General features: G+C 47.0%; 1 long non-coding RNA gene across 2 annotated transcripts; it reads right to left on the reverse strand.

Annotated features, from left to right (window-relative positions):
* Positions 1–35,399: 35,399 nt before the first annotated feature.
* Positions 35,400–110,279, reverse strand: LOC139271695 (uncharacterized). 2 transcript variants are annotated; one of them, XR_011594879.1, is made up of 3 exons: positions 110,207–110,279; positions 109,079–109,145; positions 35,400–35,461 (listed from the first exon to the last, which is right to left on the reverse strand). It is a non-coding gene; the product is annotated as an uncharacterized lncRNA (long non-coding RNA). The 2 variants fall into 2 exon arrangements; XR_011594880.1 differs by lacking the exon at positions 35,400–35,461 and adding an exon at positions 79,944–80,018.
* Between the last annotated feature and the right edge of the window lie 12,120 nt (positions 110,280–122,399).

The raw sequence follows: 122,399 nt of genomic DNA on the forward strand, positions 1-122,399 counted from the left end.
GTTGATGGTAGATTTGTAGTCCCCACAGATTCGTATGGATCCATCAGGCTTCATGACTGGGATGATGGGACTTGCCCAGTCGCTAAATTCCACAGGTGATATAATGCCTTCCCGCAAAAGCCTGTCTAGTTCGTGTTTAATCTTTTCCCTCATCACATAGGGTACAGCTCTGGCCTTGTGATGGACCGGTCTAGCATCCTGTGTGATGTAGATTTTGACTTTGGCCCCTTTGAAAGTGCCCACACCTGGCTGAAAGAGATGTTCAAATCGCTTTATAACTGTTGAGCAGGAGGTCCGTTCCTCTAATGACATGGCATGGACATCATCCCATTTCCAGTTTAGTTTTGCCAGCCAGCTTCTCCCCAGCAGTGCTGGGGGGTCTCCGGGGACAATCCACAGGGGAAGTCGGTTCACTGTCCCTTTGTGTGTGACAGAGAGCATGGCGCTGCCGAGGACTGGTACGATTTCTTTGGTATAGGTCCTTAGTTTGGTGTCGACCCTTGTGAGTTTTGGTCTGTCTCTTTTATGCAGCCACAGTTGTTCAAATTGTTGAGCGCCCATGAGAGATTGACTCGCTCCCGTATCCAGCTCCATGTTGACAGGTATCCCGTTGAGTAGGACCCTCATCATTATAGGAGGCGTCCTGCTGTAGGAGCAGCAGCCATTGATCGTGTTGACCCGCTGTACATCGGTGTCCAGGGTACTGTCCCCACCGTCTTCTGGTCCCTTTCCGACCCATCCGATTCGTATACCAGCCGAGCTGCCGTTTTTTTGCACATGCGGGCCAAATGCCCTGTATATTCACAGTTCCTGCAAACTGCCTGCTGAAATCGACATCCCCTTGATGAGTGCGCACCCCCACACCTCCAGCACAGATTGCTTCTATTGTTCCCAAAGAATGAGCTGCGTCTGGCTGATCTCTCTTGAGCTTCTCTCAGTTTGCAGTTGATTGCTCGCATTGTGGGTTGATGAGGTGTGAACGGCCATTCCTGTGGCCCTTGATGGTTTCTGGCGCCACTGCCTGCTGTCGAGAACCTGTTCTCCCGGTTTTGTCTGTGTGTGGGGGTAGCAGCTTGTTTAATGCTGTGAACTTCTTGTTCCGATATTTCGTTAGTTGTCATACCTGAATTGTAAATCAACCTCGTTTCTTCTTCCCCTACCAAGAATGTCTGTGCAACCAGTGCTGCTGCCTCTAAGGTCAGGTTCTTGGTCTCTATGAGCTTTCGGAATATGCCTGCATGGCCTATTCCTTCAATGAAAAAGTCTCTCAGCATTTCTCTCCTCAGTTCATCGGAGAACTCACATAAACTAACCAACCTCCGAAGTTCCGCCACGAAGTCGGGTATGCTCTGGCCCACACAGCGTCTGTAGTTGTAGAACCTGTGTCTGGCCATGTGTAGGCTGCTCGCTGGCTTCAGGTGGTCTCTTACCAGTGTGCTCAATTCTTCAAATGACTTGCTTGTTGGTTTCTCGGGTGCCAGCAGATTCTTCATTAAAGCGTATGTTTTTGAGCCACAGCTGGTCAAGAGATGGGCTATTCTCTCGTCTGCCTTATCATCGCCTAACCAGTCTTTGGTTACAAAGCTTTGCTGGAGCCTTTCTATAAAGTCCTCCCAATTGTCTCCAGCATTGTACTTTTCATCTGATCCGTTGTTCGCCGTTCTGTGGATTCTGTAATCCCGTAACTCGTCGCCACTGTAAAGTCCTGTCCCCTCAGTACAGATTCACACGAGGCATATAGTGAAGTCAAGGGCACTCTGGACCTGCACCTTTATTTCACAGCTCTGGAATGCTGCACTTGCCTGAGACCTGTCCTTATATACCTGTCTCTTGCAAGTGCACCCCTGGTGGTAAGGTATGCTGGTGGTTACAGGTCATATCTTATTTCAGTCATGTATAGCATGTTAGGATACAGTTATATATAATAATGTAAGATACATGACAGACTGGATTGGTCGTCACCAAAATCCAGGTTGCTGTTTGGAGCATGGGCAGGTACAGCAGGAGAGGCGACAAGCAGCAGAGGAGCGCCAAGATCAGGGCAAAGGAGTGGCGAGAAATTGTAGAGCGACGTGATCAGAGCCCAGGAGAGGCGTGAGTTCAGGGCCCAGAACAGGCGAGGGCCTAGGGGCAGCATGGGCCAGCCCACACTGCAATATGTGTGCACATTCGGTCCGTGCAGCAGAGCTGGTCTCCCGTCGTCTTGGGTAATTCTTGCCACTGGACCAAAACCTAGCTCTGTCAAGCCGTGTTGTAGTAGGTGTGCAACAGCCATCACATGTTAACAAAATCCACACACAGGCATCATCCACCCTTCAATATGTAGTTCGGGACTGGAATATTGAAACGTATGTGAACTAACTCATCCCTTTTTGGTGTGGAAGCAAGTCATCTTCAATACGAGGGATCGCCTAAGAGAGAGATTCTAAAGATTAATGCTGAGTGGTGTAATATTGTACCGTTTAATATTATATCGTTTAATATTGCACAGTTTAATATTGTACAATTTAATATTACGCAGTTTAATATTGCATAATTGAAACAAGGCCTGTAACCTCATGTACATATATTGCACAGCTTTGGCAAAAGGTGCAACAGGCACAAGATTGCACTGCTGAAACAGCAGCTAAATGTGCTGTATTGCAGTTTAAACATGCATCATCATAGACAGTCCCTCGGAATCGAGGAAGACTTGTTTCCAATCCTGAAGTGAGTTCTTTGGTGGCTGAACAGTCCGATACGAGAGCCACAGACTCTGTCACAGGTGGGACAGACAGGCGTTGAGGGAAGGGGTGGGTGGGACTAGTTTGCCACACGCTCTTTCCGCTGCCTGCGCTTGACCTCTGCATGCTCTCGGCGTTGAGACTCGAAGTGCTCAGCGCCCTCCCGGATGCACTTTCTCCACTTCGGGCGGTCTTTGGCCAGGGTCTCCCAGGTGTCAGTGGTGATGTCGCACTTTATTAGGGAAGCTTTGAGGCTGTCCTTGTAATGTTTCCGCTGCCCACCTTTGGCTCGTTGGCAGTGAAGGAGCTCCGCATAGAGCACTTGCTTTGGGAGTCTCGTGTCTGGCATGTGAACTATGTGACCTGCCCAGCGAAGCTGATCAAGTGTGGTCAGTGTTACAATACTGGGGATTTTAGCCTGGACGAGGACACTGATGTTGGTGCACCTGTCCTCCCAGAGGATTTGCAGGGATCTTGTGGAGGATTCGTTGGTGATATATCTCCAGTGACTTGAGGTGTCTTCTATACATCGTCCATGCCTCTGAGCCATACAGGGGGGCGGGTATTACTACAGCCCTGTAGACCATGAGCTTGATGGTAGATTTGAGGGCCTGGTCTTCGAACACTCTTTTCCTCAGGTGGCCAAAGGCTGCACTGGCGCACTGGTGATGTTGAATCTCTGCATCAATGTCTGCTTTTGTTGACAAGAGGCTCCCGAGGTACGGGAAATGGTCCACGTTGTCGAGGGCCGCACCATGGATCTTGATGATTGGGGGACAGTGCTGTGCGGCGAGGACAGGTTGGTGGAGGACCTTTGTCTTACGTATGTTTAGCGTAAGGCCCATGCTTTCATATGTCTCAGTAAATACATCGACTATATCCTGGAGTTCAGCCTCAGAATGTGCACAGACGCAGGCGTTGTCCGCGTACTGTAGCTCAACGACAGAGGTTGGGGTGATCTTGGACCTGGCCTGGAGGCGGCGTAGGTTAAACAGCTTCCCACTGGTTCTGTAGTTTAGTTCCATTCCAGCGGGGATCTTGTTGACTGTGAGGTGGAGCATGGCAGCGAGGAAGATTGAGAAGAGAGTTAGAACGATGACGCAGCCCTGTTTCACCCTGGTCTGGACATGGATTGGGTCTGTAATGGATCCGTTGGTAAGGTTCACGGCCTGCATGTCGTCATGGAGCAAGCAAAGGATGTTGACAAACTTTTGGGGGCATCCGAAACGCAGGAGGACGCTCCATAGACCCTCACGGTTGACAGTGTCAAAGGCCTTTGTAAGGTTGAAGAAGGCCATGTATATTTTTCCTGCAGCTGTCGCGCTGCAAAAATCATGTCCATTGTGCCCCGTAGAGGATGAAATCCGCACTGTGACTCCGGGAGGAGCTCCTCGGCCACAGGGAGAAGGCGGTTGAGGAGGACTCTAGCGACAACTTTCCCAGTGGCTGATAGCAGGGAGATTCTCCTGTAGTTGCCGCAGTCGGACTTGTCCCCCTTTTTTAAAGATGGTCACAATCACTGCATCTCTGAGATCTCCTGGCATGCTCTCCTCCCTCCAGATGAGAGAGATGAGATCATGTATCCGCACCAACAGCGCCTCTCCGCCATACTTTAGCGCCTCAGTAGGGATTCCATCCGCTTCCGTAGCCTTGTTGCTCTTGAGCTGTTTTATGGCTTTGCCTACCTCGTGCAACGTTGGAGTTTCACTGAGGTGGTAGCAGGTCGCATGCTGCGGGATGGAGTCGAGAACACTCAAGTCAAAGGCAGAGTCTCGATTGAGGAGATCTTCGAAATGCTCCTTCCAGCAGGCCCTGACTGCCTCGGTGTCCTTGATGAGTGTTTCCTCATTCTTGCCCAGCAGTGGGGTGGGGCCTTGGGTGTTTGGACCATAGGTGGCCTTGACTGCGATGAAGAATACTTGCACATCATGGCTGTAGGCCAGCTGTTGTATCTCCTGTGCTTTCTCCATCCACCACCTATTCTTTAGGTCTCGAGTCTTTTGTTGGACCTCAGCCTTGAGCAGTCTGTAATGCTGCCTTGCTGCTCTCAAGTTGAGTTGTTGTTTAAGGCTCAGAAATGCCCTGTGCTTGCGATCTATTAGCTCTTGGATCTCCAGCTCAAGAGCACAACATGCTGAAGAAGGAACACATACATTTGATTTAACAAACAGGGTAACAACTATCAAAATTTAGCCAGCTGTTGCAGTTATGACAAACTGTCCCTTAAAGAACTTGAATCTGTGCCCATTTAGGTTGGATATTGGGCATCAAACTGCTTACGTTACTAAACTGCATGACTCTCATTGTTTATAAGGATAAAGCCAACATGGGCATGTTGATGTCAATTGTAGCACGGAGGCATGAGATGATGTCACCAGAATAATGCAGAAATACTTGGGTGGTGGGACTTGCAGCAACAAATATCAAGACAATTTTATCTATACTTGTCATAGGTCTTGAATCATAGAGGATAATGAATAAGTCTGTTACAAGGCAGTAATCTAATCTTGGTAGTTTCAATGTCATCACTCATGGTTTATAAGTACCATTTTAACCCTTGGTTTGGGTTTGTGCCTCTGTAATTTGATTACAGATATCTACTATAATGTCATCATCATCATAGGCAGTCCCTCGGAATCAAGGAAGACTCTCTTCCACTTGTTGGCTGAACAGTCCAATACGAGAGCTACAGACTCTGTCACAGGTGGGACAGATAGTCGTTGAGGAAAGGGGTGGGTGGGACTGGTTTGCCGCACGCTCTTTCCGCTGTCTGCGCTTGATTTCTGCATGCTCTCGGCGTTGAGACTCGAGGTGCTCAGCGCCCTCTCGGATGCACTTCCTCCACTTAGGGTGGTCTTGGGCCAGGGACTCCCAGGTGCCAGTGGGGATGTTGCACTTTATCAGGGAGGCTTTGAGGGTGTCCTTGTAGTATTTCCGCTGCCCACCTTTGGCTCATTTGCCATGAAGGAGCTCCAAGTAGAGCACTTGCTTTGGGAGTCTCGTGTCTGGCGGGCGGATTATGTGGCCTGCCCAGTGGAGCTGATCGAGTGTGGTCAGTGCTTCAGTGCTGGGGATGTTAGCCTGAGTGAGGACTCTGATGTTGGTGCGTCTGTCCTCCCAGGGGATTTGTAGGATCTTGGAGACATCATTGGTGATATTTCTCCAACAACTTGAGGTGTCTACTCTACATGGTCCATGTCTCTGAGCCATACAGGAGGGCGGGTATTACTACAGTCCTGTAGACCATGAGCTTGGTGGCAGTTTTGAGGGCCTGGTCTTCAAACACTCTTTTCCTCAGGCGACCGAAGGCTGCACTGGCGCACTGGAGGCGGTGTTGGATCTCGTCGTCGATGCCTGCTCTTGTTGATAGGAGGCTCCCGAGATATGGGAAGTGGTCCACGGTGTCCAGGGCCACGCCATGGATCTTGATGACTGGGGGACAGTGCTGTGCAGTGAGGACAGGCTGGTGAAGGACCTTTGTCTTACGGATGTTTATACATTATAATGTACAATATATATGTCAGCCATTTAAAAAAAAAACATTTTTCAACAATTACTTTAGCAACAGCCTGATTGTTTGATGTAGACGTGTTATCAGCTTTATACATATGAACCTAAGAGATTATGTTGGATCATATGAACTGATCTATAGCCATTTTGCACACAATTTATTACAAGATAATTCACCCCTTGAATGCGATGAAGAATCCTTGCATATCATGGCTTTCGGCCATTTGTTGTATCTCCTGTGCTTTCTCCAGCCACCACCTGTTCTTTAGGTCACGGGTTTTTTGTTGGACTTCAGCCTTGAGCCGTCTGTAATGTTGCTTTGCTGCTCCCGGGTTGGGTTGTTGCTTGAGGCTCTGAAATGCTCTGCGCTTGCGATCTATTAGTTCTTGGATCTCCTGATCATTCTCATGAAACCAGTCCTGGTGTTTTCTGGTTGAGTGACCAAGTGTCTCTTCACAGGAACTGGTTATAGAGGCTTGGAGGGCAGACCAAGCATGCACAACATAAACAAACCCCACAAAAGCAATGACTAACTGAGAACAGCACATCATCTTCCTTTAGCTTGACCGATTCACCATCCTCCTAGGAGCAGTGTTACAAGGGTCAGTATAATATTGAGGAAGAGGGAAGTAGAAACGCCCATGTTGTTTATTAATCAAGTTTGTAGCTGATGTAAATATGCTGTTTATATTGAGCATTGTTCATTTATCTGTTTAATGTTCAATACATTTGCTTTCTAGTCTGATCCGTAGTCTTATAGGCCTAGAAATTCGTGACCGCCACAAAAGCCACCAGTGCCACCATGGCTGAGTGTTAACGGCCGCTGAAAATGGTGTTGCTGGCAGGACCAGAAAACTGATGCTGGGGATTAATTAACATTAGCCCAGCGCTTAACTCACCAGGCAACACTGTCCTGGTACCACTGGTCCTGGCAGCAGGCCTCAATGTAGCGAGGCTGAAGTGGCATTGCAGGCGATGGGGGGTGGGGTGGGTAGGGATTGGGGAGCTCAAGGATCGGCAGGCAAGCGAAGGATAGGGGCCTGCCACTGGAGGATCATGGCCGGACTCATCATCAGCAATGGGGGGGAGGCGTTTCAGGAAGGTCTGGGGGATGATCGGAGGTCTCGTGAGGGGGTTTCTGATCGTGGAGGTTGGGTTAGGCAGAGACCCTGTATCCAGAAGATAGGTATAAAGCCACTTAACTCCTGGATGTAGCAGTCCCAGACTCTGTTTAACTGATGGGTTTCACGAATTGTGGGAGACCCATCCACAGACAGTTAAAAACAAAATGGAGGGGAAAAAGAAGCTTCCATCTTCATTACAAATTTAAATTGAGGTGACGCCCCGTGGGAGCGGTTTCGTTGCCCTTCCCGCCTCCAGAAAAACCGGAAGTGGACGGGTTGGAGGCATCAGGTCGGGATTCACATTTTTAAAAACTTACCTGCCCACCCCCAGCCCCCCATCCCCGCTACAAACCCACCTGTTATTTTAATGGGTAATTCCGGCCAAAGAGTCAGTTCGCTTTCCAATTGGCTGCAGGAAGGCGGGACGCCACGAGAATACGTTGGGTGACCAATGGGGAAGTGTGTGGGTGGGGCAATTGGAGGGAGGAGGTCATGTGATGAAACCTCCAGGAAAACATCCAGCCAGAATTGGCAACCCTGTTTGATGAGACAACTGTGATCTGTTAGAGCCAAATTCTGGGAGTTTGCACATATATATATCCATGGAAACCATAAACTAGTGGCCTAGGTTACAACTCTCAGTGAGCACAGCCCACACAGCGCTGTCAGCCTCTGTGGAAGGAAATCTTATTGCAACACTCCAAATTACAGCAGCAGCAAATCGAAATATTTCTTGAAATGTCAAAACACCAACAGCTACTTAGAAATCTACCTAAAAGCTTGACTCACGGAGATGTTGTCACCACTTTTGGGCTCGGCTCCTCTAACAGAAAGGCCGCAATAGCCTCCTCCCAGAATTCTGCCAGAAACATGTCAAACATTTTAAATGGGTCAGTTTGGTCATTTCAAAGGTAAAAGGTCTGAGCTGCAAACTCACAAACGAATACTTGACACGGTCACACTGCATTTCTGCAAGCATTAACATATTTTGTTATTTTGGGCCCAAGTTTCGAGCCGCGCCTAGAACGGCGCAGTCCCGACCTGGACGCCCGTTTTTTGCGCCATAAAGTGCGCCTAAAAAAACCCTCCAGATTCTCCAACCTCCCTGCAGGTCCTCTGGTCCTCGGCGCAGCGCAGCAGGAGCTGTAGGGGGCGGAGCCAGGTCCCTGCGCTGAAAACAGTGCCGGGACCTCTGCACATGCACGGTACAGTGGGCACGCAAGTGCAGTAGCTCCAGGCGCCGAACTGTGTGGGAGGGGCCCGAAGCACGCAGCCCCTAGCCCTGGTCGAATGGCCTCACTGGGGCTGCGTGAATAAAGCTCTTCCCACGGCTAGCTCCTGCTTCCTCCCGACCCGACCCGACTCGACTCCCGCTTCCCACCTCCGGACCGGACCCAACACCGACCCGACTCCCGCTTCCCCCTCCCCCGCCCCCGGACCGGACCCGACCCAACTCCCCGGATTGGACCCGACCCGACTCCCGCTCCCGCCTCCGGACCGGACCCAACACAGACCCGACTCCCGCTTCCCCGCCCTCCCCCCCCCCCCCGCCCCCGGACCCGACCCGACCCGACCCCCCGGACTAGACCGGACCCGACTCCCGCTCCCGCCTCCGGACCGGACCCGACACCGACCCGACTCCCGCTTCCCCGCCTCCCCCCCCCCCCTCCCCCGCCCCCGGACTGGATCCGACCTGACCTCCCTCCCCCCGACCTGACCTCCCTCTCCCTCCCTCCCCCCGACCCGAACCGACCTCCCTCCCACCACCCCCCCCGACCCGCGCTCCCCCCGACCCGACCCAATGCCACCTACCTGTAAATCTGGTGCTGGGGACGGGCCCTGCCCGAAGTCTCGGGCCCGGCCCGTTCAGCCTCCCTCCCCCTTCTCCTTCCCCCCCCCCAATCTCCTTCCCTCCCCCACCCCAATCTCCTTTCCCCCCCCCATCTCCATCTCCCCCATCTCCTTTCCCCCCATCCCCCCATCTCCTTTCACCCCCATCTCCTTTCCCCCCCTTCTCTCCCCCTCCCCTCTCTCTTCCTTCTCCCCCCCTCCCCCTTCTCCCCCCTTCTCCCCCCCTCCTCCCCCTTCTCCCCCATCCCTCCCCCTTCTTCCCCATCCCTCCCCCTTCATTTTTTGTCGGCCAACTCTGGATCGGCTCAACATAGCGTGCCGGGCTGTTGGCCCAGCTGCACACTGCCGTGGTGGGCCAGTGCAGAGTGCACAGGGCCCTCCTCTTTAATCGAAGGGGAAGGGCATCCATGTAGCGCTGATTTCCTCACCCCAGTAGCACCCCGGTTACCACCTCCAAAGAAAGTGGAGGGCCGGTGTTTGAGCAACGCTTCCTTTCAGGGGCGGTAAGAGCACTTCCGCGTCAGGGTCAGGACTTACACTCTGGGTGCTAGATGTCCCAGTCCCAGAAGGTTACCACCCCCAATCGGAGTACAGGGCAATTTCATCCCCAAGGAAAACCTTTCCAATTTCCTAAAGCAGTCAAGCAAGCTCCAGGGGACAATGGTAGGCCAAAACCTATTAATGTAACCAACTAGCAAATTTTTTGCTTTTGTATTAGTGTTTAATTCGATGCCATTTCTCTCCCAGGAATGCCCACCTTGAAGAAGTTCTGTTCTCTCCAATGGGATTTCCATTTGTCTCTTTTACCTTGCTACATCTCTAACTTTTTCCAATTCTGATGAAAGGTCATTGACCTGAAACGTTAACTCTGTTTCTTTCTCTGCACATGATGCCCGACCAGCTGAGTATTTCCAGCATGTTCTGTTTTTTTTTTCAGATTTCCAGCTCTCTATAACTAAAAGTATCATCTTCTCTTCGGAAATTTCCAAGGTAAGAGTAAAAAGTATTTTTTGTGGGACCAAGAGCACTCTCTATGTCTCACAATAAAGATTTGACTGGTGCCTCGCCGTATCCAGCGAGATTATTTGGCCAGGTGAGTAGTCTGTGTTCAAGTGGTGCATGATATTAAATAGGTGTCAGGTATTGTCATCCAATTAGTGGCTCCATAAAAAAAACATTTGGACAGTAAAGAACGAGAACTAACTGCACCCAATCTGGTGGCCAGGATCTTGGTTGGTATTTTACAGTTGGTAATGAGTAAGGATATGGGCCTTATGGAAGTGGAAAGTGGCATAAATACTGTGACAATAAGAGCAGGTCAGAGGTTGGGTATTCTGCAGTGAGTGTCTCACCTCCTGACTCCCAAAAGCCTTTCATAAGAACATAAGAAATAGGAGCAGGAGTAGGTCATTTGGCCCATCAAGCCTGCTCCGCCATTCAATAAGATCATGGCTGATCTGATCATGGACTCAGCTCTACTTCCCTGCCTGCTCCCCATAACGCTTCACTCCCTTATTGCTCAAAAATCTGTCTATCTCCACCTTAAATATATTCAATGACCCAGCCTCCACAGCTTTGTGGGGCAGAGAATTCCATAGATTTACAAGCCTCTGAGAGAAGAAATTCCTCCTCATCTCAGTTTTAAATGGACGGCCCCTTATTCTGAGACTATGTCCCCTCATTTTAGTTTCCCCTATGAGTGGAAATATCCTCTCTGCATCCACCTTGTCAAGCCCCCTCATTATCTTATATGTTTTGATAACATCAACTCTCATTCTTCTGAACTCCAATGCCCAACCTACTCAACCTATCTTCATAAGTCAACCCCCTCATCTCCGGAATCAACCTAGTGAACTTTCTCTGAACAGCCTCCAATGCAAGTATATCCTTCCTTCAATAAGGAGACCAAATACGGACGCAGTACTCTAGGTGTGGCCTCACCAATACCCTGTACAGTTGTAGCAGGACTTCTCTGCTTTTATACTTTATCCCCCTGGCAATAAAGGCCAACATTCCATTTGCCTTCCTAATTAATTGCTGTACCTGCATACTAACTTTTTGTGTTTCATGCACAAGGACCACCAGGTCCCTCTGTACTGCAGCACTTTGTACATCTACAAGGCACAAGACAGAACTGTGATGAAATACTCACCACTTGCCTGGAAGAGTGCAGCTCCGACAACACTCAAGACGCTCAACACCATCCAGGACAAAGCAGCCCGCTTGATTGGCACCCCATCTACCACCTTCAACATTTATTCCTTTTACCACTGGCGCACTGCGGCTGCAGTGTGTACTATCTATAAGATGCACTGCAGCAACTCGGCAAGGCTTCTTCAGCAGCACCTCCCAAACCCGCGATCTCTACCTCCTAGCAGGACAAGGGCAGCAGGCGCATGGGAGCACCATCACCTGCAAGATCCCCTCCAAGTTGCACACCATCCTTATTTGGAAGTATATCGCTGTTCCTTCATAGTCGCTGCGTCAAAGTCCTGGAACTCCCTCACTAACAGCACTGTGGGAGCACCTTCACTACACGGACTGCAGAGGTTCAAGAAAGCGGCTCACTACCACCTTCTCAAGGGCAATTAGGGACGGGCAATAAATGCTGGCCTTGTCAGCGACACCCACATCCCATGAACGAATAAAAGAAAAAGAAAGCAGTCTGATTACTGGATAGGATGTGGGTTTTCAAGCTCAGCTGTGGATTGACCAGGGCATCATAGGATAAACTTTGTGAGACTCCACGCCAATAGTAGGACCTCACAAAACTGATTCTCACACAGGTCAGAACTGGTTAATTGGATGGTTTAGAGCCTGGACATGCGGGCAGATAATTTCAAGTTCAGCATTTTAAGCATTAGACTGCTGCATTGTATGTTCTGTGGCCCGCTATGAGCATTGTCCATGTTACGTCCATAATAAACTAATGTGACTGAGTACTGTAGACGTGAGTAAGTGTGACCTTAGTCTCTTTATTCTAACTCCAGAGTGTTGGTACAGCATGGGGGACCTGCTTATATACAGTGTTCCCAAGGGATGCTGGGATCCCTTGGGACTCCAACAGATACGCCCTCTGGTGGCGGTAGGATGCTGGTTACACAGTGTTGCATACATAACATCACTCCCTCCCAAAGTCAATAGTACACTTATTTACAGGGTGAGACAATCTGGGGCTTTTCGCTCCCTAGTCGATCGTCTCGTTACAAATGCAGGTGCAGGTGAGTTGGTTGGGCCTTCGCTGGGCTGTTGTGCAGCTGGCCTTGCTGGGCTGCTGGGGATGATGAGATCAGCTTCGTGGTCAACCGTGATGTCGGTTGCCACTTGTGTGTGTGTCGGAGGGTCGAAGTTGGTAGTGTCCTCTTCAGGTTGCTCGTGGCTGTCTGTGAATCACAGTTTGGTCTGGTCCAAATGCTTTCTGCAAGTTAGTCCATTTGCAAGTTTGACCGGAAACACCCTAGTCCCTTCTTTGGCTATGACGGTGCCATCAAGCCATTTGGGACCATGTCCATGGTTGAGTACAAATACTTCAATATCGCGTGATAAATTTGCGCAATCATGGTACATGCTTTGTTGATGCCGCCTGCCCTCGACGGGATCATGGAGATCAGGGTGGACGAGAGAAAGCCTTGTTTTGAGAGCCCTTTTCATAAGCAGCTCGGCTGGGGGAACCCTGGTGAGTGAGTGGGGTCTGGTGCGGTAGCTGAGCAGGACTTGGGACAGGAGGGTCTGCAGGGAGCCTTCCGACATGCATTTCAAGCTTTGCTTGATGGTTTGGACTGCCCGTTCTGCCTGGCCATTGGATGCGGGCTTGAATGGGGCAGATGTGACGTGCTTGATCCCATTGCGGATCACGAATTCCTTGAATTCAGCACTGGTGAAGCACGGCCCGTTGTCGCTAACAAGGATATCAGGCAGGCTGTGCGTGGCAAACATGGCTCATAGGTTTTCGATGGTGGTAGTGGACGTGCTTACAGACATTATTACACACTCAATCCACTTTGAATAAGCATCCACAACAACCAAGAGCATTTTGCCTAGAAACGGACCAGCGAAGTCAATGTGGACCTGAGACCACAGTTTGAAGGGTCATGACCACAAACTTAGCAGTGCCTCTCTGGTTACATTGCTCAGTTGAGAGCAAGTGTTGCATTGGCGCACGCAAGACTCCAGATCTGAGTCGATACCGGGCCACCACACATGGGATCTGGCTATAGCTTTCATCATTACTATGCCCAAAAAAGTCTCTTAGCATTTGCTCCAGGAATCCATCAAATTCGCAATGTCCTGCAAGGCGCCTTAGTTCGGTGTCGTAGTTCGCCACTTCCTGGCCTTCAGACTGTTGACATGTTTAAAATCGATATCTTGCCATCAGAACGCTCTCCTTCGGATTTAGGTACTCCCGGACCAGCATACACAGTTCTTCATAGGATTTGGTTGTTGGTTTCACCGGAGCTAGAATATTCTTCATGAGGCTTTAGGTTGTTGTCCCGCAGATGGTGAGGAGGATCGCCCTTCATTTGGCAGCGCTCTCATTCCCTTCCAGCTCATTGGCCACGAAGTATTGTTCGAGTCGCTCCATGAAGGCCTCCCAATCGTCCCCTTCTGAGAATTTCTCCAGGATACCAGTTCTCTGCATTTTTGCGTGATGGTTCGTTATCTCATCGCCAGTTGTTACATCCATAATAAAGAAATGTGATTGAGTACTGTAGATGTGAGTAAGTGTGACCTTAGTCTCTTTATTCTAACTCTAGAGTGTTGGTACTGCATGGGAGGCCTGCTTATATACAGTGCTCCCAAGGGATGCTGGGATCAAATGGGACGCCAACAGATACACCCTCTGGTGGCGGTAGAATGCTGGTTACATAGGGTTGCACACATAACAGTCCACAAATAGGAGGGGTTATCCCAGTTGAACGCGGAGGTCCCCTCCCCTCAGTGAAACCCCAGGCATTGGTACTACCCTTTTCTTCCCCACACCACTGTGCTCCCAAATCCTATGGAGGTGGTTTCCCTGGGGTACATCTCCCTATTTCCGCATGTACAACTCAATTAACATTTTCTCTTTAATTTTGCATTTCCTCTCTCCCCTTCCCATCCTGGTTTCTAGATCCTAATTTACTTCCTGGAGGGTTATCCTGTTTGGGTCTCCGAGGGACTCTTCCCTGATGATGGCAGCACAGCATGCCTGGCAGGAGGTGACAGCAAAACCCAGGTTAGAGAGGAGGTAACATATGACCATAAGAACACTAGAATTTGGAGCAGGAGTAGCTCATTAGGCCTCTCGAGCCTGCTCTGCTATTTAAAAAACATCATGGCTGATCTGATCTTGGGCTCAGCTCCACTTCCCTGCCCGCTCCCCATAACCCTTCACTCCCTTATCGATCAGAAATCTGTCTATCTCCAACTTAAGTACGTTCAATGACGCAGCCTTCACAGTTCTCTAGGGAAAACAATTCCATAGACCTACGACTCTTTGAGAGAAGAAATTACTCCTCATGTCAGTTCTAATCAAGTTCTGGGTTCCCCCCACGAGTGGAAACATCCTCTCTGCATCTACCTTGTCGAGCCCACTCAGTATCTTATATGTTTCAATAAGATCACCTTTCATTCTTCTAAACTCCAATGAGTACAGGCCCAACTTACTCATCCGTTCTTCATAAGTCAACCTCCTCATCTCCAGAATCATTCCAGTGAACCTTTTCTGAACTGCCTCCAAAGCAAGTATCCTTCCTTAAATAAGGAGACCAAAATTTCACGCAGTACTCTAGGTGCGGCCTCACCAATACCCGATACAATTGTAGCAGGTCTTCTCTGCTTTTATACTCTATCCCCCTTGCAATAAAGGCCAAAATTCCATTTGCCGTCTTGATTACTTGCTGTACCTGCATACTAACTTTTTTTGTTTCATGCACAGACCCCCAGGTCCTTCTGTACTGCAGCACTTTCTCTCCATTTAAATAATAATTTGCTTTTTTATTTTTCCTTACAAAATGGATAACCTCACACTTTCCCACATTATACTTCATCTATCAAATGTTCCCCCCACCCCCACTCACTCACTTAGCTTGTCTATATCCTTTTGCAGATTTGTTGTATCCTCCTCATAACTTGCTTTCCCACCCATCTTTGTATCATCAGCAAACTTGGCTACATTACACTCAGTCCCTTCATCCAAGTCATTAATCTAGATTGTAAATAGTTGAGGACCCACCACCGATCCCTGCGGCACCCTACTAGTTACCGTTTGCCAACCAGAAAATGACCCATTTATCCCGACTCTCTTTTTTCTGTGCGTTGGCAATGCATTATCCATGATAATATATTACTGCCAATCCTTTGAGCTCTTAGCTTGTGCAGTAACCTTTTTAAAGAATCATAGATGGTTATAGCACGGAAGGAGGCCATTTTGGCCCATTGTGTCCGTGCCAGCCACCAAGAGGCTATCCAGTCTAATCCCACTTTCCAGCTCTAGGCCCGTAACCCAGCAGGTTAAGGCACTTCAAGTGCACATCCAAGTCCTTTTTAAATGTGGTGAGGGTTTCTGCCTCTACCACCCTTTCAGGCAGTGAGTTCCAGACCCCCACAACCCTTTGCGTGAAGAAATTTCCCCTCAAATCCACTCTAAACCTTCTATCAATTACTTTAAATTTATGCTTCCTGGTAGTGGACCCCTCCTGCTAAGGGAAATAGGCCCTTTCTATCCACTATCTCGGCCCCTCATAATTGTATACACCTCAATGAGGTCTCCCCTCAGCCTCCTCTGTTCCAAGGAAAACAAACCCAGCATATCCAAACTGTCCTCATAGCGAAGATTCCCCACTCACAGCAACATCCTCATAAATCTACTCTGTACCCTCTCCAGTGCAATCACATAATTACTGTAATGCGGTGACCAGAACTGCACACAGTACTCTAGCTGTGGCCTAACCAGTGTTTTATACAATTCAAGCATTAAACCGCCCCCCCCACTCTTGTATTCTATGCCTCAGCTAATAAAGGCAAGCATTCCGTATGCCTTCTTAACTGTCATGTATGTACATGCTGTTTGTAGCCACCAGATGGTGTCATTGTTGGAGGCCACTGAGCAGCACACACATGGTGCTGCTCTGGTATAAAAGGCCAGCCATTTTGTGAGTCAGGCACTTTGGGCCATAATAAAGCAGAGTCAAGGTTGTACTTTGTTCAGTTAAACCGTACTCATATTGCATAAATAACATTTGGCGACGAGAATACAAGAACCTTTGTTTGCAAAATGAGCACGATTGGATTTTTAGAGCGATTTGTGGAGGGAGAAGATTGGGAAGACTTTATGAGCTATTTGAACCAGTACTTCGTGGCCAACAAAATGAAGGGGCCAACAAAATGAATCCGCTGATACCTCTCTAAAATCCAGGGAATTTTGGTGGATTACAACCAAAGCATCCACTATCTCTGTAGCCACTTCTTTTAAGACCCTAGGATGCAAGCCATCAAGTCCCGTGACCTTGACTGTCACCGCCAGTGCATTCCCTCTGCTACAGCTTAGCACAGGTGACAGATCTGCAGCTGGTACCGGTGCCGACCTGGAACCTTCAGAGGCAGTTGTCTTCAGGCATTGCCAGACAGGTGGGCCTGAGTTTGTAGATACAGTTGGAAGCAAATGGCAGGTGTGACCTCTGCAGCACTGGAGAGTGCTGATCTCCCCACTCTGTTGGTCGGAGGATAAACCAAGAAATAGAAACATAGAAACATAGAAAATAGGTGCAGGAGTAGGTCATTCGGCCCTTCGAGCCTGCACCGCCATTCAATAAGATCATGACTGATCATTCCTTCAGTACCCCTTTCCTGCATTCTCTCCATACCCCTTGATCCCCTTACCGTAAGGGCCATATCTAACTCCCTCTTGAATATATCCAATGAACTGGCATCAACAACTCTCTACGATAGGGAATTCCACAGGTCAACAACTCTCTGAGTGAAGAAGTTTCTCCTCATCTCATTCCTAAATGGCCTACCCCTTATCCTATCTCCTTGTTTTGGACTTCCCCAACATCGGGTACATTCCTCCCGCATCTAACCTGTCCAGTCCTGTCAGAATCTTATATGTTTCTATGAGATCCCTTTTCATCCTTCTAAACGCCAGTGAATAAAGGCCCAGTTGATCCAGTCTCTCCTCATATGACAGCCCAGCCATCCCGGGAATCAGTCTGGTGAACCTTCGCTGCACTCCCTCAATAGCAAGAACGTCCTTCCTCAGACTAGGAGACCAAAACTGAACACAATATTCCAGGTGAGGCCTCACTAAGGTCCTGTACAACTGCAGTAAGACCGCCCTGCTCCTATATTCAAATCCCCTAGCTATGAAGGCCAACATACCATTTGCCTTCTTTACCGCCTGCTGTACCTGCATGACCACTTTCAGTGACTGATGAAGATGACACCCAGGTCTCGTTGCACCTCCCCTTTTTCTAGTCTGCCGCCATTCAGATAATATTCTGCCTTCGTGTTTTTGCCCCCAAAATGGATAACCTCACATTTATCCACATTATACTGCATCTGCCATGTATTTGCCCACTCACCTAATCTGTCCAAGTCACCCTGCAGCCTCTTAGTGTCCTCCTCACAGCTCACACCGCCACCCAGTTTAGTGTCATCTGCAAACTTGGAGATATTGCACTCTATTCCTTCATCCAAATCGTTAATGTATATTGTAAAGAGCTGGGGTCCCAGCACTGAGCCCTGCGGCACCCCACTAGTAACTGCCTGCCATTCTGAAAAGAACCCGTTTATCCCGATTCTCTGCTTCCTGTCTGCCAACCAGTTCTCTATCCATGTCAGTACATTACCCCCAATACCATGCGCTTTGATTTTGTACACCAATCTCTTGTGTGGGACCTTGTCAAAAGCCTTTTGAAAGTCCAAATACACCACATCCACTGGTTCTCCCTTGTCCACTCTACTAGTTACATCCTCAAAAAATTCCAGAAGATTCGTCAAGCATGATTTCCCTTTCATAAATCCATACTGACTCGATCCAATCCTGTCACTGCTTTCCAAATGGGCTGCTATTTCATCCTTAATGATTGATTCCAACATTTTCCCCACTACTGATGTTAGGCTAACCAGTCTATAATTACCTGCTTTCTCTCTCCCTCCTTTTAAAAAAAGTGGCGTTACATTAGCTACCCTCCAGTCCATAGGAACTGATCCAGAGTCGATAGATTGTTGGAAAATGATCACCAAAGCATCCATTATTTCTAGGGCCACTTCCTTAAGTACTCTGGGATGCAGACTATCAGGACCCGGGGATTTATCGGCCTTTAATCCCATCAATTTCCCTAACGCAATTTCCCGCCTAATAAGGATATCTTTCAGTTCCTCATTCTCACGAGACCCACTGTCCCCAAGTACATTCGGAAGGTTATTTGTATCTTCCTTTGTGAAGACGGAACCGAAGTATTGGTTCAATTGGTTTGCCATTTCTTTGTTCCCCATTATAGATTCACCTGAATCCGACTGCAAGGGACCTACGTTTCTCTTTACTAATCTTTTTCTCTTCACATATTTATAGAAGCTTTTGCAATCAGTTTTTATGTTCCCTGCAAGCTTCCTCTCGTACTCTATTTTCCCCTTCTTAATTAAACTCTTAGTCCTCCTCTGTGAATTCTAAATTTCTCCCAGTCCTCAGGTTTGTTGCTTTTTCTAGCCAATTTATAAGCCTCTTCCTTGGTTTTAACACTATCCTTAATTTCCCCTGTTAGCCACGGTTGAGCCACCTTCCCCGTTTTATTTTTACTCTAGACAGGGATGTACAATTGCTGATGTTCATCCATGTGATCTTTAAATGTTTGCCATTGCTTATCCACCGTCAACCCTTTAAGTATCCTCTGCCAGTCTATTCCAGCCAATTCACACCTCATACCGTCGAAGTTACCTTTCCTTAAGTTCAGGACCCTAGTTTCCGAATTAACTTTGTCACTCTCCATCTTAATAAGGAATTCTACCATATTATGGTCACTTTTCCCCAAAGGGCATCGCACAACAAGATTGCTAATTAGTCCCTTCTCATTACACATCACCCAGTCTAGGATGACCAGCTCCCTGGTTGGTTCCTCGACATATTGGTCTAGAAAAATAGTGAGGGCTTGTAAAAAGGGAACAGCAATAATCATGGGTGATTTTAATCTCTATATTCATTGAACAAATCAAATTGGTCTGGGTAGCCTTGAGGAAGAGTTCATAGAGTGCATAAGGGATGGGTTCCTTGAGCGGTATGTAACGGAACTAACCAGGGGGCAGGATATCTTAGATCTGATCCTGTCTAATGTGACAGGATTAATAAACAATCTCCTAGTAAAGGATCTCCTTGGAATGAGTTGACCATAGCATGGATGAATTTCAAATTCAGATGGAGGGCGAGAAAGTTGGATATCAAACCAGCGTACTAAGCTTAAATAAAGGAGACTACAAAGGTATGAGGGCAGAGTTGGCTAAAGCGGACTGGGAAAATAGATTAAAGTGTAGGACAGTTGATGAACTGTGGCGTACATTTAAGGAGATATTTCATAACTCTCAAGAAAAATATATTCCAGTGAGGAGGAAAGGGTGTAAGAGAAAAGATAGCCATCCGTGACTAACTGAAGAAATAAAGGATGGTATCCAATTAAAAACAAGTAGCTAAAACTAGTGGGAGGACAGAAGATTGGGAAGCTTTTAAAAACCAGCAAAGAATGACTAATAAAATGATTAAGCAAGGGAAGATAGACTATGAAAGTAAACTAGCACGAAATATAAAAACAGATAGCAAGTGTTTGTACAGGTATATAAAAAGGAAAAGGGTGGCTAAAGTAAATGTTGGTCCCTTAGAGGACAAGACCATGGAATTAGTAATGGGGAACATGGAGATGGCAGAAACTCTGAATAAATATTTTGTATCAGTCTTTACGGTAGAGGACACAAAAAATATCCCAATAGTGGATAGTCAAGGGGCTATCGGGGGGGAGGAACTTACCACAATCACTAAGGAGGTGGTACTCAGCAAGATAATGGGACTAAAGGCGGATAAATCCCCTGGACCAGATGGTTTGCATCGTCAGGTCTTAAGAGAAGTAGCGGCAGGAATAGTGGATGCATTGGTTGTAATTTGCCAAAATTCCCTGGATTCTGGGGAGGTCCCAGCAGATTGGAAAACTACAAATGTAACACCCCTATTTAAAAAAGGAGGCAGACAAAAAGCAGATAACTATTGACCAGTTAGCCTAACATCTGTTTTGCTTTCTGCAAATTTGTCCATTTGTCTAGTTTGACTACCATTGCCCACCACGGGGGGTGGAAATGGCGCAGCCTGCAAACTTGTTGATGGTGGCTCAGCCCACAGACTTGTTGATAGTCATGGAAGCGTTTGAAAATGATAAATCACCTGTCACGGCCCGCCAGATTAGGACTTGGACCAGCCAAGATCCTCTGCTGTCCCTAGTAAAAAAAACTGTGTACTGCATGGGAGCTGGGCCAGCAACCCCGTTGAAATGCAAGAGCTAATCAAGCTGTTCCAGCAGCGAAAGGACGAACTGTCCATTCAGGCAGACTGCCTGTTGTGGAGTAACCGCGTAGTGCTACCAAAAAAGGACAGGGAGACGTTCATCTCGGATCTCCACAGCACACACCCGGGTATAGTAATGATGAAAGCGATAGCCAGATCCCACATGTGGTGGCCCTGTATCGACTCTGACTTAGAGTCCTGTGTATGGCAATGCAGCGTATGTGCTCAGTTGAGCAATGCGTCCAGAGAGGCACCACTAAGTTTGTGGTCCTGGCCCTCCAGACCATGGTCGAGGATCCATGTCGACTATGCGGGCCCGTTTCTCGGCACAATGTTCCTGGTGGTGTTGGATGCTTTTTCAAAATTACTTGAATGTGAAATAGTGTCGGGAAGCACCGCCACCGCCACCATTGAAAGCCTGAGGGCCATGTTTTCCACCCACGGCCTGACTCACATACTGGTCAGTGACAACGGGCCATGTTTCACCAGTGCTGAATTTAAAGAATTCATGAGCCGCAGTGGGATCAAATATGTCACCTCGGCCCCGTTTAAACCAGCCTCCAATGGGCAGGCAGAGCGGGCAGTACAAACAATCACACAGAGCCTTAAACGAGTCACAGAAGGCTCACTCCAAACCCGCCTGTCCCGAGTACTGCTCAGCTACCGCACGAGACCCCAGGGGTGCTTCCGGCTGAGCTACTCATGAAAAGGACATTTAAAACTAGACTCTTGCTGGTTCACCACAACCTGCATGATCAGGTAGAGAGCAGGCGGCAGCAACAAAATGTAAACGATGGTCGCACCACTGTGTCATGGGAAATTGATCTGAATGACCCTGTGTATGTGCTAAACTATGGACATGGTTCCAAGTGGATCGCGGGCACGGTGATAGCTAAAGAAGGGAATAGGGTGTTTGTAGTCAAACTAGACAATGGACAAATTTGCAGAAAGCACCTGGACCAAACGAGGCTGCGGTTCACAGACTGCCCTGAACAACCCACAGCAGACACCACCTTTTTCGAGCCCACAACACACACCCAAAGGATCAACGACACCACCCCGGACCAGGAAATCAAACCCATGACGCCCAACAGCCCAGCAAGGCCAGGCTCACCCAGCAGCCCTGCAGGGCCAACAACACGCCAGCCCAGCGAGGGCACAGCCAGCACACCAGAACAGACATTTGTACCGAGGCGGTCCACCAGGGAAAGAAAGGCTCCCGACCGCCTCACCTTGTAAATAGTTTTCACTTTGACTTTGGGGGGGTGGGGGGGGGGGAGTGATGTGTATCTGTAAAGCATGCACTACCATGTTCATCCAGCAGGGAGCTCATACCCTGAAGTCCCAAGGGATCATAAGAACATAAGAATTAGGAACAGGAGTAAGCCATCTAGCCCCTCGAGCCTGCTCTGCCATTCAACAAGATCATGGCTGATCTGGCCGTGGACTCAGCTCCACTTACCCGCCCGCTCCCCATAACCCTTAATTCCCTTATTGGTTAAAAATCTATCTATCTGTGATTTGAATACATTCAATGAGCTAGCCTCAACTGCTTCCTTGGGCTGAGAATTCCACAGATTCACAACCCTCTGGGAGAAAAAATTTCTTCTCAACTCGGTTTTAAATTGGCTCCCCCGTATTTTGAGGCTGTGCCCCCTAGTTCTAGTCTCCCCGACCAGTGGAAACAACCTCTCTGCCTCTATCTTGTCTATCCCCTTCATTATTTTAAATGTTTCTATAAGATCGCCCCTCATCCTTCTGAACTCCAACGAGTAAAGACCCAGTCTACTCAATCTATCATCAGAAGGTAACCCCCTCATCTCCGGAATCAGCTTAGTGAATCGTCTCTGTACCCCCGCCAAAGCTAGTATATCCTTCCTTAAGTAAGGTGACCAAAACTGCACGCAGTACTCCAGGTGTGGCCTCACCAATACTCTATACAGTTGCAGCAGGACCTCCCTGCTTTTGTACTCCATCCTTCTCGCAATGAAGGCCAACATTCCATTCGCCTTCCTGATTACCTGCTGCACCTGCAAACTAACTTTTTGGGATTCATGCACAAGAGTTTCATGCACAAGAACCCCCAGGTCCTTCTGCACCGCAGCACGTTGTAATTTCTCCCCATTCAAATAATATTCCCTTTTATTGTTTTTTTTTCCAAGGTGTATGACCTCACATTTTCCGACATTGTATTCCATCTGCCAAACCTTAGCCCATTCGCTTAACCTATCTAAATCTCTTTGCAGCCTCTCTGTGTCCTCTACACAACGCGCTTTCCCACTAATCTTTGTGTCATCTACAAATTTTGTTGCACTACACTCTGTCCCCTTTTCCAGGTCATCTATGTATATTGTAAACAGTCTATGTATATTGTAAACAGCATATTGGATCCCAGCATCCCTTGGGAGCACTGTATATAAGCCGGCCTCTAAGGCCTGTTCCTCACTCTGGAGTGTCTTATTAAAGACTGATGTCACTGTTACTTTAACCTCCCTATGTGCAGCCTCACCTGTGTTAGGAACACAATAGACTGTTTCTTAAACGATAAGGGAATAAGGGTTTATGGGGAGCGGGTAGGGAAGTGGACCTGAGTCCATGATCAGATCAGCCACGATTGTATTAAATGGCGGAGCAGGCTCGAAGGGCTGTATGGCCTAATCCTGCTCCTATTTCTTATGTTCTTATAATTCAGTCAGGCAGAATCAGCATGGATTAGGAAGGGGAAATCATGTTTGACAAATTTGCTGGAATTCTTTGAGGATGTAACGAACAGGGTGGATAAAGGGGAACCAGTGGATGTTGTGTATTTGGACTTCCAGAAGGCATTTGACAAGGTGCCACATAAAAGGTCACTGCACAAGATAAAAGTTCACGGGGTTGGGGGTAATGTATTAGCATGGATAGAGGATTGGCTAACCAACAGAAAACAGAGAGTCAGGATAAATGGTTCATTCTCGGGTTGGCAATCAGTAACTAGTGGGGTGCCGCAGGGATCAGTGCTGGGACCCCAACTATTTACAATCTATATTAATGACTTGGATGAAGGGACTGAATGTAATGTAGCCAAGTTTGCTGACAATACAAAGATAGGAGTGGGCAAAAAGTTGGCAGATGGAGTATAATATTGGAAAATGTGAGGTTATGCACTTTGGCAGAAAGAAATTGAAGAGCAAGTTATTATTTAAATGGAGAAAAATTGCAAAGTGCTGCAGTACATTGGGACCTGGGGGTCCTAGTGCAAGAAACACAAAAAGTTAGTATGCAGGTACAGCAAGTGATCAGGAAGGCCAATGGAAGATTGGCCTTTATTGCAAAGGGGATGGAAGCAGGGAAGTCTTGCTACAGTTATACAAGGTATTGGTGAGGCCACACCTCGAATACTGCGTACAATTTAGGTTTCCATATTTAAGAAAGGATATACTTGCTTTGGAGGCAGTTCAGAGAAGGTTCACTAGGTTGATTCCGGAGATGAGGGGGTTGACTTATGAGGAAAGGTTGAGTAGTTTGGGCCTCTACTCACTAGAATTCAGAAGAATGAGAGGTGATCTTATCGAAACATATAAGATTATGAGGGGGCTTGACAAGGTGGATGTAGAGAGGATGTTTCCACTGATAGGGGAGACGAGAACGAGGGGGAAAATTCTTAGAATAAGGGGCCGCCCATTTAAAACTGAGATGAGGAGAAATTTCTTCTCTCAGAGGGTTGTAAATCTGTGGAATTCGCTGCCTCAGAGAGCTGTGGAAGCTGGGTCATTGAATAAATTTAAGACAGAAATAGGCAGTATTTTAAATGGTGGAGCAGGCTCGAGGGGCCGTATGACCTACTCCTGCTCCTATTTCTTATGTTCTTAAGTTCTTAAAATTTGTCTTCTTTCACCATGTGACACGTTAACCTTGAAATACTGTCATTGGATCATTTCACAACCAGCCCCCATCACTAATTGAACTGACTTGCTGACTGTCGGAGACACATCATTGCGACATCTTGTTACTCTGAGAGTTCTTATTGTAAAAATACCTCCTTTTTAATGCCCCTTATTTTTACAATCTTTTTCTTCTGCTTAAGTGTTGCAAATTCTTCACTTCTAGTCAGCTTTCTAGTGAATTAACAGACAACATTCAACAACTGTATGTCCCACACAAACATAACGTTCACAAGAAAGAAATAAAATTCTCCAAAATTTTTTTTTAATCACTCTTTTTCCAGGATCACTATAAATGATTCACAGTAAGGGGGGGGGGAACAGGGTAGTGTCACTCACTGTTTTTACCCTAAAAGCCTGATCAAGATTTGGTGAGAAATGTGACGGTTGCCAAATGCAACATAATTGATATCACATTTCACACTGGATGGGGCCCAGGATACAGAAGGTGAACTGTAATGAGACTAACAATTGAGAAGCACAACCTGCTAGCTTTTTAATTATAAAATACAGTGCATTTTAAACATGATTTTGTGTATATAACACATAATACGGATGACATTAAGCAAGGTCATAGCTTTTAACTTCTCTGAATTTAACAACAACAATAACCTGCATTTATATAGCACCTTTACTGTAATGTAGTGAAACGTCCCAAGGCACTTCACAGGAGTATTATCAGTTAAAAAATGTTACACCAAGCCGCATATGTAGAAATTAGCGCAGGTGACCAAACACTTGGTGAAAGAGGTATGTTTTAAGGAGTGTATTGAAGGAGGAAAGAGTGGTAGAGAGGCGGAGAGGTTTAGGCAGGAAGTTCCAGATCTTGGGGCCTAGGCAACAGAAGGCACGTCCACCAATGGTTGAGCGATTATAATCAGGGATGCTCAAGAGGGCAGAATTAGAGGAGCGCAGACATCTCGGGGGGGGTTGTGGGGCTGGAGGAGATTACAGAGATAGGGAGGGCGAGCCCATGGAGGGATTTTGTTAGATCTCTTAATTTCCAATGAAATACGAACTTCGATTGTAGTTTTAATGTAACTTTATTTCTGCCAGACAGCAACAAACTTCTGGCTTAAAGCCAGGTCTTTGTCCTTCTGAGACCACATGGTCAAAATGGCTGTATTTATACCTGGATCAATTTACAGAAAAGAACTCGCCTTCTTTGATCTTATTGGCTCAATTAATAGTCTTTTAACCTTTTAATTGGCTCACTTTCCAAAATCCTAAAATGTCAAGTTGATTGATGCAACATGCTGAACTGCACGTAGCAGCCTTGACTTGGGGTCTGTGAATTTTCAGTCTGTCTAAATGCAGCATGTTTGAATTCTCTATCAATCCCCCCTTTGATTCTTTCACAAACTGAATCATAAAACATCAGATATCACTGGTTAAACATTCTACAAAATAATTTCATACATGTTAATAGAGTTTCCTTCTAAAATTTGTTGATGTGTTTCGCCACATGTCCGGACTAGTAGCTTCCACACAAATTTACACCAACCCGAGTTCCATCATGGCCACAATGGAAGTCTGGTTTTAGTAGGTTAATTAACCTTATTCCAATTTAATCCAAATCAATATCTTAGTTCAACCAGTAAACAACCTTCCCTTAAGCATAACATACCCCTGTGAAACGTACAGACGGTCTGCTGGGACCTGCAAGGTGTCTCACATGCAGGACAGCAGCTACAGCCGCCTGGTCGCAACAACATTTAATCAACATAAACAAACAATATAAAAGTAAAACAATTACAACAAATAGAATTAAATCTTCCACCAATGAAGTTCCTATTGAACCTAGCCATTCAGTGGCTCCACTCCACAAAGTGAATGATGGCGGTTGCTTAAGTTTTTCTACCTCCTTTTGGATATGCTCCGCTAAGTGGGTAATTTCTTCGGAGCTATCTGGGATATACGTGCAACACTCAGTTCCGACTAGGGCGCAAGTACCTCCCTTTTCAGCCAGGATGTAATCAAGGGCCAGTCTATTCTGTAGGGCTACTGTGTGGATTGCTACCATTTCTGCATTGATTTTAACTAGGGCCTCTGAGGTATCATTGGCTACCCGTTCCATAATGGATGCCATGTTAATGGATTCCCTTGCCAGTCTGGCGGTCCCATACCTGGGGATCAGAATGGCAAAGAACCTCTCTGTTTCTGTGATAGCTCTCTTAGGACGGTGTAAATGTTCCGACAGTGACTTTATATGATACATATAAGGCATAATGTAGGCTAAATAGCAGGATCCCGTCCAATTCTGGGGCAGCCAAGGGTCGGCCTTGTGGCCACACACCCAATAGGTGCCATTATATGCAATGAATGTTAGCTGTTTCTTTGTCAGCAACACTCCGGGGCCTGTCCAGGCTTTTCCATCTGTTTTATTCAGAATCCCCGTTACGTTAAAAATTCCCACATCAGCCCAGTTTGGACGGTTCCGTGGCTTGATTATATTATAATTCCGGGAGCAGTTACTATACCCCATATTTTGACCTCCTTTGATGTTTCTAATCAGACAGACCGATTCCCCCGGTCTTCCTATTCCCGTTGTATTAGTGATAACAAAAAATGGGGGCCGTTTGGAATTATTGTAGCACGGTTGGTATCCCCCTTCAAAGGTAGTCAGATTGTAACCTGCTGAATTCCATTTACGTGCCCAGTTTTCCATATCCTGAAACGCATTGCCTGTTTTGTTTTGATTAATTATCCATTCAGCCATTTCCGAGATATTCAAGGGAACTGGCCTCAAGGGAATCCCTCCCTTTGAGTGAATAGGAATATGCGCACACACCCAACACCTAAAAATGTTACCTTGTTTGGCATAAATGTATGACATATATAAAAAGGTATTTACATGTAATTCCCTTGCTACCCTACTATTTCCCTTTGGTGCAGAGGGTCGGCTAGTAAGAAGTAGGCCTATGCCTAGAATACCTACAATCAGTAATACAGTAAATTTATACATTTTGGCAAAATGTAATTGTCCTTAATAGATTTCAGCTTCAGTTACGGGTGCTCGTTTAACGTGTGAAGCGTGGATCCAGGCTTTCTTTCCTTGGACTTATACAGCTGCCTGGGTGGTCAATAACACTTGATAAGGTCCCTCCCACTTGGCACCCAAAGGTTCTTTATGCAACTTTTTCACACACACCCAGACTCCCGGGATGATGTCATGTCCTCCTTCAGGTGGATTACCCCAAGCTGCCGATACCTGTCGGGAAACAGAACTAATAGCACTGGTTAGGTTCTGACAGTATGATAACAAAGTGTCACTCATTAAGTGAACATCATCTTTCCGTAAATTGATAGTTACTGACAGCGACATGGGTCTTCCTGTTATAATTTCAAATGGGCTTAGGCCTGTAGTTCTTTTCGGTGTTGCTCTAATGCTACATAGCACTATTGGTAGTGCCTGGGGCCATGGTGTTCCTTCTTGGTGATATTTGGCAAGCTGTTGTTTCTGAGTTCGATTCATTCGCTCTACTTGTCCTGATGATTGTGGATGATAAGGACAGTGTAAATCCCACATAATGTTCAGTAACCTACAGACTTCTTGGCAGACAGCACCTGTGAAGTATGTTCCCTGATCTGAGTCAATGCTACTCGGGACTCCCCATCGGGGAATGTAATCCTTACACAAGACCTTTGCAGTGTGATTGGCTGTGGCTCTTTTAGTTGGGACAGCTTCTACCCATCGAGAGAATCTGTCGACCATGACAAGAATGTTAGTGTATCCTTGGCAGGAAGGAAGAGATATATAATCAACCTGCAGATGCTGGAATGGTCCGACAGGGGCAGGGGGCCTCAGTTGGGGCATTACCGTGATGGGTCCAGAATTATTTTTCTGGCAGACCACACAGCGGTCTGTTACCAGCTGGGCATGTTTTTTAAATCCCCGACCCCACCAGTTTTTCTGGAACCGTGCCGTCATCTGTTGTGAGGCCAAGTGTCCCCACGAGTGGATCTGTTGGGCTAAAAAAGGCATAAGCACTTGTGGCGCGACTGGCTTGTCGGTAACTCTTTGTCTCCAGACACCATCTTCACATAGCTTAATTCCTGCCTCAATCCATGTCCATTTTTTCACTCGGGAGCACTCGCCTTGCATTGTTTGAAGGTCTCGTGTCAGAGTCCTGAGTGCTTTCAATCTGCACATCTGTGTTGGTTATTCTAGGGGAACGCCCTGTGAGGCGGCATCTTTAGCTGCTTGGTCGGCTAGGGCATTTCCCTGTGCTTCTATGGTATTTTCCTTGGTATGGGCCTTACAGTTCAGGATGGACACTTCCTGAGGTAATTGTATGGCCTCCAGTAAGTCTCGGACTTCTTTTCCATTTCGGATAGGTGTACCAGCAGCAGTGAGGAATCCTCTTTTCCGCTACAACAGACCAAAGTCGTGAGCGACTCCAAAAGCATAACGCGAATCTGTGTAGACATTAGCTGTCTGTCCTTCTGCTATTCGACATGCTTCTGACAGGGCCCGTAACTCAGCCTGTTGTGCTGACGTTCCTGAGGGTAAACATCCTTTTGCCACGACCTCATATAAGGTTGTAACTGCCCATCCTGCTTTTCTGGTACCATTGTCAACAAAGGAGGAACCATCTGTAAACAGGATGAGGTCTGGGTTGTGCAGAGGTTCCTCTGCTGCTAAGGCTGCTTCTTCTGTTTCTTTTAAAATCTCCACGCAGTCATGCTCTTCACATTCTCCCCCCTCTTGCTCCCTCGATTCTGACATCGGGAGCATAGTTGCGGGATTAACCGGGCTGGCCCGGACAATATGGAGATTAGGAGCTTCCAAAACTGCTGTCCAACGGGTCCATCTAGCTGCCGTCACCTGAGACATTCGATTCATAGACAGCAAAGCGTGTATGGTGTGGGGACACTTGACAATCAGCTTTTGGTCGAGGACTAGACCCGCAGTGATCATTACCGCTCGACATGTAACTTCCATGGCCATTGGGCAACTTCCCCATCCGAGGGCTACCGCATCCAGTTTTGCCGAATAATAGCCAATAGGTCTTTGCCAATCCCCATGTTCTTGTGTCAGTATAGCTGTCATATATCCTTCTTTCTCATGGACAAACAGGGTAAATGGCTTACCACTGTCGGGGATTCCCAGAGCCGGTACCGAACACAAAGCCTTTTTCAAACTCAGGAAGGCCTCTTGCTGTTCTTTAGTGAGGGTGATGGCTTCTTTAGAGGCACGTTTCCCCTTTAAAATATCATTCAGTGGCTGAGCAAGCTGTGTGAAGGAGTCAATCCAATTTCTGTTAAAGTTACACAATCCCAAAAAAGACCTTAGTTCCTGAATAGTGGTGGGTTTTTTAGCAGCCCGAATGGCTGCAGTTCGATCCTGGGTAAGTTCTCTCTTTCCTTGTGAAATCTTTTGTCCCAGGTATACAACCTCTTCTTGGGATATTTGTGCTTTGTCGATGCTGGCTTTATGTCCTTTCAGCCAAAGGTGGTCCAGCAAAGCTCGTAAATCTTGTTCTTGCTGTTCTTCCGTGTTTGAAGCTAGCAGGATATCGTCTACATATTGGATGACTGTGGATGACAGGGGAGGTAATTCTCGCAAATGGCTTTGTAAAGCAATGTGGAATACCGTAGGGCTGTTGTGGAAACCCTGCAGTAACCGGGTCCAAGTATACTGTTGTCCTTGGACCGCGAAAGCAAACCACTGTTGAACCTCCGGTGCCAGAGGCACCGACCAAAATCCGTTGGCCATATCTATAACCGAGAAATATTTATGTTCCGGTTTGAGGGCATTAAAAATGATGGAGGGATCTGCGACCAAAGGAGGTTTTTGATCAATACACTGGTTAGCTTTCCTATAATCGACAGTCAAACGCCAAATCTCATTAGATTTCTGTACCGGCACACGGGGCTATTGGAGGAGCTATGTGTTATAATAAGCACCCTTTGTTTCTCCAATTGCTGAATAATCGGTAAGATTCCCGCGATGGCAGTTGGACTGATGGGATACTGTTTAGTGCATGGAGGCTTGGTCCCGGTAAATGACGCAGGCTCCATCTAGAGTAGGCCACAATCGTTCTTATCTTTAGCCCATATCGGGTGTTCCTTCAATTCTTCTTTCTTCAAAGTTCTAATTGACCATGTCACCCGACCATCCTCGAAATGCAACGATGAATCTATTTGGATTAGAACGTCCATTCCCAAAAGGGGTTGATCTACTGGACCTATCCAGACTGGCGTGGTTAGTTCATGTGGACCCAGCTCTGTAAGGATCAGTGTTGTCCTTTTAATTTCCATTTTATGGCCCCCAACTCCATAGGCTGTACGTGCCCTACCATCCAATGGCAAAAAGTCTCCATATTGTACGGGTAAGCATGTTAATTCCGCCCCTATGTCTAAAAGACAGTCCACATCCTTATCGCCCACCCTCACAGTTATATATAGCCCATCTCCCCTCTGTTGTATTAGTGCGAGGAGGGGGGCCAGGGTGGGCTCTAATCGTTTTTTGCTATCCCAAGTAACTCCTTCTGTTGTTGTATTGTCAGTCACTTAAATGCTTCTATGAGGTCGCTATCTTGTGACAAGCCTGGTTTGTTGGTTGAATTGTATCCCTGGCTGCGTCCTCTTCCCCAGCCACAACCTTGCTGTTTTGCCCTGCACGTCTTGGCCCAGTGACCTTCTTTCCCACAATAATGACATTTCCGGGTAATTTTCCCAATGACTGTTTATCGGAACCCTGAGATTTCCATCCCATAGCCTGTACAGCTCAGACTTTAGCTCCCATATCCCGATCTAATTGGTTACATCGATCCACCAATGCTGCAAAGATAGTTCCTCTACCATCCCAGTCCAGTAACACTACCTTAAGCATTTTGGACAGTTCTGGCTTTAGACCTGCCACGAAAGCTGCTTTCAGGGGTCCAAACACTTGTTCATCCATTTCCTCATCCGTATTATTCATACCCGAATGTTCTAGCCACGTGCATCTAAACCGCTCGTTGCACTCCAGGACCTCCTCTGTTCCTTTCTGTTGGCAGGCTGCAATTTTTCCCCAGTCTGTCTTAGCTGGACTGAAGGCTTGCAGCCAGTGTTTAATCGCCTCCCATCCTGCGTCTAATTCTTGCTCATCCTGCCCCAAAGCTTCTTCTACCTTGTCGTGCAATTTTCTTCCCTGTGTTTTTGGCACCATTATGGTCAAAATTTGCACTCCGTCCCAGGGATGAAGTTGATATACATTTCTTAAGCGGTCCAATTGGTCCCACGTTTTTACTCCCCCTTTCTTTGGATTGGGCAATTCCTTGGACCATTTATCAATTTTCTCTGGGTCTGCCGGATCATGAACTAAGTATTCTTCGTACACCCTTTTCCTCGTTTTTTTGGTTCCGCCCTCATCCGCAGTCTCTTCTGATTTGACTACAACTTGTCTTTTTTTAAACGGGGCAAAGCGCACCCCTAATTCATCATCCTCCGACACTGTATTGTCGGAGGATTCAGAATCCGTATCTATTCCTCGGTCGTGTCTTCGGGTTTGCGCTTTTAATTTATCCAAACATGGATACCCTTGGAATTGATCAATACATTTTCCTTTTCCTATTACTGTCTCTTGACCTAATGATTTTTTCCATTCTTTAATTTCACCTTTAAGATCTTTAACTTCCACTTCCAGCTTTTCAAGTTCAAGCTTTTTCTGTCGCAGCTGTGCACAAACAGCTTGCAATTGATCCTTTGTACAGATCAGTTCTCGATCATGTTGGGAACGCGTTATAATTTCATTCCGGTTTCGGATCTTTCCCATAACCGCTAGGGACCATCTAGTTCGCTCTTTATTTTTCATACGGGTCGTTTTTCCCCAGACCTTTTTAATCTCGTCCAAGGACCATTGTCCTTTGGAGGTTCTGTACTTTTGTTCGATCTTAATACAGGTTTTAGATAAGTTGAATTGTTGCTCTATGTATTCTTTCAACTGTTCGAGAATTAAATCTAGCGAAACTTCAGGTGGTGCCTGCCCACCTTTAACAGTTGTAGGCAATTCTTTGCTCTTATCTCCTGCTGCCATAATACTGATTTCTTTACTGGGGTCTCGAGTCATAGGCTTTCCAGCCTATCAATAGGTCGGTGATTAATTAACTAACACACCGCCGAAGTTTAGACGTCTATGGGACCTCGAGCCGACTACCAACCGGAGGGTTCGCAAACAGGAGGCTTTCGGAATCGCGTAGAAGGAGAGGCGAATTTAGACTTTTGACCGAGGATTTTTATAAAGAGGAGTCCTTACCTCAGTCTGTAGGTCCGATGTCCAAAATTCAGTTTCTTTCCTCAGCGATCCTGTTCGTGACGCCAAAATTGTTAGATCTCTTAATTTCCAATGAAATACGAACTCCGCTTGTGTTTAATGCAACTTTATTTCTGGCAGACAGCAACAAGCTTCTGGCTTTAAGCCAGGTCTTTGTCCTTCTGAGACCACATGGTCAAAATGGCTGTACTTATACCTGGATCAATTTACAAAAAAGAACTCGCCTTCTTTGACCTTATTGGCTCAATTAATAGTCTTTTAACCTTTTAATTGGCTCGCTGCCCAAAGTCCTAAAATGTCAAGTTGATTGATGACTTAATGCAACATGCTGAACTGCACGTAGCAGCCTTGACTTGGGGGTCTGTGAATTTTCAGTCTGTCTAAATGCAGTCTGTTTGAATTCTCTATCAGATTTGAAAATAAGGCTGAGAATTTTGAAATCGAGGCGTTGCTTAACTGGAAGTCAATGCAGGTCAGCAAGCACAGGGGTGATGGGTGAGTGGGACTTGTTGCGAGTTAGGACATGGGTAGCCAAGTTTTGGATCATCTCGAGTTTACGTAAGGTAGAATGTGTAATCAACAATTTCAGCTGTTTGCTACTTTATCCTATGTTATAGTCATTTAAAGTAACCAGTAATTGGTAAGAACATAAAAACATAAGAAATAGGAGCAGGAGGAGGCCATTTGGCTCCTCGAGCCTGCTCCACCATTCAATAAGATCATGGCTGATCTTCTACCTCAACTCCATCTTCCCACTCGATCCTCATATCCCTTAATTCCCTTAAAATTCAAAAATCTATCAATCTCTGTCTTGAATATACTCAATGGTTGAGCATCCACAGCTCTCTGGGGTAGAGAATTCCAAAGATTCACAACCCTTTTGAGTTGTCCTAAATGACCAAACTCTTATTCTGAGACTGTGACCCTAGTCGTAGAGTGTCCAGCCAGGGGAAACAGCCTCCCAGCATCTACTCTAAGAATGTTATGGCCTTGAAAATTCGTGAATGCCACTAATGCTGCTGGTGCTACCACGGGCGGATGTTAATGCCGAAAATGGTGATGCTGGCAGCACCGAAAAATTGGCGCAGGAATAATGAGCATTAAACTCACTGTGTCACGCCATCCTGGTGGCGCTGGCACAGGCAGGAGTCTCCAATGTAGCGTGGCCATAGCGTCACTGAAGCTCGAACAGCCTGCTCTGGAAACGAGGCTGTCATTTCAGAAAGCAATGTCGGTCTCTTAAAGGGGAACTGCCTTCTGAAATGAAAAATATCAAAATCATGTCAAAATAGGGTTTTTTAGCTTTTACATCTCAACTGCCTTCTGAAAAACAATATTAACATTCAAAAGAATTCCCAAATGTGAGTCTTCAGCTCTTAAAGCTGAATTCCCTTCTGCACCTAAACAAAATGGTAAAAGTACGTCAGCACTAACACAAATGGCTCAGCAAGCCAGGGAAGGGGCATCCAGTATCTCACATGCAGCACTCCAGCTTTGTGCAGGGGGTCAACACTGCATTAGAGGCCCTCTACCCACAGAGGTCAGGAGGCTCGCCAGAGAAAAGGATGTGGGACCAGATTTCCGTCACTGCCAGTAGTGTCGCCCCCATGACGTGGCTCCAGTGTCCAAAGAAGCTTCATGATCTCAGACCACTGTTCGAGGTGAATGCATCTTCAAAAGCCATCTTCTACCAACTACATGACTAGTCCCACACACTGCTCAATGCACAACCCCCCACCCCATCACTCACCTACCAACAATCAAGTACGAGGCACACCTCCCATTCCTAGCTTCACCTCACCCCCTTGGAGGAGATGGTGCTGGCCATTCTTGGCAGGAACATGGCTGAGCCCTTGGCCAGCGGCGGGACTGAAAGGATATAAGATGCTGGTATCCTCAAACGTCATCCTCTTTCTTGCATGCACCTCTTGCTTTCCCGCCCTCCCCTCACCACAACTCCTCATTTCACACATCCAGCCTGCCTAGCCAATGGGAGAAGAATACGAATAAGAAGAAGGAGGAGGAGGAGGAAGAGGAGGAGAAGTAGAAATGGAAGAATAATAAGAAGAAAATAAATAAATAAATAAATAAATAAATAAATAAATAATCCTCGAGGTAATCCTGCAGTGACCCTCACTGAAAGTCAGCAGCCTTCCACCAGCCATGCTGCAGCCACTGGGATAGCACTTGGTGACATCAGTAGGATAGGCAAAGGTACACATATGTCATTATGAGAATGCATACGGGTGATTAGTTGATTGCTTGATGTCACATTGGATAGATAGACGTATGTAGGTGGATTGGAAAGTTTGCTTTGTGGGGGCTTTTATTTCAGCATTGTGGTGAAGAGGACGTTGCGATGCTCAGTAACAGATGGAAGGTATAGGACAAACATTGAAAAGGGAATTGGGGATGTGGTCACTGGTCCGCAGGCGGATGATTCCATCCCGGATATCCCAGCCTCAAAGAAGCTGTCTGCATTGCATCCTTCGTTCTGCTTGCTCCTCTTCTGCGTCTTCCTCTTCCCTTTGCAAGCGGATGCTGTAAATCTGAAATAAAAGCAGAAAATGTTGGAAATAGTCAGTAGGTCAGGCAAGGTCTCAAGCTTAGTCATGAACATCTGTTTCTCTCTCCCCGGATGCTGCCTGACCTGCTGAGTATTTCCAGCACTTTTTGTCTTCTCAGAAGCCTGCCTTTACCAGCCAAGACGTTTCAAGCATTCAGCAGCGCACCCTGCACTCTTAAAATTTTTTACACATAATGCACTAACCACTACTTCAATAAAATAAAAAAAATCCAGTCCAAAATCTTAAATGCAAAGTTGTGCATGTCTCTTTAAGAGGTGCTGTCAACGTCTCTGTCAGTCTGCTGAACGCTCGGTTTTCAGAGCGAGCTTACAGAACGCTGAACTGAGCACTGCGGTCGAAGTTCGCAGACGTGGCGCCAAGTAGGCGTTGCACACCGACTGATGTCATCCTCTCTTATTTTACATTTCCAGGGACAGAGCTGGTATCAGCAGCGCTAAAGCCCTCACCAAAATGGCGGCTGCCAGTCTCCACGCCAGAGAAGGATGCTATTTTTTGCCAGGACAGCGCCATAAACGGGGAACAGTAAGCAGCCCAATTTCTCGGCCAAAATGTTTCAATGAGATGGATTTATTGTAATCACTGGTAAAGTAATTTGTAAATACTTCACTTAGATTGTTTATTGTTAGCTATTGCAGCAATTCAATGCATAGAGAATGCAGCCCCGATTGTAACTCAGGGCATTAGTGCAGTGTGGTGTAGAGTCGGGGCGAGTGACAATCAGGGTGAGACCTGGGCCAATTTAACCTCCGGGCCTCACCTTCATCCTGAAGCTGAGTCTTCTGCCCGAAGCCGGTGGAAATCACTACCTGGCCAGCGAGAGCGGGATTTTGGACAACAGAAGGCCACCCAAGGGAAGGGTCCACAGCACTAAGGTAAGTTGTCCACAGAATAGAGTTAGGAAGCAAGTGTGGCCAGGGGAGGGGGACGGGGAAGGTGTGAGGTTTCTTGCTCCTCTTGGTCCTTAAGGAAACCATTAAAATTTGAAAAGACTCTGCTGGGCCTCTTCTGGCCCTGTATCTATTTGCCGCAAGCTTTCCCCGGGCACCCAGGTGACCTGCGCGGCTTAGGGTTAAAATCGCTTCTGGATTCAGATGACATTATCGGACCGCGACTTCTGAATATTTAGGAGACCCTCGCCTGCCGGCTGCGAGCTCCTCACCTGAAACCCGGGAGTTACATTGGCGATGTGTGGTAGAGGGGTACGGACGAGATGGTAAGCACTCTGCCCCAATGTTCCCTCTAATTTTTTTTTCTGCTTGGACCCTTTAACTGGCTGCGCGGCACATTCAAATTTTCACACATGCGCAGTTTCTTCAATATAAAAGCTGGTGAGCGGGACCCCCCAGACCGCTATGTGGCCGTGCAGCTGAGTGGGAACATTGATCTGCCCCTATTCTAACCACCATTCATGTCGGACATGGGGCACCTAAAATCAGGGCTTACAAAATTGATGAAACAAGTCCCCAATTGCTTGTGAAACCACCCACAGTGCTCCAGAAAATCCACCTTTCCCCAAATGGCAGACCAATTGAACAAGTATTTTGGTTCGGTATTCACTAAGGAGGACACAAACAACCTTCCGGATATAAAAGGGGTCAGATGGTCTAGTAAGGAGGAGGAACTGAGGGAAATAATTATTAGTCGGGAAATTGTGTTGGGGAAATTGATGGGATTAAAGGCCGATAAATCCCCAGGGCCTGATGGACTGCATCCCAGATTACTTAAGGAGGTGGCCTTGGAAATAGCGGATGCATTGACAGTCATTTTCCAACATTCCATTGACTCTGGATCAGTTCTTATCGAGTGGAGGGTAGCCAATGTAATCCCACTTTTTAAAAAAGGAGGGAGAGAGAAAACAGGGAATTAAAGACCGGTCAGCCTGACCTCAGTAGTGGGTAAAATGATGGAATCAATTATTAAGGATGTCATAGCAGCACATTTGGAAAGAGGTGACATGATAGGTCCAAGTCAGCATGGATTTGTGAAAGGGAAATCATGCTTGACAAATCTTCTGGAATTTTTTGAGGATGTTTCCAGTAGAGTAGACAAGGGAGAACCAGTTGATGTGGTATATTTGGACTTTCAGAAGGCTTTCGACAAGGTCACACACAAGAGATTAATGTGCAAAGTTAAAGCACATGGGATTGGGGGTAGTGTGCTGACATGGATTGAGAACTGGTTGGCAGACAGGAAGCAAAGAGTAGGAGTAAATAGGTACTTTTCAGAATGGCAGGCAGTGACTAGTGGGGTACCGCAAGGTTCTGTGCTGGGACCCCAGCTGTTTACACTGTACATTAATGATTTAGACGAGGGGATTAAATGTAGTATCTCCAAATTTGCGGATGACACCAAGTTGGGTGGCAGTGTGAGCTGCGAGGAGGATGCTATGAGGCTGCAGAGTGACTTGGATAGGTTAGGTGAGTGGGCAAATGCATGGCAGATGAAGTATAATGTGGATAAATGTGAGGTTATCCACTTTGGTGGTAAAAACAGAGAGACAGACTATTACCTGAATGGTGACAGATTAGGAAAAGGGAAGGTGCAACGAGACCTGGGTGTCATGGTACATCAGTCACTGAAGGTTGGCATGCAGGTACAGCAGGCGGTTAAGAAAGCAAATGGCATGTTGGCCTTCATAGCGAGGGGATTTGAGTACAGGGGCAGGGAGGTGTTGCTACAGTTGTACAGGGCCTTGGTGAGGCCACACTTGGAGTATTGTGTACAGTTTTGGTCGCCTAACTTGAGGAAGGACATTCTTGCTATTGAGGGAGTGCAGCGAAGGTTCATCAGACTGATTCCCGGTATGGCGGGACTGACCTATCAAGAAAGACTGGATCAACTGGGCTTGTATTCACTGGAGTTCAGAAGAATGAGAGGGGACCTGATAGAAACGTTTAAAATTCTGATGGGTTTAGACAGGTTAGATGCAGGAAGAATGTTCCCAATGTTGGGGAAGTCCAGAACCAGGGGTCACTGTCTAAGGATAAGGGGTAAGCCATTTAGGACCGAGATGAGGAGAAACTTCTTCACCCAGAGAGTGGTGAACCTGTGGAATTCTCTACCACAGAAAGTTGTTGAGGCCAATTGACTAAATATATTCAAAAAGGAGTTAGATGAAGTCTTTACTACTCGGGGGATCAAGGGGTATGGTGAGAAAGCAGGAATGGGGTACTGAAGTTGCATGTTCAGCCATGAACTCATTGAATGGCGGTGCAGGCTAGAAGGACCGAATGGCCTGCTCCTGCACCTATTTTCTATGTTTCTATGTTTCTAAGACTACAAAGTGTTTCAGTGAATTCAGTCAGAAATGAACATGTGCGCCAAGCTGAACAATAATCACGGCTACATTTCTGCCTCAGAGCCGCTCGATAAATTATTTACATTGCAATTTGTATATTAACAGGAGGACTACATGTGGCAATTACTCAAGCAATAAAATGTTGAAACTAGTTCTGTTTCAACACAAACTGTGCTAGTTGTAGCGGTCAGGCCACCAAAGTTCAATTAAATATCAGTCGCAGTCTTGCTGATGTTGGAAAAACTCAGCTAGGTCATAAACTACAAGTGTTGCTGGTTTTATAGATCTAATGAGTTGGGCACTATGTTGATCACAGTACATTTAATAGGAGCCTTAACCAACATGGCAGGCGGTGCACTTCCGGCACGGAATGATCATATGCATGCTGCCCACGATATTGGATCCTTAGCCACCCGTTTTACGTCTGCAAAATGGGCACAGCACGATCCAATTCCAAGACCAATGTCTTTGCTGGGTGCGTTAGTCATCATCCCTTTCCCGGTGATGGGCAGCAATGGGTGAGGGAATGGCATTTGCAAACATCATGTCCGGATGCATTTTGTGAATTGTCAGTCTTGCTATCAATTGGAGAAACCATTCTGGGATTTGTAGACACATGTACTTGCTGGGACTTGGAGTTGGATCTCTTCAGCGACAGCTCAGGGAAACCCCATAAACTAAATTCCTAGGTATCTGAAAGAATTACAGCAAATGTTGTTAAAGACTTTTTAAGATAGAAACTGCTATTGTGTAGGTAAGTTTAATCACTTGCTTGTACATTTTTATTGCTGGGAATTTGCTCGGCGCTCCGCCGCTGTAAATTTGGTGGACGTTCGGCGGTTACCCATGGGGGCGATTTTTATCCCACTGGCCTGGCGGAAACCTGCCCTGGAGCCCTGGGATCTAACAGGTTCGGATTTTCGCCTGCTCATCTGAGCAGGTAGCAAGGACGCCCGGCCAAAGCTGACGGGGTCCTTTTTAACAACTCGATGACATCATCGGAACCCGGCTGTGATTTTTACTAGGAGGCCTAAGCGGGAAGCAGCAGTAAATGCCCGCAGTCAGGAAGAGCAGGAGAGATCCTCTGGGCTCCATAAGGGAAGGTTCGGACTCCGCTGCCATGAACTCTGCCCCCCTCAAATCACACAACGGCCTAGCAGTCAATCCCCCCGCTTACTTTGACGGGTGGCCTCCCGGCTGCTTGACTTTTTGCCATTTTCTGTCGATTTCCCATCCGTAATGGGTGGAATTTAAATGAGGCCCAGAAGTTAAAATACCCAGGGCCTCATTTGTGCAGCATCGCTCATGAACCAAAAACCGGCCTGGAGTTAAAATAGGGGCCCGTTCACCCTCATCAATGAGGCTTCCGCTGAAATTACGGTGGTGGAGCGTGAGAAGCCCACAGGAAATTCCCCATGTATGTCTTCATTATCATACGAACTCAGCTTAGTGAGTCAGGAAGATCACGGGTGAAAGGATTTTCAAAAAAACGTTTGGAGCAATGTGAATGGTTCTCCGCCTGCTCCTTGCTATTGGTAGCTGTTTGCCAGCTGGTCAGCTTTTGATTGGTGGCATTCGTTCTCTCTTGCTGTGTGCTGACTGATACACTCCACGCCTGCCCAGTTGTGATCTGTCCTTTTCTGAATACGAAATTAAGCGCAAGTGCCACACGGAAATTTGGCGTGTGACAAATGTGACATTGAATATCGACTACAGCTTGGGTGCCTGTTATATCTATAATGTACTTATGAATGACTCCACAAGGCAATGAGTTGTACTTAAACTGTAGTGACCTTGGTCCTTTATTCCAAACTCCAGAGTGTCGTACAAGCATGGTGTGTAGCCTTTTATACAGGGTCCTGCCACCAAGGCAGGAAACCCCCGGTCTCCACCAGTTGCACCCTCTAGTGGTGCCAGCATGCATGTACACAGTGTGAACCTTCTCGCTCGTACATCAGGTAAACAAGTCTCCATCTTATGCAATCTCACAGTGACTACACAGAGAGTACATCCATAGTCAGTATATACAACATCACTCTCTCCCAAGTCCTTTGTGCCAATTACCTTTGCACTATGTGCTCTGGCTTAGCTCTCCCCAGACTTAAGTGCCAATAGCCCTTGCACCTTGGCTGTGCTTTGGCTTGGCCCTCTCCCTGTTAACACACAAGTCCTTTTGCCACAACATTGGGTAGTAGTTATCAGATTGGATGGTTCGATGATGCAGTGGAGGTTCCAGTGGGTTCTGGGTGTGATCCATGTGTGTGTCCATGGCTTCATACATCCACTTACCTCCCCCCCCCACCCCCCTCGCACAGCGAGATCATGCAGCTGGCCCATTACAGGATCAGACACAGTGCAAGTACAAAGAAAGGAAGAAAAAAAATGGTTTTTTTCAGTTTGTATCGTGGCACCTAGGTTCAGTGACTTACATTCGTTATGTTTTACGGTCATGCACCAGGAGTGGGTAGATTGCATTCATGGTTTAGTTATGGTCAGTACTGAGGTAGCAGTACAGATATGCGATGTCTCTAGTTCCAGGGCAACCGGATGGGGTCCAGGTCGTCTGATGGCAGCACTGCACCCCCTGCTAGCAGGGTGGGCTTGGTTCGCTCACCGAGCCAGGATTCAGGGCCTTTGCCATTGCCTAGTGGTGGGCAGAGCCATAGATGTGTGTGGCCTCCCTGTCCTCCTTTGGTGCTGCAGAGTCTTCTGCCTGCTCTCTCACGGTGTTGGGAACCTGGCTGTTCCAGATTCCGTTTGGGGAACTCGTTGGTTCTGACCTTTCGCTCCTGGACATGGCCGAGGTAGCGACTGGGTCTGGGGACTGTGGGTAGCACTCTCGCCTCTGAGTTAGAAGGTTGTAAGTTCAAGTCTCACTCCAGGGACTTGAGCACATAAATCTAGGCTGACACACCAGTGCTGAGGGAGTGCTGCACTGTCGTAGATGCCTGCTTTCAGATGAGCTGTTAAACTGAGGCCACGTCTGCTCTCTCAGGTGGACGTAAAAGATTCTATGGCACTATGCAGGGAGACAGAGGGAAGTAAAATGGGGGTACAAGCAAAAGGTAGGAAGGAGAAAAGCAAGAGTGGAGGGCAGAGAAATCAAGGGCAAAAATCAAAAAGGGCCACATGACAGCATAATTCAAAAAAGGACAAAGGGTGTTAATAAAACAAGCCTGAAGGCTCTGAGTCTCAATGCGATAAGCATTCGTAATAAGGTGGATGAATTGACTGCGCAGATAGCTGTTAACGGATATGATGTAATTGGGATTACGGAGACATGGTTCCAGGGTAACCAAGGCTGGGAACTCAACATCCGGGGATATTCAATATTCAGGAAGGATAGACAGAAAGGAAAAGAGGTGGGGTAGTGTTACTGGTTAAAGAGGATATTAATGCAATAGTAAGGAAGGACATTAGCTTGGATGATGTGGAATCTGTATGGGTAGAGCTGCGGAACACCAAAGGGCAGGAACGCTCGTGAGAGTTGTGTACAGACCGCCAAACAGTGGTAGTGAGATTGGGGATGGCATCAAACAGGAAATTAGGGATGCGTGCAATAAAGGTACAGCAGTTATCTTGGGTGACTTTAATCTACATCTAGATTGGGCTAACCAAACTGGTAGCAATACGGTGGAGCAGGATTTCCTGGAGTGTATTAGGGATGGTTTTCTAGACCAATATGTCGAGCAACCAACTAGAGAGCTGGTCATCCTAGACTGGGTGATGTGTAATGAGAGAGGATTAATTAGCAATCTTGTTGTGCGAGGTCCCTTGGGGAGGAGTGACCATAATATGGTAGAATTCTTTATTAAGATGGAGAGTGACACAGTTAATTCAGAGACTAGGGCCTGAACTTAAAGAAGGGTAACTTTGATGGTATGAGACGTGAATTGGCTAGAATAGACTGGCGAGTGATACTTAAAGGGTTGACGGTGGATAGGCAATGCCAAACATTTAAAGAGCACATGGATGAACTTCAACAATTGTATATCCCTGTCTGGCGTAAAAATAAAATGGGGAAAGTGGTTCAACCGTGGCTAACAAGGGAAATTAGGGATAGTGTTAAATCTAAGGAAGAGGCGTATAAATTGGCCAGAAAAGCAGCAAATCTGAGGACTAGGAGAAATTTAGAATTCAGCAGAGGAGGACAAAGGGTTTAATTAGGAGGGGGAGAATAGAGTATGAGAGTAAGCTTGCAGGGAACATAAAAACTGACTGCAAAAGCTTCTATAGATAGGTGAAGAGAAAAAGATTAGTGAAGACAAATGTAGGTCCTTTGCAGTCAGCATCAGGTGAATTTATAATGGGGAACAAAGAAATGGCAGACCAATTGAACAAATACTTTGGCTCTGTCTTCACTAAGGAAGACACAAATAACCCTCCGGAAATACTAGGGGACCGAGGGTCTAGCGAGAAGGAGGAACTGAAAGAAATCCTTATTAGTCAGGAAATTGTGTTAGGGAAATTGATGGGATTGAAGGCCGATAAATCCCCAGGGCCTGATAGTCTGCATCCCAGAGTACTTAAGGAAGTGGCCCTAGAAATAGTGGATGCATTGGTGGTCATTTTCCAACATTCTATAGACTCTGGATCAGTTCCTATGGATTGGAGGGTAGCTAATGTAACCCCACTGTTTAAAAAAGGAGGGAGAGAGAAAACACGAAATTATAGACCTGTTAGCCTGACATCGGTCGTGGGGAAAATGTTGGAATCAATTATTAAAGATGTAATAACAGCGCATTTGGAAAGCAGTGACAGGATCGGTCCAAGTCAGCATGGATTTATGAAAGGGAAATCATGCTTGACAAATCTTCTAGAATTTTTTGAGGATGTAACTAGTAGAGTGGACAAGGGAGAACCAGTGGATGTGGTGTATTTAGACTTTCAAAAGGCTTTTGACAAGTTCCCACACAAGAGGTTAGTGTGCAAAATTAAAGCACATGGAATTGGGGGCAATGTATTGATGTGGATTGAGAACTGGTTGGCAGACGGGAAGCAAAGAGTAGGAATAAATGGGTCCTTTTCAGAATGGTAGGCAATAACTAGTGGGGTACCGCAAGGTACAGTGCTGGGACCCCAGCTATTTACAATATACATTAATGATTTAGACGAAGGAATTGAATGTAATATATCCAAGTTTGCAGATGACACTAAGCTGGGTGGCAGTGTGAGCTGTGAGGAGGCTGCTAAGAGGCTGCAGGGAGACTTGGACAGGTCAGGAGAGAGAGCAAATGCAGTATAATGTAGATAAATGTGAGGTTATCCACTTTGGTGGCAAAAACAGGAAGGCAGAATATTATCTGAATGGTGACAGATTAGGAAAAGGGGAGGTGCAACGAGACCTGGGTGTCATGGTACATCAGTCATTGAAAGTTGGCATGCAGGTACAGCAGGAAGTGAAGAAAACAAATGGCATGTTGCTCTTCATAGCGAGAGGATTTGAGTATAAGAGCAGGGAGATCTTACTGCAGTTGTACAGGGCCTTGGTGAGGCCACACCTTGAATATTGTGTACAGTTTTGATCTCCTAATCTGAGGAAGAACATTCTTGCTATTGAGAGAGTGCAGCGAAGGTTCACCAGACTGATTCCCAGGATGGCAGGACTGACTTATGAAGAAAGATTAGATCGACTAAGCTTATATTCACCGGAATTTAGAAGAATGAGAAGGATCTCATAGAAACATACATAATTGTGATGGGATTGAACAGATTAGATGCAGGAAGAATGTTCCCGATGTTGGGGATGTCCAAAACCAGGGGGTCACAGTCTAAGGATAAGGGGTAAGCCATTTCGGACCAAGATGAGGAGAAACTTCTTCACTCAGAGAATTGTGAACCTGTGGAATTCTCTACCACAGAAGGTTGTTGAGGCCAGTTCATTAAATATAATCAAAAGGGAGTTAGATGTGGCCCTTATGGCTAAAGGGATCAAGGGATATGGAGAGAAAGCAGGAATGGGGTACTGAAGTTGCATGATCAGTCATGATCACATTGAATGGTGGTGCAGCTCGAAGGGCCGAATGGCCTACTCCTGCACCTATTTTTTATGTTTCTATGATTCCAAGAGCAGGGGAGTTATCCCTGGTGTCCTAGCCAATATTTATCCCTCAGTCAATGTAACAAAATACAGATTATCTGGTCATTATCACATCGCTGTTTGTGGGAGTTTGCTGTGTACAAATTGGCTGCCGCATTGCCCACATTACAACAGTGACCACACTCCAAAAGTACATCTTTGGCTGTAAAGTGCTTTGAGACATCCAGTGGTCGTGAAAGGCGCTATATAAAAAATGCAAGTCTTTCTTTCAGTCCTGTTGGCCTTCAAATTCCTGGGTTGGGGGAGGGTGTGGAATTTCTGAAATGCCCTGGCATAAATTCCATTCGGTTTCATCAGAAAGCATCATCCGCTATCACAGTGACAGCCAGATGGACATGGCACCGTTAGGACGGGATGATATCACCCATTGGGACAGGAGTAGGCCATTCAGTCCATTGAGCCTGTTCCGCCATTCAATTAGATCACAATCGATCTGCACTTCAACTCCATTTACACAACTTTATTCTATACTCCTTAATACCCTTGTCGAACAAAAATCTAGCAATCTCCGTCCTAAACATTTTAGTTGGCTGAGCAACCATGGTTTTTTGGGAGTTCCAGATTTCCAGATTTGTGTGAACAAATCCAACCTGTTTTTACTCCTAAGTGCCCTAACTCCAATTTTAAGATCATGACAATATTTCTGGATTCCCCCACCAGAGGAAATCATTTTTCTGGATGTAATTCTCCTTACCTTAGCGGTGTGTCCATGGTGGGTCCCGACCACACTGCTGGCTCCATCCTACTGTGTAAAATAAACTTACCTTAATGAGGCATAGTAAGCCCACCCAGCGCATTTCCCGGCCCAATTTGATGGAGCGAATCTGGTGACGTCATTCTTGACACGTTTTCAGCTGGGATTGTTATAGGGACCCTGGCTAAATTTCATTTAAAGTTCAATCTATCATAGTGGGAGCTGAATCTTTACTGTACAATAATATAATAAATGTTATATATGAGTGACAAAGAAATATTTAAATAATATCATTAAGTAATATGACTCCATCTACAAATACGATCAAGAACATAATTTTAAAAGTACATTAAGTACAGTAACTGATACAAATAAAACCTGTGATTATAGGTAAAACATAAAATTAAGCAGATTTTAAATGTAATTGTAAAAGGGTGTGTTATATATTAATAAAGAGTCTGACCAGATACTGTGAGCTCAAAGTAAAGTGTGACCTTAGTCTTTTATTGCAGGTCTCCAGGGTGCCTCTCCAGCCTGTGAGGCCTCCTTAAGTACCTGTGCTCCCAAGGGATTGTGGGATCCCTTGGGACTGCAGGGGGTGAGCCCTCTGGTGACTATACAAGGTATTTACAGGTTTACATATGTAACACTCCCCCCCAATGTCAACAGTGTAACTATTTACAAGGTGAGTCGATCTGGGGCTTTTCTTTCCCTGGTTGATCGTCTCGGTGCAAATGCTGGTTTTGGTGAATCGTTTGTGGGCCCTCACTTGGTTGCTGCAGCTGGCCTTGCTGGGCTGCCTGGTGTGGTGAGTCCTGCTGGACTGCTGTGGGTGATGGGTTCTGCTTCGTAGTCAACCACAGTGCCGGTTGCCACTGGTGTGTATGTTGGGGGATCAAAGAAAGTAGGGTCCAATGTGGGTTGCTCAGGATAGTCCGTGAATCTGAGCTTGATTTGGACCAAGTGTTTCTGGTGAATGAGTCCATTTGAAAGTTTGACCCGAAACACCCTGCTCCCCTCTTTGGCCACAACAGTGCCGGGAAGCCACTTGGGACCTTGCCCATAGTTCAACACAAATACAGGATCATTGATTTCAATTTCGTGTGACACATTTGCGCTATCATGATGTGTACTTTATTGAAGCCGCCTGTTCTCTACCTATTCATGTATATCAGGGTAGACTAACGAGAGCTTTGTCTTAAGTGCCCTTTTCACGAGCAGTTCAGCGGGTGGAATCCCAGTGAGCGAGTGGGGTCTCGTGCGGTAGCTAAGCAGGACTCGGAACAGGCAAGTCTGCAGTGAGCCTTCAGTTACCCTCTTCAAGCTCTGCTTGATGGTTTGCACTGCTCTCTCTGCCTGACCATTGGATGCTGGTTTAAACGGGGCAGATGTAACATGTTTGATCCCATTCATGAACTCTTTGAACTCAGCACTGGTGAAACATGGTACGTTGTCGCTCACAAGGACATCAGGCAGGCCGTGCATGGCAAACATGGCCTGCAGGCTTTCAGTGGTGGCAGCAGATGTACTTGCCGATATTATCTCACAGTGAATCCATTTGGAGTACGCATCTACAACCACTAGGAACATTTTAACTTAAAAACGGAATTGCATAGTCGACATGGACCCTGACCATAGTTTGGAGGGCCAAGACCATAAACTTAGTGGCGCCTCCCTGGGTGCATTGCTTAACTGCGAGCATGTGTTACATTTGTGCACGCAGGACTGTAAGTGCGCATCAATACCGGGCCACCGCATGTGGGATCTGGCTATCGCTTTCATCATCACAATGTCTGGGTGAGTACTGTGGAGATCACTGATGAAAGTGTCCCAACCTTCTTGGGGACCACTACCCGATTACCTCACAGAAGGCAGTCTGCCTGTATAGACATTTCATCTTTGCGCCGCTGGTACGGCTTTATCTCTTCCTGCATTTCCAATGGAACACTGGACCAGCTCCCGTGAAGCACACAATTTTTTACTAGGGACAGTAAGGGGTCCTAGCTCGTCCAGGTTCTAGTCTGTTGGACTGTAACAGGTAATTGCTCATTCTCGAATGCTTCATTACCATGACTAAATCTGCGGGTTGTGCCATTTCCACCCCAGTTTTCTGTGCCTGGCCTGTGGCGGATGGCATAGTTGTATGTGGACAACGTGAGCGCCCATCTCTGGATGCAGGCTGATGTATTCGTATTTATCCCCTTACTTTCGGAAAAAAGGGATATCAGTGGCTTATGGTCAGTTTCCAATTCAAATTTGAGCCCAAACAGATATTGATGCATTTTCTTTACCCCAAAAACACATGCTAACACTTCTTTTTCAATCATGCTGTAGGCTCTCTCAGCCTTAGACAGACTTCTAGATGCAAAAGCAACCGGTTGCAATTTCCCAGATTCATTAGCTTGTTGCAATACACACCCGACCCCGTACGACGACGCATCACATGCTAGTACCATACGCTTACATGGATCATACAACACAAGCAATTTGTTTGAGCATAACAATTTTCTGGCTTTTACAAAGGCATTTTCTTGGCTTTTACCCCATACCCATTTGTCTCCTTTAGTGGTTCTAACAGTGTGCTAAGACCCAGTAAGAAGTTAGCAAAGTAGTTCAGGAGTCCTAGAAACGACCGCAGCTCTGTCACGTTCTGTGGCCTCATTGCGTTTTCGATTGCCTCCATCTTCGAATCGGTGGGCCTGATGCCATCCGCTGCGATTCTTCTCCCCAGGAACTCCATTTCAGGTGCCAGGAAAACGCACTTTCAGCGTTTTAACCTGAGCCCCACGCGGCTGAGTCGACTAAGAACCTCCTCCAGGTTCTGCAGGTGCTCGACTGTGTCCCAACCTGTAACCAAGATGTCGTCCTGGAAAACCACCCTGCGCGGGACGGACTTCAGTAAGCTTTCCATGTTTCTCTGGAATATCGCCGCGGCTGATCGAATCCCAAATGGGCAGCTGTTGTAAAAGAAGAGACCTTTGTGCGTGTTGATTCAGGTGAGGTCCTTCGATGATTCTTCCAGCTTCTGCGTCATCTAGGCCGAGGTCAAGTCCAGCTTTGTGAATGTCTTTCCTCCCGCCAGCGTCGCAAAAAGATCATCTGCCTTTGGTAGTCGGTATTGAGCCTGCAGGGAGAAACGATTGATAGTTCGATCTCCACCCTCTCTCTCATCATGTACAGTACTGCTCTCGCCTTGTGATGGATGGGTCGCGTCCCTGGAATTAGGTGGATCTGCACTTTTGCTCCTTGGAACTTCCCGATGCCTGGTTCGAACAGCAAGGGGAACTTGTTTCAGGCCTGGGCACACGAAGTGACGTCAAGGGACAAGAGCGCCCGATCGTCATCCCAGTTCCAGCATATCTTTCCCAGCCAGCTGCTGCCGAGCAGCATGGGACCATCGCCCGGTACCACCCAGAGTGTACCTTGTGCACCGCTCCATCATAGGAGACCTTTACAGTAGCACTGCCGATTACAGGAATCAGTTCCTTTGTGTAAGTTCTCAGTTTAGTGCGAATGTGGGTCAGGACTGGCCTTGAGGCCTTCCTGCACCACAATTTATCGAAAGTCTTTTTGCTCATAATGGACTGGCTCACATCCGTGTCCGGCTCCATTGACACCGGGAGTCCATTTAATTCACCCATCAGCATTATCGGGGGACACTTTGTGGTAAATGTGTGCACCCCATATACCTCTGCCTCCTCGGTGTGAGGCTCTGGTTCGTCGTGATCCATCGTGGATCTGTCCTCCTCTGCAACATGGTGGTTTGCAGGATTAGTGAGTTTGCAGCTCACCTGCACATACATTGGAGGTATCCCATTGTCCACAGCCCTTGCAAAGGTACCCTTTGAAGCGGCATGAATGGAAACGATGATCACCTCGCAGTGCCAACAAGGTGTTAATGGCCTTGCATTCATCACCCTTGATGGTGGACTCTGAGACATCTGCGGACGTGCAGCTGCAGGTATGTGGGGCCTGACCTGTACATTGCGATTTGAAAACAACATCACTTTGTTTACAGTACTTGTAGCAGCACTCGTGTGCTGATAGATTTGCTTAGTATTGTCACTGGTGGCAACGAATGCCTGGGCTATCATATGGCTTTACTCAAGGTTGGGGTCTCTATAGTCAAAAGTTTGTGAAGTATCATTTCATGGCCAATGCCAAGTATGAAGAAGTCCCTGAGCATGTGCTCCAAATGTCCTTCAAATTCGCAATGTCCTGCAAGGCATCTCAGTTCGGCGACATAGCTCACCACTTCCTGGCCTTCAGACATTTTTTAGGTGTAGAACCGGTACCCCGCCATCAGAATGCTTTCCTTCAGGTTCAGATGCTCCTGGATCAGTGTGCACAAATCATCGTACAATTTCTCTGTGGATTTCGCTAGAGCAAGCAGATTTTTCATGAGGCTATATGTTAGTGCCCCGCAGACGGTGAGGAGAATCGCCCTTTGTTTGGCAGCATTCGCTTCTCCTTCCAGCTTGTTGGCCACGAAGTATTGGTCGAGTTGCTCCATGAAGGTTTCCCAATCATCTCCCTCCGAAAATTTCTCCAGTATGCTCACTGTTCTCTGCATCGTTGGGTTCGTCATCTGTATCTCTTGGCCAGTTGTTATGTATGAATAAAGAGTCTGATCAGATACTGTGAGCTCAAAGTAAAGTGTGACCTTAGTCTTTTATTGCTGGTCTCCAGAGTGCCTCTCCAGCCTGTGAGGCCTCCTTAAGTACCTGTGCTCCCAATGGATTGTGGGATCCCTTGGGACTCCAGGGAGTGAGCCCTCTGGTGGCTACACAAGGTATTTCCAGGTTTATATTTGCAATTTTATACAAGTTCAGTGGAACAGCTGCGTAATCCCTGACAAACAGTGTAAGTGGTGCTTACGATGTATTTCTGAGATTTTTGCAGCGCTTCCATTGAAGTTTACAATGAACAAGTGAGAAAACCTCTGCAGAAATTCAACCTAAAGTCTCAGACTGAAAAATTACATTTGTTATATTCAGGGACTGAAAGCTAATTGAACCAGTGTTGAGAATGAAATTGATTAAATCTGTATCTGGACAATTACAGTATATTGTGAGAAAAACCTGGCCCGAAACAACACAAAAATGCATTCAAATGGTAAAATGTCATTTTTATACAGTGCAGATCAATTCACTGCAATTACTGTTCAGTTGGATGGCAACAGCCAAGAATGGCCAGTGAATAATTAACACTAACCAGTAGCTTTTCAAGGAGAACAGAATCTCCATCAATCTGTAATCTGTAATCAACATGTTTTTATTTTGATTTGTTTTCCATGCTGTCAAATAATCAGTTAGAGCAATGGCCACGGAACTCATGCTTCAAGTTGACAGACATGATTCCCAAGCTGCGTGAATCCGTGGCCATGCAGGGAAATTTTAAAAGTGGCGGGTGGGGGAAAGACTCTATGTGCAGGAGGGCAGGAAAAAGAGTGGGAGAGCTGTAGTGATAGGGGATTCAATTGTAAGGGGAATAGATAGGCGTTTCTGCGGCCGCAACCGAGACTCCAGGATGGTTTTTGCCTCCCTGGTGCAAGGGTCAAGGATGTCTCGGAGGGGTGCAGAACATTCTGAAAAGGGAGGGTGAACAGCCAGTTGTCATGGTGCATATAGGTACCAACGATATAGGTAAAAAATGGGATGAGGTCCTATGAGACGAAGTTAGGGAGCTAGGAGCTAAATTAAAAAGTAGGACCTCAAAAGTAGTAATCTCAGGGTTGCTACCAGTGCCACGTACAAGTCAGAGTAGGAATTGCAGGATAGCTCAGATGAATACATGGCTTGAGGAGTGCTGCAAAAGGGAGGGATTCAAATTCCTGGGGCATTGGAACCGGTTCTGGAAGAGGTGGGACCAGTACAAACCGGACAGTCTGCAGCTGGGCAGGACCAGAACCAATGTCCTAGGGGGAGTGTTTGCAAGTGCTGTTGGGGAGGAGTTAAACTAATATGGCAGGGGGATGGGAACCTATGCAGGGAGACAGAGGGAAATAAAATGGAGGCAGAAGCAAAAGATAGAAAGGAGAATAGTAAAAGTGGAGGGCAGAGAAACCCAAGGCAAAAAACAAAAAGGGTCACATTACAGCAAAATTCAAAAGGGGCAAAGTGTGCTAAAAAGACAAGACTGAAGGATCTGTGCCTCAATGCAAGGAGTATTCGGAATAAGGTGGATGAATTAACTGCGCAGACAGCAGTTAACGGATATGATGTAATTGGCATCACGGAGACATGGCTCCATGGTGACCAAGACTGGGAACTCAATATCCAAGGGTATTCAACATTTAGGAAGGATAGGCAGAGAGAAAAGGAGGCGAGGTGGCTGTGTAAAGTCCTGTCCCCTCAGTACAGAATCACACGAGGCATATAGTGAATTCAAGGTCACTCTGGACCTGCACCTTTATTTCACAGCTCTGGAATGCTGCACTTGCCTGAGACCTGTCCTTATATACCTGTCTCTTGCAAGTGCACCCCTGGTGGTAAGGTATGCTGGTGGTTACAGGTCATATCTTATTACAGTCATGTATAGCATGTTAGGGTACAGTTATATATAATAATGTAAGATACATGACATCACCCTCCCCCAAGATCTTATTGTCTTTATGGGTTCAGTCTCTCAGGTGGCCTACGCTCTCGCGTGGAGCGTCTGAGTTGTGGTTCAGTTGTTTGCCTTGGTGTCTGTTTTTCTTTGGGTATCTCGCCTGGGCTGTCTGTTTAGATTGGTGTGATTGTTGTTGACTCGCCTGGGCTGTCTGTTCGGATTGCCCTTTCCTCAGGTTGTTCCCTCTGTCTGTCCACCAGGTGTGGTGCGAGTTCCACATTGTAGTCTGCCTCTGGTTCCACAGTGTTGTTGGTAAATCTGCTTTTGACTTGGTCTACATGCCTCCGGCAGGTTTTGCCATTGTCCATTTGTACTACCAGTAGTCTGTTTCCTTCCTTGCCCGTTACTGTCCCTGCAAGCCATTTGGGACCCCTGCCACAGTTTAGTACAAACACTTTGTCCCCTATCTACATGTGCGGGAAGTGTGTCCACCTCCGGCTACTGACGGTCCGCGTTGCGGAGTTGGAGCTGAAGGTGGATTCACTCTGGAGCATCCACGATGCTGAGAATGACGTGAGTATCACGTGTAGCGAGTTGGTCTTACCACAGGAGAAGGGTCCACAGCCAGCGAGGGAATGGAAGACCAGCAGGAAGAGTAGTGCAAGGAAGGTAGTGCAGGGGTCCCCTGTGGTCATCCCACTGCAAAACAGATACACTGCTTTGAGTGCTGTTGAGGGGGATGACTCATCAGGAGCGGGCAGCAGCAACCAAGTTCATGGCACCGTGGCTGGCTCTGTTGCACAGGAGGGCAGGAAAAAGAGTGGGCGAGCGATAGTGATAGGGGATTCAATTGTAAGGGGAATAGATAGGCGTTTCTGCGGCCGCAACCGAGACTCCAAGATGGTATGTTGCCTCCCTGGTGCAAGGGTCAAGGATGTCTCGGAACGGGTGCAGGACATTCTAAAAAGGGAGGGAGAACAGCCAGTTGTCGTGGTGCACGTTGGTACCAATGACATAGGTAAAAAAAGGGATGAGTTCCTACTAAATGAATTTAAGGAGCTAGGAGCTAAATTAAAAAGTAGGACCTCAAAAGTAGTAATCTCGGGATTGCTACCAGTGCCACGTGCTAGTCAGAGTAGGAATCGCAGGATAGCTCAGATGAATACGTGGCTTGAGCAATGGTGCAGCAGGGAGGGATTCAAATTCCTGGGGCATTGGAACCGGTTCTGGGGGAGGTGGGACCAGTACAATCCGGACGGTCTGCACCTGGGCAGAATCGGAACCAATGTCCTCGGGGGAGTGTTTGCTAGTGCTGTTGGGGAGGAGTTAAACTAATATGGCAGGGGGATGGGAACCAATGCAGGGAGATAGAGGAAAACAAAAAGGAGGCAAAAACAAAAGACAGAAAGGAGATGAGGAAAAGTGGAGGGCAGAGAAACCCAAGGCAAAGAACAAAAAGGGCCATTGTACAGCAAAATTCTAAAAGGACAGAAGGTGTTAAAAAAACAAGCCTGAAGGCTTTGTGTCTTAATGCAAGGAGTATCCGCAATAAGGTGGATGAATTAACTGTGCAAATAGATGTTAACAAATATGATGTGATTGGGATTACGGAGACGTGGCTCCAGGATGATCAGGGCTGGGAACTCAACATCCAGGGGTATTCAACATTCAGGAAGGATAGAATAAAAGGAAAAGGAGGTGGGGTAACATTGCTGGTTAAGGAGGAGATTAAGGCAATAGTTAGGAAGGACATTAGCTTGGATGATGTGGCATCTATATGGGTAGAGCTGCAGAACACCAAAGGGCAAAAAACGTTAGTAGGAGTTGTGTACAGACCTCCAAACAGTAGTAGTGATGTTGGGGAGGGCATCAAACAGGAAATTAGGGGTGCGTGCAATAAAGGTGCAGCAGTTATAATGGGTGACTTTAATATGCACATAGATTGGGCTAACCAAACTGGAAGCAATACGGTGGAGGAGGATTTTCTGGAGTGCATAAGGGATGGTTTTTTAGACCAATATGTCGAGGAACCAACTAGGGGGGAGGCCATCTTAGACTGGGTGTTATGTAATGAGAGAGGATTAATTAGCAATCTCGTTGTGCGAGGCCCCTTGGGGAAGAGTGACCATAATATGGTGGAATTCTGCATTGGGATGGAGAATGAAACAGTTAATTCAGAGACCATGGTCCAGAACTTAAAGAAGGGTAACTTTGAAGGTATGAGGCGTGAATTGGCTGGGATGGATTGGCGAATGATACTTAAGGGGTTGACTGTGGATGGGCAATGGCAGACATTTAGAGACCGCATGGATGAACTACAACAATTGTACATTCCTGTCTGGCATAAAAATAAAAAAGGGAAGGTGGCTCAACCGTGGCTATCAAGGGAAATCAGGGATAGTATTAAAGCCAAGGAAGTGGCATACAAATTGGCCAGAAATAGCAGCGAACCTGGGGACTGGGAGAAATTTAGAACTCAGCAGAGGAGGACAAAGGGTTTGATTAGGGCAGGGAAAATGGAGTATGAGAAGATGCTTGCAGGGAACATTAAGACGGATTGCAAAAGTTTCTATCGATATGTAAAGAGAAAAAGGTTAGTAAAGACAAACGTAGGTCCTCTGCAGTCAGAATCAGGGGAAGTCATAACGGGGAACAAAGAAATGGCGGACCAATTGAATAAGTACTTTGGTTCGGTATTCACGAAGGAGGACACGAACAACCTTCCGGTTATAAAAGGGGTCGGGGGGTCTAGTAAGGAGGAGGAACTGAGGGAAATCCTTATTAGCCGGGAAATTGTGTTGGGGAAATTGATGGGATTGAAGGCCGATAAATCCCCAGGGCCTGATGGACTGCATCCCAGAGTACTTAAGGAGGTGGCCTTGGAAATAGTGGATGCGTTGACAGTCATTTTCCAACATTCCATTGACTCTGAATCAGTTCCTATGGAGTGGAGGATAGCCAATGTAACCCCACTTTTTAAAAAAGGAGGGAGAGAGAAAACAAGGAATTATAGACCGGTCAGCCTGACATCAGTAGTGGGTAAAATGATGGAATCAATTATTAAGGATGTCATAGCAGTGCATTTGGAAAGAGGTGACATGATAGGTCCAAGTCAGCATGGATTTGTGAAAGGGAAATCATGCTTGACAAATCTTCTGGAATTTTTTGAGGATGTTTCCAGTAGAGTGGATAAGGGAGAACCAGTTGATGTGGTATATTTGGACTTTCAGAAGGCGTTCGACAAGGTCCCACACAAGAGATTGATGTGCAAAGTTAGAGCACATGGGATTGGTGGTAGTGTACTGACATGGATTGAGAACTGGTTGTCAGACAGGAAGCAAAGAGTAGGAGTAAATGGGTACTTTTCAGAATGGCAGGCAGTGACTAGTGGGGTACCGCAAGGTTCTGTGCTGGGGCCCCAGCTGTTTACACTGTACATTAATGATTTAGATGAGGGGATTAAATGTAGTATCTCCAAATTTGCGGATGACACTAAGTTGGGTGGCAGTGTGAGCTGCGAGGAGGATGCTGTGAGGCTGCAGAGCGACTTGGATAGGTTAGGTGAGTGGGCAAATGCATGGCAGATGAAGTATAATGTGGATAAATGTGAGGTTATCCACTTTGGTGGTAAAAACAGAGAGACAGACTATTATCTGAATGGTGACAGATGAGGAAAAGGGGAGGTGCAAAGAGACCTGGGTGTCATGGTACATCAGTCATTGAAGGTTGGCATGCAGGTGCAGCAGGCGGTTAAGAAAGCAAATGGCATGTTGGCCTTCATAGCAAGGGGATTTGAGTACAGGGGCAGGGAGGTGTTGCTTCAGTTGTACAGGGCATTGGTGAGGCCACACCTGGAGTATTGTGTACAGTTTTGGTCTCCTAACCTGAGGAAGGACATTCTTGCTATTGAGGGAGTGCAGCGAAGGTTCACCAGACTGATTCCCGGGATGGCGGGACTGACCTATCAAGAAAGACTGGATCAACTGGGCTTATATTCACTGGAGTTCAGAAGAATGAGAGGGGACCTCATAGAAACATATAAAATTCTGACGGGGTTAGACAGGTTAGATGCAGGAAGAATGTTCCCAATGTTGGGGAAGTCCAGAACCAGAGGTCACAGTCTAAGAATAAGGGGTAAGCCATTTAGGACCGAGATGCGGAGGAACTTCTTCACCCAGAGAGTGGTGAACCTGTGGAATTCTCTACCACAGAAAGTTGTTGAGGCCAATTCACTAAATATATTCAAAAAGGAGTTAGATGAGGTCCTTACTACTAGGGGGATCAAGGGGTATGGCGAGAAAGCAGGAATGGGGTACTGAAGTTGAATGTTCAGCCATGAACTCATTGAATGGCGGTGCAGGCTAGAAGGGCCGAATGGCCTACTCCTGCACCTATTTTCTATGTTTCTATGTTTCTATCTCATTCCATCTCCCCCTCGAATTTCTGTCATGGTACTCAGTCAGCTTACAGTGCTTTGCCTCAACGATTTCGTGCATGTCTGGGAGGATTAATGAGAGCCTTATTTTTAAAGTCCTTTTCATCAACAGTTGCGCGGGGGATCCCAGTCAGTGAGTGCGGACGAGATCTGTATGCCAGCAACAGTTGTGACAGGCGACTTTGCAGCGTGGGACCTTGGATTTTAAGCATGCCTTGTTTAATGATTTGCACTGCCCTCTCCGTCTGGCCATTGGAGGCCGGCTTGAAAGGTGCCGTCTTGACGTGATTTATGCCGTGGTCAATTATAAAATCTTGGAATTCTGCGCTGGTGAAGCACGGACCATTATCACTGACCAATATGTCAGGGATTCCGTGCGTTGCAAACATGGTTGCGAGGCTCTCCACAGTGGTGGAGGTTGTGCTCGAGTTTTAATTGGTGCATTCGATCCACTTTGAAAATGCATCTACAACTACAAGGAAAATTTTGCCCATGAATGGGCCCGCATTGTCTACGTGCACCCGCGACCACGGTTTGGTAGGCCAGGGCCAGGGGCTCAGGGGAGCCTCCCTGGGGGCATTGCTGAGTTGGGCACAAATGGTGCACCTTCGGACGCAGAGCTCCAAGTCCGCGTCAATACCAGGCCACCAGACGTGAGATCTGCCTATGGCCTTCATGAGAACGATCCCTGGGTGCTCGCGGTGGAGCTCCCGGATAACTGCCTCTTTGCCTCGCAGAGGCATGACTCCTCGGCTGCTCCACATCAGGCAGTCTGCTTGAAGTGATAGCTCATGTATGCGCCTGTGAAAGGGTTGTAATTCCTCAGGGCAGGCATCCCGAGCCACTGCCCAGTCACCGGTTAGGACACATCTTTTTACTAAGGATAACTTGGGGTCGCTGGCCGTTCAGGCTCTGATTTGGCGAGCCGTCATGGGCGAATCTGTGGACTCACAGGCATTGTTTGCCATGACTATCTCACAGTCCTGTTCGTCAGACCCTTCCGTGGTCGCCAGGGGTAGCCTGCTGAGTGCGTCGGCACAGTTGTCTGTGCCTGGTCTGTGCCTTATGGTATAATCGTAGGACGCCAGCATGAGTGCACACCGTTGAATTCGCGCCGAGGCATTGGCGTTTATTGCCTTGCTCTCGGATAGGAGGGACGGGAGGGGCTTGTGGTCGGTTTCTAACGCGAACTTTGCCCCGAAAAGGTATTGGTGCATTTTTTGACACCGTACACGCACGCAAGCACCTCCTTCTCTACCATTTCGTACCCGTGCTCTGCCTGGGAAAGTGATCTGGAGGCATAAGCTATGGGTTGTAATTTACCCGCACTATTGACATGTTGCAAAACGCATCCGACTCCATACGCTGACGCATCGCATGTGAGAACTAGAAACATAGAAACATAGAAAATAGGTGCAGGAGCAGGCCATTCAGCCCTTCTAGCCTGCACCGCCATTCAATGAGTTCATGGCTGAACATGAAACTTCAGTACCCCCTTCCTGCGTTCTCGCCATAACCCTTGATCCCCCGAGTAGTAAGGACTACATCTAACTCTCTTTTGAATATATTTAGTGAATTGGCCTCAACTACTTTCTGTGGTAGAGAATTCCACAGGTTCACCACTCTCTGGGTGAAGAAGTTTCTCCTCATCTCGGTCCTAAATGGCTTACCCCTTATCCTCAGACTGTGACCCCTGGTTCTGGACTTCCCCAACATTGGGAACATTCTTCCTGCATCTGACCTGTCTAAACCCATCAGAATTTTAAACGTTTCCATGAGGTCCCCTCTCATTCTTCTGAACTCCAGTGAATACAAGCCCAGTTGATCCAGTCTTTCTTGATAGGTCAGTCCCGCCATCCCGGGAATCAGTCTGGTGAATCTTTGCTGCACTCCCTCAATAGCAAGAATGTCCTTCCTCAAGTGAGGAGACCAAAACTGTACACAATACTCCAGGTGTGGCCTCACCAAGGCCCTGTACAACTGTAGCAACACCTCCCTGCCCCTGTACTCAAATCCCCTCGCTATGAAGGCCAACATGCCATTTGCTTTCTTAACCGCCTGCTGTACCTGCATGCCAACCTTCAATGACTGATGTACCATGACACCCAGGTCTCGTTGCACCTTCCCTTTTCCTAATCTGTCACCATTCAGATAATAGTCTGTCTCTCTGTTTTTACCACCAAAGTGGATAACCTCACATTTATCCACATTATACTTCATCTGCCATGCATTTGCCCACTCACCTAACCTATCCAAGTCACTCTGCAGCCTAATAGCATCCTCCTCGCAGCTCACACTGCCACCCAACTTAGTGTCATCCGCAAATTTGGAGACACTGCATTTAATCCCCTCGTCTAAATCATTAATGTACAATGTAAACAGCTGGGGCCACAGCACAGAACCTTGCGGCACCCCACTAGTCACTGCCTGCCATTCTGAAAAGTACCCGTTTACTCCGACTCTTTGCTTCCTGTCTGACAACCAGTTCTCAATCCACGTCAGCACACTACCCCCAATCCCATGTGCTTTAACTTTGCACATTAATCTCTTGTGTGGGACCTTGTCGAAAGCCTTCTGAAAGTCCAAATATACCACATCAACTGGTTCTCCTTTGTCCACTTTACTGGAAACATCCTCAAAAAATTCCAGAAGATTTGTCAAGCATGATTTCCCTTTCACAAATCCATGCTGACTTGGACCTATCATGTCACCATTTTCCAGATGCACTGCAATGACATCCTTAATAATTGATTCCATCATTTTACCCACTACCAATGTCAAGCTGACCGGTCTATAATTTCTCTCTCCCTCCTTTTTTAAAAAGTGGGGTTACATTGGCTACCCTCCACTCCATAGGAACTGATCCAGAGTCAATGGAATGTTGGAAAATGACTGTCAATGCATCCGCTATTTCCAAGGCCACCTCCTTAAGTACTCTGGGATGCAGTCCATCAGGCCCTGGGGATTTATCGGCCTTCAATCCCATCAATTTCCCCAACACAATTTCCCGACTAATAAAGATTTCCCTCAGTTCCCCCTCCTTACTAGACCCACTGACCCCTTTTATATCCGGTAGGTTGTTTGTATCCTCCTTAGTGAATACCGAACCAAAGTACTTGTTCAATTTGTCTGCCATTTCTTTGTTCCCCGTTATGACTTCCCCTGATTCTGACTGCAGGGGACCTACGTTTGTCTTTTCTAACCTTTTTCTCTTTACATACCGATAGAAACTTTTGCAATCCGCCTTAATGTTCCCTGCAAGCTTCTTCTCGTACTCCATTTTCCCTGCCCTAATCAAACCCTTTGTCGTCCTCTGCTGAGTTCTAAATTTCTCCCAGTCCCCAGGTTCGCTGCTATTTCTGGCCAATTTGTATGCCACTTCCTTGGCTTTAATACTATCCCTGATTTCCCTAGATAGCCACGGTTGAGCCACCTTACCTTTTTTATTTTTACGCCAGACAGGAATGTACAATTGTTGTAATTCATCCATGCGGTCTCTAAATGTCTGCCATTGCCCATCCACAGTCAACCCCCTAAGTATCATTCACCAATCTATCCTAGCCAATTCACGCCTCATACCTTCAAAGTTACCCTTCTTTAAGTTCTGGACCATGGTCTCTGAATTTACTGTATCATTCTCCATCCTAATGCAGAATTTCACCATATTATGGTCACTCTTCCCCAAGAGGCCTCGCACAATGAGATTGCTAATTAATCCTCTCCCATTACACAACACCCAGTCTAAGATGGCCTCTCCCCCTAGTTGGTTCCTCAACATATTGGTCTAGAAAACCATCCCTTATGCACTCCAGGAAATCCTCCTCCACCGTATTGCTTCCAGTTTGGCTAGCCCAATCTATGTGCATATTAAAGTCACCCATTATAACTGCTACACCTTTATTGCATGCACCCCTAATTTCCTGTTTGATGCCCTCCCCAACATCCCTATTACTGTTTGGAGGTCTGTACACAACTCCTACTAACGTTTTTTGCCCTTTGGTGTTCTGCAGCTCTACCCATATAGATTCCACATCATCCAAGCTAATGTCTTTCCTAACTATTGCATTAATCTCCTCTTTAACCAGCAATGCTACCCCACCTCCTTTTCCTTTTATTCTATCCTTCCTAAATGTTGAATACCCCTGAATGTTGAGTTCCCAGCCCTGATCATCCTGGAGCCATGTCTCCGTAATCCCAATCACATCATATTTGTTAACATCTATTTGCACAATTAATTCATCCACCTTATTGCAGATACTCCTTGCATTAAGACACAAAGCCTTCAGGCTTGTTTTTTTAACACCCTTTGTCCTTTTAGAATTTTGCTGTACAGTGGCCCTTTTTGTTCTTTGCCTTGGGTTTCTCTGCCCTCATCTCCTTTCTGTCTTTTGCTTTTGCCTCCTTTTTGTTTCCCTCTGTCTCCCTGCATTGGTTCCCATCCCCCTGCCATATTCGTTTAAATCCTCCCCAACAGCACTAGCAAACACTCCCCCGAGGACATTGGTTCCGGTCCTGCCCAGGTGCAGACCGTCCGGTTTGTACTGGTCCCACCTCCCCCAGAACCGGTCCCAATGCCCCAGGAATTTGAATCCCTCCCTGCTGCACCACTGCTCAAGCCACGTATTCATCTGCGCTATCCTGCAATTCCTACTCTGACTATCACGTGGCACTGGTAGCAATCCCGAGATTACTACTTTTGAGGTCCTACTTTTTAATTTAGCTCCTAGCTCCTTAAATTCGTTTCGTAGGACCTCATCCCTTTTTTTACCGATGTCGTTGGTACCAATGTGCACCACGACAACTGGCTGTTCTCCCTCCCATTTCAGAATGTCCTGCACCCGTTCCAAGACGTCCTTGACCCTTGCACCAGGGAGGCAACATACCATCCTGGAGTCTCGGTCGCGGCCGCAGAAACGCCTATCTATTCCCCTCACCATTGAATCCCCTATCACTATTGCTCTCCTTCTTGCCCTCATGTGCAGCAGAGCCAGCCACGGTGCCATGAACTTGGCTGCTGCTGCCCTCCCCTGATGAGTCATTCCCCTCAACTAGCTTTTTACCTGGGTCAAAGAAAGTCAAAACACTGTTGGAACACAGAAGGTTGCGTGCCTTATTGAAGGCGCGTTCCTGGGCGTCCCCCCAAAACCAATCACACCCCTTCCTGAGTAGCACGTGGAGAGGCTCCAGCAGCGTGCTTAAGTTCTGCATAAAGTTCCCAAAGTAATTGAGTAGCCCGAGAAAGGCGTGCAGTTCTGAGACATTCCGGGGCCTGGGTGCCAGGCGAATTGCTTCTGTTTTGGACTTTGTTGGATGGATTCCATCAGCTGCAATTCTTCTGCCCAAAAATTCAACCTCATGTGCGAGAAACAGGCACTTGGATTTCTTGACTCGTAGGCCTACCCGATCCAACCGCTTTAGTACTTCCTCCAAATTACGGAGATGGGAGTCGGTGTCCCTGCCCGTGATAAGTATGTCGTCTTGAAATACAACCGTCCCCGGGATGGACTTGAGCAGACTCTACATGTTGCGCTGGAATATGGCAGCTGTCGAACTGATGCCGAATGGGCATCGATTGTACATGAAAAGGCCTCGATGTGTGTTGATGGTGGTGAGTAGCTTGGATTCCTCGGTCAATTCTTGTGTCATATACGCAGATGTGAGGTCGAATTTTGAGAAAAGTTTACCTCCAGCCAATGTGTCAAATAAGTCCTCCGCTCTGGGCAGCGGGTACTGGTCCTGTAGGGAGACTCTGTTTATGGTAGATTTGTAGTCCCCACAGATTCGTACGGATCCATCAGGCTTCATGACTGGGACGATGGGACTTGCCCAGTCGCTAAATTCCACAGGTGATATAATGCCTTCCCGCAGAAGCCTGTCTCGTTCGTGTTCAATCTTTTCCCTCATCACATAGGGTACAGCTCTGGCCTTGTGATGGACCGGTCTAGCATCCTATGTGATGTAGATTTTGACTTTGGCCCCTTTGAAAGTGCCCACACCTGGCTGAAAGAGATGTTCAAATCGCTTTATACTGTTGAGCATATTCCTCTAATGACATGGCATGGACATCATCCCATTTCCAGTTTAGTTTTGTCTCTGTGTGTGACAGAGAGCATGGCGCTGCCGAGGACTGGTACGATTTCTTTGTTATAGGTCCTTAGTTTGGTGTCGACCCTTGTGAGTTTTGGTCTGTCTCTTTTATGCGGCCACAGTTATTCAAATTGTTGAGCGCCCATGAGAGATTGACTCGCTCCCGTATCCAGCTCCATTTTGACCGATATCCCGTTGAGTAGGACCCTCATCATTATAGGAGGCGTCCTGTTGTAGGAGCAGCGGCCATTGATCGTGTTGACCCGCTGTACATCGGTGTCCCGGGTACTATCCCCATCATCTTCTGGTCCGCTTTCCGACCCATCCGATTCATATACCAGCCGAGCTGCCGTTTCTTTACACATGCGGGCCAAATGCCCTGTATATTCACAATTTCTGCAAACAGCCTGCTGAAATCGACATCCCCTTGACGAGTGCCCACCCCCACACCTCCAGCACAGACATGTTCCATTGTTCAAAGTGTTTCCAAAGAATGAGCTGCGCCTGGCTGATCTCTCTTGAGCTTCTCTCAGTTTGTAGTTGATTGCTCGCATTGTGGGTTGATGAGGTGTGAACGGCCGTTCCTGTGGCCCTTGATGTTGAGAGCCTGTTCTCCCGGTTTTGTATGTGTGTGGGGGTAGCAGCTTGTTTCGTGCTGTGAACTTCTTGTTCCGATATTTCGTCAGTTGTTGTACCTGCATTGTAAATCAACCTCGTTTCTTCTTCCCCTACCAAGAATGTCTGTGCAACCAGTGCTGCTGCCTCTAAGGTCAGGTTCTTGGTCTCTATGAGCTTTCGGAATATGCCTGCATGGCCTATTCCTTCAATGAAAAAGTATCTCAGCATTTCTCTCCTCAGTTCATCGGAGAACTCACATAAACTAGCCAACCTCCGAACTTCCGCCACGAAGTCGGGTATGCTCTGGCCCACACAGCGTCTGTCGTTGTAGAACCTGTGTCTGGCCGTGTGTAGGCTGCTCGCTGGCTTCAGGTGGTCTCTTACCAGTGTGCTCAATTCTTCAAACGACTTGCTTGCTGGTTTCTCGGGTGCCAACAGATCCTTCATTAAAGCGTATGTTTTTGAGCCACAGCTGGTCAAGAGATGGGCTCTTCTCTTGTCTGCCTTATCGTCGCCTAACCAGTCTTTGCTGGAGCCTTTCTATAAAGTCCTCCCAATTGTCTCCAGCATTGTACTTTTCATCTGATCCGTTGTTCGCCATTCTGTGGATTCTGTAATCCCGTAACTCGTTGCCACTATAAAGTCCTGTCCCCTCAGTACAGATTCACACGAGGCATGTAGTGAAGTCAAGGTCACTCTGGACCTGCACCTTTATTTCACAGCTCTGGAATGCTGCACTTGCCTGAGACCTGTCCTTATATACCTGTCTCTTGCAAGTGCACCCCTGGTGGTAAGGTATGCTGGTGGTTACAGGTCATATCTTATTACAGTCATGTATAGCATGTTAGGATACAGTTATATATAATAATGTAAGATACGTGACAGTGGCATTGCTGGTTTAAGAGGAAATTAATTCAATAGTAGGGAGGGACATTAGCCTGGATGATTAGGGGTACTGAAGTTGCATGTTCAGCCATGAACTCATTGAATGGCGGTGCAGGCTCGAAGGGCCGAATGGCCTACTCCTGCACCTATTTTCTATGTTTCTCTGTGGAATCGGTTTGGGTGAAGCTGCGGAATACCAAGGGGCAGAAAACGCTAGTGGGAGTTGTGTACAGACCATCAAACAGTAGTAGTGAGGTTGGGGACAGCATCAAACAAGAAATAAGGGATGTGTGCAATAAAGGTACAGCAGTTATCATGGACGACTTCAACCTACATATTGATTGGGCTAATCAAACTAGTAGCAATACGATGGAGGAGGATTTCTTGGAGTGTATTACGGATGGTTTTCTGGACCAATATGCCAAGGAACCAACTAGAGAGCTGGCCATCCTTGACTGGCTGATGTGTAATGAGAAGAAACTAATTAGCAATCTTGTTGTGCGTGGCCCCATGGGGAATAGTGACTATAATATGGTAGAATTCTTTATTAAGATGGAGAGTGACACAGTTAATTCGGAAACTAGGGTCCTAAACTTAAGGAAAGGTAACTTTGACGGTATGAGGCGTGAATTGGCTAGAATAGACTGGCAGAGGATACTTAAAGGATTGACGGTGGATAAGCAATGGCAAACATTTAAAGAGCACATGGATGAACTTCAGCAATTGTACATCCCTGTCTGGGGTAAAAATAAAACGGGGAAGGTGGCTCAACCGTGGCTAACAAGGGAAATTAAGGATAGTGTTAAAACCAAGGAAGAGGCATATAAATTGGCTAGAAAAAGCAACAAACCTGAGGACTGAGAGAAATTTAGAATTCACAGAGGAGGACTAAGGGTTTAATTAAGAGGAGGAAAATAGAGTACGAGAGGAAGCTTGCAGGGAACATAAAAACTGACTGCAAAAGCGTCTATAAATATGTGAAGAGAAAAAGATTAGTGAAGACAAACGTAGGTCCCTTGCAGTCGGATTCAAGTGATTTTATAATGGGGAACAAAGAAATGGCAGACCAATTGAACAAATACTTTGGTTCTGTCTTCACGAAGGAAGACACAAATAATCTTCCGAATGTACTAGAGGATAGTGGGTCTAGTGAGAAGGAGGAACTGAAGGATACCCTTATTAGGCAGGAAATCGTATTAGGAAAATTGATGGGATTGAAGGCCGATAAATCCCCGGGGCCTGATAATCTGCATCCCAGAATACTTAAGGAAGTGACCCTCGAAATAGTGGATGCATTGGTAATCATTTTCCAACAAGCATTTGGAAAGCAGTGACAGGATCGGTCCAAATCAGCATGTACTTATGAAAGGGAAATCATGCTTGACGAATCTTCTGGAATTTTTTGAGGATGTAACTCGCAGAGTGGACAAGGGAGAACCATTGGATGTGGTGTATTTGGACTTTCAAAAGGCTTTTGACAAGTTCCCGCACAAGAGATTGATGTGCAAAATCAAAGCGCATGGTATTGGGAGTAATGTACTGACGTAGATAGAGAATTGGTTGGCAGACAGGAAGCAGATAGTCGAGATAAACAGGTCCTTTTCAGAATGGCAGGCAGTGACTAGTGGAGTGCCGCAGGGCTCAGTGCTGTTACCCCAGCTCTTTACGATATACATTAACGATTTAGATGAAGGAATTGAGTGTAATATCTCCAAGTTTGCAGATGACACTAAACTGGGTGGCGGTGTGAGCTGTGAGGAAGATGCTAAGAGGCTGCAGGGTGACTTGGACAGATTAGGTGAGTGGGCAAATGCATGGCAGATGCAGTATAATGTGGATAAATGTGAGGTTATCCATTTTGGGGGCAAAAACACAAAGGCAGAATATTATCTGAATGGCAGATTAGGAAAAGGGGAGGTGCAACGAGACCTGGGTGTCATGGTTCATCAGTCATTGAAAGTTGGCATGCAGGTACAGCAGGCGGTGAAGAAGGCAAATGGTATGTTGGCCTTCATTGCTAGGGAATTTGAGTATAGGAGGAGCCAGGTCTTACTGCAGTTGTACAGGCCCTTAGTGAGACCTCACCTGGAATATTGTGTTCAGTTTTGGTCTCCTAATCTGAGGAAGGATGTTCTTGCTATTGAGGGAGTGCAGCGAAGGTTCACCAGACTGATTCCAGGGATGGCTGGACTGTCATATCAGGAGAGACTGGATCAACTGGGCCTTTATTCACTTGAGTTTAGAAGGATGAGAGGGGATCTCCTAGAAACATGTAAGATTCTGACGGGACTGGACAGGTTAGATGCGGGAGGAATGTTCTCGATGTTGGGGAAGTCCAGAACCAGGGGACATAGTCTTAGGATAAGGGGTAGACCATTTAGGACTGAGATGAGGGGAAACTTCTTCACTCAGCGAGTTGTTAACCTGTGGAATTCCCTACCGCAGAGAGTTGTTGATGCCAGTTCATTGGATATATTCAAGAGGGAGTTAGATATGGCCCTCACGGCTAAAGGGATCAAGGGGTATGGAGAGAAAGCAGGAAAGGGGTACTGAGGGAATGATCAGCCATGATCTTATTGAATGGCGGTGCAGGCTCGAAAGGCCGAATGGCCTACTCCTGCATCTATTTTCTCTGTTTCTATGTTTCTAAAGTACCTCATAATGATTTCAAATTGGGTCCCCCACCGCTGCAGGTTGGGTCGGCTCCACGCTGACAGACGCATCTGTGGGAAAGACGCGTGGGAAAGTTGAGGGACCCGCTGTCAAAAAAACAATTTTCCCATCCAGCCCACCACTGATCGCACCCGCTACCATCACGGAAAATTCAGCACATTGTATCCACTCTATCAAATCCCTTTATCATTTTAAACACCTGAGGCCAAATGATCTTTGGTCTGGAAGATAAATTAATTGAGCATTGGACAACTGAATCAGCATTTTTACCCTAACATTCCAAACTTACATTACCCTTAAATGGTATCATTTGTTTTCTCTTTGATGGCGAAAATCTGTACTTAGGAGTAATGTTCCCTGTAATTTTTCTTTGTGCGTGGTCCTTTTAATTGGCTGCGCAGATCATTCAAATTTTCGCGCATACGCGGTTTCTTCCATTTGAAAGCTGATGAGCGACCTGTGCGGGACCTCCAGACTGCTGCGCAGTCGTGCAGTGGTGGGAAAGGTCCCGCAAAGGCCACTCACCAGCTTCTCCATTGTAAATCCCGCGCAGGTGTGGAAATTTAAAGGGACCGCACACCAAAAGAAACGGTTCGTGCAGAACAGAATGCAGCTTACAAGGAACATTGCTTAGGAGATGTTGAATTCCAATACTTTGGAGCAGCTTATCACAAAGGAGCAGCAGACCCCTCCCTCGTTTCCCAGATGAAGGACAGAGAAGAAAACAATGACACACAATGAACTTTGAAAGTCATTGTGAAATTATGCAGAACTTTCCCCGAGATTATGTAAGTGGGGTTGAATCCATAATAGATTGTAAATGGTCTGAGGAAATGGCCTGGGGCACTCAGAGCAAATGTCTCTTATTCACTCCATGCTTTCATATATGCTTGTGACAAGAATTTGTCTGGGGAGATGCTGGAGGGCAGCTCAAAAATTAAGAGATAATAAATAAAGTCTACATTCTACAAGGGCCAAGGTTTGTGTTTGTGGCTGTACAGGTCTCACTTTCACTTGAATGCTAAAGTAGTTACTCACTGAGGTTTTCAATACATACTCCTCCGATTTAACACTGTGGAACACCACAACCCTTTATGTTGACTTTCATTCCTATTACAACGAATGGAATTGGCTTCCACCATAAACCTTAGCTGTCCATAAAAACATAAGATTATATGACCAAACCATTCCTGACTGTAAAACCAATTAAGAATACATCTGTAGCAACATTGAAATAAAAGCTTATTCGACCAGGTATATCTTGAGCTGTTCTAAAACAAAGGTTGCTCAGAGAAGCTCAGAACTTTGTAAAGATCCACAATTTTATCACTTAGGAGAAATTCAAGCCCTTAAGTAAAAATAAATGTGATGCAATCTTTTCTTGTTTGTTTCCAAGTAACTGGCCCAGTGATGTAAATTATAGAGAAATGCATCATCGCTTCCCGTATACAAGTTTCATTGTGACAAAATGAGACAGGCCTCTTCTTCCTTGCCAAACAGGTTTTTCAAACACTCTTTCATTAAGACATTACGGGCTGAAATTTGGTAGCCGAGGCGAGGCGTGACTTCCTACGCCCGGCACGGAAGTCACGCCCCAGCCACAAAATTAGGCTCACTGCCCCCAAGAGGAAGTGGAGCGCAATGTCGAGCTCCACATTGGGGACAGGACTGGGGCGATAAGCATGGCAATTTATCAGCGCTACACGGAGCGCCACGGAGCGCTGGAGGGAGCACAGAGCCCTCCCCTTCCATTAAAGGGGAGGGCACACTGCAAGCTCTGCAGTGGGCGAGGGGCCACCACTTCTCCACTGGCGAGCAGGATGCCGTGGCAGCAGCCCAGCACAGAAAAGGAGTGCCAGGCTGCAACATGGCGGCACGGACCTCACGAAATCGTCAACGAAAGGCTGGCCATAAGTCGGCCATTGAGAACAAAATGGCACCACACACCTCCCCTTTCATTTTGGCCCCATGAGCGGAGTGCAGCCTGGTTTGCGACACAGGAGGCTGGCGTGAACATCGCCCGTGGTGGCCTCACAGGGTGCTACGGAATTTCTGCTCCAAGGTGAAAACATGTCGCTGCATGCCACAGCGGCCCAGGGTGCTACCGGTGGGAGCGGTGCGATGCTGGTTTGCATCTTCACTAATTTCATGGGAGGTAGTAGCGGCCCCACACCCTGAGCGAGAAATCGTTGTGCCACATTAGCGGCAGGTGCAAACTATGCGTGTTTCTCCCCCTACCCGTTTAAAAGCCATTTTCCTACCAATAAAAATATGGATAGAGTCTGGGCCATGGGCCAGACTGACCAGATCATTATTTTCAACTCTGCAAAGGGTGGGATCGAATGAATGTTCTCCACACTAAAAATGGGGATCCAGATGACCTTTAACAGTGTTCTAAAATGTTCAAACACTTTTAGCTAGATTTTCCAGTGTGGAGGCCAAAAGCTACTGTTTGTGGTATATACACTTTGGAATTACATTTTGCATTTTCCAATAGTGATAGGAAGTAGGATATTTATGCTCCATTTATAATTGCAGAATTGTAGAACTAGTGTCAAAATGTATTGATGCCGCCTGTCTTCAAATTCAGTCTCCTTATATTGTGATTAATTTGGGTACATTTCAAGAAGAATCACTTGCCATCACAGCGACAGTCACTTGTAAATGATGCAGCTAGGATGGGATGGTGTCACCCATTCTAAATTCCAGGAATTCCACCTTTCCATCTGCCCATGAGAATGGATGCCATTATTTCAAAGGTGCAGTTTGCCAGGACCCGTTCATCAAAGTGGAATTGAATCATAGAATCATAGAAATTTATTGCATAGGAGGAGGCCATTTGGCCCATCGTATCTGTGCCAGCCAAAAAAGAGCTATCCAGCCTAATCTCACTTTCCAGCTTTCGGTCCGTAGCCCTGCAGGTTACGGCACTTCAAGTGCATATCCAAGTACTTTTTAAATGTGATGAGCATGTCTGCCTCTACCACCCTTTCAGGCAGTGAGTTCCAGATTCCCACCATCTTCTGGGTGAAAAAAGTTCTATTCCCTCTAATCCTTCTGCCAATTTCTTTAAATCTGTGCCGCCTAGTTATTGACCTCTCTGCTAAGGGAAATAGGTCCTTCCTATCCACTCTATCTAGGCCCTCATAATTTTATACACCTCAATGAGGTCTCCCCTCAGCTTCTTCTGTTCCATAGAAAACAACCCCAGCCTATCCAATCTTTCCACATGACTAAAATTCTCCAGTCCTGGCAACATCCTCATAAATCTCCTCTGTACCCTCTCCAATGCAATCACATATTTCCTGTAATGCGGTGACCAGAACTGTACGTAGTACTCTAGCTGTTCATATAGTTCAAGCACAACCTTCCTGCAGAACCCCACTGGAATCAGCCTTCCAATCCCAAAAACACCTGTTGACCATTAATGGAAGTACTTCATTAAAGAGATGTTGCTCAGTGAGATTGCTGGTGGGATCATTTGACCATATCTTGGAACTTACTGCATGTATTGCAAACATTTTTCAGGAAGCCTTCCTCGACATCTGTAATACCATTGGAAAGCATTTTACTTTAAGTTAGTGACTGAGCTCAGGCCTGAGTCTGCAGAACGGGAATCCAACTGTACATGATCTATATTTGAGAAAGATCAGGAGGCAAATTAATCAGGCAACAGCAAAGGAGAGCCAGAGCATCCAAATGACTTTGCTTCTGGGATAAGGGATATGGTGCTATGTAAACAGCATTGCTTGACTATGGTTCTAGGGAATGCCCGTGTTCTTCTCTGTGATTCAGTTATCTGTCCTGTTATCCATTTGAACGCAGTCTTATCTTTGTTAACCTGGCGAGGTAATTAAACTTGTTCTCACTCTGCAAAGTGTTCCTTGGGGTTATGGAGTCCCCACTCACAGCCATCATCACCTTTATCCAAATGGTTTGTGCTGCTGCATGTGCTGGCTCCTTCTGTGTTATGGCACCTCTCCATTCCGTAATTTGTGCCAACAGCTTCGATAACAATCTCTGTAAAATTAGAAACGAGCTTTTTTCCTTCTGTAGTTCCAGCCATTTTGGTACCTACTCCAGGAGCCTGTTCAAGTACTTCAATTGCATGAAAAGTTACACCCTTGCTCCACCCCCGTTCCCAAATTTTCTGGACTCCCCCAGTGTACCTGGCCCCTGCTGGTAGCCGTCCCACCAGCATTGTTTAAATTGGCTGAGCCCATGATTTTCTGACAGGGGTGATTTGGTGGACATGAGTCCCGCTCCCTCACTCTGCCGCACTTACGCAGGATTTTCCAGACCGTTGTCTAATTTAGAACTTTCTGGTTTTGTTTCACATTTCCAGCATTTGCAGTGTTTTTTTTCTTTTTATCTGTGTTGCTCACAATGGAATCCACATTATCAGTCATAATAATGAGCGCCACCCCACCTCCCCCTTCCCTCCTCCAACTCACCCCCCCCCCCCCCCCCACCTTTGGTGGATAATGGGAACTGGCACATAACCGAGTCTCCAAAATTTGGTCCTACACATACAATATAGAACATAAAACATGGAAATGAAGACAATTGCAGTACAAATAGTAAAAGAAACATTCTGTATGTTTTTTTTCGCCAAGAAAAGATGAAATACAGATAAGGGAACAAATATTCGCTGGCAGTATAAAGGAGGAATGTCTTGCACAAAGATTTTTATTGCAAAAATTCTGGCACATGACAAAGAACCATACTATTATATGCTTTAAGGTGCAGCTGTGTGCTTTTCAAACCACCTTATTTGATCCACTTCCTCCCATTCACTTACCTCGAGTTGAATGACACTTAGTGTTGTGTCCTTAGATGTTCTAACAATGACTCCACGAGGCAATGTGTTGTATTTGGACTGTAGTGACCTTAGTCCTTTATTAGTTAACTCCAGAGTGAGGATCACACCTGGTGGCCTGCCTTTTATACTAGGCCAGGCACACCTGTACCGGTAACCTACAAGTCTCCCACTGCTGTGCCCTCTGGTGGCACACCTTGTGATAGTACCGACAGTAACCATGTAGGATACATGACATCACTCCCCCTGAACCCTCAGTGCAAATCGCCTGTGCATTGACTGTGCTCTGGGCTTAGCTCCATGTGGTCTGGCGGGCCAGCTCAACCTTAGGTGGGTAGTTGGTGCAGTAGTGAGCTGGTGGTTGCTGTTTGTGTGTGTGTGTGTTCCTCACTCCAGTCTCCCCCCCTCCCGCATTGGTGTGGCGGGGGCTCCTGACATTCATGTACATTCAAGTTGAAGTAAGTGGGTTTTGCATTTTTTTTTGTGTGGTTCCGTGGTGCTACAAGTGCGTTAGATGCCTTGTCGATGCAGTGACCGATGCGTGAGGACAAGCCAGTTCCGGAGCTGCTGGGTGGTGTCCCTGCAGTCTGGTGGCGGCTCAGTGCCCGCTGCTGGCAGTGGAAAGCAGGTGGGCTCGTGTAGCCTGCACTCAGGGCTGTTGCCATGGTCCCTAGCGTCAGGCAGGTTCACAGATATTTGTGACCACCCCCCTGTCCTTTCTTTACTGGGTCCCAGCTGCTCCCAGAGGAGCTGTCGTCTAGCAGTGCACAGGGAACTGTTGACTCGCTGGCCTGAGCGTCGCTTGGATTGAAATCCTGGTTGGTGCTTGTTTCCTCTGGGGGTACTACATCTAGGGGCATGGCCTTGGTGCAGTCTGCTCCTTCAGGCTCGTGGCAGTTGGTGCCATCGGTTGCCTGAGAGATGGAGCCGACCCAGGGCATGGTATCACTACCATTGCCGTTGCCCTCTTCAGGTCACTTGCTTCGCAGCTCGTGTGTGTTGGCTGCTTGTGGCCACACTTCGTGGTGCATGACTCTGGTCCCTGGGACGCAGACTATAGCTCATTGGACCTTTGTGCACCCGATGGGTGTCTGCCCGCTGCATTGGCTGCGTGCAGTGGGAATCCTGCATCGCATAGCTTTTCCTTACTTATGACACTCTAGGGGTCCGATCACGATCGCGTGACTTTTCCTCTTTAGTTGCATGTATACAATTCCGATTATCGGTTACACATTTTACATGGTCAGTTACACACTTTACATGATCCGTTACACCTTTAGTCTCTAACTTACAATTCTTGTTACATTGCTTAAATGTGTGGAACTGTCCCTTTAATTGTAGTGGGTTGCAGGCCTCCTTTAAGAGAGCCTTGCTTGCTTTACCCCAATCCACTTCTCTGTTTGGTGCCACGTGTTGCTCCATCAGCGCTGCACCTCGTGGTCTGGCCATGGCCATCTTTGTCTTCAGTGCCTCACCTCGTGGTTCAGGCGCCATCTTTTCTTCATCCACGATGTCAACTTCTCCCCGGGTTCTGACTCCGCAGTTGGGAAGTCGCTTCTGGATCCGATTTTCTCCCTCCGGAGTCCTGCCGCTGGAGCCTGGAAGGTGCGTTCGGGTCATCTCAGCCAGATCATCTCCACGCAGTCGCGCTGAGCGGTCTGTGTCTTGGGTGCCATGCTGGTCAGCTCTCCGGTGCCGAGTCAACCCTCAGGTGAGGGCTTGCTTTGCCTCTGAGCGCAGAGGGCTTCGATCGCTGGAGGGGTGAAGTCTTCCCACTTCCAATGGATCTTCTCTATCCATCTTCTGCCGAGCAACGTTGGTCCATCACCTGCAACAATCCACAGAGGTAACTTGTGCACCGCGCCATCATGGAGTACCTTTACATTCACACTACCAACGACTGGGATGAGTTCATCGGTGTAGGTGTGCAGCTTTGCCTGAACTGGGGCCAACTCGGGTCATTCAGCTTGATTGTCCCATAGCCTCTCAAAGGCCCCTTGATTCATCACTGACTGGCTCGCCCCCGTGTCCACTGCCATGAAGACTGGACTTCCCTCTATCTCGACTTCCATCTTCAGCGGGGAGCACTCAGTGGTGCAGGTAAACATGCTGTGTACCTCCCCGTGCGACTGGGCTGCCTCTCTGTCTAACAATTCATAATCCACGCTGGATTCATGGCCATCTGCAGACTCCTCATTGACACAGTGAGTCCTATTTCTCTTACACTCGCTGGAGGTGGCCCTTTGTGCTGCAGCCTTTGCAAATATAGTCTTTAAAATGGCACTGGTGAGCCCTGTGATTTCCTCCGCAATGCCAGCATGGTGCTACTCGATTAGCCCCCCTCGGCGGACTCTGAGTTAAGAGACTCGGGGGCCTGTTCTCTCTTCCCTGAGAGGGTTCGCGCTCTACAGTCCAGCTCCTGAACGGCGCCACTCTGTGCACAGTACCTGCCGGGTTTGAGTCCTGAGGGAGAGACATCTGCCTAGAGCCGCAGGTCGAGGTCATGAATGACTGGCTCACTGAGAAGACCTTCTGCAGTGTGATTGTGGTATCCGCCGACAGTAGCTTGTGAAGAAGGCCCTCATGGCCAATTCCAATGACAAAAATGTCATTCATTAGAAATCTGTTTTCAAATACCCATGTGAAACCAAGTAGACTTACTCTAGTGAATGATCCAGGCTCTTCCACATCAACAGTCAAGTTCTGGATCATGGCCAAAGGACACATTCTGGTTGAGAAACACACAATTAATCCAAGCTGATGGGAGACAATATGCAGTGGAATGATATGGATAATTGGCTTTCACAGCTGGATTCCCTCTGTCAACTTTGAAGTACAAATATGGGAGGCTGCACTTGGATCACTTAGGGGAACAGTAATTGTAGAATTTTCAGGGAGCCATAACACGTCAGTTAGCTTTACAATTAGTGATTCATCGTGATCTCTAAAACTTGAGTTAAAGAGGACCAAAAGCATTTAAGCTAACTCACCAATAAATAGTTGCTCGCTATTGTCACTCTAATATGGAGTCCAGGCCTTTTTACCCCACACAGGTTACCTGTTGGATTTCATTGCCAACATATCCGAAGCACTTTGGAACAAATGACTTTGAGACTGATGGTGCCGTACCCGTTTTCCGGGTGCCTAAGCCTCCTATATGGCAGGCAGGAAGCACGCGCTCAGTATAAGGCAGGTCGACCCACTCTTATATTGGGATAGGCAATTAGATAGGGGTCCAGGACCAACACCTGAAACAGAAGTTAGGCCATTTTCATATGTAATTAAGGGGCCTAACACCTAATTGATATCCCCTGTGTAAAATTGTGTTACCTTGAATGCACTGGACTCCAGCTGGTTCTACAAAAGCACCTGTAGCCCAATATCGGTCTGTGTTCACAACCCCAGCATACCAACACCCACCCCCCCCACCCCCGATCCCCCTCCACCAACATACACACACACACACACACTGGCCTCAACTGCCAGCTGGCTCAAGCATAGGAACAAAACATTATCCCACAGCCAGTGAGCTGAAGTGGGGTGCCTGTTTGATGCCCGCAATTTGCTGCTGCACTCAAATGAGACCCAAACCTGAAATAGTTTGGGAGGCCTGACAGGGCTTCGGGTGGGTGACAGGGCCACTCCACCAACTTCAAGCCAGTTTTGGGCAGAGGTTGAAAATCCCCCCACACCGCCCCCATCCAGTTGGGAATTTTGCACTCTTCACTGAGTATCAGTGGATTTCATCACCAGATATCTGTATCAATTGGTATCAGTGTTGAAGTTGTAGCATCTTCTCATTGTTATTGTACAAATTTACTGTGTCAGCCATGAAATTGAACTTTTTGATGGCATGCTTTTTTGAAAATGCAGTCAAAGATCATGTTTTGTTTTTATTTAATTCCACGGTGGTGAACTGCATTTCTAAAACAGAAAGTAGGTTATGTAAAAGGAAGTCAATAAAATAAATGAGGGATTGTATCCCATAGGCTGTCATAGTAAGGATATGCAGAGTGAGTCAGAGCAGATGCCCTGAAAATGAAGTGAAGGTCATGGGAATGTTTCCCTGAACGGAAAACAGATGTTACACCACAGGCACAGGATTTAACTATGGCTGTCTGCAGACCTGCTGACATCCTACTGATTAGTACATTTAAGATGAGGAGCGTAAGCTGGAACCACCACATCCTGATTTGACACAAAGTCTTGGGTGTTTATTGAGTCTTTTAGAGAAGGCTCATCTCTTTCCATACGTTTAGGAATAATGCTTGTTGGCAGAGCCAGTAAGTTCCCTTGAGATTCTATCACAAATGCTGTCACTAGCCATAGTCCCAGCTGTAGAGGTAAACATAAAAGTATTCAATAAAACTTCAAGCTGAGAGAGGAGGATCCAGATATAAACCACATGAATGCAACTGGTTCAGTCAATGAGGATGTCATAACTGGTTAAAGGGGATGACTTTACCCACTTTGTCCCTAGGAAAGGTAGAAGTCATTGGAAGCAGAGATGGGACAAAATGGGACTTAGGAATTCCAAAGAGATTCTCTTGGGCTCCTGACATGATTCCTATAAGAGATCGGGAGAACATCTGTGGAATTTCAGGGCTAATGAGAATAGCCATCCAACAAGTAGTATGTGACACTTGGCTAGGGCCACATGCATGACAAGGAATTGAGGGAAACTTAAAGAAAGTTCTCCTTGAGCAGTTAGCGACAAAGCTGTTAGACTGACAGGCCTAAGATTGAATCATAGAACCATTGAAATTACAGTGCAGAAGGCAATCATTTAATCTATCCCGTGTATGTCAGTGCGATCTAGGTTTCCTCTGTGGCGGAATTTGCACCAGAAGTGTGTCAGGATTTAGGATCAAGATCTAGAATTTATGCTTGCCAGTGCAAACACACTCTGACTGCATCCTATTTTCCAACCTCAGGTTCATTACCATGTCCTGGGTTGACTCTTAGCACTTTTAGCACTCGCTCTTAAAAACTTGCCTCAGGGTGGGGAAGGAAACTAACACTCCTGCATTGTTCAATTGGCTACGGAAACTTAAAACAGACAGGTCAGCAACTTCAAATTTGGAAGCAACAACATTCTAAGACCAGAAGAAGTATGTTGGATGCTGCAGCAGAATACAGAACTCCCTAATTTGAAGACTTCTCTGTAGAGGTTTTACTGAGTCAGCTAAGCAAAGGGAGGGAGCAGTTATTTGGCACTGAGGGAGGTGTTAAGTATGGAAGAACTCCATAAGACTGAATACTGTGAGCTAAAACTGATGTGACCGTAATCTCTTTAATACAACTCCAGAGTGCCGAAGCAGCATGGCAGACAACCTGTTATACTCCCTAGCACGAGGTGTGCAGGTGACCCTTGAGCCTCCAACAGTAGCGCCCTCTGGTGGCAAGTCTTAAGCAGTTACAATGTTTACATTCATAACATTACTCCCCCCCCCCCCCAAAAGTCTTTGATACAAATTATTTACAAGTTGAAACGATCCGGGGCCCTACGCTCCCTGGTTGATTGTCTGAGTTCAAACTCTGGCCTGGGTGAGTTGGTCGGACCATTGCTGCACTGCGACGCGGCTGGTCTGACAGGACTGTTGGGAATGGTGGGTTCATCCTCTTGATTGACAGCGAGGTCAATTGCTGGTTGAGTGTGTGTTGGTGGATTGATGATGGTGATGTCCTCTTCAGGTTGTTCCTGGTTATCGGTGAACTGCAGTTTGGTCTGATCCAAATGCTTTCTGCACGTTTGTCCATTCAATAATTTGACTATAAACACTCTATTCCCCTCCTTGGCCAAGACAGTGCCAGCGACCCATTTAGGACCATGACCATAATTAAGGACAAACACAGGGTCGTTAACATCAATGTCACGCGATACAGCCGCGCGATCGTGGTGCATGTTTTGCCGGTGACGCCGGGTTTCCACATGATCATTTAGATCCGGGTGGACTAGGGAGAGCCTGGTTTTGAGTGCTCTCTTCATTAACAATTCTGCCGGGGGAACCCCAGTGAGCGAGTGGGGTCGCGTCCGGTAGCTGAGCAGAACCCGAGATAAGCGGGTCTGCAAGGAGCCTTCCGTCACACGTTTCAAACTCTGCTTGATAGTTTGGACTGCCCGTTCCACTTGACCGTTGGATGCGGGCTTAAACAGGGCAGACCTGACATGCTTGATGCCACTGCAGGTTATAAACTCGTTGAATTCCGAGCTGGTAAAACGCGGTCCATTGTCACCGACAAGGACGTCGGGCAAGCCATGGATGGGGAACATGGCCCGGAGGCTTTCAATGGTGGCAGTGGATGTACTGGATGACATGATTACGCATTCAATCCATTTCGAGTAAGCGTCCACTAAAACTAAAAACATCTTTCCGAGAAAGGGGCCAGCAAAATCTACGTGGATCCTCGACTACAGTTTGGAGGGCCATGACCACAGACTCAATGGAGCCTCCCTTGGTGCATTGCTCAATTGTGGGCACGTGTTGCACTGATGTATGCACGACTCTAAGTCTAAGTCAATGCCAGGCCACCAAACATGCGACCTGGCTATAGCCTTCATCCTGACTATGCCTGGGTGGGTATTGTGTAGGTCGCGTATAAACGTTTCCTGCCTTTTTTTGGCAAAACCACGCGATTACCCCTTAAGAGACAATCCGACTGGATGGACATTTCATCTTTGCGTTGGTGAAACGGCTTCATTTCATCTTGCATTTCCCCGGGAACGGCCGACCAGCTCCCACTGAGGATGCAACTTTTTACAAGTGATAGCACAGGATCCTGGCTGGTCCAGGTCCTGATCTGGCGAGCAGTGATGGGTGACTCTTTGCTCTCAGAAGCATCCATGACCAGAAGCAAGTCTGTGGGCTGCGCCATTTCCACCCCAGTAGTGGGCAATGGTAGCCGACTGAGGACATCAGCACAGTTCTCTGTGCCTGGTCTGTGGCGGATAACCTAGTCATAAGCGGACAATGTTAGTGCCCATCTTTGGATACGGGACGAAGCATTAGTGTTTATACCTTTCCTTTCTGAAAACAGCGAAATGACCGTTTTGTGGTCGGTTTCAAGTTCAAACCGAAGTCCAAATAGGTATTGGTGCATTTTCTTAACCCCATATACACATGCTAACGCCTCTTTCTCGACCATACTATAGGCTCTTTCAGCCTTAGACCGACTTCTAGACGCGTATGCAACCGGTTGAAGTTTGCCCGATACATTGGTTTGCTGTAACACACAGCCGACCCCGTACGAAGATACATCACAAGCTAGCACTAATCATTTACACGGGTCATACAGTACAAGTAACTTATTAGAACAAAGTAGGTTTCTGGCCTTCTCAAATGCTGTCTCTTGAGATTTACCCCAAATCCAGTCGTCACCCTTACGTAGCAACATGTGCAACAGTTCCAGCAAAGTGCTTAACCTGGGTAGAAAGTTCCCAAAACAGTTGAGGAGTCCCAGGAATGAACGCAGCTCCGTCACATTCTGTGGTCTGGGTGCATTCTTGATGGCCTCTGTCTTTGAGTCTGTGGGCCTGATGCCATCTGCCGCAATCTTTCTCCCCAAAAATTTGACCTCTGGCACCAAGAAAACACACTTGGAGCATTTCAGTCTGAGTCCCACTCTGTCGAGTCGACTTAGAACCTCTTCCAGGTTATGCAGGTGTTCGGTGGTGTCATGACCAGTGATCAGGATGTTGTCTTGAAACACAACGGTGCGCGGAACCGATTTCAGCACACACTCCATGTTCCTCTGGAAGATGGCAGCAGCTGAGCGAATCCCAAAAGGGTACCTGTGGTATATAAACAGTTCTTGGTGTGTGTTGATGCACGTCAATCTTTTCGAAGATTCAGCCAGCTCCTGTATCATGTAGGCGGAGGTTAGGTCCAACTTGGTGAACGACTTCCCCCCTGCTAACGTTGCGAACAGGTCATCCGCCTTGGGTAGCGGGTACTGGTCTTGTAACGAGACTCGGTTGATCGTTACCTTGTAGTCTCCGCAGATTCTGACCGTGCCATCACTTTTCAACACCGGAACAATCGGACTGACCCACTTGTTGAACTCGACTGGCGATATGATTCCTTCACATTGACGTCTGTCCAGTTCGATCTTGACTTTCCCCCTCATCATATATGGAACCGCTCGAGCTTTGTGATGAACGGGCCTTGCATCGGGGACTAGATGGATCTGCACCTCGGCGCCTATGAAGTTGCCGATGCCTGGTTCAAATAGCGATGGAAACTTTCTCAGCACTTGGGCGCACGAGGCATCATCCACTGAAGACAGTGCTTTGATGTCGTCTCAGTTCCAACAAATTTTTCCCAGCCAGCTTCTGCCGAACAGCGTTGGGCCATCGCCTGGTACAAACCACAGTGATAAATCATGCACAGTTCCATCGTACGATACCTTAACTGCCGCACTGCCAATGACTGGTATGCGCTCTTTGGTATAGGAGCGCAGCTTTGTCTGATAGTATTAAAGCCAAGGAAGTGGCATACAAATTGGCCAGAAATAGCAGCGAACCCGGGGACTGGGAGAAATTTAGAACTCAGCAGAGGAGGACAAAGGGTTTAATTAGAGCAGGGAAAATGGAGTACGAGAAGAAGCTTGCAGGGAACATTAAGGCGGATTGCAAAAGTTTCTATAGATATGTAAAGAGAAAAAGGTTAGTAAAGACAAACGTAGGTCCCCTGCAGTCAGAATCAGGGGAAGTCATAACGGGGAACAAAGAAATGGCAGACCAATTGAACAAGTACTTTGGTTCGGTATTCACTAAGGAGGACACGAACAACCTTCCGGATATAAAAGAGGTCAGAGGGTCTAGTAAGGAGGAGGAACTGAGGGAAATCTTTATTAGTCGGGAAATTGTGTTGGGGAAATTGATGGGATTGAAGGCCGATAAATCCCCAGGGCCTGATGGACTGCATCCCAGAGTACTTAAGGAGGGGGCCTTGGAAATAGCGGATGCATTGACAGTCATTTTCCAATATTCCATTGACTCTGGATCAGTTCCTATCGAGTGGAGGGTAGCCAATGTAACCCCACTTTTTAAAAAAGGAGGGAGAGAGAAATTATAGACCGGTCAGCCTGACCTCAGTAGTGGGTAAGATGATGGAATCAATTATTAAGGATGTCATAGCAGCGCATTTGGAAAGAGGTGACATGATAGATCCATGTCAGCATGGATTTGTGAAAGGGAAATCATGCTTGACAAAACTTCTGCAATTTTTTGAGGATGTTTCCAGTAAAGTGGACAAGGGAGAACCAGTTGATGTGGTATATTTGGACTTTCAGAAGGCTTTCGACAAGGTCCCACACAAGAGATTAATGTGCAAAGTTAAAGCACACGGGATTGGAGGTAGTGTGCTGACGTGGATTGAGAACTGGTTGTCAGACAGGAAGCAAAGAGTAGGAGTAAATGGGTACTTTTCAGAATGGCAGGCAGTGACTAGTGGGGTACCGCAAGGTTCTGTGCTGGGGCCCCAGCTGTTTACATTGTACATTAATGATTTAGACGAGGGGATTAAATGTAGTATCTCCAAATTTGCGGATGACACTAAGTTTGGTGGCAGTGTGAGCTGCGAGGAGGATGCTATGAGGCTGCAGAGTGACTTGGATAGGTTAGGTGAGTGGGCAAATGCATGGCAGATGAAGTATAATGTGGATAGATGTGAGGTTATCCACTTTGGTGGTAAAAACAGAGAGACAGACTATTATCTGAATGGTGACAGATTAGGAAAAGGGGAGGTGCAATGAGACCTGGGTGTCATGGTACATCAGTCATTGAAGGTTGGCATGCAGGTACAACAGGCGGTTAAGAAAGCAAATGGCATGTTGGCCTTCATAGCGAGGGGATTTGAGTACAGGGGCAGGGAGGTGTTGCTACAGTTGTACAGGGCCTTGGTGAGGCCACACCTGGAGTATTGTGTACAGTTTTGGTCTCCTAACTTGAGGAAGGACATTCTTGCTATTCAGGGAGTGCAGCGAAGATTCACCAGACTGATTCCCAGGATGGTGGAACTGACCTATCAAGAAAGACTGGATCAACTGGGCTTTTATTCACTGGAGTTCAGAAGAATGAGAGGGGACCTCATAAAAACGTTTAAAATTCTGACGGGTTTAGACAGCTTAGATGCAGGAAGAATGTTCCCAATGTTGGGGAAGTCCAGAACCAGGGGTCACAGTCTAAGGATAAGGGGTAAGCCATTTAGGACCGAGATGAGGGGAAACTTCTTCACCCAGAGAGTGGTGAACCTGTGGAATTCTCTACCACAGAAAGTAGTTGAGGCCAATTCACTAAATATATTCAAAAGGGAGTTAGATGAAGTCCTTACTACTAGGGGGATCAAGGGGTATGGAGAGAAAGCAGGAAGGGGGTACTGAAGTTGTATGTTCAGCCATGAACTCATTGAATGGCGGTGCAGGCTAGAAGGGCTGAATGGCCTGCTCCTGCACCTATTTTCTATGTTTCTATGTTGCTATGAATTGGACTCAGTTTGGGCCTTTGTGCCTTGTTGCCCAGTTTCTCAAAAGCCTTCTGGCTCATAATTGACTGACACGCCCCCTTGTCCAACTCCATTGATACCGGAATACCATTCAATTTGACTTTCAGCATAATAGCAGGGCTCTTGATGGTGAAGGTGTGTACCCCATACACTTCTTCCTCGGGTTGAGTTGCCTCTCTTGTTTGTTCTACGTGATCCGCGCCGGATCGATCATCCTTTGTCGACTCTGCCACGTGGTGAGTCGCAGCACCCTTGCACATTTGCTGGAGGTGCCCCATTGTTTCGCAGCCTTTGCACACTTGAATCGACATTGATGGGCTCAATGATTATCCCCGCAACACCAACATGGTGCTAATGGATTTGCATTGACGCCCGATGGCAGACTCTGAGTCATCCTAGGTCTTGCAGCTGCAGACATGTAGGCCCTGCCATATGCAGTTCTGCCTGCTAGCGGTTATTTTATGCACAGTACTTGCCAGTGAGCTTCGGTGCTGGGAAGATATCTGTCTGGTTTCATCACTCGTGAATATGAATGCCTGGGCTATTGTGATGGCCTTGCTCAGTTCTAGGGATTCGACGGACAGCAGCTTACGAAGAATGACCTCGTGGCCGATGCCAGCACAAAAATGTCCTGCAGCATTTCCCCCAAAAATCCAGCAAATTCGCAAGTCCCAGCAAGGCGTCTAAGGTTGGCAACATAACTCGCCACGTCCTGGCCCTCGGAGCGGTGGTGCATGTAGAAGCGATACCTGGCCATTAAGACGCTCTCCTTCGGCTTGGGGTGGTTCCGAACCAGCGTACACAACTCTATATGTGTCTTCTCCGTTGGTTTCTCCGATGCTAGCAGATTCTTGATGAGGCCGTATATTGTGGACCCACACACGGTGAGGAGAATCGCCCTGCGCTTGATACTGTATCGTCCCCATCCAGCTCATTGGCCATGAAGTACTGGTCGAGACACTCAACGAAGGCTTCCCAATCATCACCCTCTACAAATCTCTCTAAAATACCAACGGCAGCCATGACCGTGTGAAAGTTCATAATCTGTTACTCGTCGCCAATTGTTAAGTATGGAAGAACTCCACAAGACTGAGTACTGTGAGCTAAAACTGATGTGACCTTAGTCTCTTTAATACAACTCCAGAGTGCCTAAGCAGAATGGTAGACAACCTTTTATACTCTCTTGCATGAGATGTGCAGGTGACCCTTGGGCCTCCAACAGTTGTGCCCTCTGGTGGCAAGTCTTACACAGTTACAATGTTTACATACATAACAAGAGGGAAGGCAACCAAAGGATAGTGTTGGTATGGTGGAAGGACGTGGCCTCGCCAGCCGGTGCTACCTCCCGACAAACCCTCATCAGTTCAGTGGGTAGCGCTCTCGCCTCTGAGTCAGACGGTTGTGGGTTCAAGTCCCACTCCAGAGACTTGAGTACAAAATCTAGGCTGACAATCCTGTGCAGTACTGCTCACCACCACCTTCTCAAGGGCAATTAGGGATCAGCAATAAATGCTGGCCTTGCCAGCGACGCCCACATCTCGTGAATATATTTTGTTTAAACTTACTCATATCTGGGTTACGGCCCACACGATAGGGAGTAGAGAATCTTCGCATCATGCACTTCTTAAAGAAGAAAGTGGCCGACAATCAGCAGCAGAGATCAGCCACAGGTACTGCTACCTTCAGCTGCTAGCCTCTCGTACCATATGAGGAGGTAGCTCTTGAACTCCAGAGCAAGCATACAGGAGACAGACAAGCAAGAAGTGCCAGCTGCAGATTGGTCTTATGATTCATCTTCTCATTTCTCTTCAGCTCATGCAGCACACACATGTTCTCCCATACATGTGACTGCTTATGGTCATACCTTGTACTGCAAGTGCTGTCGAGGTTGTGCTGCTCACCCACTCTTGCAAATTTTTCTTCCTTTTGCACCCTCCGAAGTATTCCACAGCAACCAACAGAGGAAGGTCCGCAAGAGCAAACTGGTCCCTCTGCTTGAGGGCCATTCAGCTGCTCTGCACAAACTTCTTCATTCAATCTCTCCCTCCCAAGCGTCAACTCAGAGACCGCACCTGGGCTAGAAGCTCCTAACTTTACTTTGGGTTGGTCTTCTGTCAAAATATTTTTATTTTTTATTTTGGAGGCTCCTAGTTTCATTTGGACGTCTCCCTCAAGACTTCCTTGTTTGGTGAATTCCCTAAAATGAAGGGGAAGGCTGCAAAAGTTATCCTCATGAAAATTCCCATCTTTGTCATTTTGTTTGTTGGAGCAGGAAAGGAGAGAAACAGCAGTCAAACCAGGAAGCCAGGCTTATAAGGCTAGTCTGCAAGAGATCCAGAGCCTCAGAAAATCATTCCTCAATATATCCATGGAGTTACAGATCTGGAGGCCTCTGTGTTCTGAGAGATATCTGCAGAAGTTCCAGGAACTGCCAATCACTCCAGGGTGGAATGCATTAATGAGAAGCCTTCTCTGATAGTGCTACAAAGGATGGCACTGGATTCTAACAAATTTGCCACACATCTCTGGAGACTCTTTGAGGTGCCTTCATATCTTCTGATGCACTGACCCGTAAGATCATTTTCTGAATCATGAACAGTCAAGGTCTTATATCTCCTAAGCCTCCACTCAAGGGCATCATGTTCCACGTCCATGCCTCATTCTCTGGCTTCCTCATGCGTTGAGAACCACCCAACCCCTCATCTAGACTTTCCGTGTAACCCTGAGTTAACCTATCTGTGCTGATGAGTTGAAGTGATAGGGTTCATGACGGAGTGAGATATTGAAGGTTCTGCCATTGGTTCCGACTCTCACTCACCAAGGCTTCTTCTGCCGCACCTCCCAAACCCACGACCTCTACCACCTAGAAGGGCAAGGGCAAGGGCAGCAGGTGCATGGGAACATCATCACCTGCAAGTTCCACTCCAAGTTACACACCATTCTGACTTGGAAATATATCGCCATTCCTTCATCATCACTGGGTAAAAATCCTAGAACTCCCTAACAGCACTGTGGGAGTACCTTCACCACATGGACTGCAGTGGCTCAAGAAGGTGGCTCACCATCACCTTCTCAAAAGCAATTAGGGATGGGCAATAAATGCTGGCCTTGCCAGCGATGCCTTCATCCCAGGAACAAATTTTAAAAATCATCTTTCTTGCTTCTGGCTTCTGCGCAGATAAGAAGAATGAGAAATGTAATGAGTTTCCTGTTTCCATGTTTCCCTTCCTGTTAGGTTCTTGTAAGGGTCTCCCGAGAGTTTGAATCTCAACAAAGAAAAACCATTTCAGATCTTTTGGCCATTTGTCAACACACGCCATCTCCCATGTCTCTATTCCCTCCAGCATCAGCTGAGTGAGTTCCCAGGATTTACTTTGCCTCCTTCCCCTGAAGTCCTTCCTCCTGAAGCCTGTCCTTCTCAGAAACTGTGCACAATTTTTTCCTACATGACAAAAGAATGCTTGGTATTGTCAGTCACACAGCCACTGGAGCATTCTCATCATTTCTATTATGAAATTCCCACAGAAGTAGTGGGACTCAGAATTTTGGGGCCATACATTTTTGCATAGTGAGATAGTTTCTGATTTCAAAGGTATGTCAGCTATGAGTCTCTTGCCAAAATCTGCACAGCAAATTGAAAGAAAGAAAGAAAGAACTTGCATTTATATATAGCACCTTTCATATCCTCAAAGTGCTTCACACTGAATGAATTTGTTTTGAAGTGCAGTCACTGTTGTTTTGAAGGCAAAGCCATGAAAATCCTTTGGCTGCATTTGAAATTTGTATTTGGCAAACTCCGAAAAGAAAGGTGGATGGAACTGTACTGCCTTGAGCCTCAATCAGTGGTACTTAACACCAACTATTGTTTGGTAATCTATTTCACTGCTGGAGCAATTTTGATACAGATCTGTAGGGGGCAGGGGGGGGGGGGGTGGGAGGGCACATGCCAGTATAAATGCCAGGATGCACCCACCTGGGACCTTCACCGCTGAACCCACCAAAAATTTGGAAGGTCAGGGAGAGTTCTCTTGGTTTAAATGCAATTGGTGGGAGCCTGCACCATAAGAGTTATATCCTCACAGGACGTAATGTAACATGGGTTGGTAATTGGTTGGGAGGTAGGAGACAGAGAGTAAGGGTAAAGGGAATGTACTCTGATTGGCCGGATGCGACAAATGGTGTTCGCCAGGAATTTATACTCGGACCTCAGCTTTTCACCATATATATCAATGACTTGGATGAAGGAAGAGAGTTGTATATCCAAGTTTGCAGATGAAACCAAGTTAGGAGGCACAGTATGTTGTGTAGATGAGAGCAGAAAGTTACAAGGGGACATGGACAGATTAAGTGAGTGGGCAAAACTGTGGCAGATGAAGTTCAATGTGGTAAAGTGTGAGGTCATCCACTTTGGATCCAAGAAAGATAAATGGGAATATTTTTTTCATGGCACAAGACTAGGATCTATGGAGGAGCAAAGGAATTTAGGTGTCCGTATGAACAAATCACTAAAAGCTAGTGCACAGGTACAAAACGTAATCAGAACAGCTAATGGAATCTTGGTCTTTATCCCAAGGGGGCTGGAATACAGATGGGAGAAAGTTTTGCTTCAGTTATACAGAGTCTTTGTCAGACCTTATCTGGAGCACTGTGTTCAGTTTTGAGGCATCGCACATCAGGAAAGTTACCTTGGAATGGATACAGTGCAGATTCACCTGAATGATACTGGGGCTTAAAGAGTTCAATCATGTGAGGACAGGGTGCATGATCTTGGCCTGTATTCCCTTGACTTTAGAAAGTTGAGAGGTCAGCCAATTAAATTCTTAAAATGATAAAGAGTTCTGACAGTGGAGATACAGAACAACTATTTCCTCTGGGACGGGGGGGGGGGGAGGAATCCAGAACAAGGGGGCACAATCTTAAAATTAGATCTCGGCCATTTTAGAGTGAAATAAGGAAGCACGTTTTCACACAAAGGATCGTGGAAATCGGGACTTCTCTCCCCAAAAGACTGTGGGTGCAAGGTCAATTGGAGCTTTCAAGACTGAGATTGACAGATTTTTATCAAGCAAGGCTATCAAGGCATATGGATCAAATGGAATTGGGATACAGATCAGCCATGGTTTCATTGAATGGCAGAACAGGCTTGAGAGGCCTACTTCTGTTCCTATACAAATTACGATGCTACTGGGGGATTTCAGGTCGCCCTCCAAAACTTCCCCAGAACCTGACCACCCCCCCCACCCCCAACTCCGTCCCCCACCCCCCACTGTAAGGTCCCCTTGGTAAAAGGGCCGCAGTTACATTCTTGTAACAACTTATGTGGATTTCTTAGGGAGTCCAGTTTATGATCCCAGCCTTTGCCTCCTTTGGTGGCTTGACGTGGTCTGAACTGGCCAGCAATCCTGCCCCTGCAGACTGAGGTGCTGGGATTGCATGAACTCCCCGTGTTGGATCTCCGTTGCTGGCTTTACAAAGCCCCAAAGAATCCCCATTGTCATGCTGGGATCTGACATATCCAGATCCTGACCTATTTTCCAATTCTTTCAGTGCATTCTCACCTGAGTTCCATCAGAAATTCCCAGGAAAGGCTGTGGGATTTTTTTTTAGCTCCTTGAAGTTTTATTTATTTAAGCCATGATTCACCATTGCATTTTATCGAAAAAAAAACATGTTGGCATAACAGTGCTGGGTGGGAGTGTCTGTGCACTGTAATCCGTGTATGTAACACTACTCTATCAGCAAGGCTGAATGACAGGTTATGTTCAGAAGGAACTCCCAAACACTTTTACACGACTTAGACAGTCTCAGTGGGTCAGAGCAGGGTGGAGATTCCAGGGACTAGGAAACAGTTTTCTAGATACCGTCTTCTAATCTTAGGTGGTGGAAGATATTTGATTAAATTTACCCTGGGCTAAATCTGGTCACATTAAGCAATCTCAGCTATTGCATGCAACATTCTTTGGCAGACACCCAGCATTGTCTGTAATGCTTCAATGGCACTGTTCCTGCTTAATCCTTTACTGATCCACAGGTTGCGCAAGACATATATCAGACTCAACAACAAACTCGACCAAAACTCAATTAAGAAGCTCTGTTGAATTGAACCTCAACCAGTGTGTTTTAAGCTGGTTTTTATTAAATGTCCAAAATGCAAACGGTATTTATTTTCTTCAGAATTCAAGAGGAATGAAACAGATGGATGAAGAATATTGCCTCCCCACCCTCCAAACTTTCATGGGCTGTGAATATAGCCTTTACTCTGTGTATGAGGGGTCAGGGGGAGGATACCTAAATAGTATGGGATTGGCAGACACCTGCCCACTATGGGCACAGCTCAGGTGGCCCCCTGCTCCGAGCAGCCAGGAAATCTGACCCCTGGTGCTAGTTCCAGGGAGGTATTAGGACACCCTGGAAACACCCAAGATTGGTCCCAAAAGGTCCCTTTTGTAAGCATTAACCACAAATAAAAATATACCGCCAGTCTTTGTGGGTCCAGGATTTCCTTGGACTGGACCCCTATTGTGCTTCCCCGCTTGCACCCTTGAGTCAGCTGGCGCATCTCTTCTCATTTGAAAAACCAGCCTCCAAAGTTACGGCCTATGAGGCCAAGGATGCAGGAACTCCCAGGGGAGAAAGTCTTCTCTGATGTGGGCACCCTTGTAAGGGGCAGATGAGCTGGCAAGGCAGACCCAGGCCTGGCATGTCTGGGTCCCAAACTGCTTTCCAACCTTTCCACCATCTTTCTGCCTGAGTTGTGGCGGGAAATGTGCTGGAAGGCCAAGGAATTTTGGCCCCATTGTGCTTTTTTCCCTTCACCAATTTCTTCACCCTTGTCCTCCTCGTCTGAACGTACTATCTCTTCTTGGGCTATAGGCCCGCAGGTACCAGTCTCCCTCTAGTAATTCATCCAACTGGCCATTATTCAGACTGTGAGCATTGGCAGGTGTTTCTATCATGGAAGGCATCACAGAGGAGCCATCCACAGATGCGCAGTTTCCAGCAGAAGTCACTGGATGGTGATCTAGAGCAGGAGCCCTAGCTAAGTCCTCTCCCTATCACAGAGGCACTGATGATAATTGTAACACTTCAACCAGAGATCAACTAACTCAGCACAGATTAGCAATCAAACCTGGGTCTTTCTGGGTTTGTGCTCCATCAGATCCAAGTGAGTATTTATGAAAAACTGTGATTTGGATTACATTATGATACAATGGATTTAAAGAGACATTATCCTACTTACATAATTTCACTTTTCACACAAAGCTCCAACAACACTCAAGAAGCTCGAGGACCATCCAGGACAAAGCAGCCCGTTTGATTGGCACCCAATCCACCACCTTAAAAATTCACTCCCTCCTTCACCGCACTGCAGTGTGTATCATCTACAAGATGCACTACAGCAACTCGTCAAGGCTTCTTCGACAGCACCTCCCAAACCTGCAACCTCTACCAGCTAGAAGGACAATGGCAACAGGTACATGGGAACACCATCACCTCCAAGGTACACACCATCCTGACTTGGAAATATGTCACCGTTCATCAACACTGGATCAAAATCCTGGAACTCCATCCCTAACAGCCACTGTGGGAGTACCTTCACTGCACGGACTGTAGCGATTCAAGAAGGCGGCTCACCACCACCTTCTCAAGGGCAAATAGGGATGAGCAATAAATGCTGGTCTTACCAGCTACGCCCACATCCCATGAATGAATAAAAAAACATTCAAAACATAAGAACAGAAGAACATAAGAAATAGGAGCAGGAGTAGGCCATACGGCCCCTCGAGCCTGCTCCATCATTTAATACAATCATGGCTGATCCGATCATGGACTCAGGTCCACTTCCCTACCCACTCCCCATAACCCTTTAATCCCTTATCGTTTAAGAAACAGTTTACATCTGTCTTAAATTTATTCAATGTCCCAGCTTGCACAGCTCTCTAAGTCAGCGAATTCCACAGATTTACAACCCTCTGAGAAGAAATTTCCCCTCATCTCAGTTTTAAATGGGCGGCCCCTTATTATAGGATTATGCCCCCTAGTTCTAGTCACCCCTATGTGGAAACATCCTCTCTGCATCCACTTTGTCAAGCCCTCTCATAGTTTTATACGATAAGATCACCTCTCATTCTTCTGAATTCCAATGAGTAGAGGCCCAACCTCCTCAACCTTTCCTCATAAGTCAACCCCCTCATTCCCGGAATCAACCTAGTGAACCTTCTCTGAACTGCCTCCAAAGTAACTATATCCTTTCTTAAATATGGAAACCAAAATTGTACGCAGTATTCCAGGTGTGGCCTCACCAATACCCTGTATAACTGTAGCAAGACTTCCCTACTTTTATACTCCATCCCCTTTGCAATAAAGGCCAAGATTCCATTGGCCTTCCTGATCACTTGCTATACCTGCATACTAACCTTTTGTGTTTCATGCACAAGTACCCCCAGGTCCCGCTGTACTGCAGCACTTTGCAATTTTTCTCCATTTAAATAATAACTTGCTCTTCGATTTTTTTCTGCCAAAGTGCATAACCTCACACTTTCAAACATTATACTCCATCTGCCAAATTTTTGCCCACTCACTTAGCCTGTCTATGTCCTTTTGCAGATTTTTTGTGTCCTCCTCACACATTGCTTTTCCTCCCATCTTTGCATCGTCAGCAAACTTGGTTACATTACACTCGGTCCTTTCTTCCAAGTCATTAATATAGATTGTAAATAGCTGGGGTCCCAGCACTGATCCCTGCGGCACCCCACTAGTTACTGGTTGCCAACTCGAAAATGAACCATTTATCCCGACTCTCTGTTTTATGTTAGTTACCCAATCCTCTATCCATGCTAATATATTACCCCCAGCCCCGTCAACTTTTATCTTGTGCAGTAACCTTTTATGTGGCATCTTGTCAAATGCCTTCTGGAAGTCCAAATACACCACATCCACTGGTTCCCCTTTGTACATCCTGTTCATTACATCCTCAAAGAATTCCAACAATTTTATATTTTGTGCTAGTTTACTTTCATAGTCTATCTTCCCTTTCTCATCATCATCATCATCATCATAGGCAGTCCCTCGGAATCGAGGAAGACTTGCTTCCACTTTTAAAATGAGTCCTTAGGTGGCTGAACAGTCCAATACGAGAACCACAGTCCCTGCCACAGGCGGGACAGATAGTCGTTGAGGGAAAGGGAGGGCGGGACAGGTTTGCCGCACGCTCTTTCCGCTGCCTGCGCTTGATTTCTGCATGCTCTCGGTGATGAGTTTAATAGCACCATTCACAGACAATAGACCATCGGGAATCTCTTAAGCATTATTTTATGATCAGTGAGGAATATTGTTGCAGTAAGAACTAATGCCTGGGTCGTCCTGTGTCTGTTACCGTTACTGTATAATTGCAACTGATTACAGTATGTCACCATTGATCCAGATAATTATAGTGGCTCTGCATTCTCCACTTAAGTCTAAACACAGCTTTAATAGAATAGACAGTTAACTAAAACCCTAATTAAAACAATTATTAGAGGTTGGATCTCCTATGAATGAGCCAAGCAGTTATTGGCTTACTTTTTTGGGAAGGGTTCCAAAAATGTGTTGTCTAAATCAAATTGGAAATGGTGTTTAATACCTCCCATCGCTTTACATTGAGTTTTATAAATACCCATTTGTAAAGAGACAGACAACAATAGTTCTCATTATCCTTCATGATGATACATTGTCTGATGCAATATAATTATTAGAACCAAGTGGCTATTTGTGAAAAATTGTGATTTGGATTATATTGTGATACAGCGGATTTGAAGGGACACGAATCTAGTTCACCTCCAAGTTCCCCTCAAGTTACGCATCATCCTGACTTGGAAGTATATCGCTGATCCCTCATTGTCGCTGGGTCAAAATCCTGGAACCACCTCCCTAACAGCACTGTGGAAGTACCTACAACATATGGATTGCAGCGATTCAAGAAGGCGGCTCACCACTACCTTCTATGGGGCAATTAGAGATCGGCAATAAATGTTGGCCTTCCCAGCAATGTCCACATCCCAGGGACGAATAATTATTTTAAAAGTTACATAATTTCATTTTATAGTATTCTGTAATCAGTTCATTTGCACCATTCACAGACAAAATAAGAAGGAGGGGAGCGGGACGGTGGAGTAGAGGGAGAGGAGGGGAAGGAGCAAAGAAGGCTGGGGAGAGGGGGAGGCTGGAGAGGGGAGGAGGATAGTGAAGGAGATGGAAGGATGTAGGTATTGAGCAGATAGATCAAAGTGGAAAAAGTTGTAGACATTTTAGTATTCCCCTTCTCCCCCTCCCCTTCCTTTCCTCATCTCCTCCTTTCCTCCCCTGCCCCTCACAACCTAACCCTTTACCTTCTCCCTCCACTTTCCTCCACTCATTCCTCCTCTCTCTCCACCCTCTTCATCTCCCTTCTTCTCTCACTTCCTCTGCCCTCTTCTCTGCCACCCTCTTTACCCCGTCTTCCTTCACTCCACCCTTCCCTTCCTCTTTTCCCTCTTCTCGTCTTTCTCTCCCCTTCCCTCTTTCTCCCCTTACCTTTTTTTCTCCTTTCCCTTCCTCCACTCCATTTCTGCTCCCCTACACCCTTCCTGTTCTCCCCTCTCTTCCACCTTCCTCTTCTGCACTCCCGATGCAGAGTGTATGAAGTTGACTGGACAGCTTGGCCCAAGGAGGCTATGTGGTGAAGGAGAGGTGATTATACTGGGGCAGGGGGTGGGGTTGCGGCAGGAGACAGCACAGCACAGAAGGCATCTCTTTTCTGCTTTTAGTACAAACCAGAGTTTATGCTCGCTTTCCTGATCAGTTCTGGTGCAAGGCCTGAAGGATCAGTGTCTGTGGCCTTTCACTTGCTCTTGAATGGACAGTGGGATGTTGATTAGCAGCCTCAGGGGACGCTGTGCTGGGTGATGTATATCGTTTGGGAATTTATCCCTATTTAACATTGGTGCTATTTCTGGTAGGAAAGCTGAATATTGCACCGAGCCACCTCTAGTTAAATCTAAGTTTTGCATTAACATGGTTGAGGGGGCTGCCTATACTTCTCCCTTTATTGAACTTGCAATGTAGTGATTCGATGACTGTTGAAATACAGTGCTTCCCTAAGGCCTTAAAAGGCAGATAAATGGAATTGAGTTGGAGATCAGGTATGATCTAATTGAATGGTGGAACAGGCTGGAGAATCTGAATGGCCTACTCCTATGTAGACATTTCTGTGCCCCGATGAGAGGATTGTGGTTGGAGCCCCTTTGATGCCTTGTTTTATGATAAACTCCTTTACAAAATGTTGAATCCTCTCTCCTTGAGGTATAGCTGTGACAAAACTTTCTGTATTTTACTTAAATGGACACTGTTTTTTCTTACCCAATGTCAAAATGGAAGCATCAAAACAAATCGTCACTGGGCATGTTGATAGATTTGGAAATGAATCAGGATACAGGGGCTTTGTTGAAAAACTATTTAATAATACATGGTCAAAACATTATCAAGTGTGCAAGACCTGGATGATGTGTGAGCACCTGCTCATTAGCATGATATGCAATATCCTCCACTATTGCGTCATTAATCAAGCTTGATTGACAGATGTGACTTCAGACACTTGCAGACGAGTCTGGGAAATACGTACTTAGGTTTTCATTCTGACTGGAGATTTGTACTCCATGGATGAAGTGAGATTCGCATTGTTCACGTATAGCATTGCATCCACGAAAGACTATCTAATCCAAAAATCCTGTCATTAATCCAACTCATAGAACCATTCGGCCCATTGGTGCCTGTGCTGGTTCTTTAAAAGAGCTATCCAATTAGTCCCTGTTCTTTCCCCATAGCCCTGCAAATTTTTCCTTCCTAACTGCAACTAATATGCGGGCAGAAATTCCTCTTCATTGCACCCAGGTGCAGCAGTGAGGAAATGGGAAGGCAGGCACCATTACAACGGGATTCTGCGTCCAGAATATCCAGTGCTTCCCAAAGCGTGCGGGACTGGGCTTGCGGCTCCTAGAGCCAAGATGGCTAGGGTCAGACACGCTACACTTCCACAACCTGCGGGAATCCTGGGAACACACCAAAGATTCTAGATCAGAAGATCAGGACAATCCGTGTGGAAATTCAAGGTGAGTATTAAAACTAGGAACGAATGCATTTGATAAGAGACAAGTTCTGTGTTATACTTTGCTCGTGACTATGGTGTGTTGGGGGGAGGGGAACACAAAGTAGTGGATCTTTTCCAGCTATGTCTGAAAAACCTGTTTGTTTCTCAATATCAGCAACTTCTCATTCTAATGCTTCACTTTCCCACGGAAACTAGTCCATAACATCTCTGACTCATAGCCTTCAAACCTCAAGACAATGGGCTTTGTCTTCTTTTGTGTAATGATCCATTTCCAATGACATCTTGTCCTCCAGCTGAATTGAATCTTGTTGAAGCTTTATAGAATCACTCTACAAGTGAGACCAGCCTGCAACTTGCTGTGAAAGTCCGACTGTGAGGTCTCTGAAAGCATTATTATTTTACACTAGCTCTGGGCATCTCCTCAGGCCATGATGATGTGTGTATTCCTGCAATGTAATCTGACCCAATGGTATAGTTAGCCAATTTCCAGGCCAGGCCGCTGCACACTGCTCCCTCCAATGGCCCCGGCCTGTTGATGGTCCAGCAAGACCATCAGCAGGCCAGGGCCATTAGAGGGACCAATGTGCGGTGGCATGCCACTACAGGGAGCAGCACGTGCTGCTGCAGGAAGGCGGCGGCTGCAAAGCCAGATCGCTGATTGCAGTGCAGGCAGGCACAGCAGGAGGGGCGAAGGAACGGTAAGAGTTTGTACATGGAGGTGACCGGGGCCCAGGAGAGGCGTGACTTTCGGGCTCAGAGGAGGCGAGGGCCCGAGGGCAGCACGGACCAGCCCATACTGCGATATGTGTGCGCGCTGGGTCCATGCAGCAGAGCTGGTCTTCAGTAATCCTTGCCACTGGACCAAGATCTAGCTCTGTCAAGCCCGTGTGCTGGCTGATGTGCAATGGCCACCACACGTTAAAAAAATCCACGCACAGGCATCTTCCACCCTTCAAAAAATAGTTCGGGATCTGGAATATTAGTTCAGGATGTGGAATATAGAAACACCTGTGAACTCATCCCTTTTTGGCGTGGAAGCAAGTCATCCTCGCTTCGAGGGACTGACTATAATGATGATGATAATAGTTAGCCCTTAATTCAGTGTCATCCCTGGTGATCAAGATGCTTTTCCAAAAAAAAAATTGATTTTAAGGGCACTTAACTGAAGGTTTGTTTGAATTTTTACCTCAGGTGTGGGCTCATTTACCATTGAGTCTTTACGACCAATGATAAACGTTTCAGGAACGACTGCTGCAATTAAAGCCCGAAATTTACTTGATCTTATTTACGCTATAAATATGCCGTTATTTACCACTGTTACATTGATCGATCACTCAGACAGGAAGTTACATGCCGTAAGATGCTGGAACAAACGTACCTGCACAGTGTAATGTAAGCATCTGTGAGTATGCTCAATGGTTTGTAGAGCTGTTGAGACCGGGGAGATGACCCAGTCATCGTCCTGCTGCCTAAGAAGGGCGATCTCCACCTAATTAAGACCTGACGCCCGGTCTCCCTCCTCAGCACGGATTACAACATTTTTTCCAGGGTGATGTCTGCTCGCCTTGGTGCCATGCTGGACCACATGATCCACCCCGACCAGTCCTACACGGTCCTGGGCCGGACAATCCACAATAACATCCATCTGGTCCGGGACCTCATCCATCATTCCCAGGAGGCTAGTCTGTCGGTTGCCTTCCTTTCCCTAGACCAAGAGAAGGCGTTCGCCAGGGTGGATCACGAGTACCTTTTCGGGACTCTGCACACTTTCGGGTTCAAGACGTATTTCGTCGCCCGGATCCGACTTTTGTACGCTGCCGCGGAGTGTCTGATTAAGGTTAATGGGTCTTTGACGGCGCCCCTTCACTTTGGGAGAGGGGTGCGCCAGGGATGTCCCATGTCCGGCCAGTTATATGCCATATGCGTGGAGCCTTTCCTGCGCCTCTTGCGGAAGAGGTTGACGGGACTGGCTCTGCCAGGGCCGGGCGTGGAGGTCGTCCTCTTGTCTAACGCCGATGACGTGCTCCTCATGGTTGAGGATCTCGTTGACCTGCGGAGGCTAGGTGAGTTCCAGGAGATTTACTCGGCCGCATCTTCCGCCAGGATCATCTGGGAGAAATATTCCGGACTCCTGGTGGGTCAGTAGCGGGTGGACTCCCTGCCGGAGCAGTTCAGGCCTTTTGCCTGGAGCACAACCCATCTCCTCTATCTGGGAGTCTACCTTAGCCCTGATGAGGAAGCCTGGCCGGCGAACTGGCAGGAGTTGGAGGCCAAAGTCACCGCTCACCTAGGGAGCTGCACAGGAATGCTCCAAGTCAGGGGTCGAGCTAGTCATAAACCAGCTGGTGGCCGCTATGCTGTGGTACTGGTTGGTCACGTTGACCGCTTTCCCTGCGTTTGTCGCCAAAATACAGAAGAAGCTGGTTAACTTCTTCTGGAACAACAGGAAGCACTGCGTCTCCCGCTTAGGGAGGGCGATCAGTCGTTGGTGTGCGTCAGCATCCAGCATGCGACATTCCAGCTTCAGACCCTGCAGAGATACCTGTACATCAAGCACCCTCCTAGCATTTTTTCCGCCAGCAGTACTGCCTCAATTATGATACGCAGCTCCTGTTTGTGAGCCTGGGGGGTGTCAGGACCACCATGTGGGGGCTGCCTGTCTTTTACCAGGAACTCATCAGGGTCTGGAACAGAGTCGCCACCAAGCGCAGCTCTCCACCGTCTGGAGTGGCGGCTGTCCCTCAGGAGCCGCTGCTCAGGAATCCGTATCTCCACGACCGCGGTTTTAGGTGGCAGGCGGACGAGACGGTTGTGTCTGGCAAGGTGACAAGGATCAGGGACCTGCTCGATGATGGAGGAGCGGGCTGGATGGCACTAGACGAGCTGGCACAGCTCCTATCCTGGGCCGATATCCGGCGCGCGGCCAATGCCATCGAGTCACTAAAAACAGCACTAGGCCCTGACTCTGTTAGGTGTATCGAGGAGGCTCAAACATGTGGGGAGGTACCGTCCGAACTGACCCCCGTCCGGACGGAATTCATCATTGGTGCCAAGCCCCAAAACCTCACTCGGGAGCCAGTGCCTCACAACTTGAGCCTCGTCCGGGAAATCCCCTCCGTGCCTTTCAGTTCTGTGCGGAGGGGATTCCTGTACAGGCTGCTCCTGCATACTCTCCACCTTGCCATCCTCGTCTGCCATCCGGACACGCCATGGCGCACCATCTTGCCATCCGGAGGAGGCGGGGGTGCGCAATGGAGTGTTCTCTATGCGGGAGTCCTCCCACTATTTATTGGCGACTTGGCCTGGAGGGTGTTGGATGGAGCAGTCCCGTGCAATGAGTTTTTAAGTCGGTTCACGGGCTCGAAGGCCGCCTGTAATTTCTGCGGTCTAGAGGAGTCCGTGTTCCATGTATATGTTGAATGTGCAAGGTTGCAGCTCCTCTTCCAAAATCTGAAGGGGCTGCTTCTCAAATTCTGGTTGCACTTCAGTCCCACGCTCCTGATCTTTGGGCACCCTGTGCGGAGGGGAGAAGGCAGGTCGTAAGGCCTCCTCATAGGACTGCTCCTATGCACGGTCAAGGGGGCCATCACCCAATCCAGGCAGCGGGCAGCCTAGGGGGTCATTCAGCCCGACTGCCTGCCTCTCTTCCGCGGTTACATTCGAGCCAGGGTGTCCCTGGAGATGGAGCACGCGGTGTCCACCGGTACGCTCGCGGCCTTCCGCAAGAGGTGGGCGCCGGAGGGACTGGAGTGCATCATCACCATCGGCAACAAAATTTTAATTTGAACCACGTCTAAAGTTTACTTTGTTTAAGTTTGTCGGTTCTAGTGCCCCCCCCCCCCAACCTTATAGCAGGGTGCACTTGTATAATTTGTGTTTTTTTGGTGCTCTCAAAAAAAAGGGGGGCACTTGAAAAGTTCTTGGAGTGTGACCCCCCCCCCCTTAATCAGGGGGCACTTGATTGTTTCTGTGAGGTATGTATGCTTGGCGTTACTAGCCACCAGATGGCGTCACTGTCGGAGGTCATTGGGCTGTACTCACGTGTGTGCGGCCCAGGTATAAAAAAGGCAAGCCATCATGTAATGTAATCACTTTGGGCCCTAATAAAGCAGAGCCAGGTTTGTACCTGTGTTAGTTTACAGTATTCAGTCTATCGAGTTATTAAATACATAACATTTGGCGACGAGGTAACTTAAGAACCTTCGCATGCAAAAATGAGCACAATTGGAATTCTGGAGAGATTCGTGGAGAGGACTGGGCAGATTTTGTTGCTCGCCTGGACCAGTACTTTATGGCCAACAAAATAGAGGAACCCACTGACACAGTTAGATGCAGGGCGGTCTTCCTCACGGTTTGCGGTCCGAAAATCTATGGACTCATAAAGAATCTTCTCTCGCCTGCAAATCCAATGGACAAGGATGTAGATTCTACAAGCATGTTTGTTCTGAGGGCCAGGATGTGTCAGAATTCGTTACCGACTTAAGACGTCTAGCTGGACCGTGTAAGTTCGAAAACGCGTTGGGAGACATGCTGCGGGACATCTTTGTAATTGGCATCAACCACGAGGTGATCCTGCATAAGCTACTGGCGGTGGAGACATTGGATTTGAGCAAGGCCATCACGATTGCCCAGGCATGCATCAGGATGGACAAAAACATAAAGCAGATATCGTCGAAAAATCGGAACTCGGCAAGTACTGTAAACAAGATTGTATCATCGTTTGGCAGCGCTGCATATGGCAGGGCCTACTTGACTGCATATGCGAAATCTGTGGCTGCCCAAAATCTGCCAACGGGAATGAATCCGATTTCACCGTATTGGCGTTGTGGGGGCAATCATCGGCCTCATCAGTGTCGGTTTAAACAGTACGTTTGTAAAGGCTGTTCGAGACTGGGACATCTCCAGCGCATGTGTCCGCAATTGAGCAAGCGTGCTGCGATACACCACGTGAAGGATGATGACCAGTCTAGCGCGGATCCAGATATGCAATCCGAGATACCAGAGGAGGAAGTGTATGGACTTAATTCGTTCCTAACAAAGAGCCAACCGATAATGATTAATGTGAAACTTAACGGTGTGCCGGTACCGATGGAATTGGACATGGGTGCGAGTCAATCAATAATGAGCCAGAGGACATTCGACAAGCTGTGGGATACTAAGGCTGTGAGGCCTAAGCTGAGTCCGATTGATGCCAAGTTGTGTACGTACACTAAAGAACTTATAATGGTGATTGGCAGTGCAGTAGTCAAGGTGTCGTATGATGGTGCGGTTCATGATTTACCATTATGGATTGTTCCAGGCAATGGTCCAACGCTGTTTGGCAGGAATTGGCTAGAAAAAAATCAAATAGAATTGGAATGATATCAAAGCGTTGTCGTCGGAGGATGATGTGCTCAACTGCTGAGCAAGTTCCCCTCGCTGTTTGAACCAGGCATCGGCAATTTCATGGGAGCCAAGGTGCAGATCCACGTGGACTCGGATGCAAGACCCGTCCATCATAAAGTTCAGGCGGTTCCGTACATGATGAGGGAGGTCGAAATTGAACTGGACAGACTCAAGCGTAAAGGGGTCATATCACCGGTCGAATTTAACGAATGGGCCAGCCCTGTGTTGAAGAGTGATGGCACTGTCAGGATTTGTGGAGACTACAAGGTTACGATCAACCGAGTTTCAAAACAGGATCAATACCCGTTACCGAAGGCTGATGACCTGTTTGCAACGCTAGCCGGAGGGAAGTCGTTCACTAAACTGGATCTGACGTCAGCCTACATGACACAGGAGCTGGTTGAGACATCAAAGAAACTTACGTGTATCAACACTTATAAAGGACTGTTTATCTACAACAGGTATCCTTTCGGAATTCGCTCGGCTGCAGCCATATTTCAGAGGAACATAGAGAGTATACTGAAGTCCGTCCCTAGAACCATCGTGTTTCAAGATGACATCCTGGTCACAGGTCGTGACAACGCCGAACATCTGAACAACCTGGAAGAGGTTCTACCTCGTCTGGACAAAGTGGGACTCAGACTGAAACGTTCGAAGTGCGTCTTCATTGCACCGGAAGTCGAATTCCTGGGGAGGAAAATTGCGTCTGACGGCACCAGGCCTACGGCCTCGAAAACCAAGGTCATCAAAAATGCACTCAAGCCTCAGAATGTGACGGAGCTGCGTTCGTTCCTTGGTCTACTCAACTACTTCGGTAATTTCCTACCTAGATTGAGCACTTCATTAGAGCCACTGCACATACTGCTAAGAAAAAGCGACAACTGGGTTTGGGGTGCATCTCAAGATAGAGCTTTTGAGAAAGCTTCTAATTTGCTTTGCTCTAACAAGCTGCTTGTACAGTATGATCTGTGTTAGCGTCTAGTATTGGCCTGTGATGCTTCGTCATATGGAGCTGCTAGTTGCGTGCTCCGACAAGCTAATGAGTCGGGTAAACTACAACCTGTTGCGTATGCTTCTAAAAGTTTGTCAAAGGCAGAAAGAGCCTATAGCATGGTAGAAAATGAAGCATTAGCCTGTGTGTATGGGGTTAAAAAGGTGCACCAGTACCTGTTTGGTCTTCTGTTTGAACTGGAAACAGATCACAAGCCACCCATTTCATTGTTTTCGGAAAACAAAGGTATCAATACTAATGCATCGTTCCGCATCCAGAGTTGGGCGCTGACATTACCTACCGATGATTATTTCATTTGCCATAGACCTGGCACCGAGAATTGTGCTGATGCACTGAGCTGTCTGTCGTTGCCCACACCAGGGGTGGAGATGCCACAACCTGCAGACCTACTGTTAATTATGGATGCTTTTGAAAGTGAAAGAACCCCTGTCACGGCTCAACAAGTTAAGACCTGGACCAGCCAGGACCCGATATTATCGGTTGTGAAACGTTGTGTCCTTAGTGGTGATTGGTCTGCCATACCCCAGCTAATGGGTGATGAGACCAAACCTTACAACCATTGCAAAGACGATCTATCCATTCAGTCAGATTGTTTACTTGGGATTATCATGTTGTTATGCCTAAGAAAGGCTGAGAGAAATTTGTGCATGATCTACATAGCACTCATCCCGGTATTGTCATGATGAAAGCCATTGCCAGGTCTCACGTTTGGTGGCCTTGAATTGACTCTGATCTGGAATCATGTGTGCATCAGTGCAACACTTGCATGCAGCTAAGTAAAGCACCAGTGGAATCGCCGCTGAGTCTATGGTCGTGATCATCTAAACCATGGTCCAGGATCCATATCGACTTTGCAGGTCCCTTCCTGGGAAAGATGTTTTTAGTTGTGGTGGATGCATATTCCAAGTGGATAGAGTGTATAATCATGTCATCCAGTACATCCACAGCTACCATTAAGAGCCTTCCTGTCATGTTTGCCACTCATGGTCTGCCCGACATCGTTGTAAGCGACAATGGTTCTTGTTTCACTAGTCTGGAGTTTCACGAGTTCATGAAACTCAATGGTATCAAACATGTGAGGTCAGCACCATTCAAACACGCATCTAATGGTCAAGCAGAGCATGCTGTTCAAACCATTAAGCAGAATATGAAACATGTAACTCAAGGTTCACTGCAGACTCGTTTGTCATGCATATTGCTTAGTTACAGGACAAGACCCCACACGCTTACCGGGGTCCCCTGTGCTGAACTATTGATGAAGAGAGATCTCAAGACCAGGCTCTCTCTTGTCCACCCTGACTTGAACAATCATGTTGAATACAGATGTCAAAGCCAGCAATGGCACTGCTGTGTCACGCGACATTTCTGTTAACGATCCTGTGTATGTATTAAATTATGGTCAAGGTCCCAAGTGGATCGCCGGTACTGTTACAGCCAAGGAGGGTAACAGACTGTTTATCATCAAGCTCATGAATGGACAAACATGCAGGAAACATGTTGATCAGATAAAGCTGCGGCACACGGATGAACTGGAACAGTTTGAGGAAGACACAATCAGTGACCAACCAACCTACTCTCAATCATCAGAGGACTCCGCTGTCATCAATGAATCTGGACTTTCAATCCCTGACATAGTCATTACTCTCATCTGATCGGCTACCCAGCCCCTAGTCATAACAGACTCAGAACGCTCGCCCAAGGCTGGAGTTGAACTGAGACGATCAACTCGGGAGCGGAAAGCCCCGGACCATCTCAATTTGTAAAAAGACTGTTACCAATATCTTAAAGGGGGATATTGTCGTGTATGTATGCTTGGGGTTACTAGCCACCAGATGGCGCCACTATCGGAGGTCATTGGGCTGTACGCACGTGTGTGCGGCCCAGGTATAAAAGGCAAGACATCATGCAATGTAATCACTTTGGGCCCTAATAAAGCAGAGCCAGGTTTGTACCTGTGTTAGTTTACAGTATTCAGTCTATCGAGTTGTAAGGGGAGCTTGGGGTGTGGGTTCGAATCCACACTCCCCTGAGGTTATGTACGTGCAATTTATGAGGATGGGTGAGTAACGAGGCACCAGACACATTGGGTAAGAGTGCAAAATAGCTAATGTTGTTTATTTAGAATAGTAAACACAAAGATAGAGGGCATAGGAAGAGATCGTAAATAGCAGTAATGGCACAATCTCACTCAACAACACGAAAAATTCTCGCAACAGGGAAGGGGAAGATAAGAGGTTGAAACATTCCACCCACACACAACCCCACCTCCCACTTCCACCCTTCTTACCAATTCCTATCCTAAATTGAGTCTTTGAGGGAGTTTGAGCTATACTCACAATCCTATCAACTCCGGGGTTCTGGGGGCACTTATTTCAGCTCGGGGTCCCTCTGGGGTGGGTTTTACATTGTTGGTCGGTTCGGTTTTCCTCCTCGATATTGCGTCAGTTTCTTCTATCTGCCTCTCGGTTGGCTCCTCAGCAAAAAGCTGCTGGAGTTAAGCACACCTTCCCCAGAGCGAGGGCCCTGTGAAGAGCTGACTCAACTCCCCTTTAACTCAACTCGACCACAACGAAAACTGACTCCAACCTTCTTAACTCAACTCTACAACTCAATGCAAAAAGCTGACTCCAACCTCCAACCTCCAACTCCCAACCTCCAAAACCTCCAGCTTCCTTGTGTGTTTTTGCAGCTTTTCTTAAAGTCCGTTCACCTTCGCGCCAAAACTGCATGCCATTGTCTTGGGTCTTCCTTGAATAAAATGGGGTGTGAATGGCAGTTCGATGTGTATCGATCTGTCTGGAATGGGAGATTAGCCACATCTCCTGTATCCTGTCGCTCGCTGATGGGGTGAATGAAGATGATTGTTCACTATCTCGACAGAGGTGCCACTCTGACTGGGCTGGTCAAGATGATTGCATCAGACCTGTGGGCCTTTGTTTAATTATTCAAACTGATACGCTTTGTGTTGCCTTGTATATTACTGGGGAGATTTTGCCTGGACATGTTGCCTCTTCTGTGAGGGTTTTACACGAAAAGCTGGAGAAATGTCCTTTTAAAATATAAAGTTGCCTTGTATCCATTTTCCTGGAAGAACCGAATGTACACTCTTCCCCCTTACGGTAGCTGGCTCATTCCCCCGTCCAGTTCCGTGACCCTGCAACACTGTCTGTTACTGTACAGGATGGCCAGAGTCCCATCATCCTCCACGGTTTACAGGCTGTTGGCTGCAGTTGGTCATTTTAAACATGGCATCTTCCTATTCTCCCTGCCACACATCTCCATGGTTGGTTTTGCAGAACCTTACAGAGTCATTACATACTTAACAGTTTCTACACAAAATAGTTGTAGAGCTGTTGAGACCGGGGAGATGCCCCTCTCCTGGCACAGGGCAGTCATCGTCTGCTGCCTAAGAAGGAAGATCTCTGCCGACTTAAGACCTGGCGCCCGGTCTCCCTCCTCAGCACGGATTACAACATTTTTTCCAGGGCTATGTCTGCTCGCCTTGGTGCTGTGCTGAATCACATGATCCACCCCGACCAGTCCTACAAGGTCCCGGGCCGGACAATCCACGATAACATCCATCTGGTCCGAGACCTGGTCCACCATTCCCAGAGGGCTGGTCTGTCGGTCACCTTCCTTTCCTTAGATCAGGAGAAGGCGTTCGACAGGATGGATCACGAGTATCTTTTCGGGACTCTGCACGCTTTCGGGTTTGGGACGCATTTCGTCGCTTGGATCCGACTTTTGTACGCCGCCGCGGAGTGTTGGGGGGTCTTTGACGGCGCCCCTTCGCTTTGGGAGAGGGGTTCGCTCGGGATGCCCCATGTCCGGTCACTTATATGCCTTATGCATGGAGCCTTTCCTGCACATCTTGCAGAAGAGGTTGACGGGACTGGCTCTGAAAGGGCCGGGCATGGAGATCATCCTTTCAACTTATACCGATGACATGCTCCTCATGGTAGAGGATCCCGTTGACCTGCGGAGGATGCGTGAGTACCAGGAGATTTACTCGGCCGCATCCTCCTCCACGATCAACTGGGAGAAATGTTCCGGACTCCTGGTGGGTCAGTGGCGGGTGGGCTCGCTGCCGAAGCTCAGGCCTTTTGCCTGGAGCACAACCCATCTCCTCTATCTGGGAGTCTACCTTGGACCTGATGAGGAAGCCTGGCCGGCGAACTGGCATGAGCTGGAGGACAAGGTCGCCGCTCGCCTAGGACGGTGCACAGGACTGCTCCGAGTGCTGTCCTACAGGGGTCGAGCGCTAGTCATAAACCAGCTGGTGGCCGCAATGTTGTGGTACCGGCTGGTCACTTTGACCCCTCCCCCTGTGTTTGTCACTAAGATACAGAAGAAGCTGGTGGACTTCTTCTGGAACAACAGGAAGCATTGGGTCTCTGCTGCAGTTCTGAGTCTCCCGCTTAGGGAGGGCGGTCAGTCATTGTGTGCGTCAGCACCCAGGCTGCGACTTTCCATCTTCAAACCCTGCAGAGATACCTGTGCATCAAGCACCCTCCTAGATGGTGTGCACTGGCGACGTATTTCTTCCGCCAGCAGTACTGCCTCAATTACGACACGCAGCTCCTGTTTGTGAACCTGAGAGGCATCCGGACCGCCATGCGGGGGTTGCCTGTCTTTTACCAAGAACTCATCAGGGTCTGGAACAGAGTCACCACCAAGCGCAGCTCTCCCCCGTCTGGAGTGGTGGCTGTCCTTCGGGAGTCGCATCTCAGGAATCCGTACCTCCACGTCCGCGGTTTTAGGTGGCAGGCAGATGAGAGAGCTGTGTTTGGAAAGGTGACCAGAGTCAGGGACCTGCTCGATGGCAGAGGTGCGGGCTGGATGGTGCCATAGGAGCTGGCACGGCACCTATCCTGGGTCGACGTCCGGCACGCGGCCAATGCCATCGAGTCGCTAAAAACAGCACTGGGCCCTGACTCTGTTAGGTGTGTCGCGGATGCTCAAGCACATGGGGCGATCCCGTCCGGATGGAATTCCTCATCGGCACCAAGCCCCGAAACCTCCCTCGGGAGCCAGCGCCTCACAACTTGAGCCTCCTCAGGGAAATCCCCTCCGTGCCTTTTAGTTCTGCATGGAGGGGATTCCTGTACGGCTGCTTTTGCACACTCTCCACCTTGCCATCCTCGTCTGCTGTCCGGACACGCCATGGCGCACCATCTTGCCGGTCGGAGGAGGCAATGGAGTGCTCTCCACACGGGAGTCCTCCCTTTATTTATTGGGGACTTGGCCTGAAGGGTTTGCATGGAGCAGTCCTGTGCAATTGGTTTTTAAGTCGGTTCACGGACTCCCGGGCTGCCTGTAATTTCTGCGGTCTCCATGTTTCATGTCTATGTTCAATGTGTGAGGGTGCAGCCCCTATTCCATTAGTTGAAGGGGCTGCTCCTCAAATTCTGGTTGCATTTCAGTCCCACACTCCTGATCTTTGGGCACCCTGTGCAGAGTGGAGCGGGCAGGTCGGAAGGCCTCCTTGTAGGACTGCTCCTGGGCACGGCCAAGTGGGCCATCAGCCGGTCCAGGCAGTGGGCGGACGAGGGGGTCGTTCAGCCCGACTGCCTGCCTCTCTTCCGCGGTTACATCCGAGCCAGGGTATCCCTGGAGATGGAGCACGCGGTGTCCATCAGTACGCTCGCGGCCTTCTGTGAGAGGTGGGCGCCGGAAGGACTGGAGTGCTTCACCCCCGACAACCAAATTTTAATTTGATCCTTAATGTCTAAAGATTAATTTGTTTAAGTTTGTCGGTTTTAGTGCCCTCTTTAATCAGGGGGCATTTGATTTATGTATTCAACTTAAAATAGTTGTAGAGCTGTTGAGTTGGGACCGGCTTAGCCAGCCACGTGATGTTCACAAGACTCAATAAAAACCCAGTCAGTTGGGGTCGGGGGATCCACAATGAGGCATGTGGTTGTGAGTCTGGTGGATGAACTGGTAATGTGTTGTGTGATTGTTAAATCTTTGCTAATAAGCCAACTAGTTCTTAATAGAAAAGAACCCATGAAGCAAATACATTACACACGGAACATGTGCAACTTCAGCATGTCCAATAGGGACCCGAGGAAACGTTCATGCAGCACTATAAAAGCAACGCTCAAGTAGAAGCCGATTGTAACTGTCATGTATGTATGCTTGGGTTTACTAGCCACCAGGTGGCGCCATTGTCGGAGGTCATTGGGCTGTGCGCACGTGTGTGTGGCCCAGGTATAAAAGGCCAGCCATCTTGTAATGTAATCACTTTGGGCCCTAATAAAGCAGAGCCAAGTTTGTACCTGTTCGGAGTTTACAGTATTCAGTCTATTGAGTTATTGCATACACAACAGTAACTCTGTCCGCCCACCGGAAAGCGATTGGGTTAAAATGGCGGGTGCGAGTTACTTGCACCGCTCCCGTTGCCTTCCGATATTAACCGGCTCCCCTAAGCAGGCGAGAGGGACACCTGCCGGAAAGCAGCGGGGCCCTCCTTTAAATATATAAATTGGGCTCCGGTGTCGTGATCGGGGCCCAACTGCAATTTTAACTGGGGGTCTGCCTGGAGAAGCTTTTGTGGCTTCCCCACCAAGCTAAGCTGGCGGCACAAGGAGCAGGGGTCAGAAGAGGCTCGGAGGGATAAGTTGTTTTCATTACTGTTACTGTTTCCTAATGGGCCAGGAGGAGCAGGAATGCTCCTGTGGCTCGGGGGGAGTGGGGGGGAGGGCCCACAAGGAAACCTTGGGCCTCCCCTACCCCAGGGCTTCCCTCCCCCTGACTGCAATGCTCTCTTGACGTGACTGACCTCCATACCACTTACCTGAATGCCTGCAATCTCTCTCCATCCGAAATCCTGCTCCCGCCCATAGGCCAGCTAGCTAGCACTGTGACTCAGACCTCATGGGTCCTCACCATAAAAGACGCACATACCATCAACGAGAGGTAGGCGAGTGCTCTGGGGACAATCTCCTGTGACACGTGGCATTTCACACATGTGGCTGCATAGTTTAGAACTGTAATTTGCTCTGCAGTGTCCGATATAGAAAGAGGCAGCTGCATCTAGTTCTGCAGTGGATCCCTGGGTAAGAGATAGCCAGGGAGCGGCTGAGGCCGCTATCACCATGGAAGCACAGACTGAAGCTGGGTGGCATTCATGGGCATATTGGAGGGCACCTGTACTCATGCCTTCCAGTTCTTGGCTAATTACTGGGTTGCAGATCCAGGGCTAACTGGAAGGGTGGCATTGCAAGAAATAAAGAACTTGCATTTAAATAGCGCCTTTCACGACCTCAGGTCGTCTCAAATGCTTTACAGCCAATTAAGTACTTCTGAAGTGTAGTCACTGTTGTAATGTAGGAAACGTGGCAGCCAATTTGCACCTAGCAAGATTCCACAAATAGCAATGTGATAAATGACCAGATAATCTTTTTTTAGGTGTGGTTAAGGGATAAGGGAGGGGGAAAATAGCAAGTGGGCTACCGTCTTCTGCCATTCTCCTAGCCTCTTACCTCTGCTACCCTCTTCCCATTATGATAGGATATAGAGGTTTCAGACCGACAGACCAGGGTAGGCTCAGGGTCAGTCTCTAGCCTGCGCTTTGCTAGCTGATCAAAGCTGGTGCAGCAGTGTGAGTACAGGTTGAGCATCCAAAATTCGGACACTGTACCGATCCGTGGCGGGGTCGTCCGGAAACCTGAAAATGTTCCGAAATCCGGACTCCCCCCCCACCTCGGTGGCCCAACCTCACTCCGGCCCGACCTTGCCCCGGCCCGACCTCGCCCCCGGCCCAACCTCGCCTCGGCCCTAACTCGCCTCGGCCCGACCTCACTCCAGCCCTCGGCGGCCCGACCTCGCCCCGGCCCTCAGTGGCCCATTCTCGCTCCGGCCCTCAGCGGGCGACCTCACTCCACCCGACCTCACTCCGGCCCTTGGCGGCCCAACCGCCACGACTTCGCCCGCCCCGGCCCTCAGCGGCCCGACTTCGCTCCGGCCCCGGCTCCCTCCCTTCCCCCTTACCTCGGCTGCCGGACCCCACCTACCTCAGCCCAGGCAAAGACGTTCCAAAATCGGGAAATACCCGGAATCTGGAACGGCCTCAGTCCCAAGGTTTCCGGATTTCGGATGCTCAACCTGTACTGCAATTGGCCTCAGCACATTAAAGCTTGGTAGCATAAAATCCAGCGCATTTCCTGGTTAGCACTCCCTGCTGCAAAATGCACATTGGTCGATGCCAAGTGAGGACAGCGTAGAGCTTACATAGAAGTACATTGAATTTACAGCACAGAAACAGACCAGTCATCCCAACAGATTCATGCTGGTGTTCATGCTCCACACAGGCCTCTTCCCACCGTAACTCATCTCACTCAATCAGGCTTTGACACTCCCACAGTCAAATTGCCCATTGATACTCACTGCTTAGGCTCACCCATGAAGAATGGCCTCTTGGGTGAAGTATGGAGGAGTACCAGCACCCGTGGAGCTTCAAGGGTCCATGGAGAAAAACAGTAGAAACAGTTACTAATAGGATCATGAGACACACTGTATTGCCGCTCCTCATTCATTGATTATTTGGACATTCATGCAACTGGAAATACTGATATCCTTTAATATTTCCCCATAAACTATTCAGCATCATACCTCAGTCCTGTTTTTCCCCCCTCTGGCTCCTGCAAGATTTTCCTGCTCCATAAATTGTTTTTCCACAACCCCACGACCCCCCCCCTCCAAACCCCGGCCCACCACCCCTCAAAAGAATATATATAATCCCTTCAAACATTTCCCTCTTCAGCACTCAGACATAAGGATTTGGCAGGGCAGAAACTTTCAGGAGTGAAATTAGGAAACACATCTACACATAAAGGGTGGTAGAAGTTTGGAACTCTCTTCTGCAAATGGCAACTGATGCTGGGTTAATTGTTCATTTTAAATCTGAGATAAATAAATCTTTGTTAACCAAAGGTATTAAGGCGGATATATGGAGTTAGGTCGCAGATCAGCCATGATCTCATTAAATGGCAGAACAGGCTCAAGGGGCCAAACGGCCCATTCCTGTTCCTATTTTCCTATGTTCCTATTGCAAATTCAGGGCACAATCTATCCACTATTTTCCATTCATTAAAATGTTATGGGTGCAAAACCATGCGCGGAATGTGCCCGAACTTGCGATAAGCAATTTTGCCCTGCCAGATTCTTATGTTTGGGTGAGGAAGACGAAAATCTGCCCCAGACAAATTCAACTTTATTTTCTGAAGTAAGCTGCTTCCCTGTGACAAACAAGATCCATTTAGTTTACTCTTAACTAGAGACCCCCCAGTCAATGTCTTTGTCGGTTGTTTTGTAACGCCTTCCTTTCCTTGACACTTCCGATGACCTTAACTTTTTGTTGTTCAAGCTCTTCCCACATTGGCCTCTATTTTGTGTGAGGATAAATAAGCCTGTTACTCATACAACTCTTGTAAGAGCTATTGAATTATGTTGCTTTGTTAGTGAGAGCTGAGGGCATCAGCTGACAAGCACAGTGTTTCGGTGCAGAACACTTACCTATTTCTTTAAGCAGTAGCGTGCTGAGACACGTGGATTTACTTTTCACTCCTACTTGTGTGCAAGTCAAACCTTTCAAAGAGAAATAGCGAAAGCTGATCTTAAGAAATCAGACTTTAATATGTCAATGTAATGTTGATCCGTGATGAACGTGCATTAACAGGCATGTAGAGAGTATAATGTCCAGGGGACGGGTTTGAAAGCATAATATCAATTGAGAGCGCCATCCTTTCAAGGACTCGTACATTCCATATTTTGCACAGTTGGGTGGAACTTCTGCATCTTAATGAAGTTGGTTGATGCATTCAATTATTCACAATAAAAGAACTGAACAAAAGATTATAGAGAATAAAATATGCCAAGTGGATGTCACAAGACTGTTGTGCATTCTTGTTGGTTTGAAGGATGTCATGAATAAAGAGGAGTCTCAATGCCTCCTTGAACGAATACTCCAAAAACACGGTCTCAGGCACCTTGGAGTCGATGTTAACTCCAGGCATGGAACGGACAGGCAGTGGTCAGTTTGAGGGCTGGGCTTCATTACCATCCTCCTCGAGGCCCCCAATGGGCATCCTGCAGCAGCTCGGCTGCTCAGTGCTGACGCATCAGGCAACTTGGAAGGCAACCTGGCCGGCTCGCAGCTGGATCAGGGTCGGGGGGGGGGCGATCCCGGAGTGGGTTGGGGATGGATGGGAAGGCGGGGGAGGGGAGGGTGAAAGAGAACTCAAAGCAGTAGCAGCCCACGTTGTTTTTGTGTAGGCCTTAGGATCACTCCTGCTTCTCCTACCCCCACAAAATGAGCTTTTGCTGCTTTACCACCTGCTACAACTAGACCGACTGTGCATGCTGCATGCTCCGCCCAGCTGTCCTTCTAGGTTGCATTGCGATCCTGTGCAGGTCATAAATCACCTATTTGCATACAATAATGAGGCTCCCGTTTGAGTCAGGCAAGCACCTGAGCCACCTACTGGAAGGCCCCAGTAAAAATGACGTGGTGGCAGCGGTGCACAACAATTTTAACTCTGTCAGCATTATATTTCCACCAGGCAGGTTGAGCTAAAATTGACCCTTTTATTTTTATGTCTTCTATTATAAAAAAATGATTTGTGCGTTTTCTTATTTTAATTTTGTTTCCGATGTTTGGGCCTTCTACTGCGATCAAAGTTACCACTTTTTTACAATTCGGTTTTCCATCCTGTTTTTTTTTAAACTAAGTCAGTGATGAGTCATAGAATCTTACAGCACAGAAGGAGACCATTCGGCCCATCGTGTCTGTGCCAGCCGTAAAAGAGCTACCCAGCCTAATCCCACTTTCCAGCTCTTGGTCCGTAGCCCTGTAAGGTACAGCACTTCAAGTGCACATCCAAGTACTTTTTAAATGCAATGAAGGTTTCTGTCTCTACCACTCTTTCAGGCAGTGAGTTCCAGAGCCCCACCACCCTCCTTAACTCCCCTCCAGTTCTTCCAATAATTACTTTAAATCTCTGCCCCCTGGTTATTGACCCCTCTGCTGAGGGAAATAGGTCCTTCCTTTCCACTTTATCTAGGCCCTTCATAATTTTATACACCTCAATTAAGTCTTCCCTCAGTCTCCTCTATGCCAAAGAAAACAACCCCAGCCTATCCAATCTTTCCTCATAGCTAAAATTCTCCAGTCCTAGCAACATCCTCGTAAATCTCCTCTGTACCCTCTCTAGTGCAATCACATCTTTCCTGTAATGTGATGACCAGAACTGCATGCAGTACTGTAGCTGTGGCCTAACTAGTGTTTTATACAGTTCAACTATAACCTCCCTGCTCTTATATTCTATGCCTAGACTAATAAAGGAAAGTATCCCATATGCCTTCTTAACCTGTTGCCTTCAGAGATCTGTTGACATGCACTCCAATGTCCTTCTGTTCCTCGACACTTCTCAGTATCCTACCATTTATTGTGTATTCCCTTGCCTTGTTAGCCCTCCCCAAATGCATTACCTCACACTTCTCTGCATTGAATTCCATTTGCCACTTTTCTGCCCATCTGACCAGTCCATTGATATCTTCCTGCAGTCTACAGCTTTCTTCCTCACTACCAATCACACAGCCAATGTTTGTATCATCTGCAAACTTCTTAATCATGTCCCCTATATTGAAGTCTAAATCATTGATATAGACCACAAAAATTAGCTTTTACTTTTCTGACCAGTCTGCCATGTGGGATTGTGTCAAAAGCCTTGTTAAAATGCACGTAGACTACATCAAACGCGCTACCCTCATTGACCCTCCTTGTTACCTCCTCAAAATATTAAATCAAGTCAGACATGACTTTTTCTTAACAAATCCATGCTGACTATCCTTGATTAATTCATGCCATTCTAAATGACGATTAATACTGTCCCACTACCAAGATTAGGCTGACTGGCCTGTAATTACTCGGTCTGCCCCTTTCTCCCTTTTTAAACAACGGTACAAATTTAGCAGTCGCCCATTCCTCCGGCACCACACCTGTAGCCAGAGAGGATTGGAAAATGATGGTCACCAGCCTGGGCCTGGTGATATATTTAAAGATACTAAACCCCTTTATATTTCTTCTCTCACTATGTTTATCTCATCTAATATTTCACACTCCTCCTCAACTATAATGTCTGCATCATCCCTTTCTTTTGTGAAGACAGACTCAAAGTATTCATTAAGAATCTTCCGCCTCCACACACAGATTACCTTTTTGGTCTTTAATAGGCTCTATTCCTTCTTTAGTTATCCTTTTGCTCTTTATGTATTTATAAAACACCTTTGGGTTTTCCTTGGATTTTACTTGTCAATATTTTTCATGCCCTCTCTTTGCTTTCCTAATTTCCTTTTTAAGTTCACCCCTGCATTTTCTATACTCCTCTAGGCTTTCTGCAGTATTTAGCTCTCTGTACCTGACATAAGCTTCCCTTTTTTGCCTTATCATGTCCACTATACCCCTTGACATCCAGGGGGCTCTAGATTTGGGAGTCCCAACCTTTTTCTTTGTGGGAGCATATTTGCTCTGAACCCTCACTGTCTCCTCCTTGAAAGCCTCCCACTGCTCCAACACTGATTTACTTTAAAGGAGCTGTTTCCCATCCACTTTGACTAAATCCCATCTCAGCTTAGTAAAATTGGCCTTTCCCCAATTGAGAACTTTTTACTTGTGGTCTATTTTTGTCCTTTTCTATAACTACGCAAAATGTAACTGAATTATTATCACTACCACCAAAATGCTCTCCCACTGATACCCCTTCCACATCCCCAAATTCATTCCCTGAAACCAAGTCCGGAATCGCCCCCTCTCTTGTTGGGCTTTCTACAAACCGGCTAAAAAAGTTCTGAATGCATTTTAAGAATTCTGCTCCCTCCATACCTTTCACACTAATTCTATCCCAGTTAATATTAGGTTAATTGAAATCCCCCTACTATTACTGCCATATTGTTTTTGCACTTCTCAGAAATTTGGCTACATATTTGCTCTTCTATCTCCCTCTGACTGTTTGAGGGTCTATACTACACTCCCAGCAGTGTGATTGCCCCTTTTTTGTTCTTCAGTTCAACCCATATAGCCTCATTTGATGATCCTTCAAACATATCATTCTGCCTCACAGCTGTAATTGTTTCTTTGACCAATATTGCAACCACTGTTTTTTTTTTTATCCCCCTCTTTCTCATCTGAAAACTCTGCAACCAGGAATGTTGAGCTGTCATTCCTGCCCTTTCAGCCATGTTTCAGTAATAGCTATGGTATCATTCTTCCACGTGTCTGTCTGTGCCATCAGCTTATTCACTAGACTCTTTGCATTGAAGTATTTGCCATTAAACACTCCTAAACTCCTTTGTTGTCTATTTTCTAGCCTTTGTTTCCTCTGCCTTCCAAACTCACTTACTAATTTTCTGCCTTCCATTTCCTGCTTTGCTTCTCTCCCTTCTGAATCTATTCTCAGGTTCCCATCCCCTGCCAAGTTAGTTTAAACCCTCGCCAACAGCACTAGCAATCCTCCCCCCCGCCCCCCCCCCACCGCGAGGATATTGGTCTCGGACCTGTTGAGATGCAACCCGTCCAGCTTGTAAACATAGAAACATAGAAACATAGAAAATAGGTGCAGGAGTAGGCCATTCGGCCCTTCTAGCCTGCACCGCCATTCAATGAGTTCATGGCTGAACATTCAACTTCAGTACCCCATTCCTGCTTTCTCGCCATACCCCTTGATCCCCCTAGCAGTAAGGACCTCATCTAACTCCTTTTTGAATATATTTAGTGAATTGGCCTCAACAACTTTCTGTGGTAGAGAATTCCACAGGTTCACCACTCTCTGGGTGAAGAAGTTCCTCCGCATCTCGGTCCTAAATGGCTTACCCCTTATCCTTAGACTGTGACCCCTGGTTCTGGACTTCCCCAACATTGGGAACATTCTTCCTGCATCTAACCTGTCTAACCCCGTCAGAATTTTATATGTTTCTATGAGGTCCCCTCTCATTCTTCTGAACTCCAGTGAATACAAGCCCAGTTGATCCAGTCTTTCTTGATAGGTCAGTCCCGCCATCCCGGGAATCAGTCTGGTGAACCTTCGCTGCACTCCCTCAATAGCAAGAATGTCCTTCCTCAGGTTAGGAGACCAAAACTATACACAATACTCCAGGTGTGGCCTCACCAATGCCCTGTACAACTGTAGCAACACCTCCCTGCCCCTGTACTCAAATCCCCTTGCTATGAAGGCCAACATGCCATTTGCTTTCTTAACCGCCTGCTGCACCTGCATGCCAACCTTCAATGACTGATGTACCATGACACCCAGGTCTCTTTGCACCTCCCCTTTTCCTAATCTGTCACCATTCAGATAATAGTCTGTCTCTCTGTTTTTACCACCAAAGTGGATAACCTCACATTTATCCACATTATACTTCATCTGCCATGCATTTGCCCACTCACCTAACCTATCCAAGTCGCTCTGCAGCCTCACAGCATCCTCCTCGCAGCTCACACTGCCACCCAACTTAGTGTCATCCGCAAACTTGGAGATACTACACTCAATCCCCTCATCTAAATCATTAATGTACAGTGTAAACAGCTGGGGCCCCAGCACAGAACCCTGCGGTACCCCACTAGTCACTGCCTGCCATTCTGAAAAGTACCCATTTACTCCTACTCTTTGCTTCCTGTCTGACAACCAGTTCTCAATCCATGTCAGTACACTACCCCCAATCCCATGTGCTCTAACTTTGCACATCAATCTCTTGTGTGGGACCTTGTCGAACGCCTTCTGAAAGTCCAAATATACCACATCAACTGGTTCTCCCTTATCCACTCTACTGGAAACATCCTCAAAAAATTCCAGAAGATTTGTCAAGCATGATTTCCCTTTCACAAATCCATGCTGACTTGGACCTATCATGTCACCTCTTTCCAAATGCACTGCTATGACATCCTTAATAATTGATTCCATCATTTTACCCACTACCGATGTCAGGCTGACCGGTCTATAATTCCCTGTTTTCTCTCTCCCTCCTTTTTTAAAAAGTGGGGTTACATTGGCTACCCTCCACTCCATAGGAACTGATCCAGAGTCAATGGAATGTTGGAAAATGACTGTCAACGCATCCACTATTTCCAAGGCCACCTCCTTAAGTACTCTGGGATGCAGTCCATCAGGCCCTGGGGATTTATCGGCCTTCAATCCCATCAATTTCCCCAACACAATTTCCCGGCTAATAAGGATTTCCCTCAGTTCCTCCTCCTTACTAGACCCCCCGACCCCTTTTATAACCGGAAGGTTGTTCGTGTCCTCCTTCGTGAATACCGAACCAAAGTACTTGTTTAATTGGTCCGCCATTTCTTTGTTCCCCGTTATGACTTCCCCTGATTCTGACTGCAGGGGACCTACGTTTGTCTTTACTAACCTTTTTCTCTTTACATATCTATAGAAACTTTTGCAATCCGTCTTAATGTTCCCTGCAAGCTTCTTCTCATACTCCATTTTCCCTGCCCTAATCAAACCCTTTGTCCTCCTCTGCTGAGTTCTAAATTTCTCCCAGTCCCCAGGTTCGCTGCTATTTCTGGCCAATTTGTATGCCACTTCCTTGGCTTTAATACTATCCCTGATTTCCCTTGATAGCCACGGTTGAGCCACCTTCCCTTTTTTATTTCTATGCCAGACAGGAATGTACAATTGTTGTAGTTCATCCATGCGGTCTCTAAATGTCTGCCATTGCCCATCCACAGTCAACCCCTTAAGTATCATTCGCCAATCCATCTCAGCCAATTCACGCCTCATACCTTCAAAGTTAGCCTTCTTTAAGTTCTGGACCATGGTCTCTGAATTAACTGTTTCATTCTCCATCCTAATGCAGAATTCCACCATATTATGGTCACTCTTCCCCAAGGGGCCTCGCACAACGAGATTGCTAATTAATCCTTTCTCATTACATAACACCCAGTCTAAGATGGCCTCCCCCCTAGTTGGTTCCCCGACATATTGGTCTAAAAAACCATCCCTTATGCACTCCAGAAAATCCTCCTCCACCGTATTGCTTCCAGTTTGGTTAGCCCAATCTATGTGCATATTAAAGTCACCCATTATAACTGCTGCACCTTTATTGCACGCACCCCTAATTTCCTGTTTGATGCCCTCCCCAACATCACTACTACTGTTTGGAGGTCTGTACACAACTCCCACTAACGTTTTTTGCCCTTTGGTGTTCTGCAGCTCTACCCATATAGATTCCACATCATCCAAGCTAATGTCCTTCCTAACTATTGCCTTAATCTCCTCCTTAACCAGCAATGCTACCCCACCTCCTTTTCCTTTTATTCTATCCTTCCTGAATGTTGAATACCCCTGGATGTTGAGTTCCCAGCCCTGATCATCCTGGAGCCACGTCTCCGTAATCCCAATCACATCATATTTGTTAACATCTATTTGCACAGTTAATTCATCCACCTTATTGCGGATACTCCTTGCATTAAGACACAAAGCCTTTAGGCTTGTTTTTTTAACACCCTCTGTCCTTTTAGAATTTTGCTGTACAATGGCCCTTTTTGTTCTTTGCCTTGGGTTTCTCTGCCCTCCACTTTTCCTCATCTCCTTTCTGTCTTTTGTTTTTGCCTCCTTTTTGTTTCCCTCTATCTCCCTGCATTGGTTCCCATCCCCCTGCCATATTAGTTTAACTCCTCCCCAACAGCACTAGCAAACACTCCCCCGAGGACATTGGTTCCGATTCTGCCCAGGTGCAGACCGTCCGGATTGTACTGGTCCCACCTCCCCCAGAACCGATCCCTATGCCTCAGGAATCTAAAGCCCTCCCTCCTGCACCATCTCTCCAGCCGCACATTAATCTGCTCTAGCCTCCTATTTCTGTACTCACTCGCACATGATGGTAGACCAATACTGGAATATAATAAGCTGTCAGAAAAAAACTGTTTTGCTGGCATGTAATACATCCACTTGACTGGATTATAACATTCCCTATATAAAATACTTAGTGACTCATTATACTGATAATTCAGATACAAAATTTTAGTTCCAAAATATTATAGAAAATCAACTATTCATTTGACTTTAAATGATTTAGATTTGAATTTATTATGAAGATTTTAAAATCAGAATCAAACACTCAGCCAGGAGTCTTCCCCCTGCACAGCTGACTCTTTCAGAATTCTCGCTCTACCTGGACCCCTCCCTCTGGCCTCTTACTCTCTCTAGATCTTTTCATTGCAAACTGCCGACGGGACATCAGCCGTCACAATTTCTCTGCTCCCTTCACTCACTCCAACATACCTCCCTCTGAACTTGCAGCACTCCGCTTGCTCAGATCCAACCCCAATCTTGTCATTAAACCTGCTGACAAGGGTGGCGCTGTTGTTGTTTGGCGAACCTTGCAGAGGCTGATCGGCAACTCTCTGACACCTCCTCCTGCCTCCCCCTGGACCATAACCCCACCACTGAACATCAAGCCATCATTTCCCAGACCACCACTGACCTCATCTCCTCTGGAGGTCTTTCCTCCACAGCCACCAACCTCACAGTTCCCTAACCCCTCACAGCCCGCTTCTACGTCCTTCCCAAGATCCACAAACAGGACTGCCCCGGTAGACCCATCATTTCAGCCTGTTCTTGCCCCACAGAACTTATTTCTTCCTATCTCGACTCTACTTTTTCTCCCCTTGTCCAGTCTCTTCCCTCCAAATCCGCGACTCCTCCGACGCCCTCCGTCACTTTAACAGTTTCCTGGCCCCAACCGTCTGCTTTTCACCATGGACATCCAATCCCTCTACACTTCCATCCCTCACCAGGATGGCCTGAGGGCGCTCCGCTTGTTCCTCGAGCAGAGGTCCAACCAGTCCCCATCCTCCACCACCTTCTTCCTCCTCCTCCTCCTCCTCCTCTGCAGTCGCCTCCTGGCTGAACTGCTTCTCACATTGAACAACTTCTCCTTTAACTCCACTTACTTCCTCCAAATTAAAGGTGTTGCTATGGGAACCCGCATGGGTCCCTTTTCATAGGATATGTAGAACATTCTTTGTTCCTGTCCTACTCGGGTCACCTCCCTCACCTCTTTTTCCGGTACATTGATGACTGTATTGGTGCCATTTCCTGCTCTCGTCTTGAACTTGAAAATTTCATTCACTTTGCATCCAATTTCTACCCTTCCCTCACCTTCACATGGTCCATCTCCGACTCTTCCCTACCCTTCCTCGACTTCTCTGTCTCCATTTCTGGGGATAGACTTTCGACCAGTATCCACTATAAGCCCACTGACATCCCGCATCCTCTAAGACTCCATTCCATTCTCCCAATTTCTCTGACTCTGTCGCATCTGCTCTGATGATGCCACCTTTCACACTAGTGCCTCTGATGTCTTCCTTTTTCCTCAACCGAGGAGTCCCCTCTGCTGTGGTTAACATGGCCCTTGACCGTATCCGTTCTATTTCCCGCACCTCTCCTCTCACTCCTTCCGCTCCCTCTCAGAACCACGACAGGGTTCCCCTTGGCCTCACCTTTCACCCCACCAGCCTCCACGTTCAACGGATCATCCTCCGCCATTTCTGCCACCTCCAGCGTGATCCCATCACCAATCACATCTTTCGCTCCCGACTCCTCTCAGCGTTCTGAAGGGACCGCTCCCTCCTCGACACCCTGGTCCATTCCGCAGTCACCCCCTCCCCTTCCCATGGCACCTTTCTATGCAAGTGCAGGAGATGCAACATCTGCCCTTGTAACTCCTCCCTTCCCACTATCTAGGGCCCCAAATACACCTTCCAGGTGAAACAGCGATGTACTTGTACTTCTTTCAATTTAGTATACTGTATTTGCTGCTCACAATGTGGTCTCCTCTACATTGGGGAGACCAAGCGTAGATTGGGTGATCGCTTTGCTGAACACCTCCATTCAGTCCGTAAGTGTGACCCTGAGCTTCTGGTCACCTGTCACTTTAATTCTCCACTCCACTCCACTCCCACTGATATCTCCGTCCTCGGACTCCTCCACTGTTCCAATGAAGCTCAATGCAAGCTCGAGGAACAGAAACATAGAAACATAGAAAGTAGGTTCAGGAGTAGGCCATTCGGCCCTTCGAGCCTGCACCACCATTCAATATGATAATGGCTGATCATGCAACTTCAGTACCCCTTTCCTGCTTTCTCTCCATACCCCTTGATCCCTTTAGCCGGTAGGGCCACATCTAACTCCCTTTTGAATATATCTAAAGAACTGGCCTCAACAACTTTTTGTGGTAGAGAATTTCACAGATTCACAATTCTCTGAGTGAAGAAGTTTCTCCTCATCTCGGTCCTAAATGGCTTACCCCTTATCCTTAGACTGTGACCCCTGGTTCTGGACTTCCCCAACATCGGGAACATTCTTCTTGCATCTAACCTGTCTAAACCCATCAGAATTTTAAACGTTTCTATGAGATCCCCTCTCATTCTTCTAAATTCCAATGAATATAAGCCTAGTCGATCCAGTCGTTCTTCATATGTCAGTCCTGCCATCCTGGGAATCAGTCTGGTGAACCTTCACTGCACTCCCTCAATAGCAAGAATGTCCTTCCTCAGATTCGGAGACCAAAACTGCACACAATACTCAAGGTGTGGTCTCACCAAGGCCCTGTACAACAGCAGTAAGACCTCCCTGCTCCTATACTCAAATATCTCACTATGAAGGCCAGCATGCCACTTGCTTTCTTTACTGCCTGCTTCAATGACTGATGTACCATGACACCCAGGTCTCGTTGCACCTCCCCTTTTACTAATCTGTCACCATTCAGATAATAATCTGCCTTCCAGTTTTTGCCACCAAAGTGGATAACCTCACACTTATCCACATTATACTGCATCTGCCATGCATCTGCCCATTCACCTAACCTGTTCCAAGTCCCCCTGCAGCCTCCTAGCATCCTCCTCGCAGCTCGCACTGACACCCAGCTTAGCATCATCTGCAAACTTGGAGATATTACATTCAATTCCTTCGTCTAAATCATTAATGTATATTGTAAATAGCTGGGGTCACAGTACTGAACTATGCGGCACCCACTAGTCACTGCCTGCCATTCTGAAAAGGACCCGTTTATTCTACTCTTTGCTTTCTGTCTGCCAACCAGTTCTCTATCCACGTCAATACATTACCCCCAATACCATGTGCCTTAATTCTGCACACTAATCTCTTGTGTGGGATCTTGTCAAAAGCCTTTTGAAAGTCCAAATACACCACATCCACTGCTTCCCCCTTGTCCACTCTACTAGTTACATCATCAGAAAATTCTCGAAGATTTGTCAAGCAGGATTTCCCTTTCATAAATCCATGCTGATTTGGACCGATCCTGTCACTGCTTTCCAAGTGTGCTGCTATTTCATCTTTAATAACTGATTCTAGCATTTTCCCCACCACCAATGTAAGGCTAACTGGTCTATAATTCCGTTTTCTCTGTCCCTCCTTTTTTTAAAAGTGGTGTTACATTAGCTACCCTCCAATCCATAGGAACTGAACCAGAGTCCATGGAATGTTGGAAAATGACCACCAATGTATCTACTATTTCTAGGGCCACTTCCTTAAGTACTCTGGGATGCAGAATATCAGGTCCTGGGGATTTATTGGCCTTCAGTCCCTTCAATTTCCCTAACACCATTTCCTGACTAATAAGGATTTCCCTCAGTTCCCCCTTCTCGATAGACCCTCGGTCCCCCAGTATTTTTGGGAGGTTATTCATGTCTTCCTTTGTGAAGATAGAACCAAAGTATTTGTTAAATTGGTCTGCTATTTCCTTATTCCCCATTATGAATTCCCCTGATTCTGACTGCAAGGGACCTACATTAGTCTTTACTAATCTTTTTCTCTTCACATATCTGTAGAAGCTTTTGCAGTCAGTTTTTATGTTCCCTGTAAGCTTACTCTCATACTCTATTTTCCCCCTCCTAATTAAACCCTTAGTCCTCCTCTGCTGAATTCTAAATTTCTCCCAGTCCTCGGTTTTGCTGCTTTTTCTGGCCAATTTATATGCCTTTTCCTTGGATTTAACACTATCCCTAATTTCCCTTGTTAGCCACGGTTGAGCCACCTTCCTTTTATTATTCTTACGCCACACAGGGATGTACAATTGTTGTAGTTCATCCATGTGATATTTAAATGTCTGCCATTACGGATCATTTAAGTATCATTCTCCAGTCGATCCAACCAATTCACGTCTCATACCGTCGAAGTTTCCTTTCTTTAAGTTCAGGACCCTAGTCGCTGAATTAACTGTGTCACTCTCCATCTTAATGAAGAATTCTACCATATTATGGTCACTCTTCCCCCAGATTGCTAATTAATCCACTCTCATTACACAAGACCCAGTCTAGGATGACCTGTTCTCGCGTTGGTTCCTCGACATATTGGTCTAGAAAACCATCCCTAATACACTCCAGGAAATCCTCCTCCACAGTACTGCTACCAGTTTGGTTAGCCCAATCAATATGCAGATTAAAGTCACCCATGATAACTGCTGTACCCTGACTGCACGCATCCCTAATTTCCTGTTTGATGCCATCCCCAACCTCCCTACTACTGTTTGGTGGTCTATACGCAACTCCCACTAACGTTTTCTGCCTTTTGGTGTTTCGCAGCTCTACCCGTATAGATTCCACATCATCCAAGCTAATGTCCTTCCTTACTATTGCGTTAATCTCTTCTTTAACCAGTAACGCTACCCCACCTCCTTTTCC

Source organism: Pristiophorus japonicus, chromosome 1 (genome assembly GCF_044704955.1).
Source record: "Pristiophorus japonicus isolate sPriJap1 chromosome 1, sPriJap1.hap1, whole genome shotgun sequence".
In the NCBI taxonomy this organism is placed as follows: domain Eukaryota; kingdom Metazoa; phylum Chordata; class Chondrichthyes; family Pristiophoridae; genus Pristiophorus; species Pristiophorus japonicus.